The 124,174-nt window shown below is 41.9% G+C and overlaps 7 protein-coding genes across 10 annotated transcripts; 3 read left to right on the top strand and 4 right to left on the bottom strand.

The window, feature by feature from the left end:
- Positions 1 to 6,181: 6,181 nt before the first annotated feature.
- Positions 6,182 to 7,045, bottom strand: olig3 (oligodendrocyte transcription factor 3). Of its 2 annotated transcripts, XM_076075961.1 has the most exons (2): positions 6,876 to 7,045; positions 6,182 to 6,827 (listed from the first exon to the last, which is right to left on the bottom strand). In XM_076075961.1, exons 1-2 carry the CDS (start codon positions 7,043 to 7,045, stop codon positions 6,182 to 6,184), a joined length of 816 nt encoding a protein of 271 aa, XP_075932076.1. The 2 variants fall into 2 exon arrangements, with proteins under 2 accessions (XP_075932076.1, XP_075932075.1); XM_076075960.1 differs by having other exon boundaries at positions 6,182 to 7,045.
- A 16,904-nt stretch (positions 7,046 to 23,949) lies between these two features.
- Positions 23,950 to 29,394, bottom strand: LOC142931689 (uncharacterized). Its single transcript, XM_076075739.1, has 2 exons — positions 29,301 to 29,394; positions 23,950 to 25,958 (listed from the first exon to the last, which is right to left on the bottom strand). The coding sequence occupies exon 2, from the start codon at positions 25,865 to 25,867 to the stop codon at positions 25,061 to 25,063; it is 807 nt and encodes a 268-aa protein (XP_075931854.1). The 5' UTR covers positions 25,868 to 25,958; positions 29,301 to 29,394; the 3' UTR covers positions 23,950 to 25,060.
- A 932-nt stretch (positions 29,395 to 30,326) lies between these two features.
- Positions 30,327 to 41,320, top strand: ifngr1l (interferon gamma receptor 1-like). The gene is made up of 7 exons (XM_076075738.1): positions 30,327 to 30,566; positions 36,129 to 36,255; positions 36,694 to 36,878; positions 37,880 to 38,058; positions 38,323 to 38,485; positions 38,921 to 39,036; positions 39,184 to 41,320. The coding sequence occupies exons 1-7, from the start codon at positions 30,449 to 30,451 to the stop codon at positions 39,541 to 39,543; spliced, it is 1,248 nt and encodes a 415-aa protein (XP_075931853.1). The 5' UTR covers positions 30,327 to 30,448; the 3' UTR covers positions 39,544 to 41,320.
- A 3,007-nt stretch (positions 41,321 to 44,327) lies between these two features.
- il22ra2 (interleukin 22 receptor, alpha 2) lies at positions 44,328 to 47,718 on the top strand. Its single transcript, XM_076075946.1, has 5 exons — positions 44,328 to 44,391; positions 45,722 to 45,842; positions 46,378 to 46,559; positions 47,142 to 47,284; positions 47,569 to 47,718. Exons 1-5 carry the CDS (start codon positions 44,328 to 44,330, stop codon positions 47,716 to 47,718), a joined length of 660 nt encoding a protein of 219 aa, XP_075932061.1.
- Positions 47,719 to 49,737: 2,019 nt separating this feature from the next.
- map3k21 (mitogen-activated protein kinase kinase kinase 21) lies at positions 49,738 to 72,147 on the bottom strand. The gene is made up of 10 exons (XM_076075909.1): positions 70,404 to 72,147; positions 59,055 to 59,235; positions 58,766 to 58,914; positions 58,334 to 58,509; positions 56,892 to 57,132; positions 56,219 to 56,341; positions 54,706 to 54,856; positions 54,381 to 54,475; positions 53,317 to 54,126; positions 49,738 to 53,209 (listed from the first exon to the last, which is right to left on the bottom strand). The coding sequence occupies exons 1-10, from the start codon at positions 71,236 to 71,238 to the stop codon at positions 52,839 to 52,841; spliced, it is 3,132 nt and encodes a 1,043-aa protein (XP_075932024.1). The 5' UTR covers positions 71,239 to 72,147; the 3' UTR covers positions 49,738 to 52,838.
- A 1,135-nt stretch (positions 72,148 to 73,282) lies between these two features.
- pcnx2 (pecanex 2) lies at positions 73,283 to 97,990 on the top strand. 2 transcript variants are annotated; one of them, XM_076075827.1, is made up of 40 exons: positions 73,283 to 73,435; positions 74,816 to 75,018; positions 75,702 to 75,819; positions 75,923 to 75,962; positions 77,184 to 77,686; positions 77,825 to 78,019; positions 78,442 to 78,927; positions 79,003 to 79,177; positions 80,210 to 80,360; positions 80,461 to 80,603; positions 81,140 to 81,218; positions 81,509 to 81,644; positions 82,133 to 82,275; positions 82,597 to 82,750; positions 83,070 to 83,102; positions 83,317 to 83,488; positions 83,609 to 83,719; positions 84,149 to 84,240; positions 84,601 to 84,710; positions 85,088 to 85,196; positions 85,629 to 85,721; positions 85,853 to 86,003; positions 86,214 to 86,355; positions 86,589 to 86,766; positions 87,469 to 87,577; positions 87,668 to 87,797; positions 89,049 to 89,107; positions 89,327 to 89,542; positions 89,656 to 89,909; positions 90,850 to 91,083; positions 91,488 to 91,591; positions 92,079 to 92,223; positions 92,330 to 92,560; positions 93,721 to 93,878; positions 94,277 to 94,393; positions 95,272 to 95,450; positions 96,492 to 96,658; positions 96,772 to 96,846; positions 97,440 to 97,616; positions 97,817 to 97,990. In XM_076075827.1, the coding sequence occupies exons 1-40, from the start codon at positions 73,283 to 73,285 to the stop codon at positions 97,988 to 97,990; spliced, it is 6,399 nt and encodes a 2,132-aa protein (XP_075931942.1). The 2 variants fall into 2 exon arrangements, with proteins under 2 accessions (XP_075931942.1, XP_075931941.1); XM_076075826.1 differs by having other exon boundaries at positions 75,923 to 76,004; positions 77,184 to 77,701.
- A 1,142-nt stretch (positions 97,991 to 99,132) lies between these two features.
- Positions 99,133 to 119,059, bottom strand: rgs17 (regulator of G protein signaling 17). Of its 2 annotated transcripts, XM_076075845.1 has the most exons (7): positions 118,905 to 119,059; positions 116,627 to 116,735; positions 116,366 to 116,516; positions 113,262 to 113,392; positions 108,625 to 108,699; positions 108,310 to 108,541; positions 99,133 to 107,261 (listed from the first exon to the last, which is right to left on the bottom strand). In XM_076075845.1, exons 3-7 carry the CDS (start codon positions 116,366 to 116,368, stop codon positions 107,073 to 107,075), a joined length of 630 nt encoding a protein of 209 aa, XP_075931960.1. In that variant the 5' UTR covers positions 116,369 to 116,516; positions 116,627 to 116,735; positions 118,905 to 119,059; the 3' UTR covers positions 99,133 to 107,072. The 2 variants fall into 2 exon arrangements, with proteins under 2 accessions (XP_075931960.1, XP_075931959.1); XM_076075844.1 differs by having other exon boundaries at positions 116,366 to 116,735.
- Positions 119,060 to 124,174: the final 5,115 nt, after the last annotated feature.

Here is a 124,174-nt window from a genome sequence, read left to right as displayed (position 1 = left end):
TTCCTGTCCCCTGTTTTTCATTTTGTCGTCAGTGAAGGAACATAATCAAACGTTTTTTAATTTAATTTTGGACCGGGCCGTACAAAGAGGTGGTCTGATCTCTCTATTTGTGTTGTCTGTTCTTGGCTTCAGTCGTGGCTCTCTCTCCTCACGACCATGTTTCACTTTGTCGCCCGACTCTCCCCGCTGAGAGGGGACTGTCACCCAGCGCTGTGCCAGGCCCCAAGCTGGCTCACACACACACACACACACACACACACACACACACACACACACACACACACACACACACACACACACACACACAATCTTCTCTCCGTCTCCCATATTTAAGAAGGAAAAAAAGTTCTCTTGCTCAGTTTTTCCCCGTGTCATCTTGCTGAGAGACTCGGTCCTCCGGGCAGATTTGAAGCATGTGGTGGCCAGAGATTTAGATAGATACATCTCTCCCGTTAACATCTGCTCCCCTGGCCTGCTCTGCTTTTTCCAGAAGGCCACCACACACACACACAGACCCACACATACATGTACACACACACACACACACACGTTGCTGGTTCATCCATGGTCGACAATCAAGGACAGTTGGTTTTGAGCAGTGTCAGGACAGTTAGACTCTCACGGGGAGTCTCCAAACTACAGGCGACTGGCACACAGACAAACACTCAGAGAGCACATTTACGGCCAAACACTGAACGCCATCTGTCAGTCACTGTAGGAGGATATTACTGCTCACACACACACACACACACACACACACACACACACACACACACACACACACACACACACACACACACACACATAAAGGCACTTTCTGTCTGGCTGAATCTGTGTTTATTACACCAAATTTCACACCAAAACTGGCTTGTGTGTGTGTGTGTGTAGACAAATGAAAGTGCGAGTGTGTGTATTTGTGTGCGCACTAGTTCGTCTTCATGTGCATATTTTGCCTGCTGTGTAAACACAGCATGTCCGTTTTGTCGGGAAGGTTGTCTGTGTGTTGTATTTTCTTCATTTTACAGGCCAATAATTGATAATATTGACAGTGATCGTGCTCACGTGCACATTTACTGGAGGAAGAACTCAGATGTTTTACCAGTAAAAGTCAATTTACTTTATTATAAGTAAAAGTCCTGTTTTCAAAAAAGTATTATCAGCAAATTAGACGCAGTATCAAAAGTAAAAGTTTTAATGATAATATATTATTAGAAATATGATATTTAGGGATGCAACTCATTACATTTTTTTTTCTGATGAATCTTCTGTATTTTTCAATTAGTTGGTTAATTTTTTTTAGTATGCAAAAAAGCAACAATTTCCACAAAATACATGAAATTGACCGAAGGTGAGGTGTTTCTTGTTTTGTTCGACAAGAAAGTACAATTTACAATTCTATACAATTCAGAAAGCACCAAATACTCACAAATAAGAAGCTATTCATTAAATTAATTTTTATGAAGTGTTGTTGATAAATATTCTGTCAACTGACCAATTCATATAAGTGTATGATGATTATTATTATTATTATTGATGCATGCAATGTGTCAGCTGCATTATAATGCTGCAGTTGATCAAGGAGGTAGTTCCATCTGTTTTTCTAAACTGCGAGGCAGTGCTGGAATATAAGTTTGTATCAGAATGAAAAGTATAAAATGTACCTCTGAAATGTAGTATAATAGTATAACATAAAATACGAAAGTAAAGTACCTCAGAATTGTACTTAACTACAGTACTTGAGTAAATGTACTTGATTTTTTAGGTCTGAAATGACTTATTGTTTCATAAAAGACTTTTACAGATGGGAGCTTTATTTGAATTTTAGGGTAAGAATAACACCTTATTAAATCAAGTTAATTTTTTCCCATTGTGTTTGAAAGCCCCATCATGACAGATGATACAACCAGCCCCAAACAATAACGCACATGGATGTCATTCTGCAGCCCCATCCTCTCACTTCCCGCGACCCTGCATGGACAAAGGGAAGTGTCAACACCACCTCTCTAAATGCACAATTAACATGCAAATGAGCTCAGTCGCTAATGGCGATGGCAAAGCGCTCTTATGATGGAAATATGCTTTCTGTTTTGGCTGTATGGGTTAAACATTAGCCCATGGAATCAGCTGAGGACAGGAGGGCAGAGGGCCCCGGGGCTTCCCTCAGGGTAGGAAGAGAGAGAGAGCGATAGAGAGAGAGCTACACACAGAGAGGGAATGGCCTCTGCACCTGCTTCACTGACTATGAAGCCACACCACACACACACACAGAGCACGACCAGGCAGTTATAATCAGCCTCGTTCAGGCTGTCAGCCCGGTCAATAACTTATCCCCTCAACTGCTTTTGTTCTAGCAGCAGCTCGGCTGATGCGGCCGCTGCAACCTTATTCAACTGAAATTTATTTTCAATTGCTGCCCTCGGGCTCCGGCCCTGCTGAAGCAACGTTGACCGGCAAATAAACAAACCAGCATGTTCACCGCTACACACTTCAGGCAGGACTCTTCACATTGAACGCAGCAACAGTCGACGATTGCCAAATGAGATGTTTGTACAAACTCATCGTTATAAAAGCGTGAAATGCCCCTACTGTTTGTGCATATCTGACTAAAAGTCTTATGTTTGCAGCTTTGTAATGTGCGATAGAGCTGGCAAACATATCAGTGTGTTTTAATTAAAACAACTTCACAGATTTCAGATTTTGAAGTCAGATTTGGGAAAAGGCAGCTCAGTCACAAGGACACCGAGCGAGGCAGACGCCTTGTTAGCGTTTGTGTCCAAAGGCCTGTTAGTGTGTGCGTGTGTGTGCGTGTGTGTGTGTGTGTGTGTGTGCGTGTGTGTGTGTGTGTGTGTGTGTAGAGGCTGCACAAAGCAGTGTTGCTCTAAGTGATGAACTCCGAGTGGCTAACAGGTGTGTGCTCTGTAAAAGGGCCGGTCGTTTGTCAAGCCTCTTGAAAAGAGGAGCTGATGTCCACGAGTCCATTCAGTCATCGCTGACCGGCCTGAAAACCAAAACACAGGCAGTATTATTTATAAATGGAGTATAGACAGTTCTGTTTTAAATCTGAACAGTTTAATAGACTGTTTTCAATGTACTACAATATGTTCTTCTGCCTGTGATGGTTTTGTTATCAGTATGCTGTGTTGTGTTTTTGCACAATGTGCTCACCAAGGCAGGCGTTGTAATAAAGTTAACTCAACTCATTTATTTTGGCTTATTTATTCATGTATTCACTCGTGACCCATCTTTGAGGTTTTGATGCAAAATAAGTGGAAAGAAAAAGACAGAGAAAAATCTAGAAGTGCCAACGTGCTAAAAATGCTTCTCCTGTTAAACTGCCACTGGTAATAAAATACCTCAAATACCTGTGAAACAACAACATATCCCTGCATTTAATAGCTATTTCTCACAGACTAAAGGAAATAGAGGCTGTTTTGTACTTGGTTTCATTTGTTATGTTGCGTCATTATGATCAACTTTCTGTCTTTGCTTGGCATCCCTTTTGAAAAGGAATAATCTGAGTCTCAGTGGGATTATAGGTAGAAGTAAATAAGAGACTAATGAGTATACTTTCTGTGAACCCTGCCTGGAAGATAATCCCCGTCATTATGATAAACACAGTGGCAGATAAAAAGCCATAATTCGATCATTGTTAGCAAGAGTTTGATTACTTGTTAATTTAGTCGTAGGCTTTTAGCTTAATTACAGTAGAAAAATCTTAAATTTCAGAGTGCAAGCCAGGAGCAATAAATACTCCTGTTACCATATGGTCATCAACCAAACTACAAGATTTCCCCCCCAGAATGAAAACAGAGAAGACAGTGATTTACATTTGTCTTGTGCGTGTTATTTGCATGTGCATGAGTGTTTTGTGCGTTATGTTGTGGTTTACTTACAAATGATCCCCCTCCATGAATGTAACAGTGCTTTATGGCAGCAGCAGCAGTTGTCTCTGCTTTGCTCAGCTCCTAATTAGCCAGAATTAAGAAGTATTCCTAGGCCCATTGAGGAGTCCATTTCCTTTGAAATCAGAGCATAATAAACCTTAAGTAATTACCCCAACTCATGACTATTAACTCGCAAACCGCCAGCTTCCCTTGACAACATCCTCCTCAGTGTTGTGTGGTTAAAAGGCCATTGCAGCTACCCAGTTATTCACATCCCATCTGGCAGCCCGCGAGGGACAGACAGGCTATACTCATTCCTAAAGACAAAAACGAAGAAGTGTAAAATGAACTCTTTCACTCTTTCTCAACTTAGCCACAGAACTTGTGTTTTCTTCCCTCCAAAATAAGTTACAAAAGGGCTTCATCGTCTCCTTTTCTTTTTCTCTCTTTCTTCATTTCTTTTTTTTAATCCACACACACTCATTTGCATGCGCCGAGGCCGAGGAGGGGGTCTGAATGTATAATCTTCTTGCATTTAGTAGCCTGTAATCCCGACGCCTTTCTGTGATGTGATTTTCTCCTCTCGGTCCCCCATGAACAATTAACTTGTAATCTCCACAAACATACATTCTGTCGCTGCAGAGATGAGACGGTGAAACACCCAAGGGACCCGGCGGACAAACTGCTCTGCGCTCCCCGAGGCGGATCACTTTCTAGCTGCTACATGGAACAATTCAACTGGGCTCCATTAGGATGCAGCCAAGTCCCCTCATTTCATCCTCATTTCCCCTCTCTTCAGCATTTGTTCTAGCTGCTCGGAAATGTTAAATAAATGCAGCCCGACCATGACCGTGTTTTAACTCATCAGCTGGTGTTTTTGTGCACAGAGGAGAAATACAATTACAAGTTGACATCATATCAGATTTTTGTTTTAAAGTGTCTTGTGGTTGCAGGGAACCAACCTGTATATCTTTCGGGTTTTCCGAGCTGTGTCCAAAATATTAATTTTAATAGACAGACAAACATCCTTAAAGTTCTGCTATTTTCATTTATACCCAGGAGAAAATATATTTTGGTTAAAGTAATTTAAAGGGAAAAAACAAGGGTAAATTTCGTCCACTCACTTGTAGTTTTCCTTTTTCATATTTTGTCAATAATCAACATATTTGACCGATTTCTTGTAAAATTATACCGTATTCTGCTAAATATATTTATCTTCGTTTATTTCAATTAACGCTCAGTAGAACTGTAGAGTTTGTGAAAGTTAACACATCGTTACTTTTTTCAACAGAGGCCTTGCTGTAGTTTGAAATGTCACAAAAATATGTTGAATTGTTTTTACAAGTGAGAGAATTTAATACTTTTGGGCTGAAATAAAGGAATCTATTTTTTGGGATAAACGTTTTTTATTTGAAAATAAAAATATGTTTTGAGGCTTTGAGCTATCAATGTGCTTAAAAATAAGTAAATGAATAAGTTAAAATGTACCCGTACTAGACTTCCGGAAATGTAAATTATCGACAGGACAAATATTGTTAGTGAGTGTTTAAGAGTGACATATAAAAAATAGAGGAGAAGACAGTGCGATATGATCCATAATTTCAGTTTTATTGAAATTTCATCCAGGGACGCTGGGTGATAATAAATATTTCATCAATCATCAACAATGTACAAAAATAAAGACACAGGGTCTCTGGGCATAACAAATTCAGTTCAGCAAAAACAATCATGCTGTGATAATTACACCATCATGCAAAAAAAGAGAAGAAATAAAACAACAAATGGACATACAGTAAGCCACGAAATAAAAATAAATCTAAAGAATTTTAAAACAAATTTCCGCGGTGGCAGAGTCATTTTAGCCAAACACATGAATGTCATTATTTTCATTTACAACTCAAGTTTAAAATCCTTGGTACAAGGCACGGAGAGCATTCTTCGTTTTCACAAAATAACGCTTGATACAGAAAAAGGTCAAATGAAATCAACATGTCCATGCAGCCTCCTTCACCTTTCACATTGTGGCGTGAAACTAAAACGCAGTCAGACACGAGAGGATCGTGGCATCTTGTTGCATGACGCACAACTTTTTCTTTTTACCTTCAATTGGAAAATTCATCAGTCTTTATAAGTCCTTGTTACAAGGAGGAAAATAACGGGTTTTTTTCTCATACGCCCAACAAGAAAACTGACTAAACAACAACATGCACAAGTGATGCCAACTCCACCCTCATGCCCTGAATTCTCTATTTACAAACATCGTTACATCTCTCAGTCTCCGCGTGTCTGTCAGACCATCATTTCATCAGGTCCTTGCCGTCCACTGTGAGTCTCGTGAGGCCGGCAGTGCTGATGGGGATGTGTGGAGGAGGGGGCATCTGGCAGATGGGGCAGGGACACGGCAGTCCGGCCCAATGCGGGAAGCCGGGGCCCAGCTGCATGGGCTGGGGCCCAACCGGGGTGCCCTTCATCAGGGCGTGGGGTGCTCGGATTGACGTGAGCCCCGGCAGCGTGGAGGACGTGGAGGTTGTCAGACCGCTCGCGAGGAGAGGGTGCACCGGGTGCACCTGGTGCGCGGCGGCGGCGGCGGCAGCGGCTGCAGCAGCGGGGTGTCCACCTGCACCGGCGGCGTGTGCCACGGTGCCGCAGTGGAAAGCTGAGTTGTGCCCTCCGTAAATGTCCCCCACCAGCCGCTTCATCTCGTCCAAGGAGCTGTTGAGCATCAGAATGTAGTTCCTGGCGAGAAGGAGCGTGGCGATCTTAGACAACTTCCGCACCGAGGGCCCGTGCGCGTAGGGCATCACCTCGCGCAAGCCGTCCATGGCCAGGTTGAGGTCGTGCATGCGCTTCCGCTCCCGGCCGTTAATCTTGAGACGGAGGTGGTACATTTCCTCCTCGGTGACTTGTTTCTTAAGTTTGAACTTGTCTCTGCTGCTGCTGCTGCTGCTGCTGCTACTGCTGCTGCTTCCTACTGACTTGGGGTCTCCAGACCTCAAGAGATCGCTGGCGCTCAGCTTCTGGCGCAGCTCTGCGCTCTGCGTAGATGAGGAAACGGAGGAGCCAACGTGGTGATGATGGTGGTGCGGATGGTGGTCTCTGAGAGACATAACGTCCATGTCCGGGGAAGAGGCTCTGCTGCTCGGGCTGGAGTCTGAATTCATTTTATGGGTTCGTTTCCGAGGTTGTTGGGTAGGAGGTCGCTGCTGGCTTCCTCCCTCTCTCTCTTCCTCCCTCTCTCTCTTACTCCCTCTCTCTCTCTTTCTCTCTCACTTCTTCTCTCGCTCTCTCTTTTTACTCCCTCTCTCTTTCTGGAGCCTTCAGTCGCTCTGGTCACCTGATGTTGTCTGTATCCCTCCTGTCCCACGCTTCTGTCCCTCTTATCACATCGGTGTCCACTTTGCCTCTGCCGACTTGCTCTCTTTTCTCTCTCTCTCTCTCTCTCTCTCGCTCTCTCTCTCTCTCTCTCTCTCTCTCTCTCTCTCTCTCTCTCTCTCTCTCTCTCTCTCGCTCTCTCTCTCTCTCTGTGTCTCTGTGTGTCTCTGCTGCGGTGAGGAGGACACTGATAGAGGCTATTTATACACGCGGGGAAACAAAAGCAGCTTTCCTATTCATAATGCCTAGTTAGGAGGATGACGTGCCCGTTAGAAAGGGGGCGGTGTGCTTTGACTGTCCCAGTGACCGCGGTGCGCAACCATTCACTGCCATTGTCAGGACACCGTTGGGGGGCACAGTGAGCCTCTTCTTCTTCTCTTCTTTTTTTCTCCTCTTCTTCTCTTTCTTATCTCCTCTCCTCTCGTGGAACAGCAAGTTGCTCTTCCTGGGACAAACTGGTCAGTTTTGAAAATTGCTTCTTTTATACCATTTTTTTGTAAAACTTATACATGTTGTTTGGAGAGCCTCCTGTACACTTTATATTTAAAAAGTGAAGCACTACATTGGTTTCGGACTGCCTTGTCTGCTGAGATTTATTTCGAGCTGCGTAATGTGAATTTTACGCACAAAATCATTGTTGTAACCTCGGGCAATATGTTTTTTTTTATTATCATTTCACAGATTTTGACATGAAATTGTTAATGAACTGCACTATGAGGAGGAGGAGAGACTGTGATCTGTTAAAAACAACTTCCAGTCTCTCACACAGTGCTCACTTTGAGTGTTTGTCGGATAGTCGGATCTTAAATTAAAGTGTCGGTTCGGCCGCTGGTTGCCTGAGGGAATGGGGAGGAATGGGAAGGGAAATTGCTTTCCCATTCAGCGGCTCCTGCGGCCGCAGGGGTGCGCGGCCTCCGCTGGGACAGAGGTAACATGCCCGCTCCGACACTCGGCACTCTGCTGGCCATATGGCAGCGTGTGGGCCTCATGTCTGGTCCTTCATACGACTTCTCATCGCTTCATGTCTTACAGAAAGTTCATCCTTCATTTAATTTATTCATTATTATTCATATTTTATATGTCAGCCTATAACTTAAATTGTATCCCTATAAGGATTAAATATAGGCTAGCCTAAACTATTCAACACTAATTATTTTAAAATGTAGATGACAATCAAAATATGGAAAAGAAAAAAACGGCTCACAATAGTCATATAATTTCAAGGATTTAAAGATACTTTACTTGACCCTCAAGGGGAAATTTGGGCTAAATACAAACCCTTCATTCACACTCATAAAAACAATCTAAAAATACAAAATAAGGACACATTTTATGTATTAAACATGAGAAACTGTCACAGAATAAATTGAAATCAGTCACCCTGCATTTTCACAATGCAACAAACCAATTTAGAACATTTATCGATCATAAAACTCATTTTATTGATTCATCAAGGAAACAGACAGATCTCAGAAGGCGCTTTTGTGTTCAAATATTGGGAGAATACATTAAATTGAGTCAGTATTGTCTATATTGAGCTGCTGAGAGCGTTCTCTCCACTCTGAAGAGTCTCCTCCAGATCTGTTTTGTGGAGGTGGAGTGGAGGAACGGGCCGCCAAACAATAACATGTGGAAGTAACTGAAGCACTCTTCCTCTGACCAGCACCTCAGCATCCCTCCATCCATCCATCTGTCTATCCTTCCATCCATCCGTCTGCACACACACACGCACACACACACACACAGCACTTCAAACTCGGATAATAAAGTCTGTCTCAAACTCTGCTCTCTGCTCCATACTTCGCCAATGAGATCCCCCTGGTAGAACAGTAAAAATGTGTATTCACGGCCTCATTGTTGGCCCAGCAAAAGAGCCCTTCTCATAAAGGTGCTGCCAATGCAAAGAAAAGCGCTGGTCGGCTTTGCTCTCTCTTGGTGGCATTTGAAAGTGTAAAGCTTTGAATACCAATTGCTTGAACTGGACATATGTGAATCCGCTGTAAGCCTACTAATCCTGTCCCCAAGTGTTTCTTTGTGTGCGGGGCAGCCTCGCACACCCAAGAGAAAGTGTTCCTAATCCGGCCAATGTGGAGAAATGTGTGAATGAGAGGGGCAGGGGAGAGCTCACAGAGGAGGTATGTGAACATGTGTGCGACAGGTATCAGTTTGTGGAGGAATACATGCCGTTGGATGAGTTTCTTTAGCTTCTGGTGTGTTTTTATTTTTTTTTTTGAGTGTAAGTCCATCTGAGGCCCCTGGCTCCACACCACCAGGACACTGGTCTAAGTGGAGGCAGTTATTCACCGTTCCCCCACACTACTGTCGCAGCAGGTCGCCCCTAATGTGCTCTTTTCACCGCGTAAGCTCCTCGCTTTCCTTTTATTCCTCTGTTCGGATCTTTTTTTTTTTTTATCTCTTCCCCTCTCTCCTCCTCTCACACTCTTTCTCGCGTACTGTCTCTTCTCTCTAGTTTCTACTTGCATCTTCTCTTCTCTCTTTTAATCTTTATCTCTTTCATAAGTGGCTCGCTGCCCTCTCACATCAGTTTCCTGGGCAGCAAAAGGACAGCTATAGTAAATGGGTGAAACTTTTAGTCAAAACTGGGTTCACCTACACACAGTATCCATGGGAAGAAAACCACCCAATACAATAGGTAGTTTTGACTCAATTTCAGTGTTATTATGGTTAGAAACTGTTATAATAAAGCTTTTTTAAAACTTGCTACTGTTTGTTACTGAATGCCGATTATATGTTTGAGTGTCGTGCACATCGTTTTGTACAACTAACTGAATTTGTGACAGTTTTATGGTACAACTCGAGCTTGTTGTGTCTAACATTGGATCAAAATAACAACATTATTAGTTTGGGTAAATAACCCAAGAGTAATATAAAAGTGATCATTTAGTGTGTAGCTATGTGGGTGAAGAGCATCTACACGTGTCTTTCTGTGCGAACACTGAAGAGTCAGAGTGAGCATTTATTGAGCGAGTCACCGTGTGACATGCGTGACCCGCCAAAAATCAAGTTTAGCTGGTTTCAACTTTTTTCCATGTGCTCCAATGACGCGGTGAAGCGTCAACCAATCACATGTTTTTGTTTCACCCTTTTCAGTTTTATAAAAAAATGCTGTTTGCGAGTTCTCTGTGTTATTTAACAGCATCTCTACGCGAGCGCTTGATTAACACTTCAACGGCGACTCAGCGACTATGTAGCTTTCAGTAAAACAAACTACGCGAACCTTTCATATTAGATACAATTATTATAACAATATGAACATTTAGACTCCCTCATGTGGCTTAAAGGTGAACTGCAGATATACATTTTAAATAAAACACTGGAAGAAATTCAGCAAATTTAATTGTCGAGCAATTAAATCTCCTGTGACCCTATACTTGTGGTCCTGACTCAGTCTTTGACGGGTATAGGTGACTAGTATAAGTGACTATAGCTGGTGAACATAGCTGAGCATCTAGCAGCTAAAGAGACAGATATTTCCCTCAGGAGTTGGTGGAGACCAAAAACAGAGCTAAAAGAGAGTGAATATTGGAGTTGGACAAACACAATTCCAAATGAATAACAATGTTGCTCCGTCTTCTAAATGTAATTTCTATCGCAGTCCATAAAACCTAACAGGATTTTAAAAAAGTATACACCCGTATATTAATGGTTTAACTACATCAGAGGAGTGAACCGACGTTCTCCAGAAGCAACCAATCTCCTCTCCGTCTCTCTCTCCTGGGTGGGCCACTAGACCCCCTCTAACAAGCTCAGGGCAGTAAACAGTCAATGGAGGCGTCCCTCCAGCAGTATGTGAAGACAGTAGGCGGCTGTCTCGCCATCACTCAGAGGGAGACACAAGGTCAAGGTGGCAGCTCAAAGGTGTCAAGGTTGCTCTTAAAGTAAATTAATATTTGTTGCATTTACGAATATTTTCGAAATGGTTGTAAAATCTTGAAGAAATAGTTAGTTTCAGTTACTGTTTTTGATTGTCTTTGGCAATTGGAGCCATTCAAATACTATTCTAAAAAGTACTGTTCTTAGTGTTCTGAAAATGATTTAATATGAGCACCTTGTTTCTGTTTTAGTAATCCCATTGGATTTGATTACGTTAGCAATTTGTCTTTATCATATTTGTGCAATCTCACTGAAACATCCAGACGCCTTCTAAATAACCAGTTCAGTCTTTCATGTACTTCATTTGTCATCTTTTCTGTTTGAAATTGTGCTCAGCTGGCCTTGTGAGTTGTTGTTACATCAAGATGTCAACGCTACATCTTGTTTTGCTTTTGGGAATATGTCATGTTGTCGAATTGAAATACAAACAGTTACACCTCACAAATCTGTTCCCTTCTCAGTTATGAGAAACGTTCTGTTCCAGCTTCAAAAAAAGCTTGAGGCAAAGCTTTACCTGAATCAACCCAGTGGTCTGAAAGCCAAGAATGTGTCATGTTGCCTTGCCCTAAAGCGGAGAGGAATTAAATCCTAACTAATGTTCCAGCAGTGCAAATACAAACAGACAGAATGTTCACACCTCTAAATTACCTATAAATCATATGACAGGCAGTGAGACATGTTTCCATCTGTTTTTGCATTCAACATATTGCAGGGTGTTTTAAAGACAATATAGAATATATACTGTATATATATATATATATATAAATACACATATACATATATATGTATATATATATTGTATATATATATAGTGGATGGAGGAAACACGCCTGACTATCAGAAGTTATGACTGCTGCTAAGTACAATTAAGAATATTAATAAAATGTCTTCAAAAAAATGATGACTTCAAATGACATTGTCAGCATTTTAAAGATGGTCTCACTAACTTATTAATTTAAAAAAATTGGGGCCATCATTATTATAACTGGGGAACAAATAGCAGCAGAAAGAAGCAGAAAGACCAAAAAATTGTATTACATATGACGAGTTGAGGAGACATAAAATGCTTATTATTTGTTCTAATATTTGTTTACTCATCACTTTATTGTTTTTGTATTGTATACAACCATTATATTATAACTTTATTTCTGTTTATTTTTTCTGTATGTAACTATATTATGGAATAAAGTCAATAACTCCCAGGTCAGAAATATGCATATATTAAGCATTTTTCTGTTGTTGTCTATTGTTCTATAAGTTCTTGAGGACGACAAACTCCTGAGGGACTTCAAAGGGAATTATCTGTTTAGCTCTGTAGAGATTGATTTAATGTATATCGTCAAACGGAATAACAAAAACTTTGCTTGTTTGCCTGCACCGTGTTTCTTTGTTTGTTTTGTTTGACATAAATTACTTTGTCTGAAAGGTCCAGTCGGAATATTTGAGCTCTCTTTGGATGGAAGTTCATGTTGTTTATTTTAAGATTGTATAAAATATTAATATGAAGCTTTTTTTCGAATCAGGTCTGCAGCATATTATGCCGAATGGATGTGTAAGCGTTGATCTGTACTCCTTTCATTTTGCCCGTCAAAGATGCCATCAAACACAGTTTGAAGTTTCACAAAAAGAGATTTCACAAAGGTTGAAGCATTCTATCCGCAGATGGAAGACAGCAACACGAGCACTGAGATCTAAGAGTGAAACCCGAAAGTACCTCTGAGATTCATTTATTTTCAATTAAAGCAGTAAAAAGTAAGAAGATGTACTGCACCTCTCAGAAATGTTTGGGTAACTTTTAAAAGACTTATTTTTCCTTCCTTGGGTGAATTCTGTTTAAAAGAGACTATCAATAAGATTTCTGTCTTTCTCATTCTTTTTGTTTTGTGAAAAGTAAACAAATCTTCAAATTAGAGCAAGCCTTTAATTAAGGAGGCGATCAAACAATTAAAAGCTCATTAATTACAGACCTCACAACCATCTCCACCAACATGAATATTGAGTTCCTAATTAATATTTGTGGGGCTGTTTTGTTCTTGGAAGACATTGGCGTTAATTAGGCAAAAACAAGTCAAATTAACATTTCCGTAATGAAGAAACATACCTTCATGTTCTTATTGCGTTCTGTTTGAACATGCTCTGATACAAATGTGGTGTCTCAAAGCTTTCTGAAGCATGTTGATGATGAGTTTTATCAAACAGAAACAAGTTTTCTGTCTTGTTTTTTCTCTTCATCTGGATGCGCTGCTCGAGGTGTGTATTTCTTAAATGTCTCTTTTGAAAAGAGAAATATTTTGTTTTTAGTTCAGTTTTGAATATTGCAATATGCAAGAGCTCTTAAATCCAGATTCAACGTCAGATCTTACCTCCCTGATCTCACAGAAATGTGAAAACGTGTTAAGAGGTTGGGGTCATTTTACGTAAACCAGTAAGATCACGTTGGATTTTAGCCACTTAAAAGTCTCTCATCAGTTAACATTATTTTCCCTTTTAATGGAGTGCAATGTTTCAAAAACGGAGGTACGCTTCTTCATAGTCTGAAGGAGAGTATGACATGAGAAGATGGACACCACTCTTACCCGTAAATATGACGCCATGAGCAGAAGTTGGTTCGCTTAGCTTAGCTTAGCACAAAGACTGAAACCAAAGGAAATCGGGATCTGGTATCTTGTTTGTTTAATCTGTACAAAAACTGAAAGTGTAAAAACGTTGGTTTTTTTTAACGTTTTACAGGAGGCTATGTGTCGGCCATGACTAGTAACTTCCTGGATTCTCCACTGGTTGCCTGGCATGTCGTTTTTACAATTTATTTTGTCATTTATATGCGAATTGAACATACAAGATATAACGTGTAGATCAGTGGGCTTTAGAGACAGATTTTGTTGTCGTTGGACAGAGCCAGGCGAGCTGCTTCCCTCTGTTTCCAGTCTTTATGCTAAGCTAAGCTAACCAGCTGATCGCTGTAGCTTTATCACACTAAACGGACAGATTTGAGAGTGGTATCATTATTTTCCCAGATTGTCAAACTATTCCTTTAACATTTATAATCAGCATCTCCAGTATCATCCTCACCTCGGTCATCAGTCACCCTCCTCCTCCTCATTGGACTCACTCAGACACAAGCAGACAAAGACACACACACACACAGCTACACACACCACCAGCACTTAACTAGCCTCCAGCCCGGCCCACCAGCTTTTGCAACAAGGTTCTCCTTTTAACTGTCCCTTTCAGCGCGGGACAATCGGACACCTCCCATCGCCTCCTTTCAGGCTGCAGCTCCAGCCTCGCCCCCCTCTCCTCCCCATGCTGCTCCCTGTGTCACTTTGTGTCCGCTTCGCCCCCTCGCAATGGGTGCACATGACCAGAAAATGAAGCAGGGGTCTCTGCAAGCGGAGAATGAAAGCGAGTATGTTTGTGTGCGTTTTAGAGAAAGAGAGAGAGAGAAGGAGAGAGATTAACATGTAGGATTTAGGATGGTGTGATGGGGTGAGGGTGTGTGAGCGGGGTTACATGTAGAGAGGAAAGTTGGGATCAGGTCTGGCCGTGTTGTGCATGTGTGTGTGTGTGTGTGTGTGTGTGTGTGTGTGTGTGTGTGTGTGTGTGTGTGTGTGTGTGTGTCTGTGTGTGTCCGTGTGTCCATCCATCTCAATCAATAACAAGATCATCACACACACAGGGTTGTAACCATGCACACATTCACAAATACATACAGTGCTCTCATGCAAACAAACAATGTATGTAGGACTGCAGCCACACCATTAGGAAAAAACACACACACACACACTCCATTAGAGTGTTGCAGCCTGCAGGGTGTGCGGCCTGCTTACTGTTAGAGAGATTATCACATCATTAACTGCTAATGAAAAACCAATTCAGGCAGCTCTCCTCCTGCGCTCTGTGCTCGCTCTCCCTCGCTCCGATTTTCTCACCGTTCATTTGCTTCCGTCTCTCAGGTTGTCCACAACCAACTGTCCAAAGAAACGCCGTATATGTTGGGTAGCCATAATGAGAATGCATGATTGCATATTAAGTACAAACATAATTAAACATCTATAATTTTCAAAAAAGCTCCCATGCCTTAATTGTACTACATTGATCATTTCTGTACACGCGACATCTATTGCATGTCTTCAATTCTTCCCTTTTAAAGTTTTTTCCGGGAGAAGTTCTACCTTATTTGAATCAGGGGTCAGAGGTCAGAGGTCAGAGGGTGTCGGATTCTTTACAGATTGCAAAGTCTCTTGAGCCAAATTTGTGGTTTTGTGATATTGGGTTTTATAAATTAATTGATTTGACTATTAAATCAAATGTGTAAAAAGTATCTTTGCTCTGCTTTTCTTTGGTACCATTTCAGCATGTGTCATACTTTCTTAAATCAGTTTTTCAGGGGGTGACCTTGTGTTTCAATATGTTCATAGGTCAACATTTCTCTCACTCAAGGTTCATTCACAAATCACCAGCAGGCCTGGTGCACAGACAACAGTAGTTACTGTTAAGTCAGATTGTTCATTGCGCAGGTCATCAAAGCTGAAACCAGACCTCGTTTTCTGGGGCCTGGAGGATGAATCGTCGACGAAATGAATCGTCTGCATATTTTAATGCTCTGAGAGAAACTTTATGGCGTGAGAGAGGAAGAGGCAGAGAAACAACTTCATCAAACGCATCATCTGTCCTGTGACGCTGTGCCTTGTGACACCAGTTTGCGCCTGTGTACAGCAGCTTTATATTTATGTGTCTGCTCATGCACACTTTTCTGTACGTGTTTGAAGGCATGTGTGGCATGTGTATGTGTGTTTTGACTGCACGCAGCAATAATAAAAACCACACCAGCACAGGCCACATTTTTCAAGTTAGTTTGACGCATTTAAAATGCTAATAACCCGTTTATTATGTGCTACATCAAATGCAAATGCTCTGTTTTACTGCCGTGAAGTTGGGCCGACGTTAGTATTTGCATATCTTATGTCTGTCTCCTTAGCATGCATGGAGGAACCGGATAGCGGGCAGACTCTCAATAAATAACATTAACAGGCGCATTAGATAAACAAGCTCCAATGATGCTGCTATTAGGGAATGCAGAGCCATAGCCCGTTTAAATGAAGGTGTTTGACACAGCAGCATATGGTGTGCAAATTCCTCCAAATCAGCCTAACGCCAATGTTATCTGGAAGTGTCAGGGAGAGCAGACGGATTGAAAAAACATCGCTTTAACGGCAGACGCTTTACGATGTTGAGAAAATGCTGCGGCGGAATTTGCCTCTTTAAGACCAACTGGCGACTGGTGTTCCTCCAGTGTGTGTGTGTGTGTGTGTGTGTGTGTGTGTGTGTGTGTGTGTGTGTGTGTGAATGAGGAAGACAGCAGTTAAGAAACTCTAATTGTAAATGAGAAACTTTGTCTGGTTTAATGTTTGGTTCACTTTAATTTTAATCACCTTCAGGCTCTATTCAGAAACCCGCTAAGATGCGAAGTAAACATTCCATAAAGAAAGTTAATATTTTCTCATTAAAGCATCTCTGACTGTCAAAACAGCAATTCATTATGGATATGAGATGGGACATGATGACACTTTAAGGTGGTCGGTTTTGTTTATTATGGTGACCGTGTGATGTGGCATGTTGACAGGTGTTTTCTGATGTGTTTTACACACTTTGTTAACATACAGTTGAAGGTTATAACTCTACTACAACTCACTCAGATTTGAGACGCATTAGACGCTAGAGGGTTATTTTGAAATTTGAGTTCATGACAGCAGCAACAAAATAGGCCTTATTTCATAATCTGGAAAAAATATGTCTAGATTCAGAGGACGGTCCTAAAAGCTATGAGGGTAACTTGTGTAACTTATGTCTTAAAGCTAAAATATGTAATTTATCTTTTGGTGTTTTATGATGTTAGGTCTCAAAGTCAGCTCAGTAAATAGCTTTCTATGGTGCACCTGCAAATGGTTTAGCATACATACACTAATAATACAGGTTGGTAACAATGCAATACAATGTCAGCGTCAAGGGACCAGTCTAACGTAGACCACATTCTTGGCCCATGAAAAATACAGAGAAGACATAGAATAAACATTATTTTTACCTGTATAAATGTTTTTATGTTTAACATGCATGTGATTAAGACAAAAGTATGGTGTGTATAAAGTATAAGATGGATATGTACATATACTTTCTTTCCCTTTTCCGTGCTTTCTCTCGTAAGATAACACCAATATAGTTTGTTTTATCATCCAAGCTTATACTATTTTTTTGTTGAGCTGTTGGCCTGAAGAAAAGTTTATTTCACAACAAAAAAATAACTTTTGATCATATATATCCTGTAAAATATCTGATTCAGAATCAAAAATCAGACACAGGTTTATTACAAAGTGTATTTTTTACATACAGTACAAGGAATCTTTCTTATAGATGGTTGAGTTGTTGTCCCGAGGCAAGAGAAGAGGGAATTCCTGCACATCGTCCTTTACTTGTGATAAACTTTATTTGGACACACGTTTCTGTCTTTAGACCGTCATCAGGTAAAGCAGTTGTATTTCTAAATAAAGTTCACTACATGCAAGCGATTTTTGTAGGTATTTTGGTGCATAACGGTTACAACAAATATAAGTAAGTAAGAAAGAGAAAATAAATACAAATAGTACGGCAAAAGTCAAGAATCATAAATATGAAATGTACAGTAAAAATATGTAAAACAAATGTTTTAAAATGAAAAGAGCTGTACAGTGTTTAAAACTAAGTATGGGATGTTGAAGATATTGACTAGAAAATGTGTATTTGTTCACATTTTGAAGAAAATGTGCAATGTGTGAAAATAATGTCACAGATATCACGGACACACCGTGAGAGTGTGGCAAGTAGATGTTTGTTTGCAGCATTTATTTGGCTTTGAAAATTGAATCAAAGAATAAATCATCAACAACATGCACAACTTAAGCCCAGCTTTTGGTCACAAACTTATGTTTGCATAGAATTAACCTGACAGTTGGATGGGAAACAATCCTATTTCCTCTCTTTTTAAGAGTTGTGGTATAAATATGTAATTATAACTGCGTTAGGAGGGTCTCTCTTTAACCCAACAAACTCCTCTCTCTTCTCTTCAGACCTCCCCTCTTCTTTGTCAAAAGGCCACTTGTGATGAGATGCCAGCATTCACTTGTTCCTCCATTTGTACGCACTGTAAACCCGGGCACTCCGGATGAGTGTCAGCTACATACCACAAACAAATGCTGAAGTGTAGATGCTAATGCTCTCTTTTTGTCGTTCTCTCCTTCCTTCTTCCAGCCTGCCCAATAATCTCTCCTCCTCCTCCTCCTATCTCCCTGCTCCTAATCCGCTCCACAGCCGTGAAAACTCTCCATGAGAGAGAGATGACCCGTTCTAATGGGTGGAGGCAACCACCCACACTCACAGACGCGGAGGGTCCACACACACACACACACACACACACACACACACACACCAGACCTGCTATGCTCGCTTGGCTTAGTCTAGATAGACAGAATAAGACGCGCTGAGCTGGGAACACGCTACATGATTCAAACCCCCATTACAACCCATTTCAAGGTTGTGGAGAATCTGCCCTGCATTGTCGGCATGGACAGTGAAAACACTTGTCTGGTGCTGAAACAGTTAGTTGATTAATTGATTCGTCAATTGACAGATCAGTTGTTAAATTCTCTGATTCCAGCTTCTAAAATGCGAGGATTTGCTGTTTTTCTCTGATTCACATCATACACATTGAACGTCTTTGAATTTTGCACAGAAAACATGACATTTGAATATTTATTTTCGATTATTTCCTGACATATTACAGATGGAAAATTATTGACAGATTCGTCTGTAATAAGAGTAATTGTTGCAACTCTAGTGTGCAAGGGTTTACATCTCTTTATTCTTTATTTGTTATGGCATATGAGAACGCTTTTGAATGTTTTTAATAGAAAAGAAACCCATCTACATGTCTAGAAATGGATAATCTGTTCAATGCCGCAGCTTTACTTACATATGCAAATGCAGTCAAATGTATCAGGTTTATGATTCCTACAGATTATTGAAGTCACAAAGAGTAAACAAAGACCAGCAGATCTCCAAAACACCACAGTGTATCAGAGCAGCTGTTTTGGTGAGCTGAGTGTGTGCAGGTGTTGAGCTCTCAGTGGGATCGTTCAGCCATTTTCCTGCTGGTTCCCGTACACTTGTTTATTCGACTGCTTAAAGGACCATGCAGCTGGTTTTAAATGTTGAGTTCAGACTGCATATGTTTCATCCCTAGTCGATAGTCAGACTATGAACGCTTTGACTTGAAACTTACTTGAGAAAGATGGTCCATCACAGTAAAATTGTGTCCCCTTTTATTTTTGGTCACATGGTCATGCAGCTACAGGATGCTTCAGTAGCTCAGATTTGAACATTTGTGATGCAAGTGATCCCTAAATCCACAGCATCCTTTTCCACAATGAACCAGATTTGCTGGTTCTTTGTATAAAAGGTTTCATTTACTGAGAGCAAAGTAAATGTGATCGTGCTTCTTTTTCAGAATGTGACTCTTTTGCTCAGACCGTCCTTATTAAATGTACAAAAAACAAGTATGAAAAATGTAACGTTGACTAAATATTCACTGTGATAAATTAGCACAAGCAAGTTTTAGGTCTCTGCAAACTGATTTTCACATTGCACCAAAATAAAAGGAACTGCCGACTAAAAAGTAGGAAATCAATCTTAAAAAAATAAACATTCAATTTAAAAATATGAGCTTACAGCGACCACTGTGGCCACATGTTGTAATTACAAGACTCAAAGTAAGTAAGGCAGCTAACGTTCGTCCTCACACGAATAAGAAGTCGTTTTCAAACATCGAATACATAACTTCAAACAATGTAGATTATTGAACAGATTTTGTTCATATAAAACGATGATTCAGATAATACATTTATTACAGAGATGTTAAAAGGACGCACAAGTCGTACATTTAATCTCTCTCTGTGCATATTTAGCCTTGTTCTGCAGCAGCGTTTACGTTAATCTGGCTGCATTCAATTCTTCAGACTTGCTTATTCAGACATGAGACCGACGAGTTAAATTGCCGTCAGATAAACGTCACGAGGTGTATGCCTGAAAGGGACAACAATCCTCTCAGTGTAGTCAATTTAGACTGGTCTTTAATTGCTTATAAATTAGGCTTTACACAAATAATGTGTTGTTTTCTCATTAATAACTTATGTAGGCTCAGTGTTTAATGGTATGTTGCTTTACGACGGAGCGTAAATGATGAAAGTCCCACCAAAAATACACAATTTGTTTTTGTTGGACAAATATACGAGGGAGCATCTACCCTGCATGCCCTGACACACCCTGCATCCAACACGTTCCATCTCATGCACACACACACACACACACACACACACACACACACACGCATACAATACCCCTGCTAGTAAGCGACAGCCAGGCTAGCCACATCGCCATGCAGTATCACTCTAGACCAGCTCCTCTGGTCCTGCTTCAACAGATGGCCCGACTGGTCCCTGGACAGGCCTGCAAGGTGGAGGGAGGGGAGTGTTGGAGGATGGGGGAGTTAAAGGGGGACGGAGGGAGGTTGCGGGGGGTTCGCAACCCCTTAGGAGGAATGGTGAGGGTGGGGGAGGGAGGGAGGGAGGGTGGGAGGAGACATATGTCCACAGTCCTGGCCCCTGCCGATGGACTGTCTCTGCTGGCTGCCTGGCTGCCTGGCTCGCTGTCTGTCTCACACACACACACACACACACACACTTAAACCTAATCCTAACTGTAACCAAAAAAACGAATCTTAACCCTCAGTTTACGTTGTGGGGACCAGCTCTTTCGAAGACGAGTCCTGGTGATGTGACTGAATCCCCACAACGTGAGTAATATAAGTTGCACACACAGATACACAAATTTACTCCACTAAGCCTGGCAGATCGCTGCAGCACAGCTCCTCTCCATCTGCACCTAAAAGACCCACGCGCCCGACAATGAGGTGACCATGTCTCTGCCCGAGCCGAAGCAGAGGGATGGAGAGAGAGAGGGAGAGAGAGAGAGAGAGAGAGAGAGAGAGAGAGAGAGAGAGAGAGGGAGATGCAAGAAGAGAGGGGAGAGAGGAGGGAGGGGACGAGGGAGGGACACATTAACAAGCTATAATCTCAACTGCCTTATCCATAATGCATTGTGCGGGGCAATTTACATGGTGCTGGTCCCTCTGGGAGAAAGGAGATCATCCATCACATTACTTTATTAGCTCCCTCACACTCTTTAACAGATGCACACATAAGCGCTCGCACACACACACACACATCATTATTTGTCCCTGCCTGTCCCTCTCTCTCTCTCTCCCTCTGTTTTGTGGGCCTGTTTTGTTATGGTTGTTGTTTCAAACTGCTGCTGCCTCTATAAAACGACTCCACACCGTGTCGTGTAGTGCAGACTGACAAGTAGGGAGGGTATTTTCTTTAAAAAAAATACAACAATATCTATATATATTTTTTAAAAGCCAAGCTGATGCCGAGCTTTGTTTTCTGAAACTTAACTTTCTTTGTGTTTAATGAATAAATCTCACAACTGTAATTCCGCAAAGTGTAATTAACCCCTGAGCGTTTTACCTCTGATTAACATAAAATGAGTCACTTTTGTTTTTAGGGGATCATTTAAGGAGATTTAAGACAAAGGCAAACATTTCTAGACAGCAGCGTATTTAGGATTTTCTCCATGAGTATTGGTAAACTTTTCTTCACAACTGGCTAAAACACAAGATATGTTTGAATTTGGCCATTTCAGACCAGTAAGATACCAGGACCGGGTACAGTATTTGCTAAATCTAATTTTTTTAGATTTGTGATTTTATTTTGTCCAAATGTATTACAAAACTTAATTTGGTAAGCAAACATCAAGATAGAACTGCAAATATCAAACTATCAAATAATTCTCTGCATGATCAAAATGTTGATTCTTCCTCTTTGGAAGTAATTTAATTCACAAGTGTTTTTTAATGCAGATTCCAGCTAAATTGTATTGAACTAAAGGATTCTGTTAGATACAGAAGTCAGTATTCAAAACGATATATTCAAATGTGTAATTTCAGTCATGGTCATTTATGAAATAAAAAGACGTTTTGATTGCCTATTCTTTTTGCACACATATTTAAGGACATTATTCAATTTTTCTGATGCTATTAATTACATTTTATTAATTACACAAAATAAGCACAACAAACACAAAATGTATTTGTTTTTTATAGGCCATACACACAAATACATGCCTATTCTATTCGTTAAGATAACTTTTTTTTATTTTTTGTAACTAATGGTGATAGAATTACTGGATACGAAACTAAATTTAGGTTTAAGAAATTTGAGGGGAGAAATAATTTCCTGATAATTTGGAAGTCAGTCCAGATGATGCAGAGAGCCATACATAAAAAATAAAACAAAAACATTAAAATGTCCATAAACCGTCCTGAGTTCAGTTTGTATGTGATGTGCGTGTGTTGTGTTTGTGTCTAATGACTGGATCGACTGAAATCGTCCGTGCATGTGTCAGTGAAATTAATTGTAGGCACCTTAGCCTCACACACACACATGCACACGCACACACACACGCAGCAGATCCATCAGACTCCGCAGTCCGCCTGTGAATAAAAAGAGCTGTAATTGCAATCATATATGTGAAGCTTGCAGCACGAGACGCCATACCGTACCATTAGTATCACAAATAAGTAATAATTTGCTAATGACAACATTATGTTGAGTCAGTTTAGGGGCAATTAAAGTGAGTGATATTTACATATGCCCAATGAATCACCGAGCGTGGCAGTTCGGACGGTCTCTAATGAATATTCATCCCGGCATTTCTCCCCGGCGCGCTGCAGTTTATAAACTGAATTATGGCTGATTTGCCCTTTTAAAAAATGAACATGGGCGCATCTCCCACAAGGAGGCGGCGAACAATAACGTCTGATTATAAAAAATGTTTTACTGCTAAACTGCCGGTGAGGAGACGGCGGCAGCGTGGTTAAAGACTCACAGTTGGAGGGGTGCAGTGGAGGGAGAGCCCACCTAAAATCAATCCGATTTACTCTCGGCCTGTCCACTTTTTTCAGACTGACATAAATATTAACAGTGTGCATTGAGCGTGCTCAATACATCACGAGTATCAGACTGAACGTGTAAATGATTTGTTTTTACAGGCGGCAGTTTGTCTTCCGATTAGCACAAGTGGAGGTCACGGTTCACACCAACCTTCAGGATTCCCATAAGGAGAGCGGCCGGTCTCTCTGTGAGCAGCCCGTCTGCCTCACCGCCGCCGCCGGGGATTTCTCCGGTAATTGCCCCCGTAGTGTGCGTCGGGGTGGTGTGCTGACCTCTCAGGTGCAGGATCAACAGGCGACATCAGTTTGCATTCACGGGGCTTTGAACAAGATGCACGTTTATCATGCAAATAAGCGGCTCTCTAGCAGGTGTCAGCGCACACTCAGCACACACACACACACACACACACACACACACACACACATACACATGTATAAACAGGACTCATTATCAGACTGACGAGACACACGAGACGTTAACCGGACAAATGCAGCTGTATCTCACAATGATCAGTGATGTCAAACAAATATCCCAAAAAAATATTCAAATTGTTTCTGGTCACACTTTTAAAATATGACTTTAGGTGGATTTCCCTCCACAATGCAATTCGTTTATACCTCATATTGTAAACATTAAATACATTACAAGATATGGTTTAACTTGCAACTTTGGACAAATCAAGTTTTGGACAATATCTATCATGTTAAATTCCCAAGTGATGAGTAAATAATTTATTTCTGTTTCTGTTTTACACAAATGCAAGTGATGAAATTGTTTATTTCATTTTTGTAAACAAATAAATATGCCATCATTTATTAACTCTTATACCTCCATCCTAACAAACAATATTCCTCACAGGCTTTTAAAGTGCTGAGATACGTCACGACATATTTGCTGAATTTAAGGTTAGCTGGATTCTTTTAAGAGTTGTAGACTTTAAAAACAAAAAAAACAAAAAACGTTTTTTCCTCCTGCTATCAGTCAGTTCAGTCCTTCTGAAACACTTCCCTCTTTGACTGAAATGTATCTGCTGCCATCTTGTGGTCGAATCCTGGAACCAAACATGCATTTCACATTTAAGACGATTAATCGATCCCAGAGGAGAAAATCTCTCCTTTCTTTCTCACAGAGGTCAGAGGTCAGCTGTAGGAATGCCAGAGCAGAGCTTGGTGGGATTTATGCTGCACAAAGACCAAATAAGCTCAATGTCCTCCCTCCAGCGATGACATTTAGCCTACAAGTAAACCGGTCTCAACATCTGTCAAGCACATTATGAAAAGCTGAAAAAACAGGCAGCAGATTTATATTCAGTGTTAATTCAGCAACCGGATCAGAGCTTCAGTGGGATGCACTTCATGGTGGACGCTCACATTTTCTGTCTTTGTGGTAGAAAAACAAGGGGCGAATAAATGGTTAACAGACACACCCGACCACCATTTTCATTTCACAACCAACATTTAAAAACAAAAGACACGTCAGCTGGAGGGGGTTGGCAGGCTACTCTGGTCCCTCATTAGTTGATATATATTTGTAATGCTGATAAACAGCTGTGCAAAGTTATCTGGCCACTTGGGGAAATTACAGTTAAATCTATAGGATAAGAATAATCTAATTTAGTTTTGCTTGGGTTTGCGTGTGTGTGCAAAATCCTGTGTTTACATTGGAGTTATCCACTTATTTAGTAAATCGGAGGCCTGCAAGAAAAAAAGACTCAAATTATAATCCCAAATGTAGGATCCCTGGTGAGCAAGAAAGTGATTGTTTGCAGGTCCTGAACACTAGATCATCTTCCTCCTGCAAAGTAACTCATCAGTACACAAAGCTGACATATATGACAGATGTCTCTGGTAATTTTGGCAGGTGGAGATCAGGGAACGGCAGCACGCCGTCATTGTCTATGTGTGTCTGAACCGTGTAGGCTTTGACCACTGCTCCCCACTCCAGCACGGAGCTGTGGATGATTCCCAGTCTGGCCTGTTCGTGAAACGGTGCTCCCAGCTCCCTGCCCAGGAAGATGTCTTGGCAGTGGAGCGAGGACAAATCCAAGGAATCTCTCTTCACAGTCATGTCCAGGTTTGTGTCTTTATCCTTCTTGTATCTATTAGTGTCAAGGTGAGCACCATTATCTCTGTCAGGGTCACTGTTTGAGTCTATGTTCCAGGCTCTGTTTGCATCTGGACAGTGGTGAACCGGCATCTTCTCCAGGTTCACCACTGTCAGCCTCTCAAGGTGCTGCACGGCAAAATGTCCTTCCAGGGAGGAAGAGGGTGGCTCAGATCCTCCGGGGCCACAGTGAATCAGAGTGAGGTGTCTTACCTCGGAGTTGTTGAGCAGACGAGCCGTGTTTAATGGCGACGTGAACCAAACCGTTAAACGTCTCATCCGGAAGATGGGGGACGAGTGCGACTGCGGGTGGTGCAGCGTGGAAACCTGGATGTCCTTGCATCTGCAGTCTGTAAGTGAGGAGACGCTGCAGGGCTGCGGGTCCTGGCTGCAGGAGTAGTAGAAAAAGCTGTTGTGGGTCACGTAAGCCAGACGCAGGTCAGAGCGCTGCAGAGCCACCGACACACAGAGCAGCACACAGAGGAGAGGGGTGGGAGGGCTGACGGCAGGCATCACTGCTGCAGGAGAGTCTCAGGCAGCATTTTTGATTGGTGTTGATGTGTGGATGTGATGATATGAGGTGTTCAGGTACATATACCTGAGCCTATAGAAAAGAAAACATTCAATATCAGAAAGAAAGTAATAAATAAGAGAAACACACACACACACTACCGCTAAGATCAAACCCCTTAATCTCCAACTGACTTTCATCACACTGCATTTACTGCATATAAAGTTTTGGTCTGTGTGAAAACTAGTGGTGGAAGAAGTACTAGTAATAGTAGGAAAAAGGAGCAATGCCACAATGTTTAAATACTCTGTGACAAGTAACAGTTCTGCATTTAGAATTATACTTATAGGTAAAAGTACAAATATATTCGGACAATGTGTTAAATCTCTTCCAGTTTCTTATCGCTCTTTATTTCATTGACTTTTATCATTTGTCACTTTTTGTTGTGTAAGCAAATGTAGATCGATGTGCACAGTCCCATATATAGATAAATAAATAAAATAAGAAGAAATAAATATGTATTATTGGATTATTATTAATGACGCATTGATGTGTAAGTTTGAATGTCGTAGCTGTTAGAGGTGGAGCTGATTGTACTCACTTTATATTGAGTTGGGTAGTGACATCACTTATGGCAACATATCAGATTTTGCACAAGTCACTCTGAAGTCACAAAAGGCTTAATACAACTCTTTTCATATGCTGTATGCTTCCCAAGAACTGTAAACAGACTATGAAGGGTAAAGTCGGTGGAGTTCCCCTTTAAGTTAAGGATCTTAATGTCTTCCATTGCTCTTTGTTGCTTTCTATGAGGGATTTTATGTAATTTATCAAATGGTAACACATTTTTCCTCACCATGTTTCAGCTTCTTTTACTTCAGTTAATCTGAACAACAACTTCTGACTTCAACCATTTTGCTTCTTTTGAAAATGAACTTGACAACAGTTATTATTCTTGACATTGTTGAGCTAAAAGTCAATTTGCCGGTTAAATCAAGCATGACTGAGTGAAATGTTTATATGAAAATAAAATGCTTGGGCCATGTAGACAAACCTCGCCCTCTTTCAGTCTAGGTCAACTTTCACACAGGAGATTCTTGTTATTGGATACTGGAGTAAAATGTTCTGAGGTCGCACCCTGTGTGTCTCTAATCCATGAAGTATTGTCTCGAAGAGAGGGGATGTGGACACACTGACAGCTGGTTTGGATCAGTCCTTTATCTCACACACGCACACACACTCTGTGATGGGTGTGTTCTTCCTGCACTTCAGGACACAATGTTTGGCACTGGGAGCCCACATTGAATTTCACATAACACACATTTAGAAAATTATAACTGTGGAAATCGCTTCAAGATTCCAGGGAAAACATTGTTTTGAAAGCTTGGCCTCGACAAAGGTCTGGGTAGATTCTCTGGTTTGGCAATAATATCAGGGCAGGAATCAGACTTTCTGCCTCATTTTGAAGCCAGCACAGAGTTGACTGCTACATTCTTCCTTTTGGCCTTTTGTGACAAATAAACAGAAGTGAATTATAATCTAGAATATATTTAACATCCAGATTAGCCCCCTTTTCTTTTGTCTTAAAGTAAAAATCCTTTTATTCCACATTGTCTGACAGTATCATACGTAATAAGTATTTGTTTGTTTCAGCTCATCAGTGAAGCTATATAATGTTAACACTGAGTGAAATATTAAAACACAAGAGGGCTGCACCATTTACTGAAATGGAAATATTGTCAATGAATTGTGCATCGTTTATGCACAAGATTCACCCTAAAAGATTTGGAAACTTTCAATTTAATCTCCACAGTTTTGTGGGTTTGAACATCGTTTGGCTGCACAGCATGAGTTTGTACTCACTGACCCACCAGCGGGTCAGTGAAGTTTATATGGGCTTTATAGGTTTCTTTACTTTTCTGTAAGAGAGTTTTTGTTTGCTACAAAAAATGTCTTATTTCTCTGAAGAATTGGTTTTTTTTTCATTATGAAAAAGAGGCTGTCAAGCTAGATTACCAAATATGAACACAAATGCAATACTTACTGCTGTTTGAGTAACATTTGTGACCCATTTTTAAAGATCTTCCCTAGGCTTGAGTCTAAGCCACAGACAGGCTGGGGAAGTTGAAAACTTTGTTGGTTTGGTCTCCAAAATACAGAATATTGCAGTCAGATAAACATAAAATGTGTAGTGGGCATGAACAAACTTATTTTGTTGTTCAAAGACTTGTCATAAAAGTTACTTTAAAGCAACAGTTTGAGATTTTTGGGAAATAAACTTCTTTGCTGTCTTGCTCTGAATTAGATGAGAAGAGATATCAATCAGATGTGTACGGTAAATAAGCTACCCAGGAGACAATTAGCTTAGCTTAGCACAAAGACTGGTAGCAGGGGGAAACAGCTAGCCTGGCTCTGAAGCGTACTAATAACAGATATTTAATCTGTACAAAAAACAAAGTGTAAAGACAAGAAACAGTCCTGCACATGAAACCCAGTAATGCTACGCTCAAACAAACTGGAACTTAGTGATCGCGCTTCACCTCCACACTGCAGTAGAGAGAAGACATAAAGCAAAATAAAGTAGAAAGAAATCCAAGATGAATACTGATACATAAGACAAGTTGACTCTTTTTCATTAAATGAAATCTATTGCTGATGGATATGATGGTTTGTTGTTATGCCAACTAATGCTGAGAGCAAAAGGCAGACAGGAAGATGAGGACGATGATGACCAGCGTTAAACCACAGTGAGTGACAACATACAGTACCACAGTTCAGTCTTACTGTCACGACCCCCTTGCTCAGCCCGGCTCGGAGGACATGTATGAAGATGGAGTGCTGCTCTTTGTTTTTCCCGCAGGACCAAAAACTGTTAACGCCACACTTCCTTTTTTTCACGAGTACATACTTTCTGTGTCCTGGCTTTAGACTGTCCACCCACTAAGATAAAAATAAATGAGCGTCTGACCACATATCTGGTTTAGGAATCCCTGACTTGGACCTGAGGTGATTTAAACCTCAAACATTAGGCTTAAGTTTTGTAGGCCAGGGGTGAAGTTTGCCCCGTTAAAACATTCACTGTCTTTCTTTTTACTCTCAGAAGAAAACATGCCAGAAGTTCACAGAATGACAAGCGACATCCTTCAGTCAATCCAGCATCATAAGCAGTCGAAGTGTTTATCTGGGACACATTTTGCAGTTTTCCAACACAACAGACTCCCGAGAATGTTTCTATTACATAACACAGACGCAGGAATGTAATGTAACATGAGAATATACTGTTAAGCAAGGCTCGGCTTTCTCTTGCCTTTTACGGACTAACTACAGGTCACAAACATACAATTACTCAACCAGCTGTTAAAGAAGCCCACACTAAATGGTCATCAATGCTGTACAAGCGCAGTAAGTTTCCCAGTTTTGTGATGTGTGACTTACCTCGAGTTGCTGCTGAAGAGCTGACATGTGAATGCGTTAGCTTGAGGCTGGGATGGGGAGGAAAAATCCCACATCCAGTTGACGTCAGATTGGGGGAAGTATCCCACAAAGGAAGCTGTAACTCACTTCAAGTGCAGGCTGAGTTCAGCCTCAAGTACTGCAGACAAATGTTCCTATAACAGACTTGAAGCAGAGAGAATCCCACAGATCAATTAGGCTTGTTCTATTGAGATAAAGGTACCTTGAGGTGTACTAATATTTGTTTATTCATTTTTTGTTAATCTCATATATGGTCAGTCTCACAGCCAAAAGTATGCTTTAATAGCATTTTCTAAATTGTATTTTAAAATATGTAGTTCTGTTGGGCTAAGAGAAAGTCGGACTGCTTAGGAGGTCTTTTTAATAATGTATCTATCAGTAAACTGAACATTTTCCCGACAGAAAATGAGGAGAGAAAAAGACTGCCGGGAAAACCCAGTAATTTCCCAGTAACGTGACAGAGACGCTAGCTGCATTCAAGTGCAGTCGGAAATAGCATAATTACAACTTGAAAAACCCTGTCGGACTTCAAGATTTATTAGAGCAACGTTGGCAGTAAATTATGTTAAACCCGATGTGTGGTTTGCTATTTCTTGTGTTTTTTTGTTGCTGTTTTCTCTTTTTTCTCTTGTAGCATATGCCAAGTATGATACCGACGAGTTTTCTCTTCTTCAGAATTAAGTAGTTTTACTCTCTTAGGTTGTATTTCACGGATAGAGATATACATTTGAGATGTCTTTAATAATAAGCGTATAAATATGTTTAAACACTATTTGAGGTAATAACCTGCAACACAAAGCTGAAAGCAAAAAATAATAATAAACAAATACAACATGAATTGTGTGTATTTGTCTCTTTATTTGTGCCGTTATAAATCATCTTTAAGACACTTTATTTCTCAAATCAAGCGACAATCAACATTGGGCATAGTTTGTATTTGGAAGTGTTGATTTACGAGGTTTGGAAGGGCGGTGAACGTCACATCCGCTATTGGATCAGCGGGCGTGAAGCTGGTGGATGTGGGAGAAGCGCTGCTGCTGCTCAGCCTGCTGTTGTTGTTTCTCTACAGCTTCCCAATGAGCCATTAGATTACGTAGTGTCTCCGTTTCATGCTCGCTTTGAGGAAAGAAAACAACGAGCATCCGGATCGCCTGTTAAATATGGATTTTGTTACATTTCGTTCCGTTTTCCTCTCTCTCGTGTGGTCACACGCTGCGTTGGACTACGGTAAGTTAACGCTACGTTACTAGCGTGCGTATACATGGGCTGACTTTAGGGTGTTAACGTCGTAACGTTAGTCCGGTTCAACGCTTCTGTGCAGCCGAATTAACCCGAATGTGTCGCATCATTTAAGAAATGTCGATTCAAAGCGAATCTCTGGTTCATGCCATGCTAGTTTATTATGAGGAGGTGAGATGAGGACGGACCGCTGGTCGCCACTCCAGTAAACAACTAAACAACACACGGGATCATTCTTCTGTGTAAACAAGGCATTTTCTGGTTAAAATAATGTCTTTTATTATGCCGTTGGCAACCTTTTACTGCCGGAAAGACTGGTATTGTGAAGCTGCAGCTGGCTGAAGTTGTCCACATCAACTGTACAGTATGACTGAGTATACTTAAATATACTGTGTAACGTTACCTTGTGACCATTTGACCCCAGATAACCTTTCAACATGCTACTCAACCATTAACTGTCAAACATCATGCTCCTGTAAACATTGGGTGGATTCCTTTCAGTTCACAATATGGCTGATTGCTTGAACAAGCTGCAGAGTTCATGTCTTTGGGGTTTTCTTTATTTCCTCTTTGTACTTTTCAGTATTACCCAAGACACTTTGTTTGTGTAATGCATTTCTGCAAAGTTGTTGATTTCCGTATCGAGAACCAAATGCAGGAGTCAAATCCTGCAGAAGCCAAACATACATGCATGTTTCCTTCAGACATCGATATTAACTGGAGTATTGTGTACTGTGGTACACTTATGTTCATATCTTATTAGAAATAGATGAAATGGTGTACAGTTCTTTAATCTTTGGCATTTTGCTTCATTCGTCATTTAAGCAACACAGAAAAGTCTCTAAAAATGACCGTGGGACAAAATGCTGAAGTCTAGAAACAGGATTTGAAACTTGGGCGGTCGAAGTGCGACATGGATTTAGCTGCATCCAGGAAGATGCTCATTACCTTATTATTCTCCCCTCTGACCTGACATTAGCTCTATCCTCTCACATTAGATGTTGTGCAGAGGCTATAGTGTAGCTACTAATGCATCTAATTATGGTCATTGCTGAGAGAGATGAGGGGGGAAAAACACTTATGACTCTGGAACTTCACCAAACACCATTTAAAGAGGCATTAAGCAGACGCGCATCGATCCTCTGCAGTCCGAGGGAATTGCTGGAACGCACTTGATCCTTAAATGCATTTTTGGTGATGCTACCAGCAGCAAACAGCTCCAAATACAAACGTTAATGCACCCTGACTGCATAAAGAATACATTGATGTGCAGACCACACATTTGGTATTTGGTCATTTGATTCGTTTGAGCTTATTGTTCTTGACTTCCATGAAGGACCGCTTGTCATCTTTTTAAACAATAACTTTTTGTTAGGCGGTAAAGTTAATCTTCAAACAAAACTATCCAAACACTCCTTTATTCCAGCTTCTCAGTTGTCAGTATTTTCTGCTTGTCTATGTCTTATTAATAAATATAAATGATTATTACTTGCAGCCCTATTAATAACACAGGAATTAATGACATGAATCGGCAACACTGATTTAATAGAACATGAACGTGTTGACCCATTTGTCATGTATTTTTCTACAAACGTACATCTGTCTCTGTACGTTTGTATTGTCTAAATCACGTACTGTCCCAGTGCAGCCCCAGTACAAACAGTGTGACAAACGGTCACACATGAAGTGATAAAATGCGAGGGGAATTTAAATCCTTTAAAAAGTAGCCACTGAGAAAGCATTTCAATCATTTTACCTGCTTTGAAGTGCTGTTTGTCCCACCTGATGTTGACACATTCTTGATTTATGTGGGCCTGTTTTGAATCACACTAACAAGTAACATGTGACTAAACAAACTCCGACCTCAGAGTGGGACGTGAGAGTGATTTATTAAGTCTCCTGCACCAACCTGCATTTTCTATTATCATGTAGGATTTATTAGACAGTCGTCAAATTAGAAATGCAGAAAAAAGCACCACTATATAATGTGTATTGCATGTGTATAGCCAAATAACTCAACATGGTTATGCAAAAATATTATTACAAAATGAATCCGAATATGCCATTTACAGTGTGAATGTTACCTGTTAATTAAGGTGAGATCTTAGGAGCGCTCTCCTACAGCTTTGCCAAAAAAACGTCCAAATTAGTATTCAAATGCTTAGTTTTTATTCTTCGAATCGGGGCCCTGCTCACTCTGTCGGGGTTCATATAAATACAGATTGCTGTGACTTATCCCTCACTTATTATGCGTTATTTTCATACGGATATTGGTTTGTTGTGTGTGTGTGTGTGTGTGTGTGTGTGTGGATACGTACGTGTATTATGAGACAATCGGCATGAGCCACCTTGTACAATAGCACGACTTGTGTCGCCCTGAGTGGGACTTTCCAAGAGAGCGTAAACTTTGCCCTTGAGTTTCCTTTCATTCATACCTTGGAGTAGATTCTCCCTTAAAGAGTCACGTCTCACCTAATACGTCACCACAGTGCTTGTTGTCGGGACCGTTGACATGAAAGCGTGGACAATGAACAAAGAGCGAACAACATATTGAGACGTTGTCAGTTCATCAGCCTGACCGAAACGTTCGTTATGAAGGCTCGGTATCAAACATCTATACGTTGGTGATGGACTTTTGTTTTTTTTGCATTTCTAGACCAAAGATTAATCGGGGAAAATAATCGTCAAGTTGACCGATTTACTAAAATCTATATATAAATAAATAAAAAAACTGAACGCTCCCATCAGATGTCTGGTTAGGTTCATGATCTTGTCGGTGCTCTAACTCTTTGATTACTGAGTTCCTGATTCAAATTACAATTGTATCTGTCTTGGAGAACTTTGGGCTTCATCTGTTACATGAAAAACATACATAAAAACAACATAATAACAAAATAAGTATCGAGTTTTTATTGGAAAATACCATATCCTTCACACCAACCAACCAGGGGACTGCTGACATACAGTACGTTGGCTAGTCTGTTGTTATTTGCATACAATAAGACAAGATGAGTATGAATACCTAACAATGCCGCCTAAACATGTCAACACTTGCCTTCTTACTTAACACTGCATTCAGATCTGAGCAGTGGTGGTGTTGCTTTCTGAATCTCTATTTACAGTGTAGTGCCATCATCAGCCCAACCAGTCTGGTCAACCCCCAACCCCAGACCCCAGATGTAATACACCTAAATGGAATGCAGCCATTATTGACGTCGGTGGTTACACTTGTGCTTTTCATGCTACAAGTCCACATATGTCTGCAGTGAACACTACCCTCGGCTCACTCGTTTAATGAGACACGGCAGGAAGCCATGTGGGTTGTGCAGATCACTATCGTCAAGTGTTCAAATGTAGCCGTGGTGTAAATAATTGATGCATGACTGCACGTTGTCAGTGATGTTTCACATGTTTCCTTGATGTGTGTGATTATATCTTCGTGTCCGTGTCTCTGGTGCTCTGTCCACCTCCTCTACCGTCTTCTGCACTTCTGACGTCAGCGTGTGTTTGCTGCGGTTGAACTGAATTCTCATTCTGACTTTAAACTGTAAGAAAGCTTTACTGTCATTTTCTCAACAAAACTCCCAATTAGATGCAAAATCAGTTGGCGATATAAAGATAACAATAACAAATAACAACAAATGTAACAAGGAACACGAAGCATGAATAAAAAAAGGACACATTCAAATTATTATTAATATCAAGAAGTACTAGAAACATATTGTACTTGAATGCTCATTTATTTTGCACACAATCTTTTTTTTTTTTGCTCATATTTGTTTCTTTGCACATTGTTGGACTTCCTCCATCACCACTGACCTCCTTTTTAACATCTGATAGCTGTTTGCTCTCTCTTCCTGCTTCTAAAAGAGGTTTTTGCTTTGTGTGCATAAATCTGTCAGCCGTGTCTGCTGCTGCTTCTGTTTTCTGTCCTCGTGACTGATCTGCTTCACTTCTAGACACTTCTAAACATGCTCAGTGTTTAGTAAATACTTTCTACTTTTCCTCAGATGGGGGGGGGGGGTTGACCTCAATCCCAAAATTGACATTCTGACCTTTTTGTAATTGGTTGATTTTAAACTTAAGATGGAAACTGTAAAGGAGCTGTGAAAACTGCCATTTTGAATATTGTTTTACTGTACCTAAAGGTGTGCTTTATTCTGTGCCGTTTGCAATGGGGTTGTGTGTATATCTGTAAATCATTATACCAGGAAATATATTCTCTAGTATTAATACATTCTTTCTCAGATGGGATTTAAAGCTATCAAACTGCAAGACGGTAAAACGGAAGTTCAAATTGTGAACTGGTGTGGTTTCGTTTGTGTTGGTCTCACGCTACCTTGTGGTGGACGCCCTCAGCGACCAACGTGACAGCTGCGGTTAACGCTTCTTTTACGGTACACATGCCTTCATCTGTGATTTCTCTTTCACTCCTCTCACGTCTCACTTTGTTTCTGAGCCGCTCTATCATTGTGTGGGTGTATGTGATCACGTAAATGCTCAGAGGAATTGAAACTGAAATGTGCTCTTTTATTCTCTTAATCTGTGAGATAACAGAGTTGACTCACAAAGGTTTTTGAAGGTGTGTTCAGGAACTTGTCCAAAAAGCTTGATTTGAAGCCTTTGTCTTTTTTTTATTGAACTTTAAAATGCAACGCCAGGCCAGAGTCAGTCTTCACAAATTAAAAATCCTAAACACTACTTTATTTTTTTACCTCAATCTTCGTTAGTGTGTGTGTGTGTGTGTGTGTGTTAACAGTAATTGTGCAATGCTACGAGGCATGGCTGCTTCCTGTAACATGAGGTACATCGTCAGGCTTGTGTAAACATGCACGGGATAAAAATACAACTTGTTTCCGGAGCTGATCAGCACTGCTATTGAAATCATTTGGTCTTCTTGTAACATGCTGAATTGACATTAAACTGTAAGTCACGGCCCTGAAGTGAAGGCCAGTTAACAAGGGGGTACAAGGGAAAACACTGTCTGTCTTCTTTGTACTCTATTTCAAATTTGAGTGTGTGTGTGTGTGTGTGTGTGTGTGTGTGTGTGTGTGTGTGTGTGTGTGTGTGTGTGTGTGTGTGTGTGTGTGTGTGTGTGTGTGTGTGTGTGTGTGTGTGTGTGTGTGTGTGTGTGTGTGTGTGTGTGTGTGTGTGTGTGTGTGTGTGTGTGTGTGAAAACAGACCCATAAAAGAGGTTCACCAGGATTGTATCGTAGCAGTTTGCATGCAGCGCCCTCTAGTGGGAAGTTTTAAGCAATACAAAGCCTCCCCGAATTTGACAGACTAATGGAGAAGAAGGGTAGTAGCAGGGTTAAGCCGAGAGTCTGTAAGGGACTTTAATGTTAATAAAAGTGTTTCTGTAAAGAGGGGGATTCTCTGTTTCCACTCATTTAAAGTTCAGAGTTCAGTAAGGGAGCTCCACCTACGGCATAACAATTATGTTTGATATTAATTTCCTTGTCTTGTTTTGTTGTTTTGAAGACGTCCAGTGTGAAATCTGAATGCCTTGTGATGTCTGCAGTCTGACGTTTTGTGTCCCTGTTCCCACAGTGGAGCCGCCGACCAACGTGACCCTGGACTGCCACAATATGAACAACGTTCTGAGGTGGAGTTACGAGCAGCTCTCGCCAGGGCTACGATTCAAAGTCAGTATTGGCTCAACAGAAGCCAACAAAGGGTTAGTGTGTTTTCCTTTGTGCACATAACCTAATAAAAGTCAGTTTGCCTGTTAGAACTAAGACTTGTTGAATAAGCCCTGTTGCACCACCATGTTGCTACGGTGGCCCAGAAAGGACAAATCAAACACCGTAGCTATCGGATATCACTAAATTCTACACACTTGTCCTTAATTAAATGAAAGATATCCTTACAGTATAGCTTATCACAAGCTTGATTATGTTCATGTAAAAAATATTTACTTTTAGCAACCAACAATTAACATTGTGTTATTAAGCATTTATTGACTGTTTACATGCATGTACAGCAGGCTGATAACTATTTTAAACGTGTTTAAAACTTCTTCAGACATTATGTTATGATTATAGTAAGTTATTTCAGTTATTTGCTCATTATTCTCTCTTGACAATGTCACACTTGTTTTATTTTGTTTCCCCAGTTATCCTCAGGAGATTTGGGTGAAGCCACCAGCTCCACTACAATTAGACGTGTCCTCTCTCTCTGATCCAAAAAGTGAATACCTTCTTGAGGTGACTGCCGTGATTGGACAGAATGAGTCAGATGTTGCTCCTTCTGAAGGAATCGAATTCAGCTATTTCAAGTACTCTCTAGTAACGAAGATATGTGAGTATTGGTGGCACTGAGCACTGAGCACTGTCACTGACAACAATACCGGTTACATTTGGAGTCAATAACGAGACTAAACATGAATTTGTGTACCAAATTTCAGGCAATCCATCCAATAGCTTCTGAGACATTTCACTCACAACCACAAATGTTAACCTCATGGTGTCGCTGGAGGAAAAATCATTTGATCACTAAAGTCATTCATCATCTGGGACGAGTTACTGACATAGTAGTAAAGCATTTTATTGATTAATAACAACTTGTGATCTGTGAATCTATGAATACATTGACTTAATTACCAAGTAATTAATTATTTGACATTTAAAATAAAGAGGAGCTATAAAAGTAATTCAGATTTAAAACAGGATATACAAAAAATAAAACAGTCAGTTAAGTACATCATTTAAAGATACATTAATTCATTAATAAAAAAATAATGAAATTAAAAAGGTATTGCAGTTTAAAAACGGTAATAAAAAGCTGGATCCACAAATTGAATAAAAAATGCAGCTTCTAACTTCCCTTCCCATTCTCAGGTGCGTTTCCCTGCTTTACGTGACCGGCCTGCTATTGGTCACCTAGCTTCTGCTTTTAGCCTCTGCATTTAGCCATTCCGTGACGCTTTGGGCCTCGTGATGGTAAAACAAGATAACGCTCTTGTAAATTAGCCACATGGGATGTAACGGGCTTTCTGATTGGCTGTCACCTGGCATGTCATACACAGACTGACACTGATGTGTGAAGGAGAAGGTGGTGGAGGAATGGATGAACTCCTTGGTACCGCCACAGTTACAACCTCAACACGGTTGAATACGGTAAAGCGTGTAGGAACCATCGGGGACTTCATGGTGCATTCAGGTGCACCACGTAAACTCTGAAATGTATACTCGAATGACCACAAAGGTTGTAAAAAAGGAAATTTTCTCCTTTTTTTTTTTTTCTTGTTGACTTGAAATTGAGATTACGATTAAGCCATTTTCATGTTTTCATGTTTTCAGGTAATCTGGACTTCCCATCAGTTAACGTCACCTCCCAACATGATGGCACTGTCCTGTTCCGCTTCACACATCCCTCGCTGGTGTACCTCCAAAAGTTGCCAAGCAGTCCAACTACAAAAACAAGGAGGAAGAAAAGCCAGCTCTCTACATTTCGTTACGATGTTCTGATCGTCAACCAGGTGAGACTGCACAAACATCTTCTACACCTTCTAAAGTTTGGAATGACATTGATGAGACATGAGAAAATGAGCTGGAGACCTGTCCGTTTCCTCATGTAATGGTTACTGATCAAACGATGATAGTTGGTTTAGCAGGGGAAGAAGCACAAAATACGTCTGTTGACGTAGTTTCATTTTTTTATTGGTAGTTGTACAAATGACTTCTCTGTATCACTCTGTGGTCTGTGGTTTTCTTGAAAGGGTCTCTGTTTGTTGTTTGTGCAGACGGAGCACAGGTTTTCCTGTGAGACGAGTGTGTGTGAGGGGCATATTGCAGTGGATGCTGCACAGAAGAAGCGCTGTCTGAAGATGAGCGGAGAGCTGGAGAAGATATCAGTTCAAGGCACACAAGAGTACTGCGTCCTGCCACCGGAAGAAACACCAAGCTGTTGAGTAACATTTTTAAGCCTCCAGCGGAAGCATCGTTTTCTCTGGTTGTCTCTGTCGTACGTACGTACGTACATACATACGGACCACACGTCCGTTTGTATGTCAGTCTGGTGCGATATCTGAGAAATGCCTGGTTTGAAATTTGGCACAAACGTCCACCTGGACTCGAGGAAGAACTGATCAGACTTTTGTGGTCACAAAACACGTTTTAGGCCATAACTGAATAATTGATGTGCTAATAATAGCCTCGACATTGGTCGGTTTAACTCGCAGTCCTTTAACACACTTGTTCATGCTTTTATCTTGCTAAAGTAACAAAGCCCCCCTTGATTACACCACTGTGAGTCAGAGCTACCACTGGTCTCTCTTGCTAGACTGTGTGTGTTTGTGGCTTAGAGTCCTTCTGTTAACATTTTACATCTGTTTCATCTAGATCACATCCCCCTCATCACTTGCAGCGTGTTGGCAGCCTTATTTGTGTTTGGTTTTGTCTTCTACATGGTGTACCAAAAACAGACCACGCCGACTACTTCTTTACCACCGTCTGTGGTATGTTCATCCTCCCAACTCTGGTTTTATTTGATCATTTAAATGGAAATTATTCGGTTTGAATATGCTAAGAGAATTTAAACATGCTGAAGGAACAGGTTTTAAAATTTCAACCCATATCTAACAATTCCTCTTTGTGTCTCAAAGACGTTCCCGACTAAACTGATCCAGGTGATCTCGGAAGCGGTTCACGAGACGTTCTTTGTGCCAGAAGTGGGGCCTTCCTCACCCACACCTCTACTTTCAGCAGAGGAGGAAGAACTTACAACTTGTGTTCCCCCCTCTACTGAGACCGAGCTCCGTCTGCCGCTCGGGGTGTTAACCGAGGATGAAGGTGTGTCTGATGACGTGGGGGTAGGGACTAATGAGGAACCTGGGTACATGACAGCCAAGGACCTGGAAGAAGATGAGGCGCTATACCCCAGTGAGGTCCCCACTGGTTACGAGAAACGCCCGGTGTTTGATACGTTGGCACCAGATGAAGTGACGGAGGGTTACCGTGGCTGAAGGTGGAACCCCTGAAGATTGTGGCTCATTGAACGTTCGACATTAGGTCAAATATGACTGAACAGCGACTTGCAGTCTTGGTTACAAATCTCCGGTGGTTTGGTTTGTGTCGTTTCCTTGATAAATCATCTCAATGCCAGCTTAAAGCAGAATAAGAGACATCCCTCTTGTGAGGGCAGCTTCACATCAGTTACATTTTTCTTTCTATTGACATGAATCTTTCAAAGCAGCACAACAAAGCAGCCTTCATGAAATATGTTCCTGAAAAGCAATCGCAACTACAGTTGCATCAGTCGGATGTCCTTGACGTTGTAAGATGGAAAAGTTAAAATAATTGCCAAATCAGATCAGTCAGCAGAATGTTAGCAGCATAATGATAGATAGTGATGTTGTCCATTTATTATGTTTTTAATTTCTGATAATTGTGTTTCATCCTTTGCAGCCTGTGATCAATTCCGCTGCCGCTACAAACAGATCATTCCTAACACTGCTAGCAGCCGAGAAAGCGCTTTTATATTATCGTGATTGATTAAGTCAGCTTTATCACGCACAGAATCCCACTCGATTACTCAAAGGGACTTAACTGTGCTGCATCTCCTGTAAGCTATACTGAAATACTAACCAGTGATAACATTTACATACTGTTTCATAAACATCTGTTAATCATGCATTATCATCTATTTGCCTGTAATGCATGCACACAGGCGCGACTATACAATACCGTGATCTCTGTGGAATCCTGAGAATTTCATTTTTGCTTATTTGCACTAGTGCGTTTTCTACATGAATCGAATCCTTTTGTTTGTCGTTAGGCTGGTAGCACCTTAAAGTCGCAGTGAACCGGACGTTCTTTAACTTCTATAATGTGACCTTTTTCTTAGTAAAATGTAATATTTGGGCGGGTGTCGTTGACAGTGAGTGTGGCTTAACAAATACAGAGCTTCCTATTTACGCCTCCTTTTCCTGCTGGCAGATCAGGAGGAGAACGAGGGAGAAATTCCTCAATCACTTAATGCCAAACACGTTTCCTCCTGTATGGTATCGCTCTGCGGAAGGATTAGTACAAATTATTATTTGTACTAAAGCAAATAATAATTGAACAATCACGCGGGGGACAACGGGATGGAAAATGTATTTTACGTGTCACTCAGCCTTTAAATCCATTGAAGCAGTTTGAGGACTGCAAATACGTTGCTCATGAGCTGCGATCTTGCACCAGTGAAGTGATGTTGTACGTTACATTACACAATCTGTTAGACTTTGTGTTGTGCCTTGTGTCCGTGCTTCATAGTCAGTTTTTGAGTCACTTCATGTTTTGTATGTAACTTTTTTGTTTTTTGTTGTTTTCAGTAACTTAAAACATACAGATGTTAAGTTAAAGGGTCGATCTGTTTATACTCACTGCTGAATACAGAGTCTGGCAGGAAGCGAACCCACGACACATTTTAAGTGATACTGACAATGAAAAGGGGAATTAGTGCTTTTATTTGTATATTTTTCGGTCCACCAATTTCAAATTGGAAAGGACTGATTTAATTTCCATCCGTAGTGATTGTCTGAGCGTGGTGATGTTTGGATAAACGGCCAGCTAATTAAACTCAAGCACTTGATTCTCTAGTTTAGCTACCTAGCTGTTTATTATCCCTTCTCAGTATCTGTCTGATCTCTGCATCTGTCCACATAATGTTTCCCTTTCTGCAAACTACTGTTTTTATCAGTTTGTCTTCTGTCATTTTTTTAGCGTTACATATTTTCAATAAAAAATAAGATAAAGGTATTTCGCAGCCCTTGTCTGTTTGTATCTCTAAATTGAGGGATTTTGAATGTATCTGATAAACTGAAGCATCAAGTGTTCCTTTACGTGTTGAGAACGTTCTCCTACATCTAAAGCTAAATAAAGTGTTTTTTATTTTTAAAGCATATTTAAAAACCCTCTTGGATCAGCTGGAAAATGTATTGTCACAAACCTGAAAACTATGTTTCTAAGCTCATAAAAAGTTGACTTTTTAGAGATGGATGGTTCTAGGAGGACAGTGACGCTACAAACATGATGATCTTATTGAATATGATATATTGCTGTAGATTAAACTACCCAACAGTATACAAAGGAGTTAAAATTATCCCCACCGTAAACATGTACAGCAATCAAATGCAACATTCACTTTAATGCAGCAGCAATATGAATCCAGTGTCATATAGTGAATCACTGACAGGAACCATTAGGCTGCATAATACATACATTTGCTTTGAAGTAAATCTAGCTGATAATACTTTTACGGAAATAAGGTTTTAATTGGATGACTTCTACAGTGTGGCGTTAATACTTTTACTCTGAATACTTCTTCCACAGCTGGTGTTTTACATCTATGTCTTCAATCTGTTGTTGTCATCACCAGATTCCTGTCTGTGAAATGCCCTTCAGGAAGGGAAGTTGGTATTTCAGTTCAGTGAATCAGCCGAATTGCAGCTTGAGTTACTACTGTCACTGTGAAAATCACTCCATCAGATGCTGTCACGTTACTATGTAAAGGAAGAAGCACACATGTCACGATGACGTTTCATGACATTTGGGCAACCACGTTGTTCCTTCTTCTGAAACCAGTCATTTGAGTGACAAGGAAGACCTCTTTTGTGTGTGTTTGCGTAGATGTCTGTCCGGGATGTTTCCTTCCTCTTTGCTGCCTGTGTGTGTGGGAGTAGGGAGACCTATTTTGTTTCCAGTAACAGACTTCACTATTAGGTGTGTATCCTCAAATCGTTCTTGGTATCTGGTTTGCAGATTTTGTTTTGCAGGGTTTCTGGTAATCTACAGTAGTTAAACCATATTTAACTGCTGTGAAACGCCCATGGAGCAACTTGTGTGTTGCTCAAGGACACTTTGACAGTAGGAGATGGGGATTGGCAACCTTGTGGTTAAAGGACGACCGGCTCTACCACTGAGCCACAGCCGCCCCAGCTTTGTCCGATATACTCCCACAGCCCTGTCAGATCAAGTACAACACCATCAACACCGCTCCTCATGTTCAACATGTGTTCACCTGAACTGAATTCAACCTGGATGTGATTTCACATCATACTTTTACAAAGGTTCATACTGTTAAAATACGTTTTTTTCACAGTTGAACTTTAATGTTTAGGTCAGTTTGGCTGTTACTTTTATGTATTCCAGCTTCACTGTTCATGTGTACAACCAACATTTAGATTCATGTATCCATTACTCCAGCTGTCAATGTGACCACTTTTAGCTGTTTAGAGTTCTCAGCTCACTGGGTAAGTTTTCACGCACACTCTATTTTTTTGTTGAGACTATGTTTTGGCATTTTTGCCTTTATTCTGAAAGTCAGTGAGAGAAAGGTGTACAATGTGCAACAAAGGTCCCCCGGGCCGGGAGTTGAACCATTGAGTGCTGGTTCACCCTGTTATTACAGGTCCACTCAATATGTGGAAACATTTCTTATTCCAATACTAATTACTATGTTTTAAAGATTAGTATCTACACATGTGCCCCGGGCTGGGAATCATTAATCACAGTGTGGTGCGGATCCTTTGGGTGATTAAAAGTCACCTAAACTGCGTTAATGCTGTGGGACCAGGATGTACAAGTTTTACTAACACGGTATAAAAGTGCTACAAAGTTACACTGAATTAACATGATAGATAAGAATATAACTAAATCTGTTAAAAGTAAAAAAATGTGATTTAAAAACAAATGTACACTTGATCAAGTTCAGTCCAACTGTAATGAGAAAATCTGAATTTGAATTAGCAGTCATGATGTATTTTAAGGTTTTGCGGAACAATAATTATATAATTGCATCCGCTTCCGTAGATATTTATAAACCCATTAACAATATAGTTAATAATTAACACGAAGTGGAACCATAAAGTGCGAGAAAAGAAGTAGATAAGATGTCACTCTTCCTTTCTCTCCCTCTCTCTGTTGTCACCGAGCGTCATTACGCAACACATTTCCAGTAAACTGTTGGTTTCCAGTCAAATGTTTGGGCAGTTGATGGTTATCGTTCAACTAACAAATACTTGTAACTGTGTCAACCTGAAGCAGAACAGTGTGGCATTTCTTCTGACCTTCAGAGAACAAACAAACACGACTGTTACGAGAAATACGTCCTCACAGAGCTTCATTTGAAGAATGTATTAATGGTCTCTGTTTCATGAAATAATAAAACAAATTATGGCTGAATTGCATTTAGCTGCTTTATTTTCAGGGTCCTGGTATTGTGCAGGCTGGCTCACTGTTTGTGTGTATTATAAGAAGTCAAAATGTTTGCTGTGAAAAAGGACTATTATAGAACATTCATGCCGTCTTTTACATTATTTTAAATGTGAATTTGAGAAGAAATGTCAGTCAAATCCAAAGTATGACGAGGCATATTTAGCTCTGAGGTGTGATATCAGCAAAGCAGTAAAGCTTTGTGTCTTTTGTGTCCAAAAATTCTGGCAAATTAGGCAAAGATTTCTCATTCGCACATGACAGAAACGTATGAGATGTATGCATGAAGAGAAAAATGCATATTTTATTTGAACAGGATTTCAAGTGGGCTTGTTTTGTTACTAGTTTTGCTGATACATAGTTCAAATTGTATTGTAAGTGGTGGTGGTGGTCAGCTTTCAGAGGGGGAATGACAGAACGTGGTCATGTCAGAAATGCCATATATGGTCCATGCATAATTGAATTTAAAAACAGGAAGTTGATGGCATGTTAAAGGCGGCCGTGTTGCCTGCAGCATCAGTCCAGTGTGTCTTCCGTCCTCAAACTCAACGCCATGACTGATCTGCTGCTCAGAGCCGTGCTGCTGGGGAACCTGGGTGTCTATGTCACAGCTCAAGGTAACCGCCGATACATGTACATGTTTTATGACATATGGATTGTTCTTGTCTGACTGATTTGATTTCAACGTCACACAGATTTCTTTCTCAGAAGTTGTTCATGTTTTTAAAATCACTTTAAAAGTGCTCAGCTGAGAGGACCTTCACATATTTAAAGATCACGATATCAAGGAGTGTAACTTTAAATGTATTGGTCTTTAATATAACAGACCAACTAATAACAGAACTCGCGAATACACTCTTATAAGATATAATAAGGCAACAGAACAATGTGAGAAACAACAGAACAGGACTTGATTTACACTGAAGTAAGGGAATCACAAATGATGTTACATATTGTGAGGGTTTAGTACAACAAACAGTTCTTTAACTCTAAATCTCTCTAAGACGTCAGTAAGAATTAGAAAAAACGTCAGTAATTATCAATCGCCAACAAGACAAGAACAAAGAAACAGAAACATAGAACTTTGACTGACATTAAGGCTGGTTCAGGAGAGTAACTCGAGTGTGTCATGAGCTCTGAGATTTCAAGGTACAATTTTACGTGTCAAGTTTGAAAAACAAGCCGCTGTGTTGTCAGGAACAATGGCACGCCTTGAGGAGGCTGCACTGTGAAAGTCTTTGTGGGGAGAAACAAAGTCCTGCTTCTGACCAGACAGATGACTGAATTCTTGAAAAACATTTGGAAGGAAAATTATTTTCATTCTCCTTTTCTTGTCTTTGAAAGGTCCATGATCCAAAAACTATAATGTACAATAGAAACTGCAGTATTTGAATGTGGACACAACCCTTTTATTCTTCCTTGATTTAATCAGCTTTGATTTATCTAACTATAGTTGTAACCCTGAGCCTAACCCTAGCCTTAAGACAAACCACCATGACCACAGATAGTTTTTGCTAAAAGGTGAAAGACGTCTTTCTAATACGAATCTTTCAAGAATCACAACAAGACTCAGGAAATCTCTTCCGTCCCACCAAACACTTCATTTTAAATATAATTTCAGAGCCCATATAGAAGCTATTTGGAATGGATGCACCTTCTTTAGTTTGTACAGTTGGAGTACTGGCTGTCATGCACTCCCCCCATTTTTACTACTACTCCTATACTACTACTACTCCTATTAATGATAGTAATTCCAAATCCTATTTTCATATTTTTTATCGTCCTGTTTATAAATCATTTTTTGTTGTTTACTTAAGAGCTGCTGTCTAATAACCTCCATTGTTGTTTTTAATCAAACAACTAATCAATCAATATTTGACCTTTAAAAAAAAAAAGTTGATGCTTCTATCTCCTCATAAACCATCATGTCATCAATTACTTCCTCAGTTCCAGTGATGCTCGCTCCACCCACCCAGGTGAGGTTTGACTCCGTGGACTATAAAAACGTTGTGCACTGGAGTCCACCTGCCAACGGAAGCTCACTGCAGTTCTACGTCCAGTGGAAGATGTGAGCCATGACACACACACACACACACACGCACACACACACACACACACACACACACACACACACACACACATACAGCAGATCTAAATTTAACACTGCAAACATTCACAGTGTTTCTTTCATTTTTCATTCCAAATTTAGTTACTTTGATAATTCATATATATATATATATATATACATATATATATATATATATATATGTATATATATATATATATATATATATATATATATATATATATATGTATATATATATATATATATATATATATATATATATGTATATATATATATATATATATATATATATGTATATATATATATATATATATATATATGTATATATATATATATATATATATATATATGTATATATATATATATATATATATATATGTATATATGTATGTATATATATATATATATATATATATATATATACGTATATATATATATATATATATCCATCACTGCCAGTAAGACATGTTACTATGATCCATGCTGCACAGAGTGAAATAAACCATCTGCTCCTCAGTTATGGCGAGCCTCAGTGGTTGGACGTGTCCGGCTGTCAGGGGATCCAGAGGCCCCACTGTGACCTCAGTGCCGTGACCTCTGACCCCAGAGAGTGGTATTACGCCAGAGTGCACGCTTCCTCCCTGCCCTCCAGCAAATCAGCCTGGGCCCTCTCCCCGAGGTTCAGCCCGCGCTGGGACAGTGAGTGTTTACTCTCCTCCTCCTCCTCGTCTGTTTTATTGTCGCTTACACAAACTGATGCCTCGACCGACACAACCTGAAACAGACGCCAGCATGGTTCTTTATAACTATAAGGAGTGGAGACGTACTAGAGTATTTCAAGGAGAGGTATCAATAAAAAGAAATACACAAGAGAATAACTAATAAATACACTTTTTTAAGTCAAGAAATTTAATTTACGAACAAAAAAGTACCATTTGCTTAGTTGTACATATAATACAGTCACTTTACTATACTCTCAATCGATCCTGGTCCAGGTCTATATAACAATTGAGAAATTCAAGTCATTTTTAAAGGATAAAAACAATCAGTTGCCTGATACTTCAACCCCCAAACTGGCAATAAAAAGTCGCATACAAAGTGTTCTGTTTAAAATGTGCTTGAAGTGTAAGATGTCAAGTTGCTTTTTTACGAAACAAAACACTAAAACAAAAAAATATATATCATCTTCTCCTTCTTTTATGTTGTACTCTTTGATTTGTTTTGTCATCATCTTTGAAAAAAATAAATAAACTAAACTAATTCCTTATGTTGCTTCTGCAGCTGAAATCAGCTCTCCTGTCTTGAGGCTGAACTGCACCGAGCAGGGGATCGTGGTCCGTGTGAAGCCCCCGAGGCTGATGGTCCGTAAGATACACAGGAGCCTGCACTACGAGATCTACCTCATAGACACCAGTGGACAGGAGGTACACACATATACACACACACACACACACACACACACACACACACACATAGTTAAATGTGTACGGTGTAAACATATTACTTTTAAACTACCACTACTACTCTTACGAAATAGAAGAGGAAGCAGAAGAGGGAGAAGAGGAACAACAAAAACAAGAACAATAACAACAATAAATAATAAAGACCAAAACAAAACATAAAGAACATGTATGTATGAAATGTATGTATGTAAAGATATTATGCAGTCTGACCGTCACTGTCTCCGGTCTTATTCTCTCCTCTCCAGGAGGTGCACGAGATGGACTGCTGCTCTAAAAAGCTGATTCTCAAAAAGCTGAAACACAAGGAGAAATACTGCCTCCAAGCCCAGACCATGATCCCCCTCCAGGCCAAGAGCAGCGCTCGAAGCCCCGAGAAATGTGTCACTACGCTTTGATCACACAGGTATGAACACACACACACACACACACACACACACAGTAGTAGAAAGCTATTTGATCCGTGAGAATGTGGCGCAAGTGTGTGCGTCGTGTGACTGTGTCCGAGCCGGACAGTATTGTGTGAGTGTGAAAGGTAACCTCTCCGCTGTAACAAAAGATTACCAAATGAGAAGTCAAGGATCAGTTGTCGCACGACATTGGCCTGAGGCGGCGGGACAGAAAGAGGGAGGGAAGATGAAACTCCTGGAGGAGAAATCTTAGCAGGAGAGTTTCTCCACAATGACTATAATTACCTCTGCTCACCCCACCCGTTGCACTATTTGTAGATCTGCAACAGCTTTGTGGAGCGCTGATAATGTAATTCTGGAAAGTCATTCCTTTTGATTATTATTCCTTTGTGCCATTAATTAATCTCTTTTCTTCCTCGTTGTCTTTTTTCCACTTCTCTTCGCTGTAGACGAACCGGACAAGCTGGACTTTTCATCCATCAGTTCAGCTTTAATTATCCTTCGCTACCTCCGTGTCAATAAAAGTGCTGCACTTTATTCTCAAAAGCATTTAGGATCTGACATGTTGCATTGTGTAGGTCCACTTTCACTTTTGATGTCAGCCTCCAGGACACTGCATTGTTCCTGTTAACTCAAGGTCCAATGTCCAGCGTTTCCCCCCCTCAGTGGATCACTGAGTTAACTCTATCCGCTGGTGGTGATGATGTGAAATGTGGTTCAAAGCTCTCGAAAAAGCTTTTGAGTAGAACTTGAGTTAAGATTATTTTGTTAATATCTTTTTACGTTTGTTTTGTTGTTTCCGTGAAGCGCAGCTTATCTTTCAGACACACTACAAGCACAATGAAGAAGAGCAGTTTACGTTCTTCCAGCTGACTACAGTAACCAGAAATCATTTCACATGACATCAGGGAATCACACATTTAGCAATTTTATGTATTTTTTTTTGTTTTCGTCTTAACATTTGACTTTGTTTCCTTTGAATGGAGGAAACAAATCATTTGTTCAGGGATGGGAAGGATGCAGTTTATACTGTCTCAATACTGTGAATTTGTACTTGTTTTCCCTTCCGCACAGCAACTCTCAATGAACGTCATCTAAGCTTTAACATAAACCTGTGCCAAAATATCACGGGAGCTTTGCTGTGTAGCAATGACTTTACGCTTCAACTGTATTCAGATGCAAAACTTGTAATGTGTTGTGTATTTGTTGTATGTATCATGTTACAAATAAAGGCACAATAATTGACTACACTGGTATATTCTGCCTTATCCGTCTATCTTATACTATACTGGGACTTTTTTGCTTTATTTTCGACACAATATATGACTTAAAAAAAAATTTGACATACTATACTATGACGTTTTCATGACTTTTTTAATCATACTATACTATGACTTTTGTAACCAGATTATACTTTGACTTTTTTGATATACTATGACTGACTTTTTTTCGACATAATATATTATGGAATTTTAATGACATACTCTACTATGAAGTTTTTTTTTTACTTTTTTCATCATACTATACTATGACTTTTGTGAACATACTATACTTTTGACTTTTTTTCAACGTGTTTTACTATGATTCTTTTCATGACATTTTGGTTTTTGGACATACTCTGCTATGACGTTATGACTTTTTTCAACATACAATTAAGTTTTCATGAGTTTATCAACATACAAAATTACTTTTTTTCGACATGCTATACTATGACTTTTTTCGACATAATATAATATGATTGGTTCTTAATGAAGACTTAAAACAGTCAGGAATATAACGCTTCATTTTCAAAAAAGGATCAATGTTTTCCTAAGACAGCTGGGCATGTTAGTTTTTAACAAACATGACTCAATCAGGCAGTGCATTCTGGGTAGAGTCTTTAGCAGTGGATTAATACACATTTGGTGTGACAGCTGGAAATGTAAGAAAACAGCATCAAATAACTGTCGACGGTTGATCTACAGAAGATCAGAATCTATCCGAAGAAAAACAAAAAGTCAACATAAGTCTTGATTTAGACTTTATTCAAAATGTTGATAAACTTGATACTCTTGATCAATTAGGCGTGAAATAACCAATACTGTAATGATAACAAAAACGTTCACTGAAACAGATGTACTCAAATCTAAATGTGACACATTCAGCGTGACGGGAGACATCCAGTGATTTAAAGGAAGGGTTGCATTTAACAAAAGGTGATGGATCTTTCAGCACCAGCGCTGCGCGGATTGTACGGAATAGCTTTCTTTGTAAGAGCTCCTCACTAGCAGCTAGTTCATTTAGTGGTTTTGGTCCTGAGGACACCGAGGCCTTAGTGCTGGGATAGAGTTGAATTTGGTCCGAAGCCTGAATGCACCTTATTGATAACCGGTATCACCAATATTCCTGCTGCAGTTTGTCTAACGTAGTGGAATGTTTTTGAGTATGTCGAGACATCGTTAACCCTCGTAGACAAAACCCTTTCGTTAGCTGCTAGCCAACAAAGCTTTGTTACTGTGGACGACAAACTGCAGACTTCAGCTTCAAACAGAAACACAATATTTTAAGGGGGAATGTACAGCACCAGTGCATCATGGTATTTACAGTTAACCTTAATTCATAGAAAATGAGTAAATCCAGTGATATCTTAGCTTGCAAACTGCCCCTTTAACAGCTTGATTATTAGTAAGGCTTTTACAGTGTTGTTTGACAGTCAGTGGTCATAAAATACAGAACATGGGACACTTCCCATCCTAAGTCATCACAAGATGCCACAGTGACACACACGTCAGGAAATATATTTACACCGTTTGAGAAGTCATATCTCACTGTAAATGAGCTTTGTTTTGTTCTTATGAACTTCTCAAAAACAGACTGAACTGAGACAGCGATAAAAAGTTGTGCGTGGGGGGGGGGGGGGGGGGGGGGGGGTATGATCATCAGTCAAAAGTAACAAAATGAAGTCAATTTGTTCATCTTTTAGAGCGGGCCCGGGAGTGACCAGTGTGCATCCTGCAGAGTCAGACCGCCACACTCACAAGTTCACAGAGTTGAAACTGTGTCTTCACTCTATTTCACTAAATGTTGCCCTCTAATGTCTAGCAACTAGTATTGAAAGCACACGGTCCGTCTGTAGTATTGCTCTTTGTACACTCAATGTTCTAAACAAGATCCTCCCATGTTGAGCATTAATCTTTTTAATCTGCTGTGTCACTGCAGTTGCAGCCAATCAGCTGTCATCGGGGGAGGATTCGATTATAAATTCATTCATTTGGGGCAGGTTTTCCCCGACATAAACATTGGTGGCTGAAGTGTTCCCCCACTCGGCTGCAGTACAGGAAATATTAACCCCCAAAAAATAATGTTCTATAAATACTTTCAAACACATGAGTACAATAGTCATTTCAACAGTTAAGTGAAACGAATGTTTGCTCTGCAGGTACTTTTCGACCCGCTTCTCGAAAATCTTCAGGACATTCTGGGAGAAGACATACTTGCGTCCCTGCTACGATCCAGTATGTAACCGGTCCCTGGAACACAAACGGTACTGCAGCATCGCTCACTTTTAAAAACAGTCACAAAACAGCATATATGCAATACAAAACCGCTGTCAGCATTAGGCTGATGATGGGATAAAAAGAAATATTTACAAACAAGACATTGTTTTCTTTCGTTCAACATTTTAAGGGTACACGCATGCATGATTCTCAAGTCCAAAAAAAATCTAAAAGCGTGATCGCACAACTTTGAAACTGACATGGAATGTACGTCCTGCTGGTTTCTAAAGGTAAGGTCAAGTCTCTTCATATTAAATTACCTATAAAAATATATATATAAATAAAAAGGTGAGGGTATTGTGTTGCGAAAGCTGCAGCAGCGGTCAACGTTTAGCTGCACCGACAGAACGAAAAAAGGTAACAAAAGGGAGGAAGAGCTGAGCGAACAAAGATGGCCGGTCGAGCATCCGAGTGACCAGAAGAAGAGCTGCCGAGTCAGCGTGCTCTGCTCTGCTCAGGTTTCAGAACTATGTTTGTAAATGTGGGTTCTAGTACGAGTCAAGGCAGCGTGGAAGTCACAGTGGAGACCAAAGATTTGCGACGAGACAAAACTGTTGCAGCGGCGAGGAGTGTCCGTCTCAGCTCGATTCAAGCCGGCTGATAGTGTCGCCTGCGACTCGGCCTGTCAAGTCAGCCGGTCGAGTCGGTTACAAACAGTTGGTCGGAGGAAAGAGGGGATGACCTCATCAAGCTGTTTGAGGAACAGCCGTGTCGGTTCCACCGTATCCTTTCTCTCTGCCAACTCTCTCACATTTACCAGGAAAACTAGTTTATAGCTGGTAACTAATCAAGGCTGTCGGATCTGTAAATGCACGCGACAGCTTACGTGCACGCGCGTATTAATGTTAACAATTAACCGCTGACAAATCTGAAACTTAATTGGAAATATTATGACAGCAGGATAAACAATATGACCCATATGACCGACGTTATTTAAACCTGTAACACTGTAAAACTAAAACAAATGCTGATGCATCATGTTTCAGATGTTCACCCTGTCTGAATCAGCAGCTGGCAGTTTATTTGTATCTCTTTGCCTCCACAAGTCGATGGTTAGTTTCTGCTCTGTGTGCACAAAAGGACATCGCGGGCTCATGAACGCTGCAGCGCGACTAGATCGCAGTCAAGTGCGCCCGCGGCCCCCCGCCCTCTGTTGCACTTGGGCACGAGGTGCCCGCTGTTTTAGTCGCATCGGTGTAAACTCACAGATTTCAGAATATTGCAGACTGGCGCATTGCAAGTATTTGCGAATTTCACATTAACCCGTCGCGAGTCTTTGGTCTGAACTGAATTGAGATGAAGGCGCACATTCTACGACTCCTTTGACACAGGTGTGTCTGCTGGAAGTCTCAGACTTGGTCTGGAACACTGACATCACTATGTTCTAGAACTAAGGCAAAGCTGGGTTCTATATTATAGAACATTTTTTTTTAAAACGGGGGGGAAAAAAGGCAGCCTGGTTCTAAACCCTCCAGGAGTTTTAGGCCAAATATTCTGTCTGAATGTTCAGAAACACTCTTGGTTGTATGGGATGAACTATGACCACAGCAGGTCATTTTTTTTTGAAGGCTCCTAAGAGAGAAACTCTTTCTCCAGCTCAAAAACGGAGGTCCGTCCCGGGGAGCTCTGAATGCGGCAGAGCGGCACAGTGCAGTCCCGTTTCTGGCCCTCCGTGTCCATGTCCAGTAGGGAGCAGCCCGTCCCCACGTCCGAGGACAGCACCACGCTTAGGTTTTGGGCCGTCTTCTCTCCGGAGTAGTGGCCCAGCGAGTAGCTCTTGTTGCGCCCTCGCAGCAGGGCCCAGGTATGTGGCTTGGCCCGGAACGACACTGGCCGTGGTCTGGAGAAGGCCTCCCCACCAGAAGGCTTCTCCGACAGTCCATCCTGCTCTTTTTCATGCTTCTTCTGTGAGGCTGGAGGAGGCAGAGTGGGTGGGCCATTGGCTGGAAACAGATGGGGGGGGAGATAGATTTTTGGAGCATAAGTATTTTTTTTTTTTTAACCGTACACAAGCTTACTTCCCGTACCCCTTTTTTTTGGTGTTACTCACTAATGTGGTTGGTGGTGTATTTCTTTCTGCGTAGACGTGTTCCTGTGTTGTGGTTGCTCTGCTCAGCCGGCTGGCTTTGGGTTTGCGGTGGTGTCTGTGTGTTATTCTGGCCTTCTGTAGCAGCTGCTTCGCCGGGTCTGGACGACTCTGCGAGATGATTGGCAGCCGCGAGCTCAACCTTCCCAGGCCTAGACTGTGACGCGTCCGCCTCAGACTGCGAGAGACACTTGGTGGAGTTGCACTCCATAATGGCCGACATGGAGATGAGATTGACAGGTTGGGTGGCGGTGTGGTTTGATGAGGCCTCGTCTTTGCGGGAGCGACCACCCGGTGGCGAGGTGCTGCGGCGGAAGCGTGTCGCTCGCTGAAACAGGCCCTCCTTCTTCTTCTTTTCCTTCTCCTCGCGCTGGGGCTCGCAATCCTCCCCAGGAGCCGAGTTTTTGAGAGCCTCCCTAATGTCATAACCGAGCACAACGGAAGCCAGCAACGAGCCGCAGCCGTACAGCACGGAGTCGGTCTTGCGGCGAGCCGACGTCCGCTTCAGGCTGTTGGTGGGGGTGCCCTGTGGGGTGGTGGAGGTGGACGAGGTGGATGTGGTGGTGTCTTCTGGGGTCTCTGCTGGGCCACCCTGACCTGCTGCCCCAACCCCAGAATCTCCCGACCCACAATGCCCAGCGGGGCTCTGAGGCTGCTGCTCGTCCCTCCACAGAGGTAGATCGATGTACACCTGGTTGGGGAACTTGAGCTGCTTTGGCTTGGAGCTGCTGTCGGGACATTCCTGGGAGAACGCCTCGTCTTTACCGGCCCCCGCTGAAAACACAGAAGTGGGAATCAGACATTATCAATAAATGAACCAAACCAGCTTTCCCCTTCCTCGTACAAGCATCACCAGATTATTAAGAGTACCTGCCACTTGACAAAAACATACTTAATTGTGTTTGTCTGATAGACGTAAAAGGAAAATAAGGGATATTAAACCTAATTTCAAATCTGACAAGTAAACAAGCACTCAAAAGACTTTAAAACAACATTTATTAGTCACTTCAGAAAACAATTCGGCTCACTTTGTTCAGCAAACAGGGCAGAGAGGGGGACAGACTTTTGGGATTTGACCAGGCTGGTGGACCAGGGGTTACTGCCGTCTGACAGGGGACGCACTCTGAAAACATGAAGTACAAGTTATCGCCATTTGTAGTAGAAAGTGTGTGATACCTTATGTTGTATATTACTGTATAAAACATAGAGGGGAGACGAGGATAACATTAAGATATGAGGATGTGGTTAAGTTGTTTAGGAACAGGAACCAAATGGTCTCCACCCTGAGATCATGATTGGAGAAAATACTAGCTTGTGTTTGTGTGTGTGTGTGTGTGTGTGTACACAATCTACCTCTCAGCAGCAGCAGGTCTTTCTTTGCTCTGTACTGAACTGGGACCCCAGGTTCTTCCTTTCTTCTTGATTCCCTTTTTCACGTCTTCAAACTCTTCTGGCCTGAAGAGGGTGCTACGGCCCCATGTGCGGTTGCTCTCATCTTGGGTAACTGTTAACACAGCGACCAACAAGTGTTACCAAAGACCCAAAACAACTGCAAGAGGGTGTTTGTAAGCGAAACCACAACCCTGACAGAGAATCTGGTGTAGACATGTTAGTAAGATTATTAAAACAGATATTATGCCATCTGTAGAACCCCGGTAATTATCTTTGTCTAAAAATGTTCTTTGTCGTCTCCGTCTCCAAATAGTAGACTACTTAAAAAGTTTAAATATCAAAGAATAACTCATGGGTGTTCTCTCTTAAAAGTTTATTTCAAGGCCATTATACACTGGCTTGATATAAACCTTTAACTATTTTAATAACGGCATTTGATTCAGGAAGATTCAAAGTGACAAACTTTTTCGTACTAGAAAATATCACCAATGTAAATTCATTTCTGAAAGTGAAATCAAAAGACCAAAAGTTGTTATAAAAGCTTCTTATAGCTGTAGGTTAGTCGCTGTGAAGTTGTGAGGGCAACAGACGAGGGCAAAACTAGTAAAAAGTGCAAATTAACAGCACTACCACTTTTTTGTTTACTACTTTATTACTTAATTCAAACCAGATAATATAAGATGACTGGCCCAAGTCTATGGCATAAACCTCATAATAGTTATCAAGAGTACCTGTGAAACAACCAGCAAACCCCCAAAGTCTTGTTAAAAATCAGGAAAACCTCGTCAATCAGCAGATATAATCCCCATTGATGGAAGCTGTTAGGCATCAAACCCTTTCATTAGCCAAACATCACAAGCCGATAGCTTGCCTTTCTTCGTGAGCCCACTCGAGGCTGTGAGCTCGCTGGTCAGATCAACATCCTGTTGGTAAACATACAAACTGTCCCTCTGCATGTGGGACATCACTGAGGAGGGAAACGTACACGTTACCTCCCACCATGAGCTTTACCACACATGTTATGTTCACTTGCTCCTAGCGTACACAAAGGTCAATGTCAGCATAAAAACAATACAATAAATACAAAACGAGGACAACAACACAACTATATCGTGACTTTTGTTTTTATGACTTTTTGGCATGCTGTAATATGAAGTTTTTAATGACACGCATGATAACATTTTTGTTTTAATAAATTGCAATCCAGAGATTCTGAGCAACAATCTGCGCTCTATGTCTGAATATCAGCGTCTACTGGAAATGCTTGAGAGGAATTTGTTCCCGTTATTGCGAGGGCGTCAGTGCGTGACTAACGACATCATCAAACTGTTCAAACAACTGGCTGACTGCTTGTGGCTCTGGAGCTTTCGTTCACGCGGCTCTGGTCATTGTGACACTGTTCCCATGTTCCCGTTCCCAGAGGTGGAGGAGACACACGAAGGAAAACCTGAAAAAACCAACAGACAGAACTTACGCTGGATGGCTCGTAGCCGGGGGATGAGTGTGGGGCTGCTGGGAGGAGAGGAGCTGGTGCTGTGAAGGCTTCGCCTCTTGTCCATGGAAGGCGACGCCTGCACGGTGATCTTATGCTGGAAGTCTGCAAAATGCAACACGCAGATACGGTCATTACAATCTCAGAATAGCAGGCGGGGTCACGATATTGATTCTAAATCAAAAACGGTCACAATGAGCTTTCAATTGCGTCCGTAAAAGTCAAAAGCAGGATTCTGTGACTCTCCCAGTATTATCTTCTCTTCCTCCCCGCCCTCTTGCGTGCGAGAGAAAAGAAAAGCACTTCAAAGACAACACAACGCAGCCTACAGGTAAAAAAAAGCGGCACTTTTTGAGACACCATGGCCGGAGCCGGAGATGACAGAGGAACAACAGAACCCTGAAATCACTACAGTTTGAAGGCTGCAGAAGATTTCGAGACTGGAGCAACCAGTGGAGCCCTATCCTCAAAGTAAAAGGTGAAATGTGGATTCGGAGAATTATGACACCCCTACTCACTAGACATGTTTTGTCAGTGAACATCTCATTAACCCAAAGTTAGGTCTCAGTAACAATTCAGCTCTTTTCACCGCTCACACTAGAAGACCACCAGTTTAAACATGAAACCAAGACAGCTGTTCAGTGTGTTCGCTCACCTGAGGGCAGGCTGATGCGGTTTCCATCCTTCAGTTTGAGGCGGGAACGCTTGAATTTGCCCTTCCTCTTCTTCACGTTGGGCTTGTCTTTGTTGAGCTGGAAGATGAGGATGTTGAGCTCTCTCTCCAGCACGTTGATCTCCCGCTCTGCCAGCTGCTGCTCCCGACGCTTCAGAAGCTCCTCCTGAGACTTCTGCTGGACGGTGGCCCGAGTCAGCTCCTCCTCTCTGGAACGTAGCTCCTGGAGGAACCAGGTGTCGAGATACATATATACTTAAACTGGCAGACAGACTTTAGTTGTTGCCACAAGGTCCTGGGAACACTGACACACCGTCAAGGCTCGAGTGAAGACTGTTTGTTTGTTTTTTTAGACACAATTCTCCCGTAAGACAGAAGAGAATGCATTGCAAGACAAACAGGAATACATCTCATAGTTCCCATAAAACAAGGGAAAAGCTCTTGCAGATAGACAACAATAAGGAGGCAGGAGTGTTAAATAACTCCTTCTATAACAAGTTGGTATCAGGAGATTACTGCCTGCTGTTTCAGGCTGCATTACAAAGCTAACCGGTCCCCGTTTTCTCTTTAATTGCTCTCAGCTGAGTAATAATAATCCTTACTGGATGACTTACATAAAGCAGCTTTACAGTCAAGCCACTTCAGCCACCCACCTAGACACAGATTACTGCGGGACGCTTACAGGAAATCTTGTGAAATTTGCGATGGGAAAATGTGAGACGATGCTCAAAGATTTGTATTTCTTTCTTCTCGTGATTTATGAAAGCTTTACACACCAAACAAACTTTATCGAGCTTTTATGTGATGATGAGTTGGTGCAGGTTCAGTTGAGTGTTTAAGTGATTAATTGGGTACGTGTTAAAATGGGGTTTAACACAACAGTTATAATACATTAATATAAAATACAATAAAAGATATAATTATCAAATAAAAGGCACAGATTAAGTCTCTTAAAACTTTCTAGTATCCGTGTCATTCAGTTCACCAGTCGTTGACTCGGCTCTTTGTGCTGATCCGGCTGTTTCTACAAACACTAATTAACCCCCCTCTTTAAGCCAGCAATGGGAGACTTAAACAGGAAGCAGATTAAGGTTTTAACAAGGGGAAGTACGCTAAAGCACCTCGGCATTAATGACACTTTTTGTCTAACGCTTTAGCTTTTCCACTGAAAGTAACCAATTAAGTCCATAAAAAGCTTCCCCAAGCGATTCTGCATAGTTCGATTAATCTCAATAGTAGATTAGTCAACACGCATCATCGCTGGAAAATAACAAACGTAGAGAACAGTACAAGAAGGACAGAAGGTCGGCTACATAAACTGTTATGTCAGGTTTCTAAGTTCCCACTCTGACCTCGTGTTGAGAGTACGGTGTAATGTCAGTGGCTCCACATATTGATGCTCGTGTTTCATCGCTCTGCTCTACCTTCTCTTTGGTCCTGAGCTCATCAAACATCTCCTGGATCTCCACGCGCCAGTCGTCCTGCATGCTGTGGAAAGAGTCCTGGGGCATGGTGGCCATCACCGCCTCCTCGATGGCCGACAGCTGCTCCAGGATGCAGGAGAAGGAGGGACGCACGTGGGGGTCCTGGTCCCAGCACTCTGGACACACACGTTGAGATTTAAAGATTAGAGATACGTCCACTACCACACATAGTGTAACTAAAACACAAAAGGTACATAACCACTAGCTATAGAACAGGTAGGTTTAACGGTCGTCTCATTTTATTCAGCATTTTAATAATCTAATTCATTTAAAAGCATTTCAATAATCTAATTCATTTAAAAAAGAAATGACTTGCTATTCTTGAAATGCTTTCCTACATCCTGCAGCATTATTATTATGTTGCACACTTACCTTCCATGAGCTTGGCGAAGGGTTCGGGGCACGTCGAGGGGATCGGTAGAGTTAACTTGTTGACTGCCACGCCGTAAGCAACAGCCAGGCCGTCTATCCCACGATACGGCACCTCCCCTGTTAACAGCTCCCACAGCAAGACTCCATAGCTGGTGTTTGACGCACATACAAAGAGAGTTTAAAGAGAGTAAAAGGAAAGTACAGGAGAGAGTAATAATGTTAGACGAATGCGTAAGTAGCAGATCATATTTCGTCATTGGGTCGGGGTCTGGTGTGTGATTTGTCATACCTCCAGACGTCGCTGCCTTTGGAGAAGAGAGACGACTTGATCACCTCGGGGGCCATCCAGGAATAGGTGCCTGCAGCTGACATTTTTGTGGTGTTGTGCCACTCCCTGGCCAGGCCGAAATCTGTGATCTTCAAGGTCTTCTTCCCGATGTCGTCATTCTCAATCGTTTCAAGTAATAAAACTGAGAAGAGAGAGAGAGAGAGAGATACATTAGAGAGCGGCCATAGAAGAGACTGGGAGCGGGAGAGGGCATAACAAGCGCGGAGTGATTGAGAGAAAAGGGGAAAGACAGGGTTGGGATGAAAGTGACAGATGTGAAGGGGGGGGGGGGGGAGAGAAAGACGACGAGTGAAAGAGAAAGGGAGATACAAAGAGCGGGGGCGGGGGACAGCGAGAGAGAAATACGGCCGTGCAGGTGAGGAGATGATAGTCGATATTCAACAGGGCCAACGGAGGTATGCAGGTAATTTATTACTGTAGGAACAGAAGGCTGACAGCGCCACAAAGCACCTGTCCTCAGGTCCTAAAACTGTTTAACACATGAAAGACAGACAGAGCCCTCCAAACCTGCCTGTAACACGACACCCGGCCCGAGAGCCACAGCGAAGCCACAACCCACCGACGTGTGAAGTCAAGTTTATTCACCCATTTGTGTTATTTACCCCCAAATGTTCTTATACACACAGATGCTTTTAACTTTGAACCAGTTTCAACTCAGTGAGATACACGTTACTCCAATTCCAGTTAGTCATCATACAACTAAAATTAAGTTTGTTACTCAATTCAATGCAAGAAAATAAAGAATTTTCTGTATTTTCTTTGCACAAAAAGAAAATAAATCAGAGTATAATGCCTATAACTTAGAAATATACTAAAATGTGTAAGACATATTGGTAAAATGTAGGGATGCAATTAACAATCATTTTTAATATTGATTATTGGAGTTTCTGCTGATAATTGTTATTCTGATTAATCGATTAATTGTAAAAATAATGGAAAAAAATAGTGAAAAATGTCCCAAGGTGACGTCTTCAAATGTCTTGTTTTATACGACCAACAGTCCAAAACTTAAAATACTTAAAATGAATTATAACAATAAACAGCAAATTCTCCAAATAGTGAAGATAAAACTAAGGAATGTTTATCTTTCCTTAAAAAAAAAAGAAAGAAATGACAGACAATCGATTATTAAATTAGTTCCAGATCCATTTTCTGTTCATCGACTGATCGATTGTTTCAGCTGAAGCTAAACGGACACATCCGAGTGAAAACTATAGAAATGTAACCGAGAGAATTAGAGTGAAACGCACAAAAATAGCATCAAACACACGTAAGTAAGTCATTTTCAGTTCAGCAGAGCAAACAGGAGTTAACACGAATACACGCAGGAGTCAACAAGACGTTTAAGCTTTTACCTACTCGCTATGTGCCGACTAATATTCCTGTTATCTCCCTGACAAGAACAAGCAGCCAAAGCCAACACTCTTTGATCCTCTTGGTATTATTTTCAAAATGTGTTTGTTTTGCCTCTGCCAAGATCTCCTCACATTACAAACTGTCCCATTTCATTATTTACATGCAGTCCGAACACAAGTCAGAGTTAACTTGTCCCATCAGCTGCTTCTACAGAAACTTAAACTTGAGAGTCTAAATGCGAGACTGCGAGAAACCTGGGTGTGACCCTGGATGACCGACTGTCGTTCTCAGCAAACATTGCATCGGTTACACGCTCCTGCAGATTCCTGCTCTACAACATCAGGAGGATTCGCCCCTTCCTCACTGATGAGACGGCACAGGTGCTAATCCAGGCTCTTGTCATCTCCCGCCTGGACTACTGCAACTCACTACTTGCCGGAGCCCCGGCGTCGGCCACCAGACCTCTGGAGCTTGTACAGAATGCTGCAGCTCGCCTGGTGTTCAATCGCCCCAAGTTCTCCCACACAACTTGCCTTCTCCGTTCTCTACACTGGCTACCTCTAAGAGCCCGCATCCAGTTTAAGACTCTGGTGCTAGCCTACAGGGCAGTGAAAGGAACAGCTCCTTCCTATCTCCAGGCCATGGTCAAGCCCTACACCCCGGCCCGACCACTTCGCTCTGCTGCCTCGGGGCGACTGGTTGCCCCGTCGCTCAGAGGTCCCTGCGGCCGATCGACCCGGTCGCGGCTGTTTTCTGTCCTGGCCCCACAGTGGTGGAATGAACTCCCCACTGACGTCAGGACGTCAGAGTCGCTGCCCATCTTTCGGCGCAGGCTGAAAACTCACCTCTTCAAGAAGGCCTACCCTGAGCCTTCCGCTTAGCACTTCCTTAGCATCTATTGTATTCATACTAGCTTATTGCACTTATTGTTTTTATGTTAGTTTGTGGCACTTATTGCATTCGTTTGTTTCTGCACTGTACGTTGGCTCTGGCTTATGCTCTTAGATGCTTGTTTGAGGAAAGGAGATGCACTTATTACTTCTGGTGACTAGTTCTCTCGAAAACCGATGTTGAATACACTTATTGTAAGTCGCTTTGGATAAAAGCGTCTGCTAAATGACTGTAATGTAATGTAAATGTCCCTTAAAGTGGTTCGACAGAGGCACTTAGGTGTTAGGATAAACAAAACACCGGAGTGTACTGCTGACACATAAACTCTCTGCTAATATTGCCATGGGAAGCTAACACCTACTGTATCAAAAAGACTGCTCAGTTTGAAGGCTACTTGTTCACAGCTGTCAACAACTTCCTCACTTGAACGGAGTAGCTGCACAGCGTTGGCTGTTTATCTCACTGACCTTGGACTTCCTCAATCCAACAGTGCCAAACTAAAATCTGCCAAAACTTTACGTGCACACACACACACACCCACACCCACGAAGCTATATTACATTTACGTGCTTTTAACCATCTGAGATGGTACGGTTTACCTACAATACGCATAGTGATCTACTGACTTTAAGAACAGATCTTCATAAAACTCAGACTCTACTGAAAATCTGTGTGTGTGGAAAAACTAAAACAAATTAAAACAAATTACTTTCTTATGTAGAGCTATGCCCACTCCCATAACTGGCCATAAATTCTGCACTTTTTCAGTGTTATACTGATATCAAATACTTATATACTTACTGTGTAGAAGTGATTCATAAATAAGACTTTAACTACACATCCTAACTTTCAAGTGAAGATGTTCATACACGCATTCTAATCGAGACTAAAGTTAATTTAATCATAATTGTTTGCATAATAAGGTTTATGAAATGTGTTTAAGAAGCAACCAGAGCTGAAAAGATTTGTTGATTAATTTGTTGGTTTATTGACAGAAAACTAACGTTATCAAAAGAATGTAACGGTTTTGACGTTATGCCAAGTAGGTCAATGTTTTGTGCTACAGAGACGTGTACCGCCGACCAGCAGGATCCGGCCCGTACTCTCTAATCATACTAGTTCTTCGAGAGGCGAAAGTGAGTAACGGCAGCGCTGCTCTGCCCTCAGTCCAGAGAATAATACATAATACATCCATGATCCGTGTATGTTTTGATTGCTTATTGGATTAAATCCAAAAGTAGGACAAACGAGAACACAACTTGCACTCTTGCCTCATACTTGCTGCTTCGCCTGCAGTAGAGCGTGCGGCGAGTTAGCGGTTAACTTCAGCCAACGCAAACCCGAGCACAAAGGGTCTGACCCCGGCAGACGGCCCCCGAAAGCAAACTTTCTGTTTCTGCCGTTACACGTGTTGGACTGAGCTCAACTATCAAAACTGTCAAAGCGTACAAGGACCATACACAAAGATGGCTAACGTAACGCAACCAGTTTGGTCCAATTTTGCTCATTTTCTTTTAATGAGCCCAGTAGTAGAGGTGAACGCACCCTACTTCTCTGGAGCAGGTGGCATTGCACGTTGTTTTTCCAGCTTCTAAACGATGAGGATTTGTCGTTTGTCTTTGTTTTATGTGATGCAAAACTAAACATACTTCGGTGTCTTATGATTGTCAGACAAAACAAGCAATTTGACGATGTTAACTTAGATTTCGGAAGCTTTCGTTATCCTATGGCAGTTTATAGACCAAACAATCGATTGCCAATTAACAAATATGAATGATTTACTTGCAGCCCCGGATGCAACACAACACAAGTCTACTATTTCACACAGCTAATACATTGTGCTGCCTCACTATACTGTATATTGTCTCAACTGCATTCCACTACAACAGAAAAGCAACTATTTCACGTGACCCATCATCTCAATGAACACAGACTGCAGTGTGACTCCTGTGGGTCTCCACTGATAACAGGGGTATTGGTGCCATTACTGGCCGTAGGCACGGAGGGGATCCTCTACCCGGGCTGCAACAATAGGAATTCCATTACAAACAGGTTTCACTAGACCAATGATATACTCCTACTTCCTGTTGTCACGCTCCCTCTCTCAGTGATTCCATAGATTCCTCCCAGCAGGCTCTGTAGGTTTATAATGACTTACGATGGGTTAGTTACACAACCCAGAAGAACAGTGGTTTTGGGATAGCCCCTGCTGCATTGATTGGCTGATAGAATATCATGCCAAATACTTTCTTTGTAGCGCCGTGATACTTCAGTGTCAGCCCTCTAGAAATGTCTGCTAAAAGACCCAACTCCCGTCTACATGACTCCATGCTGCTACAAAAACACCTTTAAACCTCAGTCGGCAGACAAAATAGGCAACTGAAGCTGCAACTAAGAATTACTTACAATATTGGTTAACCTGCCATTTATTTTCTCAATAATCATTGATTATAAAAAGCCCAAGGTCTTAAGACTAAAGCCTTCGTTCGAGCTACTTAGTGTTTCATTGTAGAAACATCCCGAGACAACACTGACATCCATTATTAACTTTCGCTGTTTAAGCTAGAATATTAGTAGCAGGTTATTCTTTAAACGTGTCACTGGTTTCAGACGATTTCTACATTTTACTTCTGTATCAAAACAATTCAACTATGTCTACCTGTGATTTGAATACTCAAACGGTCTCAAATAGACCAACTAGCCTTGTAACAAATACATGGATTTGCATTCAAAAAGCAGAACAAAATGTTCTGGTTGACTTCTATTTCGGGTAATCCTAAAAGTCAAGCCCGAGGCCGAACCCCACCCTAAAGTTAGCACATTTTAAAGCCTTCACCGTTGTGCTGTTGCACAAAATCAGGCTGTGGCTAGTCAGTCTTGGGTATTGTTTGGAGGACATGTTGAACAATTGGAGGAGGGGTATTGATAAGCTAATTATTGTTTGTGCATCTCATGTTTTGAATTACGTCTATATATATAAAATAGCCAGAGGTTATGGCAAATGCATTGACATCCTTTCAATGTGCTGGTATACTAGAGACATGTGGGCAAAGTAATCTAACCACTAAATTCAGAAGAAATGGAATAAAAGGATTCCAATACTTAGAAGAGGGCCAATGCTTATGTTAGGTATAAAGACTCTGCTTACAGTAAACTATTGTTCATATTAATACATGTTGCTGTGTAGTCTATTATGTCATCATCACTGTTAGATTGTTGTCATTAGATTTGCCAGTTGCATAAACTACAGGTGATGTGTGAAACCGGTTTGGTGTGAAGGAATTAGAGGTTCTAATTCCCGTTTACTTTCAGTCTGATTTAAAATCTATTTTTTATTGTGAATTGCAAAAATGTCTTGAGATACTTTGCAATCACCGTCCTATTAACCCGTCACGTCGGAGAGACGTTCTATCTCAGTGTGTTCTTTTCCCTCATTCTATATTGTCTTACTCTTTTGACAGGAAACTGTTTTGAAGTGTAACGCAATCGGAGATGTATATGCCCCGAAGGCAGACCCCACCCTCAGTCCAACCCCCCCCATTTGGTTCCCTTTTCCAACAGGAGATCTGGAGGCAGACCCATCCTTCAGGGTGGAGCAGTGGGCAGATCAGAAGCAGAGCTGCTGCCTTCAAAGCAGCTCCCACGCATCTTCCCATTGCCTTTTACCCCTCAAGGTACAAAACAAAAGAAAGACACTTTTTTTGGGCAAACGTGACCCTTTCTTCTGTCTTCAACAAACTCAAATATCTCAAGTTTAACTCCCTGACACTCTGCAGCAGTTGAAATTTCACAAAATTTAAAACTAAAAGCCATTTTTAGAACGTTTTGGAATACTCGGCACATTTGCAGTATCCACATTAAATAGTCTTAGATTGGGTTAATTTGTGTGTTAAGTGCTTTCCCTGTATTAAAGAAAAAGTAGCTAAATCCATACCTAAAGTATTCCACATATATCAAACATCTATATGCACATCCAAGAAGAGCAATTAGTGTTGAGCAATGAATTTGCAAACAACCACGAAGCCAGTTACGTTTCTTAATGTCTTTGTCTGTCTTGTCTCGTCTAAAACTGTTCTCCAATATGATACAACTCGTAAAAACAAACTTTGAAATAGTTTACTCATCCACCACTATAGGGGTTTCAAATTAAACATCATCTAAGCAGAATCCTGAGGCTTCACGGTTGCTGTAGAAATTGTGAGTGCAGCCTCCTAACTTGCAGTGGCAGTATTTTCGTAACTGTGCCAACAGACTTCAGAGGGCTTCCTGTAGTAAGCAGAAACAAGGCAGCGAAACATTCCCCGACTGGTCCGTCTCTACCGGCTGAAATGAGAGTGCCCCCAGGCATTCTGGTTGATGGGAAAAGGATCAGGGCTAATGGCTGGCTAAAGCCATCTATCATGGTCACGTCTCTCCGGGGCCACTTGCTCTTTGTCTGTCCTCTTCCTCTCCTGGTTTGCGTGTTTAGGCTGGAATTAACCCATAACTAGGCTGGTTAAAACATGACGCATGTTAGTGTACCAGCCAGTATCTTCTGCTGTGTTAGCGTCTATCAATGTGCTAAGGAGCTATGAAGGGGATTGGTTGATTCGGGGGAAAAGCAGCTCTGCTCAGCTGTGGGCCCTTTTCCTTTTCACCCTGCCCTCCCAACAATAGGTGCAGTCAGGGAGAGGTCATAAAAAACACAGTGAAAGCATCTCCACTCCTCCTCTCTCCCCTCTGCCCATTCTCCCGTCAGAGAGAAGACAGGCAGTAACTGTCTGTGTCACCGGGGGTAATTGTGGGAAGCCTGAGAAAAGCTGCCCTGCAACACCTCGTCGAGCTTTAGCGACTTCTCCTCTTAGATTCTACTTCTGACAGAAGAATTACAAAAATGAGAATGAAATTCAAGTGTAACTTCTCCCGTGGTGAGCTTGTTATGACCCGAAAATCAGGTCTCTTTTGCAAATGCTGTTCCCACAGAAGTAAGATTGTTAAAACAAATTTATAGATCAACGGTTATGTCGAGTGTTTTCATACCCAACGGTGCAGCAGCGGGAAGACATGGAAGATGCATGGAAATAAGATAGCACTGGTATTGAACTGGTAGTCCGTGTCTCTGAATTGGGTTTGAGGACTGATAGTGTGATAGTTGCATCCCTAATTTCTATCTTTGCAATGCATATTTTTTAATTTCAAAAAAGGAGCAAAATCATGGCTGTGTGAAAACAATGAAACCACCACACCAACCAAAATATCATTCATTCCAGTCTGGGTCATTTTTATCAGCCAATTCAAATTACAACTGTTGCTTAAAAGCGATTTGACAACTAATGCGACGGGTTAAGAAGACTGATTCATCCCAACAACCCTCCTATATATATTTGGACTTAAACCTTAACTTTGTGCAGTGTACTACACACACAGAGATGGAAACGGGTGCAGTTGTCATCTACAGAGGCCGAACAACTTTCCCTGGTTGCTGCAACAAATAGGTCATAGTATCCTGTATTTACTTCAGTGTTCTGACATAAAAGGAAATCCTTTTTGTGATTCTAGGACTTTTGGACTACAGATCTACAGACTGATGTGTGAGTGAATAAAGACAAAGAGGAGGAGCAGGAGGGAGGGGAACACAGAGGCAGCGCGGTGATGAAGTCTAACAATAGCTTCAGATTGATGGGAGAATGCTGTTGCACACGCTCCAAACTGAGCTCAATCAGTTTCAGTTGCGTTCAAGCTCACATTCCTGGCATACTACCGCTCGCATCGAGATGCGAAACTCAAAAGTTAACGTGGACTATGCATGCTGGCTCAGGGCCAGGTTTCAGTGGGATTTTTTTTTGCTCTATGAAAGCTTCCACTCCTAGCTTTAGGGAGAGTTTGACTCAAAATTCTGAGATGGGAAAGGAAGGATCAAGACTAGATGAACAATAAATGTCTCCTACTAACCTCATAACGTATGTATACACACACACACACCATAGGACTCTGCTGACATGTGGTATTTAAGGGCATATTTCTTCAGTACAATGGAAGAATATTGCAAGTGTAGTGTATTTTTCTGAGCTTTAAATTGTGCAATCACAACTCTGAGCATGCACAGTGACGTCTGCCTGACATGGAGCCACATGAATTACAATGCTAGGCTAGTTATTTCAGAACTAGTCATATTGCCCACACTTATTTTAATGAACACAACAATACAACAGTATTAGTAAACAGTAGTTTATAGATGATAATGGAAGGCTGCAGCTATACAGACAATACTTAGAGAGAGAGAGAGAGACAGAGAGACAGAGACAGAGAGACAGACAGAGAGAGAAAGAGAGACGGAGCAGAAAGAGAGACAGACAGAGAGAGAAAGAAACAAGAGAGAGAAGGTAAGTAAGGAGAAAAATAACGAAGCAAGAAGGGAAACCCCCTCAGTTTGTGGCAATAAAAGAGTACCGCTGCTCTCTGGGAGATTAAATATGAAGTGAACAAAACAAAACGAGGGCTTTGAGACCCTCCGAGTCCTAGCCATTCTTCTGGCCACAGTAGCCTAGCAACCGCTGCTTGACCAGTCCATTGTGCAAACGTATGTTAAGCTTTTATCCCTCATTAGCAACATTCCTCCCTGCAGGCCGGGATTTTACAGATTAGGTTGAAAAACACAAAAGGAGATTGGACAAATCTTGCTGACTTCCAACATATTACTTTACAGGCTAATCATTGATCAAATAGCTGCATGTTTGTCTGTGTGCAGCATGTGTACACGGTGGTAAATGGAGGTCCGAGTAGTGGAGTGAAAGGTGGAAAAGTCTAGTTGTGTACCTGTCTGTGCCCTGGTTTAGGAGTGAACTAGCTCGAGCCACACCAACAGACATTCAGCTAATTAACTATTAAATACGTGACAGATTGTAACACGTATTTTTACCCGCCCGCGTGGATAATTCTCACTCCTATTATCCTCGTATAGCCGACGCACACCCAACGCCAACACAAACAACCCTCCCCAGCAGATGCAACAAGTTCTCTTTAGCTGCCATATTCTCTGGGTTTTTGCTGTGAAAACAACCCACCTCTCCTGCACATAAACACACACAGGGTGCCGTGTGTGTTTATGTGCAGGAGAGTATTTTGTGAACTCACTGCACTGTCTCAAAGCGAACACGTACAGCTTCCTCCATTCTCTCTTTATTTAGATAAGACAGTATATTGAACACAGATGTTCAGACTTCTGACCCCGGGACGAGCAACTGTACCTGCTTACTAGTAACAGCGCTGGTAGAGTTCCTTTCTTGGTCTCATTTTGGGGTTAACAGCGTAGCAGTGGGCTCTGGTTTCAGTGGAAATCAAGAATGAATCCAGAAAAACTGACGTTCAACTAGTCATTCAGGTAAAATGCTCCAACTATGCAATCAGCACACACATATAGAGAGAATGGTCTCTCATAAGCTTAATTTAAAATGTTGCCTCTTTACTTAAAGCTTATCTCTATATATGTCACAGTGGAGTGGCAGGACAAACACACTGACTTGTGTTCGCAGCTCTGTGTCTGTTCGGGGGAGTTTGTTTGTGTATGTTCACCAAACATCCGATTAGCTTAAATAGTCGAGATGGCAGTTAAATCCTCTCTCTCCATCTGCCTTACAATTAACACACATCTTTCAACTAAAATAAGGTCGGGCTCGTCTACACTGTCCGGGGGCACCGTATGCACATTAACATCTCCAGACACAATGGCTGATTGTCCACATTCAGAATGAGAGTTTAATCTAAGAGAGCGAATGCATTTTAGTGGTATGTGTACTCACTGTATTGGGTCTGGAAGGAGATTTATCGACCATTTACTTTTACTATTTATTGTGAATATACTGCAAGTGAACAGTAAAATTAGTTAGGAGGGTTAGATGCTTTCAAAATGTGTCAAAATGAGATATGCAGGCATCACACCAAAGTTTCACCCCACATGGCCCCGAGGATGATCAGTGTCTGATCACAAAGGAAGAAATAGTGTTTGGAGTCGTGTTACACACATAAACACACCTGAGTTGAAGTGGGTAGCCTCAGACTCTTCCTCTCATTGAGTCCTGTCCATTCATTATTCAGTCCTGGGAAACTAAAGTGAGCTGGCTGGTTGTCAATTACCCGTCCATGAAGGAACGAGCACAGCACCAGCTTCTAACTACAGGACCCTACTCAAGAGTCAGACCTGCTGAGGCTGAATACTCGTCTATTTTACAACACCTGCAGCCATTGTGAAACCTCTACAGTTCACTACTACATTCCCTGATGAATAAACAAACATTCCTTCACCACATAAAACCCTGACGTGAATAGTTTCCTTCTTTTTTTACCCCGTGACCTCCGACATTAGCTCTGGTTGGTCAGGAACATGGCCTGACAGTGTGGACCGAGTGTGTCTGGTTATGTCTTTGGTAAATCACTGACTGTATTTGAACAACATTTCAGATGGGATTGGAGAGAGGGGGCTGGGAAAGTGTGTGTTTTAAAGGATGAAGAGGGTGAGTGGAGAGGGGTGGGGTGGGGTTGGGGGGCAGTCCAGCTGAGCAAACTCTTTATTTCACATCCTCTTGATGGTATCCCCCACCACTTCATACAGCCACAGACCATTTACACCTCTTTAAATCCACCCAGAGGAAAGGGCAGCATTGCAACAGGGGTGTTGTGGAAATATGTGTGAATTTTCAGTTTTCAGCAACCTCAATTTAGGCTGTAATGACAAAACTATGTTTTCCTAATAACCTACAATGCCCCATGTCATTAATGACATTAAACAATTACTATATGTGCGACATGTGTATATGTCTGGAGCAGATAGGTCTTAAAATAATTGCCAAAATGCTACAAAGTTACTCAAGCAAACCGGAAATGCTACCAACACTTAACTATAAATAACTAAAGGTGGATGGGCTGCATGTGCAACAGGTGGATGGTTCCCTCACGAGGACTTTCTCCTAAAGTTGGGTTATTTGGCTTAATGTATCTGTCTCAAACACACACACACACACACACACACACACACACACACACACACACACTTCAATCTTTGCTTACTGTTGCTAGACTTCAGGTCACGGTGGATAATGGGTACCACGGCCTCCTCGTGCAGATAGAGCATCCCGCGTGCAATCTGCACGGCCCAGTTGACCAGGATGTGTGGAGGGATGCGCCTTCCGGTCAACGCCCGGTTCAGTGTCCCGCCTCGGGCGTACTCCATGACCAGGCACAGGTTGGGCTCCTCCAGACACACTCCCTCCAGTTTGATAATGTTTGGGTGCTGCAGCATGGAGAAAAGTTTCGCTTCTTGTTTAACACCGCCGGCGGTGGCTGTTATGTCCTCGTCCGGGTCTTGCCGAGCAGCCTTCACGGCTACCTCTTGATCTTTCCATGTGCCCCGATACACTTTGCCAAATCCACCCACGCCTATGATCTCCTCGAGCACCAGTTCACTGAAGGGAATCTGCGAAGGGGGGGTCGGGACGTGCTCTCGTGCCCCCGCAGACCCACTCGTGGCAGGGAGACGGTAAATAGCGGGCTGGTAGGTGACATAGTTCGAGGGGAAAATCCCGACCCGGTGGTTGATTTTACCCGTCCACCATCCCTCGTCCCCGGAGATCGTTGCGTCTTTGGACAGCACCTCCACCACGTCCCCTCGCCTGAGGCTGAGCTCATCCTCGCCACTGGCCTCGTAGTCATACGCGGCTGTCCACAGAGACCGAGTGGGGCACAACGGAGCAGAGTGAGCACACGGCCGAGCTGTGGGGGAGTCTGTCCGAGCTGTGGGAGAGTCTGTCCGAGCTGTGGGGGAGTCTGTCCGAGCTGTGGGGGAGTCTGTCCAGACGCACGGCCGCCCTTCACCGTTTGGGAAAGCGGCCTGCGAGACATCCATTTCTCGGTGTCCGTAGCGGCACCATATAGGGTGCAGCAGAGCTTTTTTAGAACAAAATGAAAAACTTTAAAACTTGTTTGAAATCCTCATGCTGTCACGCCAACAGAGGGGCATTCCCTGCGCGCAGCCCCACGCGAAGGGACCAAAACCGTCCGTGTCCAAAGTCCCGTGGGAGCGCGAGAGAGCGTCCACGACCTGCAACGTTATCCACGTCGCCACTCCGGTACAAGTGGATGAGGGTAAATTACTCGCTAGCGAGGTGTGCTGGCTACTGTTAGCCAAAAATACTTTTTTTAAAGCTAATGTCACCACTCTACGGGTTCACGGTTAAATAGCAACACGCAGTTTTTAAACTACCACTTCATATATATCTCAAAAAAATCTCTGCCACGAGAGAGAAACTGGTCCACAACATAGTCCTTCTGCTTTATGCTAATGCGAGCAAGCTAAAGTTAGCTCTCCAACCAAGTTTCCCGCAGGTGCCGCAAAGAGATGCACCTGCACGGTCCACTCCGACCGGGTAAAGTGAGACTCCGAGGGACAGGTTTCTCTTACGAAGACGCGCGTAACGCTCATCTAGACACCAAATCCCGAGACGTTGGGTTTACTTTCACGCCTGTGGGACTTTTAACGTGGAATGTTCTACTGCATTGGCTAGCGGGTTAGCTTAGCATAGGTCAGCCTACTGACTAGTAAGGCAGAAAAGTTGCTTCTTTTTTTCCAGTTTGAGATCGGTCATTCCCAAGTGAGTTTCTCCTTCGTGGACGAGACGAAAAAGCCGACGGTTTAACACTCAGAAAGCACGTCAAACATCCTGGAGTTCCAACGTAAGAATGCGGGAGTAAAAAAAACTATTACAAAGTCGGTCAACTTTAATCAAAACAACACCCCCATCGCCGCTCTCTCCAGTCGAAGTCGGACCCAGCAGTGAGCTGCGAGAAGGACCTGCGGGACGCTGCCGCTGCTCTCGCTGCTGGCTGTGGGGCCCTCCGATTGGTGGATTAGGTGACACGTGACCGTCGCAGCAGTAAGGGGGGAGGAGGAGGAGGAGGAGGGAGGAGCTACTATAGGAATGTGTGAGGAGTGCGCGCCTTCAGGGAAATTATGGGAATAGTAGAGCATATACAAAGACACACACACAACACACACCGCTCCCTAAACACCAGCCATGTGAACATAAAAGTAATGTTAAAGTGAAAACACAACTACTTGGCATACTGCTGCTATTTCGATCAAGTATTTAGACACACAAGAAATTTGACTCCGGTGTCAAGTGGCTCTCAGTGGAGGCCTACACAAGAAGACACACATGCTGCTAGACAAAGACACAAATCCATACAGATATCACCGTAAACATAAACATAGGACTATAATAATAACACATATAATAATCATAATAATAATAACAATAGTCATAATAATAATAATGCAAAAGCCCTCTTATAATCGGGTCTGCTCTTTATGAATTCGATTGTATATATGCATATTGAAACCTACATGAACATGTATTTCCTCGAAGCATCCAAAGCCTATAAATCCTGTATACGTGTGCATATAGGCTTGCGTATAGTCATCAACGCATACATATCATGCACAATGTGCGTTTGACTGGCCGTGGCTGCGTGTGTGTGCAGATAAACACTGAAGGTGCGAATCATATAATAGGAAAGGACGGAGAGGGAGGGAGGCGGAGAGGAGGAGGAGGAGTGGGAAAAGAGAGGGGAGGCGGTCAGAGCTGCGCATCTGTGCAGGCAGCTATAGAGGAGAGGGAGAAGGAGAGAGACGAACAGGACAAGATGAGGACCGCGGCAGCAACAATGGGCGAATCGACATTGGGATGGGAAAAGGCAGACGAGAGGACAGCACCGAGGAAGACAGAAGAATAAGGCATGAAAGAGAAGGCTCAGGAGACGTGCTGCATCGCCCCAACATGGAGGCGTAGCGACAGTAGCATGCATTAGAGGAGATCATTTCATTGTAGCCTAGCAGCAGCAGCAGCATCCGTCCGTCCAACCTGAGCGGAGAGGAGGAGAGCGAAGGAGAGATGGGCTCCCAGGTTGTGCAGACCCTGCGTCAGGGAGTCTGGGCATCTGTGACCGGTGGCTGGTACCACGACCCGGACCAGAACAAATTCAACAACTCCTGCCACCTCTATCTGTGGATATTTCTCCTGATGTTACCCCTGTCTCTCCATCTGGTGAGTTTTTATGAGGGAACATGACGTCCAAGGCCGTGAAGGGGGTGTGCGGGGCTCACGGTACCATAGGTAGCGTTATTTATTTTTTTCATGCGCGCTTTTTATCCTTTCGTGGATAAACGTGCGGTGGCATGTGAGAAACTAACACCCCTCATTGTCTGATTGCTACTGAGGGAAATACTAGAGAAAACAACACTGTCGCAGTATTTATTTCCCCCTGCATGCAGTGACGGAACGCATGGCTGCTCCTGGATGTGGCAGTGGGATAGACAGGGGGCGTGAAGCCGCGGTTCAATGATATTTTCATGTCATGGCCTTTGAAAATAGCTGCAACACAGGCTGCAATACTCCCAGTCATAATAACCTGACTGAGGAACTTCCATCTGGGATATGTTACCGATGTTTACCCTGTAGGATATGTGGATATCAGTAGGTTTGGAGTAAGAACAAAAATGACACAGGCATAGTCATACAGCAGGATATGGTGGCATGAATGAAGGAAAGAGTGGCTGCGATAGGTCAAACAGCTTGACCTGAGCTGTGATGAAGTATGATGTCAACAACAGACAACAACAAACAAGCTGAAAGGGTGACCAATTAATGATCTGACAGCAGATCACTGGCAGTTTTTGTATGTGAAAAAATAACTTTGATAACATTTCTATGGAGCAGAGGATTATCAGTAACCGGTTTTATCTAGATTAGATAATAGATGTTGCAGATTATGTGATGCGATTGCTGCCCACTCCGCTGCTCTCCGCCGTCTCAGAGCAATAAACCGGGGCTTATTTGTAGGTACTGTGGGTTCAGAATGATAACCCCAAATTAGCCACTCATGAATCAGTGAGTTAGTGAGGCAAAGCAACATATTCTGATGTGAGAGTGACAGCTCCGACAACTAAGAGCTTTGACACCAAAGGCTGTTGCCGACAGTTTTAACAGTCTGTTTCAAAACACCCACAAGCTTTCTGGTGGAGATGTCCACCAGATAAACGATTGCATATAATGACACTGGACTATGCATCCGTGTTGGCAGACATCGATATGTGTCCATATCCAACACAGCAAGAATCTCTCCAGATCAGTACGACTCATGTATCAGCATGATGCACATGCTTTCTCTTTAATCTTCCTGTTCTTTGTGGGCCATTCCTCCACCGGATTTGGTCACAAATCAAATTGGATCTTGTGGTTCACTGAGCCTTTGATACACATGTGTGTGGCTGCAAACACGCTTTACCTTCAGCAGAGTTTCACCTACTTATAATAAGATGAGAAGACAAAGCACCGCGTGAAGCATTGAATCAAACACTGTTTTCGTGGAGTCAGGACTCTGGAGATGTTGTTTTGAATTTGATAAAGCTCCTCTCCTCTCCACAGGCCCTGCCCCCTACCACCATGGCTTTGAGCATCTACTGCACCTCCATCACAGTCTTCTTCATCCTCATCAAGCTGGCCAACTATCGGCTGCACCTGATGTTCGACGAGGGCGAGGCGGTGGTCCGCAGCAGCGTCTCTGATCTCAGCAAGGCTCCAGAGAAGAAAAGTAATGCGTCGGACTCCTGCCTGCCCGCCAGCATCAGGTAAACCCACATAGACACACTTATACTACAGCCATAGGGATCAATCTGAAGTAGCTGAAAAAATCCCAAAGTGGTCTCACCTTTATGGCTGTATTGGAGGTCCTTCAGAGAGATATACAGCGTATGAACATTTAACAAAGGGGATTTTTTTTAGCTCTTTGTCTCTTAAGCTGCTCTCGGTCAGGTTAGTCATTACAAATTCTAGGCCAGAGGGCTAAATCACTAATGATACAACTTAATTATTTATGTGAAATTGTACATTTGGGCCTGAGACCTCCTTTTAAAATAATGCCACTAAGTATAACTGAACGGCGCTCCGTTCTTTGAGATCAGATTGGTTTCGTGATCGAGTAGACTTTTTCCACTTCATTCCGATGACTGAGCTAGCTAATGAGGGGAGGTCAGCGATCTTCAGTAGCCTAATAAAAGAAAACCCATCACTTCCTGTTCCCTGTAAGACTGTATTTCTTTTTCATTGCTGTGGCTGTGGAGAGATGAAACAGCAAGTCCAGACACACTTTTTACAGCTTCCTCATCCCTAAAAATGAGTGGATTTTAGTTTAAAACATCAGAGGCTGGGAATGAAAGTCAGATGATTTATTCTGAAAGAGACATGTTGATGTATCTCTATCCATCGCCTCATTTAATTCCTCCCCCCCCGTCTCTTATCTTTTGTCTAATAGGAAGAGCAGCACGGTCCCAGACAGTGTTGCCATGACGATGTTGGCTCTGAAACGTACCAGTCCGGTGATCCAGGTGACGGTGAAACAGACTGAAACTGACCCGGGACTGATCGGGGTGGTGAGTGACCGTGAGATATGGATGTACGGTGCAGAACAACACTGTGTTGACCTACATTCTGTCCTTATGTTAATCAAGTGTCCCTGAATTCTCCTTCACGCAGGACTGTTTGAAGTCAGAGGAGGAGAGGAAGACTGTGGAAGGTGAAGCTGATCTTTCTCTGGGTTCGACTGAGATACAGATGGGTAACCATTAAAGAAAAAAAATCTGAACGAATGAGTGGAGAAGCCTAAAACAAATGCAGATGCTTCCAGGCTCAGGCCAGCTTCCTTTGGCTAAAACAAATCTGACTGCTGCATATTTCCAACAAGTTATTGCTGGTTCTAAAACTCACTCCCTTCTTATTATTTACTCAAAATTGGTGTCATTGGTGCCACCGGTTCAGTGGTTTTTGGCTGAATGTTTGCAGAGGGTTCATTTACATATTGTTATGCAGCTTGCTTCATACAGATAATTCTGATTCAGCTGTTGCTTGATTTAGCAAATATAAAGCCAATCAAACAATAAGAGAAAAACATGTGAACGTTGATAACAACTGAATAGAGGGAAAACATATAGCAGCGATAACCTGTGTGTCCCCCTAACCAACACCATTCCCCTGTATGTCTTTTGATATTTGCACAGTTGAAGCTTGTCACTGTGGTTTTCTTGCAAAGCGCGAGTATTAATGGTTTCTGCTGAGATGAAGGAATAGGAAAGAATAGCGGAGTCAACAGAAAGAGGGAACCAAGTTCTTCTCATTTGCATTTGTATTTCAAACGTTAGATTACATTTGTTCAGTCAGTTTGGCTGCTGACATTCCCGATATAAATATTGCCATCAGCCTGGCATCAAGGTACACAAAGCAGTTTTTATCAGTTTCCTGAGCGATGACTTCCTGGTGATTCTGTTGTAGCCAACTCTGTTCCTCTTCCCTAATGCACTCGATGGCTCCTTAGACAATGTAGATCGACAACTTCCTTTTATGCAAACACATCATTGTTGTAAATGTGCTCAGTCAAGCACAGAACTCGCAGCCAGCCAACAAGACCAGCTGACTGGTTCCAGTAAAAGTACGACTTAATGCACGGACAGAACAAAGTCAGCTTACTGAAAAAAGGGATATAAACACTGGTATATTGCATCCGACGTAACAAAATGTATCCGTTTTTAATAGCAGTAGGATTTCCCCCCTTCTGCTTTTCATTGTATTGCAATGGGAAGATATTTATCTATCACTGACAAATACTGCTGTAGTGTGGGCTTTGTGCATTGTCACTGCAGCCAAATACGAATTTCCATGGCAGGGATTTTATGATTAGAGCAGTTTTATTAATATTACACTTAAAATCAAACATTTGGATTTGCATTTAATTTCATTCCAGGACAGGGTGAGAGTGCTGCAGACGAGAGGCCTGTGGAGGGAGGCCTGCACCCAAGCCCTTCTCCAGATGACCTCTCCAGCCCCAATCCAGACCAGGCCGCCCCACTGCTGCAGGCCCAGCAGAGGACCCCATCCCGAGCTGAAAGGGTAGAAAAGAGGCCCAGATCTGCGAGTGGGACGGGGAAAATGGATGCGGAAATAATTGAAACTGTGCCTGTGAAAGACGGAGTGGACATTCCGAGCTCGATGACTGACAGAGAGCAACCGGAGCAGGAAACAACAACAGAGAAAGAGCCGGACAGAATAAAAGACTGTGAGGATAAAGACAGTGCAGACAGAGAAACAGCTGATGAAGGTCTGCCCCCCTCCAAGGGAAGTGAAGATGAGAGCGAAGAGGAGAGCGAGGGGCAAAAAGAGACCCCAGATACCGCCAACAACAACTCCCTGGGGACTCCCCGGGACCACCAGATTGATTTCATCGACACCCCAGATTCCCCTGCACAGGTAAGTCTGCCAGCAGTTAGTTTTTACATTTGGGAGGTCTAAATTTGAAGAGTGTGTTAATAGAAAGCAACTCAACTGTCATTGCATTGTGGTTATTTTGTACATCATTGGTTTAACCTCTTCCCACTTGTTTCTCAGGCTGAGTCAGTGGAGGAGACGTACTGTTCTGATGAGATTGAGGTGGTTCTGGTCGACAGCTCTGGCCCGGGGCCGTCGTCGGCTCACCTGGACGACAGCGACACAGTCAAGATCATCATCACCATGAGCTGTGACCCGCAGACTGCTGCTCAGCTGGAGGAGAGTGTCAAGCAGAGTCTTCTGGAAAATGCACAGGTAGTTTTAATGTTCTACATGAAATCATCTTTTACAGTCCAGCAGTATCACTTATGCGTTCTGTATCAGCCTGGTCCAGCACTTTATCAAAGATACATCATGTTTACATCGATTTTTTGGCTGAGTCATCAAATGTAAATGTTCTCGATATCTTTTTTTCAAATGTTATACACATTTCCACAAAATGTAACAAAGCTTTATTTATCCTATATTTATGTAGATCTATCAGAATAAAGCTCCTGTTGTAAAAAAATTCATTGGAATCTACTGCTGAATCCAAACGTTAATGTCCTGTCATGACGTTTAAGCTCATGTCTCTATGACTGCTGCTCATGATTGTTACCTGAATAGTGGACAGGTTTATGTCTGAGGTGTTGTTACATTGGAGAATACAGTGTGTGTGTGTGTGTGTGTCCTACAAGGCTCAGATGGATGCAGGAGAGTGTCACATCAAGATCCCCGTCATCACCTTTGACTCTCCTGAGAAGGAGAAGCAGGAGGGGAAAGAGAGAGAGGAAGCGGCTGACTCAGAGGATGACCCCACCCCGAAACAGCAACAGACAGCAAGCCAAAGTGAAGAGTTTCACCTGTGTAGAGAAACAAACACTTCTGAGTCCACCACACTGGAGTGTCCAGATCCAGACCAGGAACATCTCGGTGTTCAGATAACTGACGACAGCACACACAGCCCGCAGCTGACTAATGATAACAGCTCATCGGGCATCGATGTCCACTCCCACCACGATGACACCGATCCTCTGGATCCTATTGTGGATTCACACGGTTTCCTGCGTCTGCCTGCAGCTTTGGGCCGTTACGGGCTCGGGGGAAGAACTCACATCCGCGGGCTGAGCATGGACAGTGGGAAGGATGCCGTGCTGCTTTCAGACCGCTCACATATCACAACAGTATGTTGGCAGTTTAGCTCTGTCTCTATTTCTAGTTAACTCCATCCTTTGCATAAACATTTGTCTCTTTATCAGATGATGACCAGTTCCAAGTCAGATCTGGAGGCGAAGGAGGGCCAGATTCCCAACGAATCCAACTTCTTGGAGTTTGTTTCCTTGTTGGGGTCCCTCAGTACCAGAGGGGGAGGAGCCAGCACACAGGAAGACGAGAGGCCAGAACGCAAAGAGGAGGCGGGAGCTGCAGAGGAAGGTGAATCTCAGCAAGAGGATTAGTTTCTTTACCTCCACGTCCTTTATCTGCCTGTTTCACAGTCAGGCTTAATGCAGATGTTTATATATTAGTGCACAAAGAAGTGCAATGCCAACATTGTTTTATAAGCTGAAATAGATTCCTACTGTTGCTTTGAGCATGGTGGCATCAGCAATTTAAGGTTAAAGCTCCAGACTAATACTATGCTAATGTAGATATGTCGTTATGGTACAGTCATTTTGATAATATTTTCTGTTTAGTTCAAATTACTAGTGTGATTTTAGCCCAAATAGGGTCTCAGGATGTTAATGTTGGGCAGGAGGTCACTCATTTGCTCAGTTTGTATAAACCATTTTGGTCAAATGGGATAAATTCGGCAGCTAGAGTGCTTGTAGACTTAATTTTGTTTAACTGGTGACTCCTCTGGTTAAATCTGCATTGATTTAGTTTTTCTCTGGTGCAGCTGAACAAGCTGGTAACACAGCATTGCCTTATTACCAGAATAATGTGTCGAACATGTTAGCAAACAGTTGCCAATTTGCACATCCAGCAGACATGTAGCAAAATTTGTATTCTGGTCACTTGATGAGTCCAATTTTCACCCTCCTTTTAGTTCCGTTTTTGGTCTCCACCAACTCCATTTACCTATTAGCTTGATAAATGTTCCACAGTGTTCACCAGCTCGTTGCTAACTTTGTCTGCTTTGGTGCTGGGCAGGTAGCAAACAGAGCGTGTTCTTTGTAAACAGCTGCCTTGCTGACGAGAGAGGTTGTGGGCCTCAAAACCCAAACAATGAGCTGAAAGTCCAGCTAAAAAAGCAGCTGAAACTTTCCGTAGAGCTGAGAGGAACAGCAGAGTCATGTGATAATTCTCTGTGGGTTGCTCACTATCAGCAATGCCTTCAATCATTAACATAAGAATATTGATGAAATGGTAAAGAAATATGAATGTGGGCTTTAGATTTACTGGTATAAAAACCAATTTGTGTTTGTTGTTTTAGTAAAAAAACATTTTCTTTTGATTTGCTTGCAGAGAATCTGAGCGTGACTTCCAGACAAGATGAGACGATAATAGAGACCAACACAGATAACAAACCAGAGAGACCGAAACCACCCACCAGTCTGCCTACAGACTCACTAAAGGCCATACCACCTACACAAATCCCAATAGTCTCCCCTGACAGGTACTCATGCCTTCACACCCACATGCTCCAAAAAATATCCACATAGCTAAATTCACTCATCCATCCAGGATGTCCAGTTGATTGTGTTTCCTGTCTGCAGTCCACAAACGGACAGAGAGAAGGATCCAGACTATGACTCGCTGCCTTCACAAACCTCTCAGTCAGAGAGCTCCATGCTGCAGGTCATCTGTAGACCAGAGGCCACCAACAAAGAAGATGCCTACACCTTCCATACTGTACACAGTGAGCAGCCACTCTCCAATTATTAAGGGTTCAAATGAAATGTTTTTTTTTCGTGCCGGAGACAAACTCATGTGAGTCACATCTAGCAACACTATCCTGCTGTTGATACAGTTTTCCAGGTCCATGATATGTTTTAGGATAAGATTTAAGAGTGAGAGTCCCAGTGATGAATTTGCCTTGGACATCAAAACAAAACAACAGTAAATAGACTCCATCCATAATTTAGGAGTCCATTTGTGGTGGGATAGTCTGATGGTATTTTGATCTTTTAAACAAATACACAGTATGCGTCCAAGGCTCTGCCAGTAGCTGATGGCTCCACTTTTGAATCGGCTCCAAAGCGTCTAGATTAAATTACATTTTTCTGGAAAGGCTCCAAGATGTTCAGCTTTTTAGTTGTAAGTTATACAGTTTTAGTTGTAGTCCAGTCTCTCAGAAGTCTGTCTGTAGCACAATAAAAAAAGTGAAATCCCACATAATTGCACATCCAAAGAGAAATGGTCTGACAAGTTGAATGTGTGTGTTTGACTCACCAGGAGACAGGCCTCGTAAGCTGTACGCAGAGAGAGCTCTCAACCTGCCGCTGGGAGCAGAGCTCATCACTGGCAACATGTGGTACTGCTGTCCAATCTTTTCCTCCACCTCTTCATCATCTCTTCCTTTACCTGTAACAAATACCATATTTCCATCCCATTTTTTTTATTTTATTGCTTAGTCTACCTGCATGTTCTCCTCCACTGTTTCCATGTGCTTTTCTTAACTTCCTCTTACCTTATTGCCCTTTTCCATTTCCTCCTAAACTATCATCACTGCCTATGCGATCAGGTTTATTCCACAGATTAACATCAGCATGTTTTATGTGTGTGTGTGTGTGTGTGTGTGTGTGTGTGTGTGTGTGTCTTCAGTGACCTGCTGTCAACTTCTTCCAACTCGGAGTGCCAGGACGGCCTGGTAGGCGGTCACGCTGACTGCCCTTTCCAGCGACGCATCATCCCTGCACACAGGCTTCGGCCACGAAGGACGCACCCTGAGATATTTCAGGTGTCCATCTGCTTTCACTTTTTCTTTCTTGCTCTGCATACTAATGGTCAGGGCTCTTCCAAATGTGTTGCAAAGATGTTATTTAGAGGTAGTGGGTTTTGACCACTAGTAGTCCATAGAAGTGCAATGGAGCCTTTTTCCTAAGAGTGGGTCACTGTTTTCTTTGTATCTTGTGCATGCACACAAGGACCCATAATATATCTAATTAAATCGTTAAATTTATAAAAATGGATTCATGAATAACGAAAAAATATCAATACATAGATAATAAAGCATAAACTGGTAAATTAGATTAGTGTTGTCTACATCACTGCTGGATGCAGACACAGACTCTACGGAATCATTAATGCACCACCCTGTGTGTATTGTGCGTATTCATGAAACGTATGTTGTTCTACTGTCTACTTATGATGATCCTAACTGTGTTTTGAATTGAATGTGTTTTGAAATATGCTACATGGGACATTATTTGCGTTGGTGTGTGTCAGGAAGAGGACTCTTTGGACGAGTCGTCGGAGACGTCCACTCAGGAGAAACCGACCAGGAAGATTTATTACAAACTCAAACTGTTTCCCGGGAAGGTGATCAACCTTTTATATGACCGACTCACCCTGCTTGCTCTTTTGGACAGGTAATCCACAAAAAACTGCTCGCAAACTTCTTCCGCTGTTGTGCCCACACGTTCAGAAGTCCAAAGTCTAGAAATCAAATCATACACAATATTCAGCTCAGAAATACAATATAGAATTTAAGAGACATTTGCGATAAATGTTTTCGATTTGATCAATAAGTGTCTCTTCAGTTTAATCAGCAGTTGAGCAGTAATTCCATCCTTGAATGTCTGCCTTTCATGAATTGTAGACAGGAATGTGCTATATACTGTATGTCTCATAAGCTACTGAATGCACCAGTGTAACCTCTGTATGCCTGTGTGTGTGCTGGTTGTCTGTAGAAACCAAGAAGTTGTGGAGAATCTAGTTGCAGTCTTCATGGCCTTTCTGGTTTCCTTCCTGGGATTTGTGCTTCTTAACCACGGCTGCTTCAAAGACTTCTGGGTCTTCCAGTTCTGCCTGGTCATCGCCAGCTGCCAGTATTCCTTACTGAAGGTAAGACAAATACAAAATCTCAGTAGACGGTTGTCTAACCATGGCTTTGAGCAATTTAGCTGAATCTTTACCATTTCTAAGAAACACTACTTCACTACTTAAACCAACTTGCGTTGAGGAACGAATGATGTGTGAGCTCAGAATGTGTGCCATGGTGTAGATACAAAGTAAAACTGACCATGGACTTGCCAGTTCCTATTTGCTCCCCCTCACTTCCTCTCTGATGAACGCACACGTCATATAACGATTCTGTTTTCAATTGTTTTCATGTTAATTTACAAATGGTGGTTAAGTATTGTACTGTCGTTTTGTTTTCCAGAGTGTTCAACCAGATGCAGCTTCACCAACACATGTGAGTTGGACCTAATTGTGTGTCACGATAGCTCAATATGTGATTTCATCACGATACATTATCATATTAAATCATTACCCAGCCCTACATGCGTCTACAGAGGATATGACCACTTTTGTCTCATTCTTCTGTCTGCAACCTTACATGACCCAACTCTGTATTAGTTGCACTTTAAATCATCCTAACCTGTTTGTGTTCATCTGTGTGTCTCCAGGGTCACAACCAGCTGGTGGCCTACAGCCGAGCGGCTTACTTCTGCATCTTCTGCGCTCTGATCTGGATGCTGGAGCACCTGCTGAGGAGGAAAGACCTGCCCGTCTCCACCCTGTACGGAGTCACCATCGTCTGCCACGACGCACTGGGCTTCTTGCGAGACCTGCTAGTGGGTAAGGATAAATGTACCAGGAGAAATACACAATTACGTCATTTGATTTATTTCCTGATCAAAACGGTAATTTGTCCTTTGCAGATACTAAGAAATGTCTTTTGTTTAATGCATAAAACAGGTTTTACCTACTGCTTCCCAATCACCTTCCTGGTGGGCCTTTTCCCTCAGATCAACACCTTCACCATCTACCTGCTGGAGCAGATAGACATGCACTTTTTTGGAGGGACAGGTTGGTAAAACTGTTTCTAATCTTTTCATTTCAGTAATGCTTGTGTTCATGAACCAATGACGTTTTCTGTTTTTACTGTAAACTGTAATTTCTGTATGCATCTGTAGATCCGTGGCTCTGGTTTGATGCCTGTGTTTGTTTTTACTGATCCTTTTTGTTATTGCACTATTCCATTTGCTGCTGTAACAATGCAAATTCCTCTGCTGTGGACTAAAGGATTATCTTATTTTATCTTCAACCGGTGTGTTATGTATTCAGTGTGTATTCAGTGAATGAGAAAATACAGTTTCAGAACCTGTAAGTAAAGGTGAATCCTCTTTGTGATTAAAAAGCAAAACAAATCTAAGACTACAGTATACTTGGCTTTATTTGTCATTGTTTAATACTGCTGCATGTATTTTCATCTTCACTCTAATTTGTGTGTCTCAGCTGCTACGAGTCTCATCTCTGCAGTTTATGGCATCCTACGCAGTCTGATCGCTCTATCTCTGCTCTACGGTTTCTGCTTCGGAGCTCTCAAGGTACAAATTAACTGGATATAAAACAAAACAGAGCATAGGTAAAAGACATTTCTTTCCTCAGAGTTTGTGTTCACAGTCATTCTCTTGGCTATAGGAATAAAAGAAGACGGGGAGTTCAGTTATAAATAGCATGCAGCCATGTAACTAAGTAGAGCTGCAGCAACATACAAGAATGTTGCTAGTCGTCCTTCAAAAGTGAGTGCACGATTGCAACTGCAGGGAAGAAGATTTTTAAAAGTGTGAAGATCAAAAAGCAGCAGTTCTGGATTTAAAGGTGCATGATGGTGTGACTCATACACCATGTGTGTGTGTGTGTGTGTGTGTGTGTGTGTGTGTGTGTGTGTGTGTGTGTGGTTACAGGAGCCGTGGGATGAGCAGCACACTCCAGCCCTGTTCTCTGGTTTCTGTGGCCTTTTGGTGGTCTTCTCCTACCACCTCAGCAGACAGAGCAGCGACCCGTCCGTGCTAATGTGAGTATCAGTGTGTGTGTGTGTGTTTGCATGCCCACACTGGGCCTGGTTGCTATACTCTTAATTCTCAATATTTCTTTCAATTAGAAATTAGAGAGGTGCATGGCTGATGTTTATACTAAACTCTTTATTTGTCGAGTACTTTCATGACATATTCTGCTCAAGTAGGCTAATCTTTAGCTGTTAAAAGCCAAATAAAAGATATGTTTGAAATACAAAATAAGAAGTCAAACAATCTTTTTTTTTTTATTATAAAAATGAAAAGTATTTTTTATTTTATTTTTGCTGTCAGTTGATTCAGAGTTTTGTAACAGCAATCTCTTTATAGTCAACAAATGCCATTCTCTAATTCCTACACATGAGACTTTTATTTACAGATCTCTGGTTAAGTCAAAGATAATGCCCACTTTGGTGGAGAATGAGGAAGAGGAGGAGGAAGACACGGACAGTAAAGACCCACTACCTGAGAAACTGCAGAACTCTATGGTAACTAAAGAGGATTATGTAGAAATTAACTGATGTAATGTGTTTGTGTTTGAGTGTTATTTTTACTCCTCTGAGCAGTAATTGAACCGTTTTTATTGTTTTGATATGCAACAGAACATCGAAGCTCATCAACATGCACATCGTATAAGAGGGCAGAGTGTTACTAAATAAATAATAAAACAATGCTTGCTGTCAATCACTGTGTGTGATTACAGGGAATTATGAATCAGAGAAAACAAGCCTTTACAGTATTTATAAGGATTGTGAAGCTCTTAAATCTTCTCAAGCGGCTGCGTCTTTGATCTCCAGATATTGAAGGCTGAGAACGATCAGACAGAAATAATCTCACACATAAATGAGTCTGATAAACGAATGTGTTTTCATCCAGTGTAGATTGTTAATGATTGCCGCTCTCTCTTTTGTTCCCTGCAGAAGGAGATTCTGCTGTCGGATGTAGTCGTGTGCTCTGTTGCCTACATCCTAACCTTCGCCATCACTGCGAGTACTGTGTTTCTGTCTCTCAAGGTGAGGTCCTCGATTATTTCCGTTTTTGACTTTTGGTCTTTGTCGTGGTTTGCAGGAATACTAACTCAAGTGGTTTGTCTAATTATCCATTTCCATCATGTTTCTTTCCTTGCATACCAACTCGTCTTCAGCCCTTTGTGACCATCGTGCTGTACGCTCTAGCGGGGACTGTGGGGTTTGTAACCCACTACATGATCCCCCAGCTGAGGAAGCATCACCCTTGGTTGTGGATTTCTCATCCGGTTCTCAAGACCAAGGAGTACCACCAGTTTGAACCCAGAGGTCAGCATGCCTACTGTTGCCTACTACTCCTACTTTCGGAGCTAGTGCTGCTCCATACTTCCATTGGAAAAAAAGTTTGCTTCTTGGCCGGAGTACAATAGGATGAGGCATTTGGAAATGTCTTGTCATCAAGATTGTAATGATAAAATAACAACAAATATATGCTTATAGAAACCCTGAACTAGGTCGTTATTCCTGCTTGTGTTACAGAGGACGCTGTGCTGATGTGGTTCGAGCGACTCTACGTGGGGCTCCTGTGCTTTGAGAAGTACGTGGTGTACCCCGCCATCGTGCTGAGCGCACTCACCAATGACGGCTTCGCCCTCAGTCATCGCAAGAAGCTGGGAATCCAGTGAGTGAACACACGCAGCCACAAACACACAGCATCACATTACCCACATAAGTCTGCCTGTCCATCCAGAGAGTGTGTGTGTGTGTGTGTGTGTGTGTGTGTGTGTGTGTGTGTGTGTGTGTGTGTGTGTGTGTGTGTGTGTGTGTGTGTGTGTGTGTGTGTGTGTGTGTGTGTGTGTGTGGTGAACCACTTGGTGAATCTGTTGTCTAAACTCCTGTTTGTGCCGCCTCCAGCGGCGATGCTCTCCTGACAACAGTTGCTGGACTGAAACTCCTGCGTTCATCGTTCTGCGACCCCAGCTTCCAGTTCCTCACCCTGCTCTTCACACTCGTCTTTTTCCACTTCGACTGTCCACACTTCTCTGAGAGCTTCCTGCTGGACTTCTTCATCATGTCTATTGTTTTCCACAAGGTGGAATCTCACACACACACAAACACACACACACACACACACACAGGTCCATTTACTCGTCATGGAGGGCCGCACACAGTTGTGTGATGTCATGGATTACCTGGTTAAGTCTGGGAAAATAACGATGATGTCATCAAAGTTACTTCTTCTCTGGCGCTTGACTGGTCATGTTTAACAGAAAGTCTGCGTTACAAAGACGTGGGCGTCATTGAGGGTCCAACAATAAGATGCTACCCAGTTGTATTATGGGAACTGTAGGATTAGGTATTTTGGTAGTTTGACTCATATTAGGGAATAAAAGTCAGGATGTATCCGTCTGTGACTTCAATTTTGACCATTATCTTTTCTAATTCTGTCTCTTCTAAATATATCAACTTTATGGAAGTGCGATACCTAATCACAGAGGACGACTCCTTTAAAAGTAATCCGTAGCAAAAACTGTATTGTGAGCTAAAGGCAACATAAACTTTGAAGATCTTGACTGAAATGTTACTGTAGGAAACCATGAAATATGACATATTCAGTGAAGGAGATTAATTATATAGGCCAGCATTTGACCACAGAGGGCTCATCAACCTTTATGGTGATGTGGAGGGATGTAGATATCATGTTATTTGGCTATGTAACAACGGTTGTTTGAGTTAGATAACTGTCGAGGTCTGTTTGTTGGGCACTGACTGTGTTGTTTCTGTTTCTGTGTAGATGCGTGAGCTTTTGCTGAAGCTCCATTTCATCCTGGTTTACGTCGCTCCCTGGCAGATTGCCTGGGGCAGCGCTTTTCATGCCTTTGCTCAGCCTTTTGCAGTGCCTCGTATCCTTTCTCTAAGACCTGTTTGTGTGTGTCTGTGTGTGTGTGTGTGTAGTACCTGCTTTTCTTTCCTTTACTGGTGTGCGTGTACAGACTCAGCCATGCTGCTGCTTCAGACTCTGCTCACCACCGTCTTCTACACCCCGCTGGCTCCATTCCTGGGCAGCGCAATCTTCATTTCTTCCTATCCGAGGCCCATCAAGTTCTGGGAGCGAAACTACAAGTAAGGCCCTGATGAGTTGGAAGTACTTTTAGACATCCTGATATTCAGTTGCTTATTGCTCTGTGCTATTTACCTCTATTGTAGTAAAAAAAAAAAAAAAAAAAAAAACATTCAAAAGTTGAATGAGCCACACTGTTGCACTGCGTTACATGCTACATATTTTGAGTTAATCTCACTTACATCATCCTGCTGCTGTTAATACTCATTAAAACAGCAAAGGTGTATTAATCTGCGGCTGAAAATAGTCACGAATAAATGCACTATTTCATCCTGTTTGAGTGACGTTTTCAAAAGACTACAGTGCCTTGCTGTTTCAGGAACTTACTGAGCTTTTTAAAAATAGTAAAATAAAAGCATATATTTGTGTCATGCTTTTAAAGATTTACAGCTTCAGCATAAATGAATGGCATTGCGCTGCTAGCCACGAATACGGTAGGGAAGTACCGTGTTTTCTTTCATGTAATTCATGAATTTGAATAATAACATCAACATTTGTATTTACTGAAAGAGAAATCAATCCCCATCCTTTAGAGCTGAGCTGGGCAGATTAGCAGATAGACACCCTCCTGCTGTCTCACTGGCATTTACATAACGTGACCCCTCTGTTCTCTTTTTACTTATTGTTGGGAGAGATTGTCTCGCTGAGAGCAATCCAAAAATACTCCTGCAGCTTTGTTGTGCAAACTTCAGTGATTTTCAGTGAAGCAGCCTGAGATTATATTTAGACATTGTTTTCTAGAAATCACGACATAAAAATCACTGATCTCACATCTCTGTCGGAGTCAGACGTTGGTGTTTTAAGGGAGCAGGTGTGCAGGTTTGTCAATGTGAACCTCAGCCAAACAACAAGTCAACAAAAAATACCACATGGACAACAACTGAGACAACAGAATCTCAAAATATCTAGTTTCAAGTTTGTCCGGTGGCTGTGGAGTTTTTTTTACAGTGATCAGTAGACTGCATCGAATAAAATGCAGTTTAAGATCTTCGAGAGGACAAATACTTAAATCTTGAGTTTGCTTTTTGGGAAATACAATGGTAATACAGTTCACTAAATGATTTCAAGAAGATGTCTAAATCAGTGTTTTTCAACATCATCATTTTAAAATGGTTTTTAATTCTCAAAACTGACTCAAAACTGATATGCAAGCCGTGGTCCCATCAGCTGCAATATTTTACACTATTTTTGACTTCTTCTTGGGCTCAACAGTCTGTAGCTTTTACCGTTTTTTTGTCTCCCGTCAATCGTAGCACAAAGCGTATCGACAACTCTAACAGCAGATTGGTGTCCCAAGTAGATAAAGAGACAGGTGAGTTCTTTCTAACTGCACCGACATCCGTTACAGACTATATCTTTCTAAATGTCCTCCCGAAATCAAGCAGTCATATATGAAAGATTACTTGTGAAGCTTTTGGATAAAGATAATTTGTTTGATTGATATCTTCTTGTAGTTTAGAATCAGTAAGGGATTCCTTTCTGTCCTTTCTTGAAGCCCATTCATCCATCTTACTGTTTTTTTTTCTCGCAGGATGTGATGATAGCAACCTAAACTCCATCTTTTACGAGTACCTGACTCGCTCGCTGCAGCACTCACTTTGTGGCGACCTAATGCTGGGCCGATGGGGAAACTACAGCGCAGGAGACTGTTTCATCCTGGCTTCTGACTACCTCAACGCCCTGGTCCACCTCATCGAGATCGGCAACGGGCTGGTCACTTTCCAGCTGAGGGGCCTGGAGTTCAGAGGTAAAGTTTGACCATCCATAGCTCCTTCATACCTCCCTTCCATCCTTCTCTCTGAATGAAATGATAAGCCAACTCGCCATTTGACTTAATACCTCCAACTCTCTCCATCCCAGGTACATACTGCCAGCAGCGAGAGGTGGAGGCCATCACAGAGGGAGTGGAGGAAGACGATGCGTGCTGCTGCTGCGAGCCGGGTCACTTGCCCCACATGCTGTCGTGCAATGCGGCCTTCAACCTGCGCTGGCTGGCCTGGGAGGTGATGGCCACCAAGTACCTGCTGGAGGGTTACAGCATCAGCGAGAACAACGCCGCCACAATGCTACAAGTGTACGATCTCCGAAAGCTACTCATCACCTACTACCTGAAAGTACGTTTCATTTGCGTTTATGCATTTTACAGATGTCGTACAATTATGTGACCGTAGTTAAAGTATGCAAAAAAGTATTGCCTCTTTAACTGGGCAACATATTTATATTAATCAGGTCCTGTAGCTTTTTTTCCCAATGTTGTGTCTCTTGATACACAACTGTTGTCAAAATGAACACTGCAAAGTAGTTACATGCTCAGCTTATTTTTTGAGGAAAGTTCAGTAGAATTTATTATTTTCTATACATTTGTTTTGTGTGTGTTCTTTCCCACAAAACATTACTAGTTAAAAATTCCACCTGGACATGAATCTTTGAGCTAAACGTCCCATGATTATGACAGTATGCCCAGTGCTAAATGATGAATTAATTTTAACAGCTGAAACAGATATGATATACAGTATTAATTGGTATAAGAGTGGTATTATTTGGCTTTTTACACAATATTTATATTTTGCCAAGTTCAACATTTCAGCATTTCACAGTTTTGGGGTATTTTAAATATGGTTGCAGCTGTTGGTGGCAGAAAGTATATACACTACTGTTAATCTTCTTTTTCAGCACAGTTTTATGTAGATGCATATTATCATTCTGATTATACTGAGTCACTGGTATTGAAAGATATCTAATACAGCTTTGATAGGGCATCAGCATTTGTTATATTCAATCACGCTCTCTTTAGTGGCGGATTGAAATTGAATATTCCACTTGTCTCAACCGGCTCTTAAATATTTTCCTGCCAAAAGGTTAAAGTCTTAAATGGACAATCCGGTGTCTTATGCATTAATTATTATTACAAACGGCAGCTTGCCAAAAGTAACTCCAGATGTGGTCAGCAGCTACACAGTCCATTATTTCTCTTGGTCTTTCCTTGTGTTTAGTATTTTGCTTTCGTCTGGTCCTTCCTTCTTCTTCCCTCCCTCCCTCCCCATCTCCCCTCAGAGTATTATCTACTACCTGATCCACTCTCCCAAACTGTCCACGTGGCTCAAGGACGCCACCGTCCAGGATGCGCTGCAGTCCTACACCAAGTGGCACCACATAGAGCGCGACCCTCAGGTCTTCAGTGTGAAGATCGATGAGGACTACGTGCACTGCCTGCAGGGCGTGACACGTGCCAGCTTCTGCAACGTCTACCTGGAGTGGATCCAGCACTGTGCTGGGAAGATGGAGACGGTACAACACTTAACGATTATTCTATCAGACTTCATTATGGGTTAGAGCAACTAACAGTATTTATTTTACTCACTTCAATTATTTTTTTAGTCTTAAAAATATCAGATAATAGTGAAAAAAGCCCATTAAAATTTGCTCCTTTAAAATTATATCATAGAAAAAGAATAACATAAAAAAGCATTGCTGATTTTCTGCTGATTGACTAATTGTTTCAGTTCTCCTATTTCTATTTTTTAATTAATGTGAAATGAGTAAAAGGAAAGCAAAAGTTGCATTATAGTGAAAATGATTTGTCACACGATAAAAAGAACACAACAATTTAGCAGAATCTGTACTCGTCTTTTTTAATCTTTGTCCCATATGCCAGTCGCTTCATGTCTCCCTGTCTTTGTGTTTGTGTCCAGACTGTGGACAGTGATGAAGACTCTCCTTTAGTGACCCTGTCTTACGCTCTCTCCGTCCTGGGGAGGAGATCCCTCGGCACGGCCTCACACAACATGTCCAACAGGTAAACCTTGTTTAGCCAAAGAGCAACGCAAAGAAATGAAATAAAATGCCTGATATCACTCTCTGAACCGAGTTCATGGGGACAACAGTCAGTTATTCGGATTTCATTGACTCATTTGTTGAACTCTCACTATGAATTAAAGAATGATTGTGCTTTCAATGGGGTCCAATTGCGTCTTGACATGTATGTTTTTATGCAGAAAAAATTACACATCATTGTCCAAGTCTAGTGGTTGAAAATGTGCTGAAAAATGATTCCTAATATTATACGTAGCAGTAGATATTTACCTGCAGTATGACGGATACACCAGAGGGGGGCATTAGCAGCTAAATCTTTAACTATACACATGATTCAAACAGATATTGGTCACTGCACTCTTTGTCTTTGTGGGGTTTATATTCTAAGATGTTTCATAGTATCATAACCCCCCCCTCCTCTTTCTCTCTCTCCATTTGTCCTCCACAAACCTCTTCCTTCAATCACAAAGTCTGGAATCATTTCTGTACGGTTTCAACACCTTGTTTAAAGGAGACTTCCGCATCGCCACTAAAGACGAGTGGGTTTTTGCTGATCTTGACCTCCTGCAGAAGGTGGTGGCTCCTGCGGTCAGAATGAGCCTCAAACTGCATCAGGTAAAGTGCGTTGTGCTTTTAAATGGCTGCTGCTGTAACTATGTGATTGTAAAACTATTATCACAACTCCACTGTGCTCCATCATAACCTTTTCCTGTCCTTTCAGGATCACTTCACCTGCCTGGAGGAGACAGAGGAGGCCTCTATCTTGTACGAAGCCATCACCAACTACCGCAGCAGCCTGGTCATCTGCCACGAGAGTGACCCCGCTTGGCGTAAGGCGGTGCTATCCAGCCGCGACACGCTGCTCACAATGAGACACATGATCGACGACGGCACGGACGAGTATAAGATCATCATGCTGTACAAACGCCACCTCAGCTTTAAGGTCATCAAGGTAAAAGGGCTGAGGGTGTCTGTGGTTTGGATGTTTGAGAAGTTTTTACATTTTCAGGGCGGAAAAAAATGTTACGGAAAGTGAATTAATAATGTGAGATGGTGAGAAATGCCAGACAGTAGTGTGCATAAAGTATGACAAACCTCCCACCTATAACAACGAACCAAACAACAATCACAATGACTTTTCTATGAGCACGACTGAGGACAAACATGAAATATGATCACAAGTGGTCACCTGAGACCCTGTTCAGATGCTTGACAAAATGACAGATGATAATGTGAAAATGCCCAAGGGCCAACAGTCCCTGCTGACATTATTTTAAACAATACAAGTAGCCTATACATACATTGTTATTTAATCATTTTATTTTCAATGACAGCAAATAGCAATGTAACCAAATGTAAGCATTCATGTGTGACCGGACTTTGGACATGCCTGGCCTAAACCTTAGTTGTTTCCTGTGAAGATGGAAGTTTATTTTGAAAAGACAGTATGCATGTAACAAGCGAAAACAGACTCATGTTGCTGGACTTTTGCACGAAAAACGCACGAAAAGTGAGGAGTAATATTTCGTAAGATATCAATAAAACGGGGATGAATTTATATCATTGTATAAAGAGAGTGACATGAGAAGATCAATCTCATGTCTGTAAATTAAATCAGCTATAATCACTATTTTAAAGTGATTAGTGACTCGTCTAAAACATTTAAAAAAGGAATAACTTCAATAGAATCATTCTATACACTGTAGCTTCTTTACATTCTATTAGATTGTAAAGAAGTTACATTCTAATAGAATGTAACTTTCTTTACATTCTATTAGAATGTAAAGAAAGTTACATTCTAATAGAATGTAAATAAGTTACAGTGTTGCCTTTTCTTTTCTTCCCACAAGAACGTAATTTTGTCAGGTTGATAAAAAAATGTCACTTTACTTCCTGACATTATTGTTACTTTACCCGAAGGAAGAGTCCGACATTTTGGGAAATTGATCATGTCTCTCACTAAATAGTGAAGCTACTGCCAGCTCAACTAGGTTAGCCCAAAGACTGGAAACCGCTAAAAATCCACCTACAAACAAACAAGACGTGTTAACTAGTGAGATTTAGAGGTGGACAACACAATTATTATTTGTTTGATGTGGTCTCTCTCTGCAGATCAATAAGGAGTGTGTGCGAGGTCTGTGGGCTGGCCAGCAGCAGGAGTTGGTGTTTCTACGGAACCGAAACCCGGAACGAGGCAGCATCCAGAACTCGAAGCAGGCGCTGAGGAACATGGTGAACTCGTCCTGCGACCAGCCACTGGGCTACCCCATGTATGTCATTCACAGCTATACTAAGACGTGCAGAGCATGGCATTAACATCACAAGGTTTTGAATTGAATGTAATGTTTGCATTTCATGAAAGTTTCTGTGTTGTTGCTCACTTTGCCTTTGCAGAATGCATGTTTTTGAAAACGTTTTGTATTTAAAAGGAGCAGTGTGTAGCATTTAGAGAGATCTATTGGCAGACATTGAACAGTAGTAATAAGTATATTTTCTTTAGTGTATTATCACTCGAAAATAAGTTTCAGTTGGTTGCAATCTGCAACCTCACCGCTAGATGCCGCCAAATCCAGCACACTGCACCTTTAACTTCCTAGCTTTACACTTTTGTTTATGCGCAGGGGTCCCTTGTTGCTGATAGCATGACTTTTATTTGATTGTCTTCAAGGTATGTGTCGCCACTAACAACATCGTACGCGGGAACACACCGTACGCTCCGCAGCATCGGAGGAGGTGCTTTAAGCCTGGACGCCATTCGATCCTGGCTCTGCTCTAAATGGTTACGGTCAGTTTCTAATACACATGTTCGCATATTTAAAAACTTGCACACACTTGCTCACTCAGTCAAGAGTGCAGTCTTTTCCTCCTTGCCTCCTTAGTCCAACCCTAACCCTCCTTCAAAACTCCCCCCTGTCACTGTGCTCTTCAATGAACAGTCATCACATGCTTTAGTCCCTCATCATTTTCAATATTACGCTGCAAACTGTAGCGTAATACTGAATGAGTGCTTCTCTGTGGATTTACAGATATTGACTTCAGAAGTCAGTGCTGTGGAGAGACTTCCCTGCCAACTTAATGTAGTTTTAAATACATGCACAGGAGTGACAGTGGGAGTGCAAACTTGAGAGAAAGAGGACTGCAGAGTGAAGGGCAGCCAAAAGCTTTGACTCTTGTTGTTGCTCCTTCCTTTCCTCCTTCCCTCTCTTCCTCCATCCTCTCTTTTACATATTACCTTCAGCATAGCTAATTGTAAAGGCTCTGCATTAACCTCTACAGGTCAGCTAATGTGTTTGTGTGTATGCGTGAGACTCTCTTAAGCTTCTTAGAGGCTGAGTTCTCCTTAGATTAGATTAGTTTGTAAATCCTGCTTCATCGACCTCGAGTTAAAGGTGTCTTAATTTCAGTAAGTAGCCGAGGAGCCAAGGAGATGGGCTGTGCCTTGCCAGCTAGAACACATTTAACTAATTTAAGAGGCAGGCTGCACTAGTGTGTGTCACATATGCTAGCACAGTTACGTAACATCTCTATTTATGTGTGGTTAACCAGCTGGAATTGTCGAGGCTTGCTAAATTTTTGATGTCTCTTTGCCAGTTTGTGTCCCTTGCCCTGATGTGGACATGAATAAATGAATCAAAGCTGTGTGCTTGTGTGTGTGTTCTGCAGGGTGCGTAAGGACAACCTGACCAGCTGCAACAGTGGTGTGAACATGGAGGATGTGGACTGCGGAACTGGTGGTTCGTCCTCGCTGAGCCAAAACCGCCCGTCCTCCGTCACGTCCAACAGCCTGAGCCTCTACCAGCACAGAGCCAGGACAACACACAGCCGCAGACACCACAACGCAGGTACACAAAAAGACACACACCAACGTGTCTCATCCTTGTGGAAAATGTCTATTGACTACATTGATTCTAGAGTCCCTAACTGAAACCTGAACCAGAACCTTATTCAAACCATAATCCTCTAAACTTAAAAAAACAAACAATTGAACTTGTGAGTGGGCTGCCGGGTTTGGACTTGAAGAAAAGCAAATACAAACTCAATGCAGATACAATGCAATACAACAGATACAATAATATATACAGTGATGTTGTAGTTTTGGTTGTTTTTATTCATTTTTGAATAGTTTTTCATCTTTATTTATAAAGTGAGACAAAGAAAAACGTATTAAACTCAAAATGGCACATGCTTCGTCTTTCAAATTAAAAGTTTAATTCATCAGTAATAAAATGCACCATTGCTCAATTCAGCACCCCCTAATGGGTTCTAATGCTACCTTTATGTTTCTGTTACTTTAAGTATAACTGGTATTTTTAAGGCAGTTTGGTATTGAATATGTTTGCAGTACGAACAATGAATCATTATTACTTCTAAAACGTTCATTACCTTTGTCACGATCTCGAGAACAGGCAGCAATGGGAAGGACCCTCACGCAAAGAGACAGGCAGACGTGCGCAGTTAAATGACTTAATGAACGAATAAATTTCACGTGATGAAGGACAAACCTACGGTGAAGACAGCACTATAAATACACAAGAAACTAATCAGACAGCATGACACAGGTGGAGAGACATGAGGGCAGATTAATTCAACACAGGTGATACACAGAAAAAAGGAGGGAAAAAACACAAAGACAAAATAAAACAGGAAGTCAAAACTAAAGTGCAGAGAAACTATGACAACCTTAAACTGAAGTTAAACCTGATTTAATGTTGTTTATTTGAAGTACATAATAATAATATTGTCTGTACATAAATGATTTATTTGATTATATTTCATCAAAAACATTGTGTTAGTTCAGTCAGCTTTTTATGTATTTTTTATGTTTTTATATTTTTAAACCCGATTATAAAAGTGTGTGTGTGTGTGTGTGTGTGTTTCTGCAGCCAGGAGAGAGTACCGCAGTCGGTCAGTGCAGCCTCAGAGTCAGCGTCCCCCCGTCAGCAGCCAATCAGGGCCTATTCTGGACTCAGGCTCCACCCACGGGCTCGTCCAGCGTCTGTCCAACAGTCAGCTGTCCTTTAACACATCCATAGCCTCTATATTCTCCCAGGTATTCACACACACACACACACACACACACACACACACACACACACACACACAATGTTGAGCTTCCGTCCTTGCCTTGACTTGGAGAATACAGCGATGTCTCTCTCTCGTCAGGTCCCTCGTCTCTCAGGAGCAGGTGGGATCAGCTCGCAGCTCCAGGCAGCGCAGCATCAGCAGCGCTCCAGCCAGGTGCGAGCTCCTTACACTTCTGTACATCCGAACCTTCTGTTAGCCAACACACTACAGAACATGGTTGAAAGATTAAAATCTCACAGCTGGCAAGTCTGGTCATACTGGTCACACACACAAAAGGCATGTTAGATAATGTATTAGACTAAAATCTAATATATAAAGACTTCACGTACCACATACAAAGGGGAATATTCACATTAAGGAAAACACTGTATGCAGCATATTCAAATTCAAGATTTAGAAAGAAAACATCCTGACATGCCAAATAGTTGCACTTCCAAGTTACTATAAATGTAGTGCCTGTCTGAAACATGAGGTGACAACAATTTAGTAGCGTTATGTTTAGCAGTAAAACCCCTGCTTACATGTGACTCATGAATTGAGTTGTTGTTATTACCTCTACTTAGTTTAAAAATTCATTCAAGAAACAGTTCCACAGCTGATGGCCAAAGCATGTGATTATAGTGTATTATTGACAACAAGCTATTCTTCGACACAGCCTGCTGTCTCTGATAATTGTTTGTGCATGAGCTTGTTTGTGTTTTCCGCTCCCATCGCAGTGATTACTGTACACTACTGTCGTTCCCCAGGTCTCCTCGTCTTCGTCCACTCTCAGCTTGCTGTTTGGGAAGCGTAGTTTCTCCAGTGGCCTGGTTATCTCTGGGCTGTCCGCTGCTGATGGGGGCAACACCACCGATACACAGTCCTCTTCGAGCGTCAACATCGCCATGGGGCCCTCGCACAGGTCCAGCAGCAGAGCCACACAGGTAGGGAACTAATCAACTGGCAGACATGCAAAGTCCCATTATACACAAGCTGCACCCTCCTTATAGAGTGTGGCTGCCTTTTGATTGACAGGTTGCAACCACCCTAATGTTGTAGTGTGTTTTAAATGATGTATGAACAGTATAGGCTATAAACAATGAATATTTCTCTAATGTGGCCCCCTCTCTTTCCTCCTTCTCAGTGGACGTCAGAGCCATATGAGAGTATAGACGCGTCCTACTCCAACGCCGCCATCACGTTGAAAGACGGCGTGCAGTCAGGTGACCGAGGCTGCAGCCAGGGATTAGATGAGACCCAGGAGGACTCAGCATCTGTCTCAACAGCCCCGGAGGCGACTGAACAAAAGACTGTCTGAGAGAGAGACAACACACACACACACACACACACACACACACACACTATGAGAGTGCTCATACTCGTGCCCATATACAGAGAGGACTGTATGAAAAGTTACACATATACACAAACATACAGAGGATTGTATGAGGGAACACCCATGCACACGAACCTGCCTCTTCTCCTGTCCTCAGCATGTGGTCTCACCTTGTTGTCTGAATGTAAACAAGTCTGAAAACATGATCTTGGATCCGGTTGATGAAATAAAGACGTTTTTAAATGAGGCTGCCTTTTCTTTCTACCTCTGGTCATGTCAACTATATTGTTTTAAATGTGTGTGTTAGGATGGGAGGTAAACTTAGGATAATGACTTATTGTTACTTGTTTTCTCAGGGCACCATAGAAGAAGTGTTACCTGCATGGTTTTCGTTAAGCGGTTGCACATTATATTTTCTCTATTTGCATTTTTCTTCTTCTTCAGCCAAAAACAACAAAGGAGCTATCTGGCTGTCATGAGGTCGCCATTTTCTTTCCCAATGTGCATGTTTCTTTTTCTTCTTGAATTTAATTGGGGTTGGAAACAACTTCATGGCGCATTACCGCCACCAACTGGAATCGAGTATGGATCAGGAAATCCATACAATATTGCAGGATCAGACTGTCGTCTCCTACTAAATGTCACCCTAGTCTCGATCAAACAGTTGGCTATTCACAGGCTGTTTATTTATAATACCTGGTGATTAAATTAAATGTTCAGATAAGAAATATTTAGGTCTGCTGTCATGACCCTTCAGTATTCCCCTGTCCAAGTGGACCAATGACCCAACTCAGTCCAAAGTAAGCAGGATTCATCCCCTTGGGACCATGAATGTCTGTACAAAATGATCAGTTAGTTGAGGAGATACTTCAGTCTGGACTAAAGTGGAGGACCGACCAGACAACGGACCATCACTGCCATCCATAGAGCTTCACCCCTTCCTTTTCATAGCGAGCACAAACCTTTTTATTTTAAGTTGCAAGTGTCTCAAAATTAAATAATGCACCCTCACAGTACAATGTTAACGAACACTGTGTATCTACAGGTTGTATACTGATCATCTCTCACACCTCCATTCAAAGAAAGACACACTCACATTTGGCAAAAATCTATTGAGTATTTATTGTAAGTTGTTACATTTAGATTTCTTTCTCTAGCAGCACTATTTAAATTACAGATATTCAAGGGCAGTTACCATAGACTCGAGTTTTCTCTTAATGCAAGATCGTGTAAACAAAGAGAGAGACTGAACCGTAGATCAAAATGTACCACAACTTAACACGCTGTTAACGTGACGGTGATCTATGCGACGTTAAGAGGATGATGAACAACAATTTGAGTATTTTGAGATAAAGGAAGAAATAAAAAAATAATGGCTGAAATAAACCTGTTTCTAAAATGAATTAAAATAGTACAAAACATGTTAAAAATAGTGAAGAGCTTCAACATGTTCAGTGCCTGTTTACAAAGTCTTCAGGTCTGTTGGTTACATGTCGATCAAAGTAGATTATTGTGGATGATTCAGAGAGATGACACAAAAACCCACAAAAGCAACGCGAAGAGACAAATAAAACGTGTTTCGTAAGGAACATTTTGAGTCCAACAGAACAACAGATTTTATATTCAGACAACTCCTTTGACCCTTTCATATTGAAACAAAAAGGTAGATTACAATTTTGGCACATTTTATCCACCAAAGACACATTGTTGTACTTCCTGGGACAGTTTCATTCTTTTTATTTTGTTGTCTTATTTTCCGTAGCTCATATATTTTTTTGAATACATTTTTTTTTTAAGGAATAGCGTGACATTTCCTTGTGGAAAGTTACATGATAAGCCGCTGTCAAGTCTGTATAATAAATATGAAGATGGAGTCAGCAGGCGGTTAGCTTAGCTTAGCAAAACGATTTTTTTGAACCGTTATGAGATAGTCTAACACAATAACCCACATTCAACAATAAATAGTTGTTTTTGCAATGTATTTTTGGACGCATTAAGTGAAGGAGATAAATCAGTGGGCTTTAGATTTGGGCAGAGCCAAGCTAGCGGTTTCACACCGTTAGTCTTGGCTAGCTAGTCCTAGCTAAGCTAAGCTAACTGACTGCTGGTTGTAGCTTCATAGTTAGCGCACAGATATGAGGTTTGTATCGACCTTCTCATCATACTCTTGGCAAGGAAAGTGCATTTTACAATTTTACACAGCTGCTGTAAATTTGTTAAGCAAGATGCGACTTTAAGAAAAAACAAATCCACATTTTCTCAACAAGACTTGGGTGTAAATATTTCTTTAATCTTGATTATACTGTCCTCACAGTCAACAGTCACATGTGTATTGTATTATCATGCACAGATTGCCAACATCAACATAATTAAATGTTTCTCACAATGTAGCCAAAAAAATGACTTAATGCTCAGTGCTGTTGAATTTGTACCAACTCTGTCTTAAATTACAGATTCACGTCCCTGTAAAATGAGGCGAGTCCCTCCTGTGATATTCTACAACAGAGGATGATGTTTCATCAATGTTGGACTGATAAGATAGGAAAGTAATTTCAATGCTACAGTTCAGGGAGTACTGCATCTCAGGGCGAATCAGATCCTTTGGCAGCACACTGTCATTTTCTCATCTCATTTTAAATCTGAAACCTTGAGGTCATATTTACTTCATGTGACAAAATAATAAATAATACATTTTACTCCCCACTATCTTGCTGACCCTTAGTGAGCACAAGGATATTATTTTACCTGCCTTGATGTAAATAAAACAATTAAGATCTCAGTCGTCATCAAGAGTAACCAGTGAAAAATAGTGAACAGTTGAGCTCAAACTGACAAAACTTTTGATTAAAAAGCCCGCTGAACTATCACTGTCCTGGTAAAATTGCTCTGCAAGTCATGTATGTGGAAACAACCAACCGTGGTCTATATTTGTTAATACAAAGAGGGTTATTTTGTCATTCTGGCAATTCATGAGACACTCGAAACAAGAATTAAGAACCATAACCGTCAATATTAGTGAAACATACTAGAAGAAAAATACGAACCTCTCAAAAGAGTTTCTGATATTTTTAATTGTCTGCATACTGCAGTACTTGAATACATACTCATACAGTATCGTTTATAGCAAATAACTGAATTATTTCATTTATTTAGCAAAAAGCATGCTGAATAGAAAAAATGTTTGTTTTTTTCACCGCATAAAGTGACAGTAAAATTCTTTATATCGTCACCTGCCGATCATCTCTCGACGACTGTGATATCTACAACGGCATGACAAGAACCAAGAGGCTTAGGCATCTAAATCAATAAAGAGAAAAGTGATTGCCTAAAACTGTTGAAACCAACTTCAACCAGGTATACCTGCACAAATATAATCTCTTTCCTAAAGTAGCACAAACACCTCTGGAAGAGGTACAAAAAAGACAATATGAGGGTGTCAGTAGGAGGAACAAACATCAGTGTCATTTTTGCTGTAAAACAGGAACGTCGCTGCTCCAACTGCTATTAACAGTGTTGTGTGTGTGATGTTACAGAGAGAGAAAGTGAGACACGGAGAAGACAGAAGAGAGACAGAAAGAGATCTTGAGGTCTATAGTGAAGCTTAAAGAGGCACCAAATCCAACTGAGGGAACACACAAAGCAGGTTAAGTTTCAAACCAACATCAGTCGATACACCTATGTTTCTTTAGCCCCGATGCACTGTGAGGAACTGTGGACAAAAAAAATCGATACAACATCAACCCTTCCGATTCTCATTTCCGTCTCGGATCAGGAGCTGAATTTTTTATAAAGAATTAAAAAAACAAATTATTCGACCTACATCAACCCTCAACGCAAAGCTAAAAGTGGCCCTCAACAGCTGAGTGAATGGTCTTACAAGTAACGCATTACTGACTGTTCTCACATCTTGCATTAGTTGAGTATTTTAAAAAACAAAACGGTAAGCCCACTTTTGCTGATGTGTTCCTCATCAACGCTACTCTTTTAGCACAGTGATAGTCTGACTGGATGTGGCTACAAAAAGAACAAGAAGTTGAAGAATAGAAAAATAAGTTGCTGTTGTTTGCCGACGACGTGGTGTTGTACACATACAATTACAAATCCACACTAAAAAATGTTAAATATTTCACGAAGTGTCTTTTTTTAAATTTCATTAATGGATTACCGATATTAAAATGTGATTTACGTACAATATGGACAGTGCACATGGTCCAACTCAGCCCTTCAAAGTTAGACTATGCAACTTTTGAATGACAAATTAACAAAGCTTACTCTTCCAGATGATAAGGTGAATTCATAAGCAGTAAAACACACCTTATATCCTCATAGCTTTTTGCTTTGCTGCCTTACTTTGGTCTGTGACCACTAGCTTTTGGTGGCTAATGTTTGGGGACTTTTATGACTATTTGTTCTACTTTTACACAATGTTTTTTTTTTTTTATCACTGTCACCGGAGGCAACGATGGCCTTTGTTTAGCAAAAGTTATAGTTTTGTTTTAAAAATGACTAAATGTGACAGTGAAAAACGAGTCCTGTGTGGCCTGAATACCTTATTTGCCTCACAGGCTGGGGCTGGATAACAATATCTGTCTCAGGAAGTCTTGATGAAGTTGCTCCTTAAATAAATAACCCCCCCCCAGTTTGGAAATACTGCACAGGGTCAGCTACAAGTGCTGTAGCCTGAGTAACAAGAGTCTTTACTGACAGTTAGTCACATTTATAGTCAGTCGAGTTCCAGTCGTCGATAATATCATCTCACCAAGACTCCAGCACACAGCCACATAATGTCAGACAACAACACATTTATTTGTTTTCAGCAATGTTTCTTTTTTTATCATCACAAAGGCATATACTATTTTTCTCTGTATATTACTTGTTATATATCTATATATCTCTCTCTCTATATAGATATATATTTTAAATATTTAGAAACAAAAATAAGCGTACATTTTTGCTGAATAAGATTGAAGAATATCAGCAAAGGGCATTGTAAACCATGGTCCATCTAAAACAAGTGAAAGGTACGGTAGCTCGCCCTTTCCCAACTCACCCACAGTAACAGATTTGCATAGGCAAAAATGGGATTAGCCCTTAGACAGTGGATTCCTGAATTCTTTATAGAGATGCAAAATCTAGTTCAGCTCAGCACAATTAAAAACCAAACATACATACAAACAAAAACATAAATGTTGACTAGGCCAAGCTCTCTTTAACCCCTCTGGTTATATACATAGTCATTTTTCTGTGCACATTTTTGTTTACAGTGTTAGGCTTCAAGTAGATCTAAAAACAACTTGTACATCGACAACTAGATGTGAAATAAATTAACCAACATGAGAGGTAGTGAAAAGCCTACAGAGACGTTTGTTGTTGTTTTTTTTATACAAAGAAAGTAAGGCCAAAGCTTCTCAATCCTCCTTCCCTCCATCAGGACACTTCAGCTCTCAACCTTTTTGCAGTCAATAAAGCCACAGCCACGTTTCAGAAACCAGCTCACTTGGAACCCATGGAAATTTAAAGACAACACTCTAAACCCAGCGATGGACACTACATCACTTCACATCATCATTGCTTGTAAAAATCTACATTTGAAATGCAGTTATTAAAAATAAACAAACCATGTACTTTTCCCCCCCACTGTGTAAAAGTCACAATAAATTAAGAGGAAAAGGACATACGCCTGTCCTCGCTGTGAAACACCGTTACCTGGGTCTCTGCTGTCCGTCCTCCCTGTAAACCCTGTAAAGTGCTCTTGGAGTCAGCACTGGGCAGAGACCTGCTGGCTTCTCTGCTCACACTAGGGACAGTTAGCTCCCCACGGAGTATTTAATAAGGTACATACATCTCACAATTTATAAATGTAAACTTGGTTTAATTGCACCATGATTTCATTATCTGGTTCTTGGTGAAACATTCTCATGTTAATAACCGTGTGGACTCAGCAACAAGGAAACGTATAGCTGTACTGTGCAGAAGAGGGATTTGTCTGCAGGAGAGCCTTACGAGTGACAGGCGTTCTTCTACGGAGTCAAAAAAGTTACAAAGTTGTCCAAATACAACATCTAAAACTGCTCCAAGGAGTACGTTTGGCAACTGATCCTTCCGTATCAGAATTGGTTGATTACACTGTGTTCTTATGCTTCTGATCAACTGAGTGCCTGCATGCACGGCTCTTCATTACAGCAGCTAAGCGTTATCAATCGAGTCCTAATGGGTATTAATGTAGTCTGGATGTGAGCACTGTATTGCCAAAGATTAAATATAGCATATTTTCACTAAGAAACATTGCAACTGTTGTTGATTATTGGTTTAGACGTTACAGTGTCAATTTTACCAATTTATAACCAATACTTCAATCTTTTGTAGTAATATACTAACCTGGTTTTGACATGGCATCTTCATCAAGTTGGCATTTTAACTCTGTAAGTGAATATACGTCTGGAGGAAAACTCAAAATCCCATGGACTCTTTTTTCCCATTGAGTCTCTAGTAAAGATTTTAAAGATACATTTAATAATCTGTGTTCTTATTTAAGTCCTAAAAACTTGCAAATGCTAACTAGAGGTAGCCAGTTTCTCCAACAGTGGCATTACAATATTTTGAGTATTCTGAAAGGTGTTGCGGTCAGTAATTTATAAGATAAACTTCTGACAATTCAAAACCAATCTAACATAGTGGGACACAGCTTCAAAAAGACTCCAATCTATAATCACAAACTACATCCAATTGCACTTCAATAGTCTGCTGGACATCTTGCACCGTCTACTCTTGAATTTAATCTAGACCAAACTTGGCACGTGAACTTCAGGTAGTTAAAGGAGATGGCAACGTGTATGCTTACATTTATCAGTATTTATCAGTGGCACCGTTTCATTGACACTTTAATACTGCCACCAAACCAAGAGGTCAGCTATCCACCAAGTTACACAATGATTATACTTGGAGGCCCAGTTAATTAAACAAAACAGCATATACTGCATTCATGCACTTTCTATCCACAGGCCAGGAACAAAGTTCAAATGTTCACATCGTCAAAAAACCGAATGTCCTTTTAAAAAAATGTTAATGGGACATTTGGCAAGAACCCCTTAAAGTTTTTTTTCTACATTTTTCTGTTAAGTGTGTAACTGTACCATACACACACACACACACACAGACACACACACACACACTATCATCGCATGCTGTCAAAGTCGGATTAGAAAAACAAACCAGAGTGTGAGGGCTGGCAGTGGGATGGAGGATTAGCATGGCTAGCACAGGCATGCTGGCTGCTTGCCTACAGCATGCTGAAACCTAGTTAGCCTTGTTGAGCGGGCTAGCATGTAGCATGACTACGCATACTAGCTAGCCCAGTACGGTAGCAGGTTAGCATTATTATACCAACCCTCTTCACTAGCTCTGGTAAAAATTATTGTGTTTTTAATGGGCAGTAGCTAACTGACGGACTACCATACACTCTCCCAGCTCCATCTGCTGGAGAAACACACATGCACCATAAAGACCGAGACTCTACAGCCTGGCGACAAGTCACATCTGATATCTCTTCACAGCATCTTTGACATCATGTTTGGCACCCGGGTCACGTGGCTGCAACGTGATACTGCACGTCCAACTTCAGGGACCGTCATGTTACCTACATTCCTAAAGCTAATGCCTTACAGACAAAAGCCAGGGTTTGATAACCCTATCAGTTAGATCAGTGCCTGCTGCATCTTCTTATGTTCTCCAGGTAGAACCAGCTTTTCATAAAACACTAAAAGGTAAACCCTCTTTTTCTGCGCAAGAATTTCAAAATGTAGATGACTATTTGGAGTCAGCGGTGTGTGTTTCCCCCCCACATGGGGCACCTGTGCTTGTGATGGTCTGAGTTGGAGGGAGGGAGGACGGAGGGAGGGAAAAAAGACGGGAGGTAGGGATCGTTGGACAAACTGTGGTTGCCTTCCAGAAAAACTCCAGCAGCGCTTGGTCTGCATTTTCTTACACGTAAAGGCATTGTGATTTTCTCAGTGGAGAGATTTTTTGTCTAAAGTTCATGGGTAGTAATAATACATGTAGCTGCCCAACCACAATTCTAGCCCTTACTTCTCCCAGTTAAAGAACCCTAAAGAAGGAAAGTGCTTGGACGGACGGATGGATGGATGGATGGACGGATGGACAGGTGGACGGATGGATGAATGAGTAGGTGCTGCTGCCTTTTGCTGCAGAAGCCATCAAATCTCCTCAATAAAAAACTGCAGTAAGCTTAAAATTGGCAGAAGTGTAGTTTTTTTTCCCTTCACTGAATGTAGACATCCAGACAGAGAGACAGGTCCCCTGTCTTAATACATCTCAATATTCAAAAACGGTTGCAGTCCGCGGCTTACATCGTCAAGCTACTGTTGAGAGAGAGAGAGAGAGAGAGAGAGAGAGAGTTACATGCAGAGCCAGTGCTTCTAACTGGTTAAACGGGGCAGAGACGCCACTACCACCACCAACTAGGTGTCATGTTTGGACAGTAAAGAAGTTAAAAACAAAATTGTACACATCTGAGGAATGGGACAGAATTAGAAAAACAAAAGAATGAGTAAGAGAGAGAGAATATTAAAAGTGAGAGAAGAAAGCATGAGGTCTAAATATTACAGTACAGGAACAGTTGGCTTGTCCTTTCTGTCTCTCTCTCTCTCTCTCTGTCCCCACCGACTGAGGAGTCCTTGTCCACAGTTAACCAGCAGCTGGCCATCAGGTTGGCCATTTCAACCGACAGCTGACAAGTGGGTTGGCCAGTCAACCGCAACAAACAGCACGAATTGCTAGCAAAACAATCACTGGCCAGCATTAATGGTCTTAAACTGACCAATAACCAACCAGCGAAGGCCGACCTGGCTCCAGTGGAGAACTGGATATAAATTGCTTAAAAAATATAAATAAAAAAAACAACCAGCTATCTTGGATGTCATTCAGTCTTTTCAATCAAAAAACAGGGAGAGATTTTCCAAACCCGACTTCTGGCACCATAGTAGTATTTGAAGTTTAAGTAGTAGTCTCGTTGGCGTACGATGGCGATGAGGGAGGGTGGAGGAGTCTAGGTGTCGAGGCAGGTGCGCCTCATGTTGGCCAGGAGGTCTCTGTAAACGGAGGAGTTGAGGAAACGTGGGAAGGAATCGCGGTGCATCAGGGTGTAGATCTGGAACTGGGCCTCCTCGTACATCAGGTTGCTGGGCTCCGTCAGGGTCTGGTTTATTCCTTCTCTGACCCGCGAGTCCAGACTCACCTGGGAAGAGGAAAACAAATTTGATGTTTTTAAGAGACTACCAGTGGCTTCATTAATACATGACACAGCCATGCTAGCAGCTGGGTGGGGCTGTGCTTTAGCAAACTGCTAACGTTAGCATGCTGACATGCTCAAAAATGACATGCTTGACCTGTGGTGTTGCTGCTTGCAGCTTTGTCGAGAACGGCTCACAAAAACAACTTTGCACCCACGTTCCCTTTGTTTCTCAGCAATACACCCGCCATGACATAGTTGCGTCACACCCAAGTAGGCAACTCAGTAGGAAACACCGGTGAAATACACTCTGGTTCACGGGGAAACAAAACAGGGGCAACCTGGGTCTGTGGCCTTCCAACTAAAAAGGCCCCAAACAGCTATAGACATATTATGATGTTTAGATATGAAAGGTTATGTTCCCAGTTAGAGAACGGGTAAAAAGTAAAGCTAGGCAGTGTTTGCCTCTGGGCTCCTAAATCACTAAATCCTAAACCACTAAACCTGAAAAAGTCGGGATTACTCGCGGTCAGAAACATCGGTGAAATACACTTAAAAGAGGTAATTTCCAAATAGCCGTATTAGTCGCATGCTTCGACATAACCACGGCGGTTATAAAGTACAGCGTGGATTTAATTAGCGGAGGTATTTTGCTATAGCAGTAAAGTTAATAGTGTTATAAGTTAGTATCAAGGCTTATAGCAGGGAGATTTACTCACAGGGTAAAAAACAACAACAAGTTCTGCAAGAAGTACTGGCTGCAACATCGGTGAAATACACTGAGCGGAAGTATTTATGTCCATACAGGAATATTAGTTGCTTGCTTTGACTTTGCTTGACTTTCTACATGGAAGGTCATTAGGATTCATCGTGTGCAGACTATGAATGTCTGTATGAACGTCTGTACCGTATTTCATAGCAAACATATATTTCAGTCCCAACCAAAGTGGTGGACGGGCCGAACAACACGCTGCCATTGCCGTCTCTGGAGCCATGTCGCCAGCATGGCAGTGGTGGCTCACTTCTGCTTGTTCGACACAAATACAGCCGGTACCTCCTTGGGTGACAATATGGACACGTAGTCTTCGTATATGATCCTGGACTTCTCCTCCACCACTGTGGGATCCGTCTCCTTTTTCAGCTCCTCGCAGGCCAACCAGAAAAGCAGGTTGTCCTCGCTGTACTCCGAGCGCAGGAACTCCCGGAAGACCTCCCGGCCCTCCAGCGAGCGCAGCATCATCTCAAAGCTCCGTGCCCACGACAGCACCTCGTCTAGACTGGGGTGTCTACAGTCGGGCAATAAAAAATGAAGACTGACACACAGTCATACTGACACAAACATGTAAGGAGGGATGATGGCTGGACTTACTGTTCTTCTCCAGATTCAATACTGTCCATCTTGGTGCAGGTCTGTCGTTCACTCCTCTCAATCCTGTCTTCGTTCCTGAAAAAGGAGACAAGAAATGTTTGTGCTCGCCAAAACAAAAGTCTGGACTTGTTTCTGGCACTTTAAATGGATGAGTTTGAGTTATTATTAAATTAACTTGTTGCTGGAGAGTTCCTGTAAGATCACAATTACATCTTACATACATAAGGTTGTTGTCTATATTCATGTAGAATTAAGGTTGCAACAACACATTGACTGTGATAAATATATCACTTCTAAAAGATACAGCGTGATTTTTTTATCGCTAATTTCTCACCATGCAAATCAGCATTCACCATCCTCTGTTACCACCAAAGAAAGAAAATAAAAAGCATCCTCACTAAGGACATCCGGAGCCAATCAACAAGATCATTATCAGTAAGTGTCAGGGCTAACAAGGTTTGTTTCATCGAGAGTTTGACCCATCCTTACAACTAAAAGTGAAGATATCTCGACCTGCACTTCTGTTGGAGTACCATATGCAGCCTGTCACGGGGGGCTCAAGTCAGCACTATTTAACAAGGTTTTTAATCCAAAGACCTGTGTGCACTAATCTCTGCTGAATCTATAGATTGATTAATCAAAGATGCAGAGTTCCTCTCTTACAGCCATCAATAGAACTCGGAAGCATCAGTGTGAGCTTGAAGCGACACCCTCAGAGTCCATACAGTGAAAACCTTTATGTACATAAACACTTGAAACACACCCGGTAGCCTCTCTGTCTATCGCAGCACACATGCCGAGTGTCCACAATGCAACACACTCTGAGCCGTCTATTTTTGTCGCACCATGGAGGCTCTTTCCTTCCTCTCGCTGTCTCTTGTCAAAGTCCCCATTGTGCGGTAGCAATAAGCTAAGCTAGCCACAGCCCGCGGGCTCTCTCACAATACAGCTAAATATACAGGCTGTTCTTCACAGCTGCTTTGCATGTGATGTGTGGATGGAAATAGAAGGCACCCCAACTAGATAAGGGCCTTGTGTGAGGGCGGATGAGGAGGGGTTAGAAAGTGGAGAGAAAAGAGAGGATGGATTCAAAACATAACAGTGTGCTGTGACCCTTTAGGGCTGTCGACTAATATTCTAAATTCAAATATGATAAAATAAGATAGAACTTTATTAATCCAGAAGGAAATTATTGAGTTTGATCAAAGATTGAAACGGAATTTAAAAGATATAGAGTAGCAATAAGAGGGAGGTAGATATCGTAAAATATATAGAAAAAGTAAATGACAACGATTAAGAACAAGTAAAAAAAATTGAATTTAAAAATAGAAAAACTTTCTGCATGATGTTGAGGGTAATATTGTCAATGATAATGAAAAGTAACAAAAAGTATTATATTGCACGTGATATATTGAAAATCATATTGCACAATGTTGAAAAAAGTAATAATATATAATGACACACACACACACACACACACACACACACACACACACACACACACACACACACACACACACACACACACACACACACACACACACACACACACACACACACACACACACACACACACACACACACACACACTAGAATAGTTGTGTTGATTATGAAAACATTACAGCACTACTGCGGCTGTCTGCCTCATGCGCACTGAATGCACCGCATGATGGGAGTCAAACAATGTCACTTTCATTAAATGAAAATGAAATGTAACATTTTACTGGGAATCCCCACTGGGAGAGAGACCTGAGCAGCTCGTAATTCAATCCAATTCAATTTATGTTGTGTAACCCAAAATCACAAATCACAAATCTGCCTCAGAGGGTTTCACAATCTGTAGACATACGACATCCTCCGTCCCGGGACCTTCACATCGGTCCAGCGCTCTGTCATCCAGTCCACACGGACTCCTTCACCGGGCTGACTGACAGCAGACATTTACTGAACCAAAATAGATTTCATGTCTGCTCCATGGGAAGAAAAGTGCTGTAGGCCCATGCATTGATGAACTTGTTAATCAATATAGATACGATTAACAAGTTCAAAAACATATCTACAGCTGGATATTTGTGTGATTTAGACAGCCGTCTATGGCAACAGCGTAAGAACAACGCGGGAAGTCTCAGGGTGTCTTGATACATTTATTTTAATGGAAGAACATTTGTTCCGTGAAAAAAAAGGGAAATCGTCCCTCCGAACCTTAACGCTCAAGTAAACAAACATGTCGGGTACTGAAGACAGATTTCCAGGATCGCTCCATGGATATCTGACACCAGCATTTGATTGAGAAACACCCAGCGGACTCACACAGAGCGCTCACTACAGGGGCCCAGTCCACAAGCTGCCACCACTTCAGATGAAGTGGTGTGAAAGGAGCAGCACATTCTCCATTCACTGCCTGAAAACAATGTTTCATTCACTCTTCTCTCCCAGGCAAGAGTGAAGCCGCAGCGAGGCTGCGGCCGGAGCTACGCAGCAGTTACTGGTTTTGGTGCCTTGCTCAGGGGCAGTAAGTGCAAGTTGTGTAACCTGTAAGTATGAGCACACAGACATTTTTATGTGTGTGGGTTGTGTTTTCTTTTCTCTCTAATTTCAGGAATTAAAAAGGTGCAACTAAATCAATCCTCCCACTATTTTCTAGATTAATCAACAAATTGTTTGCTTTCTAAAATGTCACAAAAATGCCAACCATAACTTCCCGAAACCCAAACTGACATATCTAAACTGCTTGTTTTGCTTCCAAACGCCAAAGATATTCAGTTTACAATGAAAAACATCAAATATTCATATTTTTAGAAGCTTTAACTGCAGCATTTTTGGAATTTTGCTGAAGAAATATTTGCTAAATAGTTACAGATCAATATTTTGTCAATCCACTAATTGATCAATTATCTAATTCTTTCAGCTTTAGAAGGACTAACATCCACTTTTCTTGCCATCCTTCTATTCAATTGTTAAACAAATTTTAAGCAAATAAATGTGAAGCAGGCTCGTTTCCATCGACTGGTTTGGTGCAAATAAACTCGGCCACAGCTTAGTTTGTTTAGAACTTGGCACTTCCTGCTACACACCCACTGTGTAGCCGTACTCCAACCAGCAAACAGAGCAGAAGACGTAGAGTTTGCAAACCAGAAACAAAGCAAATCGGATCGGCCATTTAACTCATCTACAAGAGAAAGATGGAGAGAGATCTTCAGGATTTCTTTTTCAGTTGGGTCCGTGTTCAAAGTAAAGCATTCACATGTTTTGGGAAAATCAGAGAAGATTCCAACAGCAAAGACGGCTGATCAGTCATTGGAGTTGAATGTTTGCTACGTCAGAATATGTTCGGTGAAGATTCCATAATCTATTTAACGCATCGACTCTTTTTCTCAAGCGAGCCTAAAAACTCATTTTCACAATTGAGGAAGTTCTCTCTACCTTTTCTGTTTCCATAAAGCTTTTCTAATCCAATACTTCAAATGTGAATAGATGTGAATGGAAACACGGCCAGTGAGTGCCGGAAGTTAACCGTTAAACATCAACAAACACCCGACCGCCGCTGCTGCTGCCGCCGCCGCCTTTTATGCGTTATGCAACCAAGGAAACATTCCACTTAAAGATGAACGTCACAGAGCCTGTGCGCTTCAGTATTGTTGATATACAGTAAAGGAGAACGGCAACCAGTACACAAAAACACCAACAGCGAACAAATAAAACCATCCCGTACACTATAATTACCTTTCAAACACACCTTTACCACAGACGAGCTGACCGTGCCGGAGCTGTTTTCCTGCATTTAACTGCCAAAAACCTGGTTGCCGCAAAATTTGGCAAAGCTTTTTAAACCTGCAGGCTCTGAATCCAAAGGGTCGATGGTAAACAATGACTGAGAATTTTACACTATCCCAACATTGTCCATCACCAAAGTGAGACAGGAAAACACACTAAAACAACAAACAGTGGCATACAAAGAATACATCTTGTTTAAATATCTGGATTCAGGTGATGGGTCAGGTGATCAGATGAGATGATGTCCTTATCTGAACCGATGGTCCACAGACAAAGGAAGCCCTTTGAGCCAAATCTGTGATTTTGGCCGATATAATTATTATTTAAACTGTTCAACTCTAGAATAAGAGTTGGTTTGTAGAACATGTTATTGGCTCCCAGCACTCAGGTTCCAGTGCTGTGTCAGAATAAAGTCCGTCTTTCAAATAATTTTTGTACTTTTACTCCTTCTTCTAAGCATCCACTCTATTTTAAAAGGCAGCATCAGATTAACTGCAGTTATTGCATCACAAGCATCTTTGCCAAGTCTTAAAAAAAAGTTACTGGCTGCAAAAAAACTTGCTGAAAGTCACCAGACGACAGCCTGCAAGCCCTTGTTTTTTCTAAAACTCTTCATTAAGAGGCTACACTGTAGTCATCAATGGGCAAAATGAACATTCATTTATGCAAATAATCTATACAAATTTGGACTATTAGCGGCTTTAAATACAGTTTTCTCATCCTGAGCCAAAGTCTACCTGAAATACCAAATAATGAAAAACTAAACAAAAGTGGGTGTTATCAGACTCTGCAGAAACAGGCGTTATAGTATAGTATAGTAAGTATAGTACACTATAGTATAGTATAGTATAGTGTTTTCTTACCAGAGACACTTGCAGCAGCCGCACCAGCAGAGGCAGCAGGTGTTGGGTCGGGGCTGTCCGGGGGCCTGGGGTGGGGCCTCGATGTGCGCCGCCTGCCTTTTTCTCATCTCCACTCCACTCACACTCCGGGGCTTCACAACGGACACACAAAGACAAATAACACCGTTTAAAACCCTTCAAATAAATAATAATATACGCAGAGAGTGCAGTTTCAAATTTGGACCCCATGTTTTACTTTTGGCCTCGCGAGCAATATGTCTTATTAGAGGGGGGGGAAATAAAAGGAACTGTGAGTGTGTGTGTGTGTGTGAAAGAGAGATGAAGCAAGAGAGAGAGAGAGAGAGAGAGAAAGCAGGACCGAGAGGATTCCCTTCCTTGTACGGTTCGAGGGTTTCTGGCATTGAGCCACGTCCTTCTCTTGGCTTTGACAGACACTACACATTCATTTCAACATCCGCAGACACCGACGGAGAAACGGGGTCGACAAATCACACTCGCAGTGTTTGCAATGTATACGCACAAATTCACACACACACACACTCATATTAACCCGCCGTTGCCTTAGAATGTGCAACATCCTTTGCACAGGCAGGAGATGAGGATGAAAGCAGGGACAACAACAACAACTTAAAGGGGACACATAGAATATACCACCATCAGAGTATCTCCACCCACGGCTTGAGAACTACCTTTGCGAAGGTGCACCATAGTTTTCTCACAAGCCAATCAGAGCAGACTGTGATTTTCTCTGGAGGAGGGGCTTAAAGAGACTAGAACGGAGATGTTCAGACAGAGGATGAATACAGGCATATTAAGAAAGACTGTATGAGAAAACTTGTGTTTTGTGACTTTTGGTAAAAGAGTTAGTTTGGATTCACCAAAGTCACACAATAACCATACAAACTAACCGATCGAACCCTTTAGGCTACTCAAAATAGAAATACCACACTCTTTAAGAACTTACTCTAATGTCAGAGATAATAACATACAGTCTAATAATGCTCCCTTTCACCTTCCTCCAAGCAGAAGATAACACTTGGCTGGCTTTTAATACGCTAAATAATCCCGGGAAAACCTTTACCTCGCTAGAACTATAACAGCCAAAATACACACCATGAAACACTACGGCGATCGAATGAATTCTTCTCCGGTTACCAGATAGAGGAGATAATGATCACAGACTCCACTCCACAATCTGAGGCGTTTAAGCCTAATTTGACCAGGCGGTGTAACGTGAAATAAGCACTAATGAACTGCAGTCCACAAACTCTTACCTGCAAAGCCATGGCTCAAATTAAACTCATTAAACACTTAAAAATCCAAATAAAAAACGAGTGCGCTCCAGTAGCAACAGGGGAGCCTTCTCTCTCGCTCTTGTTCCCTCCAGTCTGCATACGCAGATGCCATTTACCACAACGATGATACAGTGCATAGCAGTTAAGGCTGAGGTGACCTGCCCGATATGCAAATGTTGTTGGAGTGGCCATCAGTTATTCAGCCGACCACACAGCATCTGTGGAAAAACAGGCAGCTAGATGCAAACGACAGCGAGGGCACGGCTTTGTTCTAAACCCGGAGAGGAAGAGGCCGCATTGACACGACATGCAAATATAGAGCGGAAATACAAATAAACCCAGATGTGATGAAAAAAAAGAAGAGAGATGACCAAAACAAAAGAGAGCTACAAGATCTGCCAGAAATGCAAAAGGTTTTGTAAAGTAGTCAGATGACCCCCCTCTCATTTTGTTAATTTAGACACAATTCAAAATTGCTTCAGGAGGCAAAATCCTCCATTTTGACTCTCATACCCATCGGTCTAAACCTACGTGATACTCCTCAGATTGCTTTTGTCTTACTTTGTATAATCCCCTTAGCTGTTTGTGTGTTCATCCAATCATCCAGCGTACTTTGAGGCCTCCACCTTACTTCACCGTCACGTCATTAGCCAAGAGATGAGCCCTAAATAACATCAGGAGTATCGACACGCGGGATAAACATCTCATAGTATCGTTTCGCATACATCACGGACACCAGCAGGTCGTCATCAAAGTAGAATTGTTGTTAACTTTCAGCCCGGGAGGGAAGTTGTAGAGGAGGTACAGATTTATTGGAATATAACCGGAAGTTTTGTTTGCACGTTTCTGTATTTGAACAGGAACAATGCACAGTGAACATTAAGTACAGAGTCCCTCGGCGGAGCGGTGGGTGGAATCCGCCCGAATGGTACAAAAAGAAGGCAAATTGGGCAGAAAACCAAATCCAACAACACTGTGTAGTCACAAAATGTAGTTTTTTTTTTCAATTAAGGAAGCTCGGTGGAACATTCATTGATGCTCTCAGTGAGCAGGACTCCTGGCCAAAGAGGAAGACAGAGCTGAGAGGACTTTGCAAAAAAGAGGATTATTCAGCGACGCATCTTTGTAACCGTGCGTGTGAGTCGATCATGTGGAAGTTTTATACCCAAACCTGCCTCTTCACACGTTTTACCAGTTAAACAGATATTTATGTCTTGCCTTCCTTTCACAGACAAGAAGTGGAAATCTAAAAAAGATTGTGTCTCCCTATCGAATAATACAAAGGACCCGGTGGGTTTCTATTTTCTCCCTTTGTTCGGTTTATTAGCAACATTCCATATCATCTTGATCATAATAATTACAAAATTAAAGGCATAGCTTATGCCGATAGCTTATATAGCTGAAATATACATACATACAGACAGTATATATATATATATACACACACACACACACATGATAAGTTGGGCTGTATTGGGAGTATAAAAGCTCTGGGCTGGAATAACAACGCTAAAGAAATGTTGTTTGTTCTGCAAAAATCTCCAAAACCTCAATCACAAACTGGTCACACCAGATTGAACACACTCATTTGTACTTTGGAGACATGTTGCGCCTCATTGAGGATATTTAAACCAACTCTTCATCAAACATTTTTTCTTCTTTGTCTGGATCTGAAACCCTTTAAAACACAAAGAGGTGATTATAACGTCTCATTCAAGCGACGTGCTCGTGGAGCTCCAATGTCTCCTTCAGGTACCAGCTTAATACCAATAAAGCATCACAATCATACTGGACAGAAGTCAAACTTACCATGAATTAGCGAGTTCCTACAAACAGGTCAGACAGAGAAGTCATGGCGTGAGGTAATAGGTTGCTGGAGGATGGCAGGCTTGTTGACGGAGTGACCGACTGGTGGACTGTCTGGGCGTCTGCGTGGCTATCGGACCGGCTGTTGGGCTCGCTGGAAAGAGAGGTTACTGGTCTCACCATCCCTGATGGGCTAGCACAAAAATGGGACACGAGAGCGGATATGAAATGCAACTACTTCCTCTCCTTGCTTCCTTATTTTACCCGCTCCTCTTTTGCTTCACTCGCCGTCCCCCCGCCTAGGCTTCCTGGGATCTCGGTGAAAGGGTCATTGATGGACTTGAGAGTGCAGGGAGCAGCGAAGGTACAGCATCTGAAGAGCAAACGGGGCAAAACGGTCAACATTTTTATCATCCATTATTTTTTTAGTTTAATCAAATAGTCGTTCGACAAAAATAAATAGTTATTTCTCTTTTGTTTCCTGCTTGTCAAAATGTGAGTATTTGGTGCTTTTCTGTTTTGTCATAACAAATGTAATATCCTATATTTGAAGATGTTATCAGTATTGGCAGCAATAATTTGTTGAAGCCCTAAAATGTTTCTAAACTACCTCAAACACGTCTTTGTTATCACCCGACATGTGCACCGATACACCGACATGTCTGTGATATGGGGTGTGGTCAAAACAAGACGAAAATATCAAGAAATAAACCAAATGCATCATCAATCATCATCATCGTCGTCGTCGTCGTCACATGTAGCTTCAACACTCCTCACGAAAAAAGGATCGAGCTCATCGGTGGCGTCACGGCCCGACACTCGATCACAGTCAGAAGCCGTTAGCTGGATTCTGTCTCTGACGGAAGCCGACTAACAGCCTGAAGGCGACGGAGCTCCCCGGGTCGCTCTCATGCCGCATGTTTTCATACAGGAATCACTGTTCAAACAACTCGCTTCCTCATAACAGCGGAAGTGTTCACATGTTGGACCTCAACACTGGAGACTCTTTATGTTGCGAGCTATCACCAGTCTGCTGCAAACTTAGTGAGGAAAATCAGCAAGTAAAAGACGTAAAAAAAACAAAAAAAACATTCCCTTAGCGAGAGAGGCATCAATAAGTTTGGAAACAAAACTTCCCCTTGTACATTAAAAGTCTATGAAGAATGATTTCGCAGAGCTGTGTGCAAAGATAAGGCTCTTGAGTTGAACTTGTGAGAGTTTCAACTGCATGTTCCCAGGAGGAAGATGGCCACACAGTCTCTTTAGTAACACGCTGAGCTAGAGCTGAAATAAGCTTCTCCACTGTGAACATTTGCTGACTTGATCTGCTGTAAAACTGGCATTCTTTGTGGTTTTGGACCGTTCCTCAGACAGAATAAGACATTTGAAGACGTCTCCTTTGAACCTGGGATGATGATTTTTCACTCTTGCCCATCCATCACCCTAAACAGGCGATAACCGGCTAATTACCCAATAATGAAAGTAACTGTTATTCGCAGCCCTAGAATGAACCAGAAAACGGTTTAGAATCTAATTAAAGGTAAATCATGCTGTTGATGGCGGTGTCGGCCGGACTCCACATCACATAACATCAAAGAAATACGCACTCTAGCCATGTTGACTCTGAGAGAACAACCAGGAAGTCATCTTGGTTAACTGAAGTTTACATCTTCCTCTTCATATATCTCAAATGTGCTGATAAGACAGCTGGTATTGTCTGAAACTTCTCTGATTGAAGAGTAAAAGCTGGACGATAAGAATCAGGAAGTCTTCCCACTCATGAGGTCTAAACTCCAGCAACACTTGTACGATAAAGAGCAACTTTATTGTCAGAGCAACGCGTCTGTGGCCTTCCTCAGGGTCATCCTCCTCTGACTCAACACACCCATGGGAGACTGCAGAGTGGGTGCTCCCTCAGCTGTGCACGACACGAGCTCTTTCCAGTGCATGACAGTGGAGGAACAAAAAAAAAAAAAGGTCAAAAATAAGTTTTTATAAGAAGATAGTTGACGGTGGATGCATTGGACTTGAGCTGTCGCAGCACTGGGTCTGTTGCATCTGCCTGCAGGCCTGTGCATATACTCCAGATAACAAGTAAGCTCATCGGACCCTGGTCTCCCCCTCTGTGCACTAGCTCTGCTGGCTAGCTGCTCGGGCTGGGGTGTTGTGCATGGTCCCCCCCCCCCCTGCAGCTGTCCGAACCATCTGAGCCCAGCCGCGCTGCAGGTCCGACCGGCCGTGGGAGAGAGGAGATCCCCCTCCCAGCTGACACCACGGAGTGATAAACCGATTAGAGAGAGAGAGGGCTGCACAGCGCACACTGTCGCACCGAATATTTTTTTTTGTCTTCCAGAAATCAAACACCACCCACTTACTACTTGCTAGCTTTAGCAAACAGCCCGAGATCCGCTATCTCTCTGCAGCGGGAGGAGGAGGAGGAGGAGGAGGTGGTGGTGGTGGCAGCTGAGCAGCAGCTAGCGCCGTGCTAACGTCAGCTAGCCAGCCCGTGTGGAGCATTAGCGCAGAATAATCAGCATCTTACCCCTTTGTGTCGGGCTGTCAGTGTCCTGGGGTGATGGGTTCACGAACGCGATGTCCCGATGCTCATTTAACGACATCGTAAATGGGAATCCTGCGGTGAAATGTCCATCGCCGCTGTTTTTTCTGCCATCCGCCCCACTTCAGCACCGAACGCCGCCGAGCCCCTGGATGCACTGCGCAGGCGCGCTGCCACCGCTGCTCTGTGGCTGCAGTCGGTGAGAAGATGCACTGCTGGGAGCTCCACACGTACGGTCCGTAATGCACGGAGGGTTACATTACGTGTCTGCTGCACAACAGCTCCAAAGCACACGGTATTCATTTAACCACAATGCTGCATTGAGTTAAGTCAACGTGAAACATCTCCACGGCCAAAATCCATCCATCCCAATCCAATATATTATATATATTATAAGCCAGTAAATAATAATTAAAAAGCCTCTTTAAACTCACAAACAGTCTCCTGTAGTATCAAAGCACTTCAGTAATGGGAGTAGTCATCTTTGTCTCATTTTTACTTCTCTAGCCTTCTTGTTGCCTATGTTGTTTTATTATGTATGTATACTTGGTATTTTACAACATATTTACAGTATAATGGTTCTACAGTGCATAGACATTGGGTTATTCTGTGATAGTTATCTGTGAGTTAGTGGACATTTATGTTAATATGCAATGAAGGATACATAAAGCACTTTCTTCTTCTTCTTTATCTTCTTCTTCTTCTCCTTTATAAGCAGACATGAGAATGCTGTTTCGTACATCCTAGGTGGTTTTAAATGAAATCTTCAGTACAAACAGTAGACATAAGCTGCACAGGGCTGTGGATCACTCTAGAACTCAGGTTGAGACTGTGCCTGTGTTTCAGGCAGTAGAAGATGTTAAAATGTAAAATAAAGCTTCTACAGAGACATTACAAAAACATCTGCGTAATCTCTTTTTAATGGGCAATCATTTTGTCTGAGGTCAGACAGCAAGGGTGTAAATGGGTTTGTTTTTTCACCGCTGCAGGAATTCACCGAGATAGTTAAGGTATACATTTGAGGCCAAATCAATTCATTTGTTTATCCGATCTATATATAATTAAAAATCTGTAGACACAAAGTGATCCAGACCATTGTTTTGTTAACTTATTTAAATTTCTTATGCAGTCCTGCTTTTTTTTTCTTAAGAATAGTCATTATTGCTCTCAGGTTTTTATTTGTATTGTTGCTCTCTGTCAATGTCCATCTGCAGCGTGAGAGTCGCCCCCACTGAGCATCAGCAGTGACGACTGTTCAAACTATATTTTCCAACCGTTAACACAGGGGGGCACCAAAACTCTGCTCTCTCTCTCTCTCCCTCACACACACACACACACACACACACACACACACACACACACACACACACACACACACACACACACCTGCTATAAGAAAGCTTAATCTAGCAGTAAATCTACATGTTAACTTTGCATGAAAGGAACATGATGAGAACATTATTACATTTACAGTGACAGTGTGAGGCTTTCAGCTGACAGATATCACATTTTGTTTCGGGGGTGCAGATCAACGGCAATCTCATGGATTGGTGCTTTTCAAATCATAGCAGAAGGCAGAGTTGCTTAAAAAAAAGAAGGAAAAACTAGAAGAACTGAAGTTAGCGTGAAAACCGTACTGGAATGGATGTATTTAATAATCTGGTGTCTGGTAATCCGTCATCTTTATGCATCTGACACACTCAATATTTAGATGTGAGGAACCCGTGGGAGGATGATGGCAAAGGTCATGAGAAGGAAGCCAAGATGGAACATGTGTATGTGTTCCTTGACACCGTTGGCTCATTAAAAGGGATCTGAAGTGGTTTGAATCCTGTGTTCTTCACACGCTGAGGAGTGTTGCGCCGATTAGCATGTGATAAGATCAAGAGCGACAGAAGCATTACTTTACTTCATCATGGCTCTGAAACCTGCAGCTCTGGCTGAGAGGCAAAAAACATCTAATAAACAGCTGCATGCGTGTCTAAGGGATTCACATTTAAGAACAAACATGCATCTGGGTTCAAATACTCTGCATGTGCATTTGTAAAGGAATCAGTATGTGTTGATGTACATGTGAGTGTTTGTTTGAGGGATGGAGAGAGGGAAATGAGATTAAGGGACCGTTTTGGAAACAGTTAACTTTCACCCTGTTTTCATTGTCTTAGTGTGATTTATCGAGCCACGTTCTGCAGACAGCCTTCTGGAGCTTTGTTTGACTGCTGTATGTCTGTGTGTGTGTGTGTGTGTGTGTGTGTGTGTGTGTGTGTGTGTGTGTGTGTGTGTGTGTGTGAGGGTCAGTGATATACAGAGAGGGAGAAAGACAGAAGGACAGACGGGCATGCTGGGTGGAGCTTGCATGTATGGTACCTGTCTGGTGGTCTGAAAGTCTCACAGAGAAATCATGAGGGCTGAATGCAAATGTACAAAAGCATCATGGGTTAATCAACAGTCTCTGTTAGCGTTCGCTGTGACGTTTAACGTTAAATACAACAAAACTTCCAATAAACCTACAGCTCACAACAACAGCAAGTGTCTGAATTTCTTCTGTGTGTATGTGTGTCACCGTTCAGACTACAGCGGCAAATATTGAAGCTTACATGGGTCATTACAGTTTATTCTGTCACCTACTGGGGAGTGCAACATTGTGCCACCTAACAAAAGAACCACATTTTTATATGTTATTGAACAAGATTTAATCTAAAGGACTTCTACAGGTGCCGAATGTGTACTGGGATTGCACTCTGGAAAAATAATGGTTGAGTCAAAGTCCCTAAACAAAATCAAAGAGGAGTCAAGTAATAAGTTACAAGAGAGTCTTGTGTCCACTTAAACATAAATGAAAAGGTGCAAAATAAGAGATTGGGAGCATTTCGATTGCCTATCAACGGGTCTCAACATGGTATAACCTCAGCTGGCAGCTAACAGCGCGAACACTACAAACTGCTGAAAGAGCCAACAGTGTTTACCTGAGGAGGAACCAGAGGGCTGGTGCTACGCTTTCGTTAGGACGCTGTTTGACAGGATGGAGTTATCAGCTGTAACTATGAGAGCAGTGCAGAGCAGCTAAATGCACCAACGTGCACTAAAAGCACACGCGGCCGGCCCGGCTCTGCAAACAAGGCAAAAAGAAGTTCGGATAACAACCCACACAGAGGGAGCGTGACTTTATTCTCTGCTCAGGTAGACATTACTCCACTACATCTGTACATGGAACAATAGTTATAGCTGCTATATTAATGCCCACAATGTTAATGACAGCTCCTTTCAGAAACACAAGACAAACACAGACCTTACAGCTCTTTCCTCCCTTCAGCAAATATCTTCAATTTGAACTTAAAATAACCCGCCTCATGAAAAAGAAATTAGATGGCTGTTAAAGATGCAAGAGCTGCCTCTCCCCAAATCTGTCACATTGGAAGGCTCCTGTTCAGTAATGCACTCAGTCACATTTCCTCAGTGATGGAAATGAAGCCTGCCCAGGCGAGTGTGAAGAGTTTATGCCTTTTTCATGAGAGGGGTAAGATAATATAAGGCCTGCGTCTCCGTCTGTCCATCACATAGCTATACAACTGCAGTTTTTCTTATGTGTAGAGATTTTGAACAAGCTACACCCATTTACCCTTACAGAGACTGCAGTTGCTCAACTGAGCAATCGTTTCTACTTTGAGTCGTTGCTTACCATCTCCAAATTTAGATTTTGACTTTCACATATCTTTTATGAATCAGACCATCGTGGTGTGGTTCTGTAATCTCAGTCGGGCCACCACTTTGGTTCCCACTGAAATATCTCAAGCAAGAGATGGATTGCCATTCAATTTTGTAATGACATTAATTTTTCCCAGACGGTGTATCATAATGACTTTTGTGATCCCCTGACCTCGCCCGTCCATCTCCTGTATAGCTCCACCATCAGGTCAATTTATTTTGTATCTGTCCAGTTCTTTGTTCATGACCAATTGCCTGCAGAACTAATGACATTCCCATCATCCTCAGCCTCAGCTGTGTGTTTTATTGTAATTAACAAATGTTAGCACGCTAACAAGCAAAGCTAAGAGTAAACATGGTGGTCATGGTAAAAATTATACTCGCTGAACATCAGCATGTCGTTGGCAATTAGCTCACGTTTAACAAGACTAAGGAAATGGTGTTGACAGGTACCTCAGTCACGTTCCTCCGAAGGTGAGGTCCTCTGGTAGTTCTGTGGTATTTTGGGATATTCACCACAGGTTCCATGGTAGCCTATGTATCATTTGTAAGATCCGCCCTTAAGAAGGGACGAGACTTACCTTGCAAACGCTCGCACAATTGACAACAACACAAATTACGACTTCAGCCTGGTTGATAAATACACTGAATGTGTTGTAGAATGTCTTGTAGTTGAACTTGCAGTGGCTCAAGCTCCTCTTGAACAATCGTCTATATTACTTAACATCTCCAAATCAACAGTATATGTATATATGTTTTTGTTGTGTGGCATTCTGCTAACTGAATACTGACATCCCAAATCATGTGTTGAAGTCACAGGCTCCGCATATTTCTGTCAGATTCATTTTTGTCTGTTTCGTCCGGAAAGGCAAATTTACAAAAGGAGATGTAAGAATTATTCCATATCCTTATAAAAAGAGTTTCCATGGTGCTTCTGCTTTCTTTGACACAAAAACAACAATGGTTCCAGGCTGAGTACAAAATTGTTGCAGTTTCCTGATGGGGAACCTATCTTGGTGAGACAACGTGACAGCTCTGAAATTGCCCTTTCACATTTCAATGCATACCTCCAACAGTGTGCACGCCTGCTGTCCTCAGGCCTGACTTTTATATTATGATACAATGTCTTTGATATCACTGAGGAAAAGGGCAACAGAGCTCATAGGGGATGTTTTTCTCAATCTCAATCCACTTTCTGGGTGTAAAACTTGTAAATAAGCAAAAGCACGTTATTATATTTTAGCAGGAGGCTTTAATGAATGATACATCCTACATGAAGGATGTATCTTACAACATAATTACAGTATTTTTCTGTAGCAGGGAAATAAAAAGGACAGTCTTTCACATGGAAAGAATTCATCGTATACGCCGCTGAGACTTTTTCCAAATAGGAACGAACCAACATTTTCTCACCACGCTTACCCTCCAGCTCCCCTCCAGTGATTATTCTTTTACAAAAAAATGTTCTACATTGTAAGAGTCGACGGCGTGAAATATGACGTAGCAGCAAGGACAGTCTTTGCTGGAGATACAGTCGTAAGAAAGCCCGG

Source organism: Anarhichas minor, unplaced genomic scaffold (assembly GCF_050575085.1).
Source record: "Anarhichas minor isolate MPS153535 unplaced genomic scaffold, ASM5057508v1 ptg000054l, whole genome shotgun sequence".
NCBI lineage: Eukaryota > Metazoa > Chordata > Actinopteri > Perciformes > Anarhichadidae > Anarhichas > Anarhichas minor.
Note: the sequence above shows the minus strand (reverse complement) of the source record. Positions and strands in the feature narration are given on the sequence as shown.

What these genes read in the sequence shown, in the direction of transcription:
- olig3 (XM_076075960.1), bottom strand. Translation starts at nt 7,045, where the DNA reads ATGAATTCAGACTCCAGCCCGAGCAGCAGAGCCTCTTCCCCGGACATG.
- LOC142931689 (XM_076075739.1), bottom strand. Translation starts at nt 25,867, where the DNA reads ATGCCTGCCGTCAGCCCTCCCACCCCTCTCCTCTGTGTGCTGCTCTGT.
- ifngr1l (XM_076075738.1), top strand. Translation starts at nt 30,449, where the DNA reads ATGCTCGCTTTGAGGAAAGAAAACAACGAGCATCCGGATCGCCTGTTA. An exon ending in TCAACAGAAGCCAACAAAGG is followed by an intron (nt 36,256 to 36,693) that starts GTTAGTGTGTTT and finishes TTGTTTCCCCAG; the next exon opens with TTATCCTCAGGAGATTTGGG. An exon ending in CTTCTTTACCACCGTCTGTG is followed by an intron (nt 39,037 to 39,183) that starts GTATGTTCATCC and finishes TGTGTCTCAAAG; the next exon opens with ACGTTCCCGACTAAACTGAT.
- il22ra2 (XM_076075946.1), top strand. Translation starts at nt 44,328, where the DNA reads ATGACTGATCTGCTGCTCAGAGCCGTGCTGCTGGGGAACCTGGGTGTC. An exon ending in TTCTACGTCCAGTGGAAGAT is followed by an intron (nt 45,843 to 46,377) that starts GTGAGCCATGAC and finishes TCTGCTCCTCAG; the next exon opens with TTATGGCGAGCCTCAGTGGT. An exon ending in TAGACACCAGTGGACAGGAG is followed by an intron (nt 47,285 to 47,568) that starts GTACACACATAT and finishes TCTCCTCTCCAG; the next exon opens with GAGGTGCACGAGATGGACTG.
- map3k21 (XM_076075909.1), bottom strand. Translation starts at nt 71,238, where the DNA reads ATGGATGTCTCGCAGGCCGCTTTCCCAAACGGTGAAGGGCGGCCGTGC. An exon ending in CCGCATCAGCCTGCCCTCAG is followed by an intron (nt 56,342 to 56,891) that starts GTGAGCGAACAC and finishes TGCATTTTGCAG; the next exon opens with ACTTCCAGCATAAGATCACC. An exon ending in AGACCTGCTGCTGCTGAGAG is followed by an intron (nt 54,476 to 54,705) that starts GTAGATTGTGTA and finishes TCATGTTTTCAG; the next exon opens with AGTGCGTCCCCTGTCAGACG.
- pcnx2 (XM_076075826.1), top strand. Translation starts at nt 73,283, where the DNA reads ATGGGCTCCCAGGTTGTGCAGACCCTGCGTCAGGGAGTCTGGGCATCT. An exon ending in TGTCTATTGTTTTCCACAAG is followed by an intron (nt 86,767 to 87,468) that starts GTGGAATCTCAC and finishes GTTTCTGTGTAG; the next exon opens with ATGCGTGAGCTTTTGCTGAA. An exon ending in TCAGCCTTTTGCAGTGCCTC is followed by an intron (nt 87,578 to 87,667) that starts GTATCCTTTCTC and finishes GTGCGTGTACAG; the next exon opens with ACTCAGCCATGCTGCTGCTT.
- rgs17 (XM_076075844.1), bottom strand. An exon ending in GGCTGCTGCAAGTGTCTCTG is followed by an intron (nt 108,700 to 113,261) that starts GTAAGAAAACAC and finishes CTCCTTTTTCAG; the next exon opens with GAACGAAGACAGGATTGAGA. An exon ending in ATTGAATCTGGAGAAGAACA is followed by an intron (nt 108,542 to 108,624) that starts GTAAGTCCAGCC and finishes GCCCGACTGTAG; the next exon opens with ACACCCCAGTCTAGACGAGG.